At 42.1% G+C, this 144,179-nt stretch overlaps 3 protein-coding genes across 3 annotated transcripts; all 3 read right to left on the bottom strand.

Annotated features, from left to right (window-relative positions):
- Window positions 1-4,563: 4,563 nt before the first annotated feature.
- On the bottom strand, window positions 4,564-18,365 carry LOC142849240 (replication factor C subunit 3-like). Its single transcript, XM_075971209.1, has 7 exons — window positions 18,234-18,365; window positions 16,968-17,104; window positions 8,303-8,368; window positions 6,615-6,891; window positions 5,930-6,066; window positions 5,756-5,854; window positions 4,564-4,947 (listed from the first exon to the last, which is right to left on the bottom strand). The coding sequence occupies exons 1-7, from the start codon at window positions 18,318-18,320 to the stop codon at window positions 4,803-4,805; spliced, it is 948 nt and encodes a 315-aa protein (XP_075827324.1). The 5' UTR covers window positions 18,321-18,365; the 3' UTR covers window positions 4,564-4,802.
- Window positions 18,366-77,368: 59,003 nt separating this feature from the next.
- LOC142847606 (replication factor C subunit 3-like) lies at window positions 77,369-129,404 on the bottom strand. Its single transcript, XM_075968424.1, has 11 exons — window positions 129,298-129,404; window positions 128,117-128,248; window positions 127,271-127,454; window positions 125,384-125,499; window positions 120,234-120,372; window positions 118,975-119,111; window positions 109,918-110,074; window positions 105,887-106,023; window positions 105,713-105,811; window positions 102,664-102,733; window positions 77,369-77,632 (listed from the first exon to the last, which is right to left on the bottom strand). Exons 1-11 carry the CDS (start codon window positions 129,402-129,404, stop codon window positions 77,441-77,443), a joined length of 1,470 nt encoding a protein of 489 aa, XP_075824539.1. The 3' UTR covers window positions 77,369-77,440.
- LOC142849224 (disks large homolog 5-like) lies at window positions 80,814-96,112 on the bottom strand. Its single transcript, XM_075971208.1, has 6 exons — window positions 92,362-96,112; window positions 86,782-86,941; window positions 85,647-85,778; window positions 84,800-84,983; window positions 82,885-83,000; window positions 80,814-81,749 (listed from the first exon to the last, which is right to left on the bottom strand). Exons 2-6 carry the CDS (start codon window positions 86,886-86,888, stop codon window positions 81,731-81,733), a joined length of 558 nt encoding a protein of 185 aa, XP_075827323.1. The 5' UTR covers window positions 86,889-86,941; window positions 92,362-96,112; the 3' UTR covers window positions 80,814-81,730.
- Window positions 129,405-144,179: the final 14,775 nt, after the last annotated feature.

The raw sequence follows: 144,179 nt of genomic DNA, 5'->3' as shown, positions 1-144,179 counted from the left end.
ATGTCTGTTGTTATGTCCCTCCTTTCATTTCTGATTTTGATAATTTGGATATTTTCTCTCTGGCTTGTGGTTAGTTTGGGTAAAGGTTTGTCTGTTTTGTTTATTTTTCTCGAAGAACAAACTCTTTTTTTTTTTACTTTTTTTATTGAAAAAACAATTTCCACCTCCTCCCAGCCTCCCATTCCTCCCCCCCACTTCCCACTCCTCTCCCCCTCCCCCTCCCTCCATTCCTCTCCCCCTCCCTCTCCAGTCTGAAAGCAGTCAGGGTTCCCTGCCCTGTGGAAAGTCCAAGGTCCGCCCCCCTGCATCCATGTCTAGGAAGGTGAACATCCAAACTGGCTAGGCTCCCACAAAGCCTTGTGCCATTGTCCTTGGCTTCGCATCCACCCTCATTGTTCGTCACGTTCAGAGAGTCCGGTTTTATCCCATGCTTTTTCAGTCACAGTCCAGCTGGCCTTGGTGAGCTCCCAATAGATCAGCCCCACTGTCTCCGTGGGTGGGTGCGCCCCTTGTAGTCCTGACTTCTTTGCTCGTGTCCTCCCTCCTTCTGCTCCTCATTGGGACATTGGGAGCTCAGTCCTGTGCTCCAGTGTGGGTCTCTGTCTCTATCTCCTCCCATCGCCAGATGAAGGTTCTATGGTGATATGCAAGATATTCATCAGTATGGCTATAGGATAGGGTCGTTTCAGGTGCCCTATCCTCAGCTGCCCCAGGAACTAACTGGGGACCTCACCTTGGGCACCTGGGAGCCCCTCTAGGTCCAATTCTCTTGCCAACCCTAAGATGGCTCCCTTAATTAAGATTTGTGCTTCCCTGCTCCATTATCCAACCTTCCTTTATCGCAATCATCCCGTTTTCACAAGTTCCCCCATCTTCCCCTTCTCACTTTTCTCTCCCCTTCTCCCCTTACCCTCCTCCCACCCCACCCCTAAGATCTCAATTTTTTCCCCGGCAATCTTTTCTACTTCCTATAACCAGGAGGATAGCTATATGTTTTTCTTTGGGTTCACCTTCTTATTTAGCTTCTTTAGGATATCAAATTATAGACTCACTGACCTTTATTTATGGCTAGAACCCAATTATGAGTGAGTACATCCCATGTTCATCTTTTTGGATCTGGGTTACCTCACTCAGGACAGTATTTTCTATTTCCATCCATTTGCATGCAAAATTCGAGAAGTCATTGTTTTTTACCACAGCGTAGTACTCTAATGTGTAGATATTCCACACTTTTTTCATCCATTCTTCCATTGAAGGACATCTAGGTTGTTTCCAGGTTCTGGCTATTACAAATAATACTGCTATGAACATAGTTGAACAAATGCCCTTGTCATATGATCGGGCATCTCTTGGGTATATTTCCAGGAGTGGCATTGCTGGGTCCAGGGGTAGGTTGTATCCCAAATTTCCTGAGAAACCACCAAACTGCTTTCCAAAGTGGTTGCACAAGTTTGCATTCCCACCAGCAATGGATAAGGATACCCCTTCCTCAACAACCTCTCCAGCAAAGGCTATCATTGGTGGTTTTGGTTTTAGACAATCTGACAGGTGTAAGATGATATCTCAAAAATTGTTTTGATTTGCATTTCCCTGATCGCTAAGGAGGTTGAGCATGACCTTAAGTCTCTTTTGGCCATTTGAACTTCTTCTATTGAGAATTCTCTGTTCAGATCAGTGCCCCATTTTTTAATTGGGTTAATTAGCATTTTAAAGTCTAGTTTCTGGAGTTCTCTCTATATTTTGGATGTTGCATGACCTTAAGTCTCTTTTGGCCATTTGAACTTCTTCTATTGAGAATTCTCTGTTCAGATCAGTGCCCCATTTTTTAATTGGGTTAATTAGCATTTTAAAGTCTAGTTTCTGGAGTTCTCTCTATATTTTGGAGATCAGACCTTTGTCTGTTGCGGGGTTGGTGAAGATCTTCTCCCAGTCAGTAGGTTGCCTTTGTGTCTTACTGAAAGTGTCCTTTGCTTCTCAGTTTTAGTAGGTCCCATTTATTCAATGTTGCCTTTAATGTCTGTGCTGCTGGCGTTATATCCAGGAAGCGATCGCCTGTGCTCATATGTTGTAGGGTACTTCCCACTTTCTCTTCTATCAGGTTCAGTGTGTTCAGATTGATATTGAGGTCTTTGATCCATGTGGACTTGAGTTTTGTGCATGGTGATAGATATGGGTCTATTTTCATTGTTTTACAGGTTGGCATCCAGTTGTGCCCCCACCATTTGTTGAAGATGCTTTCTTCCTTCCATTGTATACTTTTAGCTCCTTTATTGAAAATGAGGTGTTCATAGGGTTTTGTGTTAAAATCCAGGTCTTCTATACGATTCCATTGGTCGTCTTCTCTGTTTTTATGCCAATACCACACTGTTTTCATTACTGTGGCTCTGTAATAGAGTTGAAGTCAGGGATGGTAATGCCTCCAGAAGTCCCTTTATTATATAAGATTGTTTTGGCTATCCTGGGGTTTTTGTTTTTCCATATAAAGTTGAGTATTGTCATCTCAAGATCTGTGAAGAATTTTGATGGGACCTTAATGGGCATTGCATTGAATCTATAAATTGCCTTTGGTAGAATTGCCATTTTTACTATGTTGATCCTCCCAATCCAAGAGCAAGGGAGAGCCTTCCATTTTCTGGTATCCTCTTCAATTTCTTTCTTCAATGCCTTAAAGTTCTTGTTAAATAGATCTTTCACTTCCTTGGTTAGAGTTACCCCAAGATATTTTATGCTGTTTGTGGCTTTCGTGAAAGGTGATGCTTGTCTGATTTCCTTCTCTGCTTCCATATCTTTTGTGTATAGGAGGGCGACTGATTTTTTGGAGTTGATCTTTTATCCTACCACATTACTAAAGGTTTTGTCAGCTGTAGGAATTCTTTGGTGGAGTTTTTTGTGGTCGCTTATGTACACTATCATATCATCTGCAAATAATGAAAGTTTAACCTCTTCCTTCCCAATTCGAATCACCTTATGTTGTCTTATTGCTATTGCTAGAACTTCAAGCACTATATTTTAGAGGTATGGAGAGAGTGGACAGCCTTGCCATGTTCCTGATTTTAGTGGGATGGCTTTGCATTTCTCTCCGTTTAGATTGATGTTAGCTGTCGGTTTGCTGTAAATAGCTTTTATTGTATTTAGGTATGACCCTTGTATCCCTAATCTCTCCAATACTTTTATCATAAAGGGATGTTGAATTTTGTCAAAAGCTTTTTCAGCATCTAATGAAATGATCATATGGTTTTTTCTTTCAGTTTATTTATATGATGGATTACATTGATAGATTTTCGTATGTTGAACCAGCCCTGCATCTCTGGAATGAAGCCTACTAGATCATAATGGATAATTATTCTAATGTTTTCTTGGATACGTTTTGCCAGTATTTTGTTGAGGAATTTTGCGTTGATGTTCATGAGTGAGATTGGCCTGTAATTCTCTTTCTTGGTTGAGTCTTTGTGCGATTTTGGTATCAGAGTGACTGTGGCTTCATAAAAGGAATTTGGCAATGACTCTTCCGTTTCTATATTGTGAAGTACGTTAAGGAGTATAGGGATTAGGACTTCTAGGAAGTTCTGGTAAAATTCCGCATTGAAACCATCTGGTCCTGGGCTTTTATTGGTAGGGAGGTTTTTGATAACAGGTTCTAATTCTTCGCGACTAACAGGTCTATTTAGATTGTTCGCCTGTTCCTGCTTTAACTTTGGTATATGGTATTTATCTAAAAACGTGTCCATTTCTTTGACATTTTCCAGTTTTGTGGCATACAGGCTTTTGTAGTAAGATCTGATGATTCTTTGAATTTCCACTGCGTCTGTGGTTATGTCCCCCTTTTCATTTCTGATCTTATTAATTTGCATATTCTCTCCCTGCCGTTTGATTAGTTTGGATAGGGGTTTGTCAATCTTGTTGATTTTCTCCAGGAACCAGCTTTTTGTTTCATTGATTCTTTGGATTGTTTTCTGTGTTTCTATTTTGTTGATTTCCGCCCTCAGTTTGATTATTTCAGTCTTCTACTCCTCCTAGGTGAGTCTGCTTCTTTTTTTTCTAGAGCTTTCAGGTGGGCTGTTAAGTCTCCAATGTGTGCTTTCTCTGTTTTCTTTAGGTTGGCACTTAGTGCTATGAACTTTCCTCTTAGGACTGCCTTCATAGTGTCCCATAAGTTTGAGTAGGTTGTTTCTTTATTTTCATTGAATTCAGGGAAGACTTTAATTTCTTTATTTCTGCCTTGATCCAGGTGTGGTTCAGTAGTTGACTGTTCAGTTTCCATGAGTTTGTAGGCTTTCTGGGGGTAGCATTGTTGTTGAATTCTAACTTTCATCCATGGTGATCTGATAAGACGCAGGAGGTTACAAATATTTTTTTTTAATTTTTTTATTGATAAAAGGAGGATAAAGAAAAGAAAAAAAAAACAAATTTCCACCTCCTCCCACCACCCTCCCATTTCCCTCTCCCTCCTCCCACTCATCTCCCCCTCCTCACACTCTTCTCCCCCTCCTCCCACCCCTCTCCCCTTCCCCCCACTCCTCTCCCCCTCCCTTTCCAGTCCAAAGAGCTGTCAGGGTTCCCTGCCCTGTGGTAAGTCCTAGGTCCTCCCCCCTCCATCCATATCTAGGAAGGTGAACATCCAGACCTGCTAGGCTTCCACCAATCCAGCACATTGCATAGGATCAAAACCGCGTGCCAATGTCCTTGGCGTCTCATCAGCCCTCATTGTTCGCCATGTTCCGAGAGTCCAGTTTTATCCCATGCTTTTTTTGGTAACAGTCCAGCTGGCCTTGGTGAGCTCCCAGTAGATCATCTCCACTGTCTCAGTGGGTGGGTGCACTCCTCGTGGTCCTGACATCTTTGCTCATGTTCTCACTCTTTCTGCTCCTCATTGGGACCTTGGGAGCTCCGTCCAGTGCTCCAGTGTGGGTTTCTGTCTCTATCTCCATCCATCGCCAGATGCAAGTTCTATGATGATACGCAATATATTCGTCAGTATTGCTCTAGGGTAGGGTCATTTCTGGTTCCCTATCCTCAGCTGCCCAGGGAACTAACTGGGGACCTCAGCTTGGGCACCTGGGAGCCCGTCTAGGGTCAAGTCTCTTGCCCACCCTAAACTGGGTCCCTTAACTTAGAATTCTGGTTCCGTGCTCCCCTATCCAACCTTCCTTTATCCCGATCCTCCTGTTTCCCCAAGTCCCCCCTCCTTCCCTTCTACGTTTTCTCTCCCCATCTCCCCTAACCCTCATCCCAACCCACCCCCAAGATCCCACTTTTCTCCCCGGCAATTTTGTCTACTTCCCTTATCCAAGAGGATAACTATATGTTTTTCCTTGGGTTCACTTTCTTACTTAGCTTCTTTAGATTCGCCTATTGTAGACTCCGTGGCCCCTATTTATGGCTAGAAACCAATTATGAGTGAGTACATCCCATGTTCATCCTTTTGGGTCTGGGATACCTCACTCAGTATAGTGTTTTCTATTTCCATCCATTTGCATGCAAAATTCGAGAAGTCATTGTTCTTTACCGCAGCGTAGTACTCTAATGTGTAGATATTCCACACTTTCTTTCCATTTAGTTCTCCCCACCTAGTTCTCCTCTGCCCTGCTTTCTCCCAGCATTCCATTTAGTTCTCCCACCTACTTCTCCTCTGCCCTATCAGAATGGCCAATTTCTTCATTCATTAACCAATAAAAGCAACATATAGACAGAAGGACCTCCCACACTAAAGCTCAGGAATTATTGTAAATGTCGTGTGCCTCCCCCATGCTGTTACCTCTGTGGAGTCTGCTGACTGACGGTAGCATTTGCAGTCTCCCTCAGATACACCTCCCAGTCTGTCTCGGGGATTTCTTGGTCTTCAGTAAAAGGGTATCTATGACACCAGAGAAAATACATTAACCACACATCGTCATGCTACAGATGCTCCCTGTGTGACGGCCCCACTCACTGCTGCACTCTGCAAGCTTCACACATCAGTAAGGCTTTCCTGAGGTTCCTGCAGGACTTCTCTGCCAGCCTGTGAGCCAGCTTCGAAGAAAGAGCCAGACCCTCCTTCTTGCAGACACTGGATAACACACTGCAAATCTGGCAGACAAATCAACAAGGAGGAAAGCACATGAGCCAATGTCTAACATCTGTCCGCATCGCTGTGGAGCCTTTCACAGTGCTGCTGCCTCCTACAGGACGCCATGTGCTGCTGCTGTACACAGTCTTCACTGTCTATTATGAGTGAGCGCTGTCTACTGGGAAACTAGTACATGTTATTGACAGCTGTTAAGACGAAAGGGAAAACAGTGCACTGACTCCCACAAAGGAACCAGGGATTCTCACGTTCACTATGTCCCCTATGCTCCCATTTCCCATATGACAAACTAAATCAGCTTTAGGTAGAAGACATTAAATACTTCATCAGTCCTTAGGCACTGAATTCATAACACTCATTTGTTAAAAGATAGATGCAAGAGAACATGGTTTATATTTGTATTCACCAGTAAACACATCACTCTGTACACCTACTAATGGCTGACCTTTGGATCTGTCTGCAGCTGCCCTTAAATGGCTGATATGCTTCACCTTGTTTTAGAAAACAAAATTTGAGCTAAGATATTTCTGGAAAGCTTAACATGACTAACGTCATCAATGCTGGGAGCAGGCACACAAATTGCCAGGCACCTATGGCAGATCGGGGGGATCACCTTAGATGTGGAATTGCAACACAAGATCAGCCTGCAGGTGGACATGTACTTCTCAATTGTTCTGTGCAAGGCATGCTGAGCATCCTTTCTGAGTTTGTCCACCTCTGTCAATAATACCACTGGGTCAAAAAGAAACAAACCAGCTTCAACTGGAGGGCACTCAAGCGTTAAGTCCCCATCTGCCATTAATAGGTGTGACGTCCTAAATATATGGCTGATACTCTACTTTCACCTCTGCAAAGGCAGAATCATGATTTTTAAAATGTTATAATCAAACAAGACTAAGAAACCCTGGTCAAATGAAGTTAAATTAGGACTTCTCACTTCATCTCAGCTTTTATCATAACAAAGTTGCAAGACAGGGATGTGCTGATCTATGCTATAAACTCAAAGAATTTGTTAATACTTTGGAAATCTCTGATGCAAGAGTCATAGCCAATGGGTACAGTCAACAGGAGAATCTGGGAAGACATACAGGAAAATTGCATCTGGCTGCAATCGAGGACCAGTCAGCCTTAAGAGGTTCAGGAACTGTGAGTAGGCAGGGGGTGAAAAGTCAAACTCCATTTCCATTTCCATAAAAAGAACAAAGACAAAGACACATCATGCCTGAGTGGGAGTCAAAAGACGAATCCACAATACTTGTCCAAGCTGTGAAAATGTGAAACCACAGACTGCCCACAGGACACACAGGATCACAGCCAGTGTGAATGCAGAAGCCATAAGCAGGAGCAGGCCCCACATGGCTCAATCTGTGGCTGAGAACATGGGACCCTGACACAGTGGGAATGGAGCAAGTAGGTGGTTCTGGAACAAAGGCACTTCCTGCTAAGAGGATTGCTCCATGCAGAGCCCAGCAGTGGGAGCCGAGTGAGCAGAACAGGAGAGACAAGGACAAGAATGTAGAGTGGTAGGAAATATGGGTCCCGACTTTCTGAAGAAAAAACACAGAAACACCTAAGCCCCAAACATAGAAAAACCCTCTCTGGCCTCCTGCCTTCAAACACTACAAAAAAACCTATTATTTTTTTTATGTTTTGTTAAAGATGGTCAATAGAAAATAATCACACTGAATTCACAGTTCGAAGAAAATAATTACTTTTCACGTAACCATAAATGTAATGGACAAACATGCTAATCTAACTTTGGAGCATGAAGACCTGAGTTCAGCTCCAGAAACCATGTAAAAAGACGCTCATAAAACTCAGAGCTGGAGAAACAGAGGCAGATGCATCCCTGCAACTCAGCAAAACAAAAAATATACCAAGGAAGGATGGTGGCCCACACTCAGTATCTGATACTTATTCCAGACAGGATTGACTTTTTAGACAGCTTTATTTATGCTCACCAACACTGAAAGAGTCAGGATAGCTCAACAGAACTCATGCAAGGAACTGCAAACTGTGAGCTCTGCAGAGCAAGCAGACTTCAGTGACAGCACAGGCTGTGGGTCAAGCAACCAGCTTTACTTTAATCTGCTCTGTGGACCAAGCTTCCAAACGTACAGCAATATTTCAAAAAATAACTCTAAGCTGGAGGACAAGGAGTGTAAACTATTTTTTTTTTTGTTTTTGCTAAAAATGTAATTCCTACTACTTTTCTAAAAATAGTTAGTAGCAGTTTACCTAGGATTAACTTCAACGTGGTAGTTACTGGCAACGGTGCTGATTTCAACTTTTTTTAGATGGAGTCTGTGAATGAAACAAGAATCTGCTCAACATTTTCTTACTGGCTATCTTCTTTTTCTCATGTATAACCAATCACCACTAACTACCTGAACAGTCTTCCATGTTAACACAGAAATAAAGGAAAAATATATTCACATTCCACGGCAAATAATAACATAGAAAGAGGAAATCTCATGCACACCTGTTTTACTCCTCCCGCTCAAAAATGTGTCTCTGCAATCACTTTTAGACAACTGGTGTGAGATGACAGCCATGTATCAACTTAAAGTATGCATGTTCTGCAGCAAAATACTTTTGTGGATTTTCACTTTGACGACACCGTGAATGTCAGTTTCATCTGATGAACTGATCTATGCATACTACACACACACACACACACACACACACACACACACACACACACACACTCTATTTCTTAAGTCATAGGCAGCCAGTGTTGGGGAGGGGTGCATATCTGATCAGTACTAAAAATCCTTGCCAGGGAGACCTGAGACAGCTAACTTCATAAGCACAGGACTGAGTCAGCAACCTGGGCTAGAGTGTGGAACTGGGATGGCGAACTCTACAGGAGCAGGACGGAACCAGCAACCTAGGCCAGAGCAGACCTGAGACAGTGAACTCTACAGGAGCAGGTACAGCAGAGCAACCAGAGCAAATGCTGAGGGAGTGTGCCAGAGCCAGAGACCTCTACGGGTTCAGGAAATGAGTCTGGGACCTACGAGGAGATAGGCAGGAATCAGTGACCTCTGCAGGACTGGGAGTAAGTCTGTATCTTCGATGGAGTAAACCTGAACCAGAACACCTGCAGGTCCAGGGGTGAATATGGGACCTCCCAGAAACTGGTCCTGAGCCAGGAACTCTGAGGGTCGGGGTATGAATCTGGGACCTCCAATGTAGTGGGCAGGAACCAGAGACCTCTGCAGGTTCGGGCACTAGTGAATTAAAAGAACATTTGAAAAATTTAGAAGAAAAAGAAGCAAACTGACCTAAGAGAACTAGATGGCAAGAAATAATCAAATTAAGAGCAAAAATAAACAAAATAAAAACAAAGAAAACAATACAACAATCAATAAAACAAAGAGTTGGGCTTACACACGACCACCCCCCCCCCCGCAAGTCTGGGTTTTTTGCAAGGTCCTTTGCTCAGGAACAGTTTTCTGCTCCTACACTAAGGCTACCACCCAGAGCAGTGAGTGCCTACCTACGGGGCAGGCCTCAAGGATCCCCGGAAAGGGAGCACGCGCACCTTCAGCTTGTGCGGCAGGGTGTCCTGTGCTCTTCTGGATACCGCCCTGTCTGCCCTGTTCTGTTCTTCCTTTTGTCCCCGGATCATTGGACTACCAGGCGTCCTTGTTTAGGTGCTGAGGAGTTCCATCTGGACGGGAACTGTTCCTGCTTCTACACTGAAGACATACACCCAGAGGGTCAGTCACAGCAAAGACTGGACCAAGACACCAGGCCTCTCCTGGCTTCATTTGAAGGAAGAGATGGGAAGGCGCCAATGCAAGAATTCCTCCAACAACCTGAAAGGCAACATGACATCACCAGAATCCAGGGATCCCGAAATAAGAATTGTACACCCTACTCCAGAAGAATTAGAAGAAATCGACTCAAAAGTGAACTATATGAAAATAATAGAAGACCTTAAACAGGAGGTGAAAAACTGCCCTAAACAATTAGAGATTACAAACAAAAAGGTAGAAGAAATGAATAAATCGCTCAAAGATACCCAAGAAAACCAAGAGAAACAAGAAAAAGCAATCAAACAGGTAAGGGAAGCGGTTCAAGACTTGAAGATTGAAATGGAAGTAATGAAGAAAACACAAACCGAGGGAAGGATGGAGATGGAAAATCTGGGTAAATGAACAGGAACTACAGAGACAAGTACTACCAACAGATTACAAGAGATAGAAGAAAGAATGTCAGACACTGAAGATATCATAGAGAAAATAAACACACTGATCAAAGAAAACATCAAAACCAACAAATTCTCATCACAAAAAATAAAGGAAATCTGGGAAACAATAAAAAGACCAAACCTAAGAATAATTGGGATAGAAGAAGGAGAAGAAGTACAGCTCAATGGTCCAGACAACATATTTAATACAATTATAGAAGAAAACTTTCCCAACCTAAAGAAAGATATTCCTTTGAAGGTTCAAGATGCATACAGAAAGCCGTATAATAATCACAACACAAAACATACAGAATAAAGAAAGAATATTAAGAACTGCAAAGGAAAACGGTCAAGTTACATATAAAGGTAAACCTATCAGACTTACAGCTGACTTCTCTATGGAAACCATGAAAACCAGAAGGTCCTGGATAGATGTACTGCAGAAACTAAGAGAACATGGATGCAAGCTCAGACTACTATACCCAGCCAAGATTTTGTTCACTATAAATGGAGAAAACAAAATTTTCCAGGATAAAAACAAATTTAAGCAATACGTAGTCACAAATCCAGCCTTACAGAAAGTAATAGAAGGAAAATCACAAACCAAGGAGTCCAACAATGACCACAATAACACAAACATCTAGAGACCCTTCACCAACACGAATCAAAGAAGGGAAACACACAAACTCTATGACTAAAAATGTGACCGGAGTTAAGAACCACTGGTCATTAATATCACTTAATGTCAATGGACTCAACTCACCAATAAAAAGGCACAGCCTAAGAGATTGGATACGAAAACAGGATCCAACATTCTGCTGTTTACAAGAAACACACCTCAACCACAAAGACAGGCACCTACTCAGAATAAAGGGCTAGGAAAAGGCTTATCAAGCAAATGGACCCAAGAAACAAGCAGGTGAGGCCATACTAATTTCTAACAAAATTGACTTCAAACTTAAATCAATCAGAAAAGATGGAGAGGGACATTTTATACTCATAACAGGAACAGTTCATCAGGATGAAGTCTCAATCCTGAATATCTATGCCCCTATTATAAAAGCACCCACGTAAGTAAAAGAAACATTACTAAAACTCAAGGCTGCCATCAAACCGCACACACTAATAGTAGGAGACTTCAACACTCCTCTCTCACCAATGGACAGGTCAATCAGACAGAAACCTAACAGAGAAATAAGAGAATTAATGGAGGTAATGAAGCAAATGGACTTTACAGACATCTATAGAACATTCCACCCAAATAGGAAAGAATATACCTTCTTCTCTGCAGCTCATGGAACCTTCTTGAAAATCGACCACATAGTCAGTAACAAAGCAAACATCCACAGTTACAAAAAAATATTAGTAACCACCTGCGTCTTATCAGATCACCATGGATTAAAGTTAGAATTCAACAACAATGCTACCCCCAGAAAGCCTACAAACTCATGGAAACTGAACAGTCAACTACTGAACCATACCTGGATTAAGGAAGAAATAAAGAAATTAAAGTCTCCCTGGAATTCAATGAAAATAAAAAAACAACATATTCAAACTTATGGGACACTATGTAAGCAGTCCTAAGAGGAAAGTTCATAGCACTAAGTGCCCACCTAAAGAAAACAGAGAAAGCACACATTGGAGACTTAACAGCCCACCTGAAAGCTCTAGAAAAAAAAGAAGCAGACTCACCTAGGAGGAGTAGAAGACTGGAAATAATCAAACTGAGGGCGGAAATCAACAAAATAGAAACACAGAAAACAATCCAAAGAATCAATGAATCAAGAAGCTGGTTCCTGGAGAAAATCAACAAGATTGACAAACCCCTATTCAAACTAGTCAAACGGCAGAGAGAAAATTTGCAAATTAATAAGATCAGAAATGAAAAAGGGGACATAACCACAAACACAGAGGAAATTCAGAGTCATCAGACCTTACTACAAAAGCCTGTATGCCACTAAACTGGAAAATGTAAAAGAAATGGACACTTTTTTAGAGAAATACCATTTACCAAAATTAAACCAAAACCAGGTGAACAATCTAAACAGACCTGTCAGTCGCGAAGAATTAGAAGAGGTTATCAAAAACCTCCTTACCAAAAAAAGCCCAGGGCCAGATGGGTTCAATGCGGAATTCTACCAGAACTTCCAAGAAGACCTAATACCTATACTCCTCAATGTATTCCACAATATAGAAACAGAAGGGTCATTACCAAATTCCTTTTATGAAGCTACAGTTACTCTGATACCAAAACCACACAAAGACTCAACCAGGAAAGAGAATTACAGGCCGATCTCACTCATGAATATCGATGCAAAAATCCTCAACAAAACACTGGCAAACCGAATCTAAGAACACATCCGAAAAATTATCCATTATGATCAAGTAGGCTTCATTCCCGAGATGCAGGGCTGGTTCAACATACGAAAATCTATCAATGTAATCCAGCATATAAATAAAATGAAAGAAAAAAACCATATGATCATTTCATTAGATGCTGAAAAAGCATTTGACAAAATTCAACATCCATTTATGTTAAAAGTCTTGGAGAGATTAGAGATACAAGGGTCATACCTAAATATAATAAAAGCTATATACAGCAAGCAGACAGTTAACATCAAATTAAACGCAGAGAAACTCAAAGCCATCCCGCTTAACTCAGGAACACGACGAGGCTGTCCACTTTCGCCATACCTCTTCAATATAGTGCTGGAGGTTCTAGCTATAGCAATAAGACAACATAATGGGATCAAGGGGATTCGAATTGGAAAGAAAGAAGTTAAACTTTCGTAATTTGCAGATGATATGATAGTGTACATAATAGACCCCCAAAACTCCACCAAAGAACTTTTACAGCTAATAAATAGCTTTAGTAATGTGGCAGGATACAAGATCAACTCCAAAAAATCAGTCGCCCTCTTATACACAAAGGATATGGAAGCAGAGAGGGAAATCAGAGAAGCTTCTCCATTCACGATAGCCACAAACAGCATAAAATATCTGGGGGTAAATCTAACCAAGGAAGTAAAAGATCTACTTGACAAGAACTGTAAGGCATTGAAGAAAGAAATTGAGGAGGATACCAAAAAATGGATGGACATCCCTTGCTCTTGGATTGGGAGGATCAACGTAGTATTTCTACCAAAGGCAATTCTACCAAAGGCAATTTATAGATTCAATGCAATCCCCATTAAGGTCCCATCAAAATTCTTCACAGATCTTGAGATGACAATACTCAACTTTATATGGAAAAACAAAAACCCCAGGCTAGCCAAAACAATCTTATATAATAAAGGGACTTCTGGAGGAATTACCATCCCTGACTTCAACTCTATTACAGAGCCACAGTAATGAAAACAGGGTGGTACTGGCATAAAAACAGAGAAGTCGACCAATGGAATCGTATAGAAGACCCGGATTTTATCCCACAAACCTATGAACACCTCATTTTCGATAAAGGAGCTAAAAGTATACAATGGAAGAAAGAAAGCATCTTCAACAAATGGTGCTGGCACAACTGGATGTCAACCTGTAGAAGAATGAAAATAGACCCATATCTATCACCGTGCACAAAACTCAAGTCCAAATGGATTAAAGACCTCAATATCAGCCCGAAAACACTGAACTTGATAGAAGAGAAAGTGGGAATTACCCTACAACAGATGGGCACAGGTGATCGCTTCTTAGGTATAACCCCAGAAGCACAGACATTAAAGGCAACATTGAATAAATGGGACCTACTAAAACTGAGAAGCTTCTGTAAAGCAAAGGACACTGTCACTAAGACACAAAGGCAACCTACAGACTGGGAGAAGATCTTCACCAACCCCGCAACAGACAAAGGTCTGATCTCCAAAATATATAGAGAACTCAAGAAACTAGACTTTAAAATGCTAATTAACCCAATTAAAAAATGGGGCACTGAACTGAACAGAGAATTCTCAACAGAAGAAGTTCAAATGGCCAAAAGACACTTAAGGTCGTGCTCAATTTCCTTAGCAATCAGGGAAATGCAAATCAAAACAACTTTGAGATATCATCTTACACCTGTCGGAATTGCTAAAGTCAAAAACACCAAGGATATAGCCTTTGCTGGAGAGGCTGTGGAGGAAGGGGTACCCTCATCCATTGCTGGTGGGAATGCAATCTTGTGCAACCACTGTGGAAGTCATTGTATCGGTTTCTCAGGAAATTTGGGATCAACCTACCCCTGGACCCAGCAATACCACTCTTGGGAATTTACCAAAGAGATGCTCTATCACATGTCAAAAGCATTAGTTCAACTATGTTCATAGCAGTATTATTTGTAATAGCCAGAACCTGGAAACAACCTAGATGCCCTTCAATGGAAGAATGGATGACTAAAGTATGGAATATATACACACTAGAGTACTACTCAGCGGTAAAAAACAATGACTTCTCGAATTTTGCATGCAAATGGATGGAAATAGAAAACACTATCCTGAGTGAGGTATCCCAGACCCAAAAAGAAGAACATGGGATGTACTCACTCATAATTGGTTTCTAGCCATAAATAGGGGCCACGGAGTCTACAATAAGCGAATCTAAAGAAGCTAAGTAAGAAGGTGAACCCAAGGAAAAACATATAGTTATCCTCTTGGATAAGGGAAGTAGACAAAATTGCCGGGGAGAAAAGTGGGATCTTGGGGGTGGGGTGGGATGAGGGTTAGGGGAGATGGGGAGAGAAAAGGTAGAAGGGAAGGAGGGGGGACTTGGGGAAACAGGAGGATCGGGATAAAGGAAGGTTGGATAGGGGAGCACAGAACCACAATTCTTAGTTAAGGGACCCAGTTTAGGGTGGGCAAGAGACTTGACCCTTAAGGGGCTCCCAGGTGCCCAAGCTGAGGTCCCCAGTTAGTTCCTTGGGCAGCTGAGGATAGGGAACCTGAAATGACCCTACCCTAGAGCAATACTGACGAATATATTGCATATCATCCTAGAACTTTCATCTGGAGATGGATGGAGATAGAGACAGAGACCCACACTGGAGCACTGGACTGAGCTCCCAAAGTCCCAATGAGGAGCAGAAGGAGGGAGAACATGAGCAAAGAAGTCGGGACCACGAGGGGTGCACCCACCCACTGAGACAGTGGAGCTGATCTACTGGGAGCTCACCAAGGCCAGCTGAACTGGGATTGAAAAAGCATGGGATAAAACTGGACTCTCTGAACATGGCGAACAATGAGGGCTGATGAGACGCCAAGGACAATGGCATGGGGTTTTGATCCTACGCAATGTGCAGGCTTGGTGGGAGCCTACCCAGCTTGGATGTTCACCTTCCTAGATATAGACGGAGGGGGGATGACCTAGTACTTACCACAGGGCAGGGAACCCTGACTGCTCTTTGGACTGGAGAGGAAGAAGGAGAGGAGTGGAGGGAAGGGGAGAGGGGTGGGAGGAGGGGGAGAAGAGTGGGAGGAGGGGGAGAAGAGTGGGAGGAGGGGGAGGGAACTGGGAGGCTGGGAGGAGGTGGAAATTTTTTTTTTTTTCTTTTCTTTATTCTCCTTTTATCAATAAAAAAAAGAAAAAAAAAAGAAAAAAAAAACAAAAAACCAAAAAAAAAAAAAAAGAAATCAGAGAATCAAACACTGAGAGAAACAATTAATTAAATGGGACCTCCTGAAACTGAAAAGCTTCTGTAAAGCAAAGCACATGGTCAACAAGACAAAACGACAGCCTACAGAATGGGAAAAGATCTTCACTAACCCCACATCAGATAGAGGTCTAAGCTCCAAAATAAACAAAAAGCGCAAGAAATGGGTCATCTAAAAAACAAATAATCTAGTAAAAAAAAAAATGGAGTATAGACCTAAACTGAGAACTCTCAAAATGGCTGAAGGATACTTAAGAAAATGGTCGACATCCTTAGTCATCAGAGAAATGCAAATCAAAACAACTCTGAGATTCCATCTTATACCTGTAAGAATGGCCAAGATCAAAAACACTGATGACAACTTATGCTGGAGAGGTTGTGGAGAAAAAAGAACACTCCTGCATTGCTGGTGGGAATGCAAGCTGGTACAGCCCCTTTAGATGTCAGTGTGGCGATTTCTCAGAAAATTAGGAAACAACCTTTCTCAAGACGCAGTAATACCACTTTTGGGTATATATCCAAAGGATGCTCAATCATGCCACAAGGACATATGCTCAACTATGTTCATAGCAGCATTGTTTGTCATAGCCAGAACCTGGGAATAACCTAAATGCCCCTTGACTAAAGAATGGATAAGGAAAATGTGGTACATTGACACAATGGAGTACTACCAGCAGAAAAACATAATGACATCTTGAAATTTGCAGGCAAATGGATCGATCTAGAAAATATCATATTGATTGAGGTAACCCTGGCCCAGAAAGACAAATATACGTACTCACTCATAAATGACTTTTAGATAAACAGCAAGGAAACCCATATTACAATTCACAATCCTAGAGAATCTAGACAACAATGTGGACCCTAAGAGAGACACAGATGGATCTAATCTACATGGGAAGTAGAAAAAGACAAGATCTCCTGAATAAATTGGAAGCATGGGGACCATACGAGAGGGTTGAAGGGGAAGGAAGAAGCTTGGAGAGGAGCAGAGAAAACTGTATAGCTCGATAAAATAAAAAAGTATTTAAAAAAAAGAAAAGAAAATCCTTGCCAGAAACATCTGCCGAGCCCTGACAAGAGATGCTTACTGTGATAGGTTGAGCTCAAATCTCAAATTTTTCACCACGACACCATAAAGTTCTTGTAGGATACACATAATTGTTGTATTTTTTCCAGCATCTAATGGCCCATATACTAGGAGGTGAGGAAAGTCACCAAACTGCACCTAGCGAAGAAAGAACAAGGTATTTTACTTCGTCGAACCCAGGTGCTCCAGGTTAAACTACTTCTAAAGCACTAAGGTATTTTGTTTACTACCTGACTCCAATAGAAAATTTATCAAACTTTCATGTTTGCTTTCTCTAGGCACTAATTTAATCTAACTTGCACGAGCAACACAGAACATGCAAGGCACAACACTAAATGCTTAAAGGCAGGGACTCCCTCAGCAAGCTCTCTGAAGGGCACTTTCAAAAATGAGGGCTGATGGGAATGTGGAACTGATCTCTGTAACTGAGACAGATGTTTGTCTTGCCTGGGTTCCCAAAATTATTTTCTTGCTAAGAAAGGGGTACACTGATTCCCTTGCAAGTTCATTTGGGGGATACAGGAAGACTGCACATAAGGGATGCTATGGGAATGAGTGTGTTATCAAACAGCAATAAGAGAATGACATCAAACTAAAGGGCACTATGGGCATGGGGGCTTGATCCGATGAGAAGATGTAGACTTTAAAAGTAAATTCATTAAGGAGTAGGAATAGTATACTAACACCTGTCCTAAGAATATAAACAAGTAGCCACAGGAATCAATAAAATGTGCCCATCCTATGGCTAGGAAACTTAACGTTGAAGCTACTATAAAAACCGCTGTGCATACACATGAAGTATAATGCTCGATTTTTATATTATTGCACGCATTATAAGAACAACAACAAAAAAGACAACTAAAACATATCTTCCACTTCCCTCCCGATTCTTCCAAAAACTCTCATATGGAGGATAGAGGCACTAGGTAAAATAAGTCCTCGTTTTCAGAAAGGACTTAGCTGTGATTCCGAAGAGGCTAGTAACTACGAACAGGGTGCAGGGCACTGTCCCCTGCATCAGCCCGCCATCTAGCTACCTGCAGCAGGAGAGCCTATGGGCCCCAGCCCTTCCTACAACCGGGGTTTGCAGCCTCCGCCAGGTCCGCACCCCAAGCTCCCGGGACCCCGGGCAGCAGAAGCAGCACTCTGAGGAACTTGTCACTTTGGGTCCCCCTAACCCTGCAGCGCCCCCCTTCTCACTCCCTTATCCCCAGGCTTTTCAGGAAGCGGCGGAACGTGCCGGCCTCCGCCGTCCCGGTCTGCTCACCAGGTTGCTCAGCTGCGCCGCCTGTTCCTCCTGATAGTCTGGCTGGTCGAGGGAGCACGGCCGGTATTTGTCCACCCAGAGGCTCATGGCAGCTGGAGTCCCACCGGTGCGCCAGCCAGCTAGACGAGTTTCCCGCGAGCGCCAAGCCGCGCGTCACTTCCGGCAGCGGACGACTTCCGGATTAGAGACTATGGTACCCGAATGGAGCCTGAAATAGTCACCTGCAAAGCGCGCAGCAGCCTCTCCACCCCAGTTCCTTTGCTCCGGTCCAGCAAGGGAAATTCATGGTGCAATCCTCGTCCCTTTATTCTCACCCTCTGTTACATTTTAGAAAACATTCGATGGAATTAAAGACACATCAATGACAGTCTGAGCATCCAGTCTTAGTGCTTAGGGAGTTTCCTCCATTTCATTCATCCATTCATTTATAAATTCATTCAAATTTATGCCACAGAAATTTATCTTTATTTGTAGAGTTGGTTTTCTCTCTCTCTCTTTTTTTTTTATACCAAAGAGCTTTTGCCTACATGCATCTGTGAACTGTGTTCTTGGTGCACTTAGAGGTCAGAAGAGGATTTCAGATCCCCTGCCACTAAGGTTACAGATGGGTGTGAACTGCCATGGGAGTGCTTGGGAACTGAACCCAGGTCCTCTACAAGAGCAGCCAGTGCTCTTACCCACTGAGTCATCTCTGCCGCTGTTACAGTGGGTAACCTTCAGTAATGTTGCAGGATATAAGATCAACTCAGAAAAATCAGTAGCCCTCCTATATACAAATGATAAAGAAGCTGAGAAAGAAACCAGAGAAACATTACCCTTCATAATAGCCACAAATAACATAAAATATCTTGGGGGTATCACTAAACAAAGAAGTGAAAGACATATTTGAGTAAGTCTTTGAAGAAATTGAAGAAGATACCAGAAAATGGGAAGATTTCCCATGCTCTTGGATAGTTATGATCAACATAATAAAAATGGCACTCCTACCAAACGCCATCTAGAGATTCAATGCAATCCCCATCAAAATCCCAACACAGTTCAAGTGCTGTGCAATTCAGTTTCCCTGCTACAGTAACCAGTGAGATGACATTTCAGATACAGAGATGACTTCTAGCTCTAATAATACTCAAGGTTTTACATTTTGTATATTACCTACCCAAAAAGACAGAAAATATGTTGTGGGATTCTGTATAAGGGTCAAATTAGGGAAGTTCTCAATGATACATATGTCTTCAAGTCTTGCTGCAGCAGTAGAAAGCAGCTCATGAGAAGCCTCTCCTATCTCCACTCAGGAGTGGTGACTGAGCATCATGTAGAAGGGGACAAAGAACAATTTAAACTTTGAAAAGACTACAAAATAACACACTGACCTTTCTATTTTTAACTTAAATACCTACCATCCTACCAAAAGACAGTTTCTAATGCAGTTTTAAATTGGATACCCATCTGTCCACCCACCAACTCTAAGAGAGTGCTTAGTTTATTGCAAGAAAGAAGTGGACAGAATATTTAAGATGCTGAGTATTTCATAGGAAAGCTGGACGGTGCTGTAAAGAGTCTTTTTAATTGTTTAACACCACCAAATAAATGAAATTAGGAGGCTTTCCAGGGACAGAGTTGGGACTGTTGTATGATAAAATACATGTTATCTAGTCTTTCTGTGGAGAGGCAGTGGTTACGCATTTTAAAATGTCTGGGAAAACTATTTCTTCTCATGACAATTTGTCATAATTCAGTAGCATGTCCTTCCCCTAGAGATAGCGAAATATTTTGAAATGCTAAAGCATTACCGAAGTTCTGATGACTCAGATCTGTACTACTCTTTATCATAATTCACACTATAAAATAGCATTGAAACTACTCTACAAACTAACGTTAAATAAAAAGAGGAAGCAATTACGATAACTGTACCTTTTTTCTTTTTATTGTTTTTATTGAGCAATACATTTTTCTCCCTCCCCGTCCCTTTTCTTGTACTTTTTTTATACTTTTTATACTGTTGGATATTTATAATCAAGCTTTTACTCTAGGGTCTTATTAGACAAAAAAGAAACAGCAACCTTGGTATTTGATGTAAATGTAGTATGCTAAATTCTGAGATAGCCTGAGAAAAAGCTGGAGATATTATTTAATAGTAAAAGTAGACAAGGTTTCTCATCTGCCTTGTAGCATTAAGTTAGTTTGTAACACTCAGATTTATTTTTACATGTATGCCTGTGTGTGAATGTTTTCACACATGTATATGCTCTACATGCATGCTTGGTGCTGAGGTCAGAAGGTATTGGGTCCCCTGGAATTTTAGATTCAAAAGGATGTGAGCCCCCTTATGAAGCTGGGAACCAAACCCAAGTGCCCTTAACTACCGAACAATCTCTCTAAACCATAAACTCACACTTCTTAAATTTAGCAGATGAAATGATGTTTTGAGTAACCTATATGAAACAGCCTTATGGAATTTTATCAACTGTTTTGTGACATAAACCAATGGGTGGGACCATTTCAGAGCTTTGAATGAATCTTTCTGACTCTGTTCCCAATATTCCTACTGTAAGTAGATGACAGTGTTGGAGCAGGCCCTTACTCTACAGCTTCCCCATGTGACATACATGGTTTAGGAGTGAGAGGTTGGAAGGCATCTCCAGTTGCAGCTCAGCAGTTCCCCTCTGCTGTGGGCACCCTTTGCTCATGCATTTCAAAGGCAACTTTCAGTGGTTTGCTATCCCGGGATCACAATGTGCAATTGTGATTGGACACCAGGATAGAACTAATGTAGTGCAGAACGAGGAGTTCCTTTCTTTCCAGATCCCTTCTTCATGACATTCTCTTAAATATGACTGTAACAGAAAGTCTTGGTAGTAAAGACAGGAGTAGGTCAGTGTAGTAATATGGAAGCAGCGGGGCTTCGTCCCTAAAACCCCAGCCGCCTGCCCGGCTAGCTCAGTCGGTAGAGCATGAGACTCTTAATCTCAGGGTCGTGGGTTCGAGCCCCATGTTGGGCGCCATTTGTAGTAATATGGACGGCGGGGCTGTGTCCCCAACACCCGAGCCGCCTGCCCGGCTAGTTTATGCCCCGAAATAATTACAGGGACACTGTATTCTTTTAAATACCGCTTGGCCCTTTAGCCCTAACCCTTACTGGCTAATTCTGATATACCGATCAACCCATCTCTAATAATCTGTGACCACCGGTCTTACCGGGAAGATTCTAGCCTAAGTCCATCCTGGGTCGGAGCTTCATAGCGTGCGTTTTCCCTGGAACAGGTAGCATGGCGTCTCTCCTGCGTCTGCTCTGGAGAGGAGAACTGTCGAGTCTGACCTCACTTCCTCTCCCTCCCAGCATTCTGTTCTGTTTACTCCTCCCACCTATCTCATAACCAATGAGAGCCAAGAAGATTCTTTTTATTTAACCAATGACCTTCCTCCATCAGGTCAGGCCATCCACATCCAAGGTACTACCCTTCTGTGTAGACGTGTACAGACCTGCCTGGATGCAAAACCGCTGTGTAAACAAGGCTCCTGGAATGTGCAGAAATCCATCTCTGCCCATGAGTTCTGTAGTCACAGGAGAGCAACCCCACATCTGACTCAAGAAAGGCTGTAAAACCGAGGAGTCGAAAATTGATTTTATTCATAAAAATACTCATTATACTCAATAGGAACTGTAGAAAGGGTAGTCAGTGTATACAGGGTAGAGACTTAGCCAACTATTAAAACAACAAGAATAAATTATTTAAAAACCAACAACAAAATTTAAACCAAAGCACAGAAAAAAATATCCAAACAAATGAAAACCAAACCCAAACCAGAACCCTTGCTCCAATTAAGCTAAAAATAGTCTCTAGCTCTAGATCCAAAAAATCAATCGAGAGCATCTGGCTCCCTAAAGACACCAAAGGTGACCAAACCTCCTCTATAGACCCTTTCTCAGGACTGACGTGCCAGTCCAGGATGTGAAACTGGAGAATCCCCTGACATTTTCTTTATGGATGATCAATGACTAACACAGGTGGGGGATGCTGTAGTCTCTGTACTGTGTTATCTTCACCAACACTTTCCTGTGACATGGACTCTCCCTCAGCACTCACAGGAGAGGGAATCCTGTTCTTTTCCCTGTGGTGTGTACAGACTACAGCATGGCATCAGTACAGTCTTTCTCGTGAGAGTCCTCACCACATATGGAGGGCGCAGCCGGCTTACTAAAGACATGGAGAGTAAACTGACAGAGGAAGCCTTGCTCAGCAGCATATCCTCTCCATTGTGCTGTGCGCCACTCAGGGTCCACCTGCTGACCAATGTTGGGATTTGGAGTCATTCTTGGTAGGTCCTCTGAATGTCAGGCGTCTTTCTCATGATTTCCTTTCTCCAGGAATAGTGGGTCAACAGAACATGAATCAGATTGGCGATGGATCCCCTGCAGTAGGTGGAGATTTTCCTCACTGGTTATTTCACAGCTACAAGGAGGGGTCTGCTTCTCAGTAGGTGTTGCTGCTCAAGTGGAGAATGTGTGAAGCTTCCTTCAGCCTCCTCAGTTCTCCAAAGTGGAGCTGTCAGAGAAGAAAAGGCAATCAGATGCATAAGAAGCCTCGGACTGTCCACACATGGGAAACAAACATCAAGGAAGAAAACCCACCCCATGAATGCCAAGGTTGCAGGGGACAGGAGTGAATGGTGGCTCACTGGCCTGGCACACACACGGATCCTGCTGCAGCAAGTTTGTCTGCAGGAGGCTCTCATCCTGGACTGTGGCCAGATCATGCTGGAGGTTTTCATCTTAGGGGAAAAAAATGGCTGGAACACAGGTCTGTTAAGGACCTGCCCTGTCAGCTTTTGAGCTCTCACCAGCTCTACTCAACTGGGAAATCCAGCATTACATTTGAGCTGGGCTCATTCACTCCTTGCTTCTTCAAGGATAAGACAGCACCTGAGTTTCTTTTTTCTCCACCTTTAAAACTGCTAGAAAGTGAGCTGAGAAATATACACTGTGGTGAACTAGAAAAACAGCCCATTACTCCAATAATTTAGATACATTCTTTTGAAAAAAACAGCAGTATAGCAATGTCTGGGTCACAGGCCTTGAACAGATGCCAGGAAACTGTGAGCAACCTGGGAAATTAACTGTATGAGGCCCTGAAGAGGAGCAAACACAACACTGCTGGGAAGGCTGGGCTTATTCCTTCAGCACAGAAACTTCCTTGGATTCAACATGTCAAACTCTAAATGTGATTTTAATTCCAGAGAAACCTTTCAGGAAACAGATGCAAACTGCAGAGAACCCATAATCAATAAGAAGGTGCTGTATGCTAATCTGCCCAAGTGTAGGATTTTATCTCTAAAGCTGATACTCCTGGAGGAAAATAAAGTGGCAGGAGGAGACACCGTCTTCCACAATTAACACTGCCTCTATTAGGTCTGGGACTACCATAGGAAGGATCAATGCACTCAGAACACACGAGAGCACTCAGAATTGAAGAAGTGCACACAATTGAGAAAGATTAAGGATAACACATATTGCTTCCTGTGCAGACATATCTGTTGACTGAGCCAGCCCAATACTCTCAGATGTTCTTTCCCTGGCTTTGACTGAAAAGTCATGCAAATGGCCAGGAACCCAAATAGGACAGAGATTCAGGTACTGGGGAACTACTTGATATAACTCCCTCTTCGTGGCCTGGGATCCTACCTCATCTGGGAGACAGCGAAGGGATTCTGCAGCTTTTCAGCCATTTCTATATGTTTGGTGACCAGATCCCTCAGCTTCAGCAGGAATTGTCGTCTTTCCACCAATATATCCTGTTTCTGTTCATTAGAAGATTATGTTCTTAGTGGAGGGTTGAACACTCACACGCACACACACACACACACACACACACACACACACACACACACACTCACTCCTCAATGCACACTTCTGGATATACATGTATAAGAACATACACATTCGGCAAAATAACAAGAATTAATCATTTGATATTTCTCTGTATCAATGGTCTCATTTCCTTAATAAAAATACACAGAATGACAGAATGGATGCAGAAACAGAATATATTTTTCTTCTGCATACAAGAAACAAACTTCAACATCAATTATAGACATTACCTCTGGGTAAGGAATTGGAAAAAAATCTTCCAAGCAAATGTACCTAAAAGACAAGCTGGTGTAGCTATTTTAATACCTAACAAAATCGACCTCAAACCAAAATTAATCAAAAGACATGGGGAAGGACACACCACAAAGATAACATTTTAATTTTTTTTTTTAAATTTTTCGAGACAGTGTTTTTCCATAGCTTTGGAGCTTGTCCTGGAACTAGCTCTTGTAGACTAGGCTGGCCTTGAGCACAAGGAGATCTGCTTCCCTCTGTTTTTCAAGAGCTGGGATTAAAAGTATGCACCACCACCACCTGGCCATCATTTCAATTCTTAACATGTATGCCCTAAGTAAATTTTTAAGATAAACATTACTATAGCTTCTATAGCTGAAAACACATATTGATTTCCACATGCTAATAAGAAAATTATTACCAATAATAATCTCAGTCTCACCAATGTGCATGTCATCAGTGTGCAGGTCATGCAGACAAAAATTAATAAACTCTGGATTAACTGAAGTTTTTTTTATTTATTTATTATGTATACGATATTCTGTGTGTATGCCTGCAGGCCAGAAAAGGGCACCAGACCCCATCACAGATGGTTGTGAGCCACCATGTGGTTGCTGGGAATTGAACTCAGGACCTTTGGAAGCACTCGGGAGGCAAGGCAGGCGGATTTCTGTGAGTTCGAGACCAGCCTAATCTACAAGAGCTAGTTCCAGGACAGGCTACAAAACCACAGAGAAACCATGTCTCGAAAAAACAAAAAAAAAAAAAAAACAAAAAAAAAACCAAAAAAAAAGCACAAACGTATAATCTACTGACCTTGGACATTTGGTTCAAGCATCAATTATTTAAGTATTTAGACTAAGTTTGAGCTTGTGATGCAAACCCTTAATCCTAGCTACTCAGAGACTGAGACAGATGGACTGAACATTAAAGTCTGGACTGAACTCACTGTGAGTTCAAAGCTAATCTTTGGAATGTAGTGTGATCATATCTCAAGACTTTAAAAGGATTTGGTGATATATCTCATTGTTATAATGTGTAACAAACATGAGCAAAGCCCAGGTTTAATGTTATTTTAATAATTAGATCAAATAACCATGGGAGAACTGCTATTTTCTGAAGGGAAATTAAGGAGGAGTGGACCCGGGTTCCGGGAACAGGGGTTGAATGACTGGGAGGAGGGAAGTAGGTTGAACGGATGAAACATGAGAGAAGATAAAAAATGTAGACAATAACCACCCCTTTGACTTTTATACGGGGATTTTTTCTTCAAAGCTGTTTCCAGCCATTGATCTCACAAGATGCTAAATCCTTAGAAAGTCTTGGAATAATCACAGAAATCAACAATTGGACAGGATGTTAGTGAGCTACTGGAAAAGTGGGTGGATGGTCACGTGTGTGTGTGTATTACTACTGATGGTGGACAGCCTGCCCACATTGCTGCAGCCTACCTTATCCAACTCATCACATAGCTCACAGAACTTCTCATCGGTCTTTTCATAGAGATTCTTCACCTTCTCACAGGCCACTTGCATTGAAATCTGCTCCCTCCATAGCTTTCGGTTCTCCTCTCTCAACATGCTCACTTTTTTCTTCAACTGAGTTTGCTCATTCAGGAGCTGGTTGTGGAAGATGCTGAATCATCACAAAAACACATTGAGACCTACCTAGCCTCCATCTCCCACATCACCCATGCAAACTCCCATGTCCCCAGACAGCCCTAGACCAGAGCCCACAGTCACCATGCCAGGATACCCTAGTGGCTGTCAAATGTCAGAGAATGGCCAAATTACAGAAAGACTCAGACTGCTTTTGAAAACTGTTACAATAAAAGAAATGCATGTACTTCTGAGAGCAGGGTTTGCCTCCTACCACATGTACTTAACTGTCCATTGTATTGGGAAAGCATCAGCAGGTTGAGAGTTAGAAGACAAACATTCTGTGAGGGAGGACAGCAGACCCAATTGAAATATATTCTATCTATGGGTAGAATGGGATCACCTCTGTAAACCCCTACCAGAGCCCCCAAGACCCACAAATGCCTGACACCTTTATCATGGTACAAATAGATTTTCTATCGAGAGGCTCCTGAGCCTGGCAGGACAATGTTGTGATGGGCTCACAGATACTTCAGTCTTAGCAAAACTAGTCCAGTAGGTCCAAGTCAAGAGCATAAGACAGACTGCTTTTTATAGGGAGACAGGCCAAAAGGAAAGTCCTCACTTTGGTTCAAAGGCAAAAACATGACAAAAGCAGTCACTGCCAAGGAATAGAGTCCCAGTGAAGTCAGTCACTCACCTGTCAGAGACAGTTTCCTCAGTCAGCTCCTTGCACTTGTACAAGGCCTCTCTCATCTCCATGGGGAATTTCTGTAGATCCAACATCACTTTCTTATGCTCCATATTCACCATCTCCAACTCAAAATTTAGCCTGTATTAGGGCATAGCCCCAGAGCAAAGAACCCCGTGAATTCTGGACTTAATGATCCTATGATTTCAGGCTGTGCCCTAAACACCCCAGCACAGTCAATGTCACATTCTGATAGCTATGAACGAGGACAACCTGGTGCTGTTTAAACTTGCTGACGTGGCCCCAGACCAGCAATCAGGGGTGCAAAGGGAGTGATCCAGAGCTGCATGAGTTCCATTAATGGGCCTGGAATAGAATAGTTAAGTCCTCGGGAGCCTGTGTTGATGGGGGAGTGTCATATATCAATCTGTTGATTTCCTTGGTTAAGCAATAAAGAAACTGCTAGGCCCATTGGATAGGCCCACCCTTAGGTGGGTGGAGTAAACAGAACAGAATGCCGGGAGGAAGAGGAAGTGAGGTCAGACTCCACAGCTCTGCTCTCCGGAGCAGACACAGCAGAGACGCCATGCTACCTGCTCCAGGGAAGACGCACGCTATGAAGCTCCGACCCAGGATGGACTTAGGCTAGAATCTTCCCGGTAAGCGCACCTAGGGGCGCTACACAGATGATTAGAAATGGGCCAGAGCAGTGTTTAAAAGAATACAGTGTCCGTGTAATTATTTGGGGCATAAGCTAGCCGAGCCAGGCGGCTGGGGATTTGGGGACCCAGCCCCGCCGCGCGCTCCCTATTACTACAAATGACGCCCATACGTGTGGCTAACTGAACCCACTGAAAGCCTGAGAAAGCTTGGGAAAGAGTAAAGCATGTTTTCTTGATTGTGACAATTTCTCTGGTCTACTTTTCTTGCTAGAGGCAAGCAAGCGCCTCATCTAAGAGAGGCTTCCTGACTCAGCTTCAGCTGCAAAGCCTGCAGCTCATTAAGAGGTCTTGCCACGAAACATTTAAACGGTGTTGATGAAAAGCTGAACACATGCTTTTCGGTTTTCAGCCGTAGCAGGAAAAAAGCTGCGCCATTTAAAAATGCCGGCTTTCTGGGCCATCCTGCCAGGGCAAACTCTGACTGTTTGAGGCAGGAGGGCCGGCTACCAAGAGAGGACTTGAGTGTTGTCTGTTGTAGCTCGCTGGCTGGCAGGGACCTTGAAAGGCCATGAGGCTGGAAAGTTAAGGAATGGACTGGATCTAGCTGGCAAAGCCACGCCTTCAGTCCTACTGATATTGCTTGGTAAATTAAAGGCTCTTGTGGTCAGAAAAAGAGTGATATACAGTAAAGAGAGATTCAAAGACAGAGAAAATTTCTGAATGGTTTAAAGTGTGTTAAAAATATGCAGACTAAAAGTTAAAATTCTTAAAGTAAACCTCTGTGACTTCAAGGTGTGGTAGCACACGCCTTTAATTCCAGTGCCTAGAAGGCAGAGACGAACAGATCTCTGTGAGTTCAAGGTGTAGTAGCAAACACCTTTAATCCCAATGCCTGGGAGGCAGAGACAGGCGGATCTCTGAGAGTTCAAAGACAGCCTGGTCCACAGATGTACGCTCAAAAAGCAAAAAGTTAACTTAGGAATGTCTCAGCTTAGATTCTTAAGCGCCTAGTGATTTAAAGGCGCAAATCAAAAGTGCTCCTGGATAGTAAAAAATTGCAGATTCACAATAGGACAGATTCAGACCACTAAATGAGTTACACTGTTCGATGAATGTACGTAGGCTTGGGAGAGAGAAGAAAAAGAATATAGAGAATAAAGTTGATGATTTAAAAAGAAAAAAGTAAAAGTAAAGTCTTTAAAGAGACAGAGTACAGATAGTTATAGATATAAATAAAAATAAGCCGCGTAAAGATGGAAAATTCACAGAGAGTCTGGATTATGTACATTGTGTTTTCTTTAAAATTTTTGACTGTGAAGGAGCTAAGTACAGAGAGACATTTCATTATATGGGCTGCCAAGTGGAACCAGAACAGATATCATGAGGGTATGACTTCAGAATTTGGGTCTAAGGATATGATGCTTTGGAGAGAGTCTTCTTTTGTTTTCACAGAGGACCAGACCCTTTGGATTTCTTCTATCCCGATTTGGTATGATAGACCACGACCTCCCGAAAGGTTCCTGTGAACGCCCTCAGAAAATTGCTTTGCTTGACTGCCAACTGAGATGAAACTAGCACACAGGTTATACCATGAAAGACCTAATTAACGACGCCCCCATTCAGCAGGAAGCAGTTTGGAGAGAAAAAACTGCGCCCATGTTCCCAAAATATTATTTATAAATGTTCTTTTACATTTAAAGGGGGAAATGATATAGGTATGAATAATTTGCATTGATAGAGATTTAAGGTCAATTTTGTTATATGTATAAATGTTTCTGATGTAACTTTTACTTGATAACTGTTTTGTTATATGTAATTTTGCTATGTTAAAGTTAAAGCCTTTCTTTTTTGTTTAAACAGAAAAAGGGGAAGTGATGGGGGAGTGTCATATATCAATCTGTTGATTTCCTTGGTTAAGCAATAAAGAAACTGCTAGGCCCATTGGATAGGCCCACCCTTAGGTGGGTGGAGTAAACAGAACAGAATGCCGGGAGGAAGAGGAAGTGAGGTCAGACTCCACAGCTCTGCTCTCCGGAGCAGACACAGCAGAGACGCCATGCTACCTGCTCCAGGGAAGACGCACGCTATGAAGCTCCGACCCAGGATGGACTTAGGCTAGAATCTTCCCGGTAAGCGCACCTAGGGGCGCTACACAGATGATTAGAAATGGGCCAGAGCAGTGTTTAAAAGAATACAGTGTCCGTGTAATTATTTGGGGCATAAGCTAGCCGAGCCAGGCGGCTGGGGATTTGGGGACCCAGCCCCGCCGCGCGCTCATATTACTACACTGTGTCACAAGTCTGATCCCACCAGAAATCTATGATAATGTTGTTCCCGTCTTCAGAACGGGGATTTTTGATCCTAGGTTCCTATTGTTACTTGGATGTCTAAAGTACAAAATCAGTGTTAACAGCGAGCAGACCTGACTTAAGGATAGATATATAAGTCTCCAGTGGATTCCAATGGGCTGCCAAGGTGAGCACACGGGCCAGGAGCACCATCACTGGTCATAGTGGAGTTCCCTGACCCTAAGGGAACTTAGTGGGATCACCTGGAAACTGTGTCACAGAAAGAACCACATGCCACAGACCCCCAACTACTAGGACACACACACACACACACACACACACACACACACACACACATACACGGAGGATGCCAAATAAATGTAGGCAGGCAGAATTGTCTCAGAATATAAGAAATCAGACTAGAGAGGAGCAGTGATGAAGTTCAGACCTCTAGTCACACACTGAGATGCACCAAGACGACTAGGCCCCTGCAGCTGCTCCCAGGAGCAGCCAGTACTCAAGCACCTGCTGGTTAAGCACAAAGACTCACCATAAACTCACAGCACCTAGCATCGTCCACAAGCCAACACCTGTCAAGGCCTCATGAAATGTATGCTGAGAGCTCACAACTATTGCCCCATCCCCAGACTGATCCAGGCCACAGGCTCTGCTTTTTATTTGGAGGAATCACACAGCCTGTGTCCTGATATCACTCCTTCCCAGGGTTCAGCTTTGCCTCTCAGATGCCCTCAGGAACTAGACAAAATGGCTACCTGTTGTTCAAATCCTTGTTGGTATAATTAGCCAGAATTCCACGAAGTTCATCCCTTTCTTGGGTCATCGTCTGAAGCTGCAGGGTCAGCGTATCCACCTTGTTCATCTGCTGCTCCTGCCCAGTAACAGAGTTTGGGGTTGATGTTTTTCCAGCACTCCCTGCAGGTAGATAAATATTAGTGAATTTATGCAGCAGTATCGCATAGGAACAGGAGAGATCATGTTGAGTTCGAAGAAGAGGCCAAGGAAGAGTGAATGCATGGAACACAGTGAAGGATCAGGACAACTCCTCAAACTGGGAGCCCATAAGCCATGCCTCTGTCTCCACTCACTGTGGCTAGCTATGTGTATCAGCCCCTACTGCTGCCCCACTGGCCCTGAAAGGCATATGTCACCCAGCCATGCTGCTTTGGAAATATCAACTCATTTCTGATGTGATACAGAAAATTCCTGGAGTCTCCAGTGCTTAGAGACTCTCAGTCTCTTAGTGTGGCCTGGAATAGAAGTAACTGAATGTCTGAGACCCTGGTGCATAGATGGGGAATTTCCCATGGGATACTCACAAAACCTAAAGAAATCACTGATGATGAGTTGTAGCAACAACCTACTCTCACACCCCATTAGTCTGTGCCTCCTGCTGGTCTTTGCCACTCAAAATAAAATTAAGGAACTCACAGAACAGCAGCTGTAACTTTGACAACTCCTGGATCTCTGCCAAACTAACTAGCAGCAATCCTTCACTATGGGTCTGCACTTTAGTAACCCAGAGAAGCAACATAGAACCATCTCTTCCAAGATCCCAGCTACTAAACCCCATTTCCGTAAGGTCCAACTCAACCCCAACCTCTTCCTTCGAAAGTCAGATCTCTCTGCCAACCAGTGTGCTCAATCTTGCCATTGTGTCTTCTGGAGAACCCTATATGCACATAATTGATGTGGGAGTGATTTCTTATTAATAAAAAAACTGCCTAGACCCATTTGATAGGCCAACCCTTAGATAGGCGGAGAAAACAGAACAGAATGCTGGGAGAAAGAAGCTGAATCAGGAGTCGCCATGATTCTCCCACTCCATGCAGGCGCAGGTTAAGGTCATTCTTGGTAAGCCAGTTCGTGGGCTACACAGATTAATAGAAATGGGTTAGATCGATATGTAAGAGCTAGCCAATAAGAAACTGAAACTAAAGGGTCAGGAAGTGTTTAAAAGAATACAGTTTCTGTGTAATTATTTCGGGTAAAGCTAGCCGTGCGGGCTGCTGGGTGCCCGGGACGCTGACCCACCGCTCCTATTTCAACACATAATGAGTGCCCCAAGAACACAACACTGTTGATTTCAAAAAAAAGATGCCAACGACTCTTTAGTATGCAGCAGAATGTCCAGAGAACGGACTGTTAGGGTCTCTGCCAACTGCCATCACTTATCTCATAACTGTCTCTTCCCAAGTTCACCAAAAGCCAAGCTGGCTTTTCCAGGTGCCTTCCCTGAGACGCAGGGGTAGCTCGTCAGCAGCTCTCTGATAGTTAGACTCTAATTAATTGTAATTTAATACTTCATCATTTATGGAGGTCAAGACTCATTTTCTACACATTCCCAAGAAATGGCTCTTCACCTCCGAATCAAAAAGATGGGAAGTGAAGGATACTAAGAAATCAGCTCATGTTGATGTGGAATGAAGTTCAGTTTCATGAAGTGAATGAGTACCTCAGGAAATATCCACAAGGCTGTTACAATGTGTGGGGGTGATGGGGATTGTGGGTGACCCGTCAGACCAAAGATAAGTCACATGGGTAATGATGAAAATTTCCGCCAAACTTCAGCAGAGTACATTCCATCCATCATGATGTTAGCAAAGGTGAGATCACCTAGTGACAGGACAGGCTGGAGGCACCTAAGGGCATCCACAGGTGAGCCCTCACTCACCAAGAACAGACACTTGCAGGGAGAGTGATGGCTCATTCCTGCACTCAAGTTAAAGTCAAGTTAAAGATGACTGGCTATTGAGATTCAGGAACTCAGAAACCTTAGGGGTCACTGACATGCAGCAATACCCAATGGTTCCTACCCTGCATTTGGATGTGAGGTAAAATTTGAGATCCTCCAGCTTTGGTCAGAGGATTTTACTCTCCCTGTTATTAGTGACCCCCAATCAAAAGAAATCCAGTGTGGGTGAAGCTCAGTGCTGTAACTGAAACCTCATTCATCCCTCTCTCCTTCCTTTCCACTCAGAGTCAAAACAGAGGGCCCCTAGCACAGCAGCTGCAGGGTTGACCATTACTGGCTCTCTGCCAATCTAAGCATCAGAAACCCTAAACTCCAGGTCTACTCTTTAGTAACAGAGAGAAGCAGGATAGATTCATTACCTCCACGAAGCTCTAAGATCCTCTGACTCACTATGAAAAACCAAGCTGAGGCCCTCCACCATCAAGAAACTCCCCACTCCCTCCCCAGGACTCACTGCATTTTCCCCAGAACCATTTATGTCTTGATGAGCGACACTGAGGTTGAAGGCCATCTTCCTTCTGCCTTCCTCTAGTCTCGTTACGCTCTCCCTTCTGTCTCCCAAGGAGCCTGCTCAGTCTTGCCAACATGGCTACGTCCAAAACCAGTAGGCAATGAGCAGATGCCCCACAGGCAGTTGGTGTTGCCACAACACTGATGACATCACAGAGAATCAGGGCTCCAGGATACAACAGAATGTCCAGGGAGGGGTCTGCTGCTGTCCATGGTACAGCCATTACCTCTGACTCATTTCCTCACTCCAAAATGACCTTAAACCAAGCAGCCATATCAGGAGCCTCTCTGGGGTCAAAAAGGAAGAAGGAAGCTCTTATACAGGTAGTAATAAAAAATTTCCCCTGGAGAATCAGCAGAGCTCACTCAGGCTATAAGGTTGTGAGTGAAGATGTAATTCACTCTTGACGTGTCTGGTTGGAGTCACATGAGGCCAGAAGATACCTCATATATTTAGAAAAAACAGTCCTAGAAACAATATGATGGTCCAGACCTTGAATCAATATACTGAGGCAAGAGCAGTGACAAGTAAGAGGTCTGTCGGGGCTGTGAAGAGGCACCCTAAGTTGGAAACACACATGCACATGCACACACATACAGATAGAAGAGGCACACAATCATGGGATAGAATATGATATACATCACTGCTATGGTCCTTCTATCAGCAAACAAACCCAAATTCCTTGGCCTAGAGCCAGGTGTTATGATATATGTGCTTGTTAATGGCTTTCGGTACAATACCCATTGGGAGATCATGAGAAGGACAGGCATTTGGAGAGGCTTGGGGTTATTAAATCAAAGAATTTGGTTATAGCCTAACCTCAATTTCCTATTTCTGACAGTTCTTGTAAAGAGGATCCAGCCCATCGTTAGGCTGAAATTCATTTTCTCCAGATCTCTGGACTTTCTCAACAGAAGCATGTTCCTTAGAACTTAGGGCTGATGAGGTCTGTCAGGTGATCTGTGCCATTTCAGATATGGAAGCCCTAAGCAGGTGAATGTGATTAGCAACTTTTTTTTATAAATACGTCTTGTAGAGACCAACAAGTTGAGAACCAAACATCTGGCAAAACTGGTATGAAAAGTTTTATGAACATACAGAGTGGTGCTGTGGTAAAGAAGCAGAAGTGAGAAGAGAGAGAGAGAGAGAGAGAGAGAGAGAGTGAGAGAGAGAGAGAGAGAGAGAGAGAGAGAGAGAGAGAGAGAGAGAGAGGGAGAATATAGTTTGCAAATCAATCTGAGATGTGACAAGATCTAGAAAACAAGGTATAATGGATTATCAGCAAATTCCAGCAACTAGGAAAGAGGCCTGTGTAGGGGAAACCCAGCCCAAGTTGGTGTGTTAGCCTTGGGCTAATGTTTAGGTATAAATCTGGCTGGTGCGAGCCCCGCTGGTCCCTTTTTGTACTTCCTGTTCATCACTGGATCCCTAGTGTTGTAAGCTATTCCCTCATTAAAGTTTACTATTTCATATTAAGCTAGCCTGGTTATTATGCCACACAGCTTGGCCTTTGCAATAAATAGTTGTGAGATATCACACTTCCATAAACACACTTCTCCAAATCAGGAGATATTCTTATCCACCCCAGCCAAATATGCACAAAACCATTCTGCATGTGCCTGCCTCTAATCTCACCAGTCTCCCACACAAATAGGCTTCACTCTCTTCCAAATGACCTGACTGCACCTATGACCCACAATGTTTTCTCTCGACCCACCCATGGAATCTGGAAGGTGCTCAGGAAATGAACTGAGAGATAAGACTTTGCCTACCTGATACTCAAAATGCAGCCTTGAGATTCTCAATCTCTGGATGATAGCCCTAAACCATCCCTCTACAGGAAAGGGAGTCTTGCTGTCAGCTAGTTTTTCTTCTTCCCTTTACATTCTTCAGAAATCTAGGGGACAGCCTCCTCAAGTCTATTCACAGTGGCACATGGTACAGCTTGGCTTCATAACCCTCAAGTCTCACCTCAAGATGTCAAAAGAAAATTGACAGATTTCACAAACACTCATATGGTTAGAGATGCCGAGGTTATCTATTGTTCACTCTAGCACCTTGCAGGGCCAGAATGTGTTCCCCAGACTAAGCATGTTATCTTCTCTGATATCATCCCAGGACACACAAATCTGGCTGGAAGGAGCCAAGCTTCCTTCCTTGCCACAGCCTCATAAGGCCCATAATATTGTGAGGTAAGTTCACGTATTATCTCTGCATGGACATTTGCCTATCAAAGAAAACTCATGTACCCAAAACAACTTCTGCTATCTCTGGTTCCAACAGAATCTTGTTCTAATTCTGCATTCCTTAGCAAATGCAACTTGTGTCTTCTATTGCTTAAAGCTTCCCTTTTTCCCATAGTACACACCATTGAGAGTTTGCCTAAATCATCAAGAATTGACTACTACAGCATTCATCATCCATTCACTTTACTTTAAAATTATTGAAAGCCATGCGATGGTGGCTCATGCCTTTAATCCCAGCACTCGGGAGGCAGAGGTAGGGGGATCTCTGTGAGTTCGAGACCAGCCTGGTCTGCAGAGCTAGTTCCAGGACAGGCTCCAAAGCCACAGAGAAACCCTGTCTCGAAAAACAAAAAAAAAAAATAAAATAAAATAAAAATAAAATTATTGAGGGATGTGCCCTAAAAACAACAAGTCTTTTTGTTTCCTGCACCTCTATTTTCTAAAAAGCTTTCAGAGATCTCACTAACAGACTTACCTGCCCACTCCTCTATCAGTCAAAAGGGTCCTTAAGGGTTATATGCATATTTACCATTAAGTCTGCAAATGCTTCATTCTTGATGCTTGCAGCCCTCAACTTGGGCTGAACTTAAGACATACTTCCAGGAATACAATTATCTCAGAGAAGAATTTAAAACAAAACTATGCATTTAAAACTAAATTACAACAATATTTCAAATAAAAATGTGAACCTTGTATAAATGATGTAACATGTACATATACATGAGCATCTTTCCACATAGTTAGGAACCAGAAATACTTGGAGTGCGTGTACAAAAGTATAAATGTTCACTTAATCAGGTGGTTAATGAATGCTGCTCCCATTAGAAATGATAACCTCTGCTGACAGTACAGAGCAACCACTGACCATGGAATATTCTGCAAGGCATAATTCAAAGTACAAATGATGCATCACTGGGACACATTACTCAGATATTTTAGTAAAATTTTTACTGTATGATTGCTCTTGGAGAGTACCCAGGTTGCAGTACACTCAGGCAAATGGGGGCTCTGTACAGCCCTCTGTGACTCCAGTTGCAGAAGATATTATGTCCTCTTGTGACCCCTTTGGGCAGTGCAATCATGTGCAGCAGAGACATACATTCAGGCAAATCACCCACACATGTAAAATGAAAGTGAAGAGAGTTTTTAATTGACCTGGATATTATAACCTTCCTGACACACTCATGTACTATTCTAATGTGTAGGTCCATGTGTTATGCATTTTCTGGTAACATGTTTGCTCTTGATGATGTGTAAGACAGGCTCTCCATATGTATTCCTGGCTGTCCTGGAACTCACCATGTAGACTGTGCTGGCCTAAAAATATCCAAATGCTTCTGCATTCTCATGTTGGGATTACAAGTGTGAATCACCATTCACGCTCCACCTTTTTGGGTAACTTCATTTTATTGTTTTTGTTTTGTCAATGAGACAGAATCTCACTTGATAGCCAAACTATCCTAAATTTCACTATGTTGACTAGGTTGACTTTGGACTCTCAGAGATCTACATGTCTATACCTACCGAGTTCTGGAATTTAAGGCATGAATCATTATGCATGACATGACTTTCCATGTGTTTTTAATAGATGGAGGATGTTGTTGGAGGCTGCTTGTTCAGTCCTGACTGCCCAGACTATAAAATAATCACTCAGAAACTATATTATTTGTAATACTCTTTGGCCAATAGCTTAAGTGTATTTCTGGCTCATTCTTATATCTTAAATTAACCCATCTCCATTAATCTGTATATGGCCAAGTGATGGTGGCTTACCAGTATGGTCCTGTCTGGTGTCTGTCTCCAGTTGGACTACATGGCTTCTTCCTGACTCAGCCTTCTTTCCACCAGCATTCAGTTTAGTTCTGCCTGCCTACCTTTATTCTGTCTTATCACAGGCCAAAACGGCTTCTTTATTCATTAACCAATAAAAGCACGACACAGACAGAAGGACTTCCCACACGAGGAGCAGAAGCTATATTCATAGGAATTTGTGGAAATGCTAAAAAAGAATGGAGGCAGTATGTAATTCTTCCTAACAAAGGAAAAAAAGAAGACAATTAAAGGCACAAGTGAATCAACTGGGCCAGGCCCCTTATCTGGGTCTGCAAAAAAAAAAATGCTTCTAGTCCAATATCAAAAATCTAAATTGCACCGACAGTGACTTTATCATACTTTTCTTTCACAAGATAAAACTTTACATCAGATTTTAATGTTATTGAGCTATGACCTTTTACAGAGACAGGTTTGAAATTCTTTGAGAATTTATCCACGCACACAGTGACTTTGTTCATATTTGCTTTTATTCCTTTTCAATGGTTCCTGGTGCACTCTCTTAATTCCAACATTCCTAACCCCATCCTTATTTTTGTTTTAAATAACCTACCTAGGGTAACACTCCATGCCCATATGCTCGTGTGTAAGAGCCATCACTAAGTTTGCTCAAATGACCTGGCATTAGCACCTTAAATTAAACTCACCCTTCCTCCTCCAAAAGTCATCATCTGCCACCAGTTTCTCAGTAGTGTGTGTGTGGGGGGGGTATGAGCACTTTTCTCTTCCATGCCTTATTGACTGCCTTGACTATGGAGGTCATGATACAGTAGTCCTGTACTGTTTTATTTCAAGCTTTCTTATATGCTACAAGCATTTCAGAGGTAATCAAATTTTACATTATAATACAAATAAGTGTTGACAAGAAATCTGAAGAAACTATTAATGTTCTTAATTTGACTGATTATTTTCCCACATTTATGAGCTATAATTAAAATAATCAAGGCAGTACTATATCATAATCTGACTGTTGCTCTGTATACTTAAAAAGGTTTGAGATAATTTCTTATATGATAATATCTGAAACACACAGCCAGAAACTGAATGTAACAAAAGACCACTGGAAACTGAACTGAACCTACATCTACATCTTGATATTCCAGATAACCATGATTTCATTTGTTGCTTGAAAGCTGATCAGCCAGATATCTGGGACATGATTTTGAGTTTACCTCAGTTCCTCTCTTACAGATTATCAGAGAGATTTACATTTTTATTGTGATTATTCCTAGTACTTGAACTGGCATTGTGGAGACCATTCATTTTGGAGGGATATCTTGCTTAGCCTAGATATAGTGGGATGGGCCTCAGTCCTGCCTTAAACTGATGTGTCAGACTTTTTGTCTCCACTTGGGAAGCCTTACACTCTCTGAGGAGTTTATGGAGCTGGGGTGAAAGGAAGGTGGGGAGAGCAGGAAGAGGTGAGGGAGCGGGAACTGGGATATTATGATAAAATAAGGAAAGATTGTTCTAAAAATAAATTTAATAAAAAATAAAAAATAAAGTAGGTGATGTATCTAGTTGGAGGAAACATCATAGGGAACATACTTGAATGGATATATGTTGTCATATATCTCTTCTCCTGCATGACTATGGATTATAACCTCTGAAATTGTGATAAAATAAATATTACCACCGTCTAAAAATATTCTATACAGTGTGGGCTTGATTTCTCAAAGAAGGATACACATTGTACTACTTCCTATACTCCCATGATGACATTTAATGACAATCAGTAAAGATTAACAAATAGAGGCTTTGCTCACATATTGTCAGGGTTCCTCCTGTATTTAATTTTCCTTATTCTGACTTTTCTTGATTAGCGTTCTGGAGTGAACCACCTCATCTGAACCTTTAACTGCAGGTACCTCTACATTTCATTTCCTCAACTTGCTGCATCTCCTCTTTCCTGATAAGATTACAAACTAATCATTAAATGGGGTGTCTTTGGGCTAGTGAGTTCAATGCTAAAAACCCCTTTCTATGCTATGATATGCCCAAAACACAAACAAGATCAGTTCAATACATTCTAGGATTGTCGATGAGATGGCATCAGACATTCGTAGGAACTACTGTAAGTCTTAAATCCTCTGTTTCCTCCTTACTTTTCTCAAAATATGTCCATAAAAAATGGGGGTTGGTTATTTAGTTCACTATTAGAGTGCTTGCATAGCAAGCCCAAGACCTTGGGTTTGTTCCTCAGCTCTGAAAAAATGGCCTAATATTTATCTTCAGAATATCTAGCATGTTACATATATCTGAACCAGAAACTCTTACCTCCTCATGACAATAATCTGCATCACCATGATAGAATTCATCCTGCTTTGTCAAAACTTTCTGTATCACCTAATGTATCCAGGGTTCTTTGCTCCTTTTCTAGTGTCCTACATAAAACCTGGAGAATTTTTGTAGAAATCTTTTGGGGAGCCTAAAATGCCAGGGCTGCCTGAATGGCCAGTATTTCTTCCACCTAACCTCACATATCAGTCTTAATTAAAAGCAGGACCACTGAGAAACAATTGGATTGGAACTAAATGTGAGGGCTATTTCTGGGATAAATGGCCCAGATTCAAGGGGCTAGAGATGCTGGAAAAAAAAATTGTGAGTTCTTCACCCATACCTAGTTCTCTGACCTATATGGGAAAAAGGAGTCTGTCCTGCCTTCATTGGAAACAATAAAATATAAAAACTGTATATAGGGGGTGAGTTTCTGACCCTGCGGCGCCAGCACGGGACAGGGAACTCAGGGGTTCCTCAGCCCCCTGTCCTTCTTGGGCTCTCTGCAGGGCCTCTACTCCCTACATACTGCCTCTTTCTTCCTATCCCACCCAGCTTGCATCCGGAGCCCTCCCCACTTCGGCCCCACTGCCCTCTTTTGACACATAACATCACCCTGGGCACTGGGTCCGAGTCCTCGGGGCACCCAAGCGGGAGGGAGTTCCTTTTTTTCTATAGCCTGCCTGCACCAAGCAGGGTAGGTGCGTTGTTTGCGAGCTGCCCAACCAGCACGGACACCTGATCTCTAGGTGCCAGAAGAACCAACATTCGGGTGAGTTTCTGACCCCGTGGCGCCAGCCCGGGACAGGGAACTCAGAAGTTCCTCAACCCCCTGTCCTTCTTGGGCTCTCTGCAGTGCCTGTACTCCCTGCATACTGCCCCTTTCTTCCTATCCCACCCAGCTTGCATCCGGAGCCCTCTCCACTTCGGCCCCACTGCCCTTTTTCGACACATAACATCACACAGCCCAGCCTGTCTGGGCACTGGGTCCGAATCCTAGGGGCAGCCAAGCAGGAGGGAATTCCTTTGTTTCTATGGCCTGCCTGCACCAAGCAAGGTAGGTGCTTAGTTTCCATCTGCACAACCAGCATGGAGACCTGATCTGGGTGCAAGGAAAGTCATCACCAGGGAGAGCCATCACTGGGAAGGTACCAACCCCTCAACAGACAAAGGTCTGATCTCCAAAATATATAGAGAACTCAGGAAACTAGATTTTTTTTTTAACATTTTTTTATTGATAAAAGAAGAATAAAGAAAAAAAAAACAAATTTCCACCTCCTCCCAGCCTCCCTTTTCCCTCCCCCTCCTCCCACTCTTCTCCCTCTCCTCCCACTGTTCTCCCCCTCCTCCCACCCCTCTCCCCTTCCCCCCACTCCTCTCCCCCTCTCTCTCCAGTCCAAAGAGCAGTCAGGGTTCCCTGCCCTGTGGTAAGTCCTAGGTCCTCCCCCCTCCGTCCATATCTAGGAAGGTGAACATCCAAACTGGCTAGGCTCCCACCAAGCCAGCAGATTGCGTAGGATCAAAACTGCGTGCCATTGTCCTTGGCGTCTCATCAGCCCTCATTGTTCGTCATGATCAGAGAGTTCAGTTTTATCCCATGCTTTTTTTGGTAATAGTCCAGCTGGCCTTGGTGAGCTCCCAGTAGATCAGCTCCACTGTCTCAGTGGGTGGGTGCACCCCTCGTGGTCCCGACTTCTTTGCTCATGTTCTCCCTCCTTCTGCTCCTCATTGGGACCTTGGGAGCTCAGTCCAGTGCTCCAGTGTGGGTCTCTGTCTCTATCTCCATCCCTCGACAGATGAAAGTTCTAAGATGACATGCAAGATATTCGTCAGTATTGCGCTAGGATGGGGTCATTTCAGGTTCCCTATCCTCAGCTCCCCAAGGAACTAACTGGGGACCTCAGCTTGGGCACCTGGGAGCCCCTCTAGGGTCAATTCTCCTGCCCACCCTAAAGTGGGTCCCTTAACTAAGGATTGTGCTTCCTTGCTCCCCTATCCAACCTTCCTTTATCCCGATCCTCCTATTTCCCCAAGTCCCCCCTCCTTCCCTTCTACCTTTTCTCTCCCCATCTCCCCTTACCCCCTTCCCACCCCACCCCCAAGATCCCACTTTTCTCCCCGGCAATTTTGTCTACTTCCCTTATCCAAGAGGATAACGATATGTTTTTCCTTGTGTTCACCTTCTTACTTAGCTTCTTTAGGTTCGCCAATAGTAGATTCTGTGACCCCTATTTATGGCTAGAAACCAATTATGAGTGAGTACATCCCATGTTCTTCTTTTTGGGTCTGGGATACCTCACTCAGGATAGTGTTTTCTATTTCCATCCATTTGCATGCAAAATTCGAGAAGTCATTGTTTTTTACCGCAGCGTAGTACTCTAGTGTGTATATATTCCATACTTTCTTCATCCATTCTTCCATTGAAGGGCATCTAGGTTGTTTCCAGGTTCTGGCTATTACAAACAATGCTGCTATGAACATAGTTGAACAAATGCTTTTGACATGTGATAGAGCATCTCTTGGGTAAATTCCCAAGAGTGGTATTGCTGGGTCCAGGGGTAGGTTGATCCCGAATTTCCTGAGAAACCGAAACACTGACTTCCACAGTGGTTGCACAAGATTGCATTCCCACCAGCAATGGATGAGGGTACCCCTTCCTCCACAGCCTCTCCAGCAAAGGCTATCCTTGTTGTTGTTGACTTTAGCCATTCTGACAGGTGTAAGATGGTATCTCAAAGTTGTTTTGATTTGCATTTCCCTGATTGCTAAGGAAATTGAGCACGACCTTAAGTATCTTTTGGCCATTTGAAGTTCTTCTGTTGAGAATTCTCTGTTCAGTTCAGTGCCCCATTTTTTAATTGGGTTAATTAGCATTTTAAAGTCTAGTTTCTTGAGTTCTCTATATATTTTGGAGATCAGACCTTTGTCTGTTGCGGGGTTGGTGAAGATCTTCTCCCAGTCAGTAGGTTCCCTTTGTGTCTTAGTGACAGTGTCCTTTGCTTTACAGAAGCTTCTCAGTTTTAATAGGTCCCATTTATTCAATGTTGCCCTTAATGCCTGTGCTTCTGGGGTTATACCTAAGAAGCGATCACCTGTGCCCATCTGTTGTAGGGTATTTCCCACTTTCTCTTCTATCAGGTTCAGTGTTTTCGGGCTGATAATGAGGTCTTAAATCCATTCGGACTTGAGTTTTGTGCACGGTGATAGATATGGTCTATTTTCATTCTTCTACAGGTTGACATCCAGTTGTGCCAGCACCATTTGTTGAAGATGCTTTCTTTCTTCCATTGTATACTTTTAGCTCCTTTATCGAAAATGAGGTGTTCATAGGTTTGTGGGGTAAAATCCGGGTCTTCTTTTTTTTTTTTATCCGGGATAGATGTACTGCAGAAACTGAGAGACCATGGATGCAAGCCCAGATTACTATACCCAGCCAAGCTTTCGTTCACTATAAATGGAGAAAATAAAATTTTCCAGGATAAAAACAAATTCAAACAATATGCAGCCACAAATCCAGCCTTACAGAAAGTAATAGAAGGAAAATCACTAACCAAGGAGTCCAATAATGACCACAATAACTCAGGCATCTAGAGACCCTTCATCAACACAAACCAAAGAAGGGATACACACAAACTCTACGACTAAAAAAAATGACCGGAGTTAACAACCACTGGTCATTAATATCACTTAATGTCAATGGTCTCAACTCACCTATAAAAAGGCACAGGCTAAGAGATTGGATAAGAAAACAGGATCCAACATTCTGCTGTTTACAAGAAACACACCTCAACCACAAAGACAGGCACCTACTCAGAGTAAAGGGTTGGGAAAAGGCCTATCAAGCAAATGGACCTAAGAAACAAGCAGGTGTGGCCATACTAATCTCTAACAAAGTTGACTTCAAACTTAAATCAATCAGAAGAGATGGAGAGGGGCATTTTATATTCATAACAGGAACAGTTCATCAGGATGAAGTCTCAATCCTGAACATCTATGCCCCTAATATAAAAGCACCCACGTACATAAAAGAAACATTGCTAAAATTCAAGGCAGCCATCAAACCGCACACACTAATAGTAGGTGGAAACTAGATTTTAAAATGCTAATTAACACAATTAAAAATGGGGCACTGAACTGAACAGAGAATTCTCAAAAGAGGAAGTTCAAATGGCCAAAAGACACTTAAGATCATGCTCAACCTCCTTAGCAATCAGGGAAATGCCAATCAAACAATTTTGAGATATCATCTTACACCTGTCAGAATGGCTAAAATCAAAAACTCCAATGATAGCCTTTGCTGGAGAGGCTGTAGAGGAAGGGGTACCCTCATCCATTGCTGGTGGGAATGCAATCTTGTGCAACCACTGTGGAAATCAGTGTTTTGGTTTCTCAGGAAATTCGGGATCGACCTACTCCTGGAAACAGCAATACCACTCTTGGGAATATACGCAAGAGATGCCCTATTATATGACAAGAGCATTTCTTCAACTATGTTCATAGCAGTATTATTTGTAATACCCAGAACTTGGAAACAACCTAGATGCCCTTCAATGGAAGAATGGATGAAGAAAGTGTGGAATATCTAGACATTAGAGTACTACGCTGCGGTAAAAAACAATGACTTCTCGAATTTTGCATGCAAATGGATGGAAATGGAAAACACTATACTGAGTGAGGTATCCCAGGCCCAAAAGGATGAACATGGGATGTACTCACTCATAATTGGTTTCTAGCCATAAATAAGGGTCACGGAGTCTACAATTGGTGATCCTATAGAAGCTAAGTAAGAAGGTGAACCAAAGGAAAAACATATAGTTATCCTCTTGGCTATGGGAAGTAGACAAAATTGCCGGGGAGAAAATTGGGATCTTGGGGGTGGGTTGGGATGGGGGTAATGGGAGATGGGGAGAGAAAAGCGAGAAGGGGAGGACGGGGGGACCTTGGGGAAAAAGGAGGATTGGGATAAAGGAAGGTTGGATAGGGGAGCACGGAAGCACAATCCTTAGTTAAGGGAGCCACCTCAGGGTTGGCAAGAGACTTGAACCTAGAGTGGCTCCCAGGGCCCAAGGCAATGTCCCCAGTTAGTTCCTGGGGCAGCGGAGGATAAGGAACCTGAAATGACCCTATCCTATAGCAATACTGATGAATATCTTGCATATCACCATAGAACCTTCATCTGGTGATGGAAGGAGATAGAGACAGAGTACTGGACTGAGCTCCCAAGTTCCCAATGAGGAGCAGAAGGAGGGAGAACATGAGCAAGGAAGTCAGGACTACGAGAGGTGCACCCACCCACTGAGACAGTGGGGCTGATCTATTGGGAGCTCACCAAGGCCAGCTGGACTGTGACTGAAAAAGCATGGGATAAAACCAGACTCTCTGAACATGGCAAACAATGAGGGCTGATGAGAAGCCAAGGACAATGGCACGGGGTTTTGATCCTACTCACTGTTCTGGCTTTGTGGGAGCCTAGAGAGTTTGGATGTTCACCTTGCTTGATATGGACAGAGGGGGGGTGGATCTTGGACTTTCCACAGGGCAGGGAACCATGACTGCTCCTTGGACTGGACAGGGAGGGGGAAAAGAGTGGGGGAGGGAGAGGAGGCTGAGAGGAGGGGGAGGGAAATGGGAGGCTGGGAGGAGGCGGAAACTTTTTTTTTCTCAATAAAAAAAAGTTCAAAGAGCAAAAAAAAAGAAAAAAAAAGAATATGACATTTCTAATTCTACATAACTGAAATAGTTATGCTAAAAAATGCATTTTGGGTGATTTAATATGCATTTTTCTAAGTCAGTAACAAACAGAGCCCTCAGATGTAAGCCTTGCCATACATTTGCATTTACTGTCTTTATATGAGGATATGAGCTAGTCTATAGAGGAAATGGGCATCAGTAAGTTAGAACATTCCTATGTCACAATGGAATTTCCAGTGATGAATATCATCAGTTAACTGAGGGTATATGTCCAAAAAAATGAGCAGGCAAGAACAAAATGGAGGTAAATTCACACTGTGTAAACAATATAAATTAATATCTCTCATAAGAAGTACAAGCAAGCAAATGTCAGTCAAAATAAACTCCATAGACTAGACTATAAGAAACAGAGAAGTAAAGATGTGCAACATAAATATATAACCTTTGCAGAAGAAATTGAGCATAGTCTCTGAGCAGAGACATACTTACTGTAGAATCAGCCCTCTCTTCTGTCTCAGGGAAAATGATGTGTCCTTGTAGCTCCTGGATTCTTTCTTGAGGAACTTGCTTTAAAATTATCATCAGACACCATTCACCTGCTACACGCACACTCACCATCTACAGAAACACAGAAATTAAGAGAGTATTCGCTCCTGGCTTGGTTCCACAGATACTCATAAAAACAAGAGAGATTAAAATGAGTTTCTCCCTTGCTGAGTTCAAGTGGTCTGCTCAGCAGTGAAGTTACATTTGTTGTGCTCAACCAAGGCAAAGCAAAAATGTGGTAAGGAAAGCTGAACTCAAATGTAGATCAGAATTCTATAAAGCTAATCATGAACTTCACTTTCGTTTCACTGGCCATGTTCACAAAGATGGAGTTGCTACTTAGATGGAAGCTGTGGAATGGGATAAAGCACAATTGAAAGCGATTTCGAGTCAAAATGTGGTCACTCATGATGGAAATTTTGAGAGAACTATACCTATTTTTGGATTCTTTTAATGGAAGCATTAGAGTTCAAAATGTATCAGCACTAGACAGTGTTCATTAACCATGAAGCTAGTTATCCCAGTATGCTATGACACATTCTTATGGACTCATATACACTGACATGCATAAAAAGTAGATACTGTGCTTACCATAATTCACGTGATGATTCTACTTTTAGGAACCATCCTTATACCGAAACATAAGTGCTCTATATGAAAGTTGTGGGGATGGGTAAAAAACGAGCCCAAGAACCTAAGAATGTATTTCTAAAGTGTTTGTAGATGGTTTACACAGTATCTGTACAAGCTTGAAAAATACAGGTGATTTTTAGTTATATCTGTTCAATAGAGATCAATTCAGGGCAGTATCATGTAAGAGGTTAACTGTTACCAGTAGTTTCTTTTATTTTTTTCATAATTGCATGAAAACACGTTTTTAAAATATATCTGTGTATGTGTGTGTCTGTGTCTGTGTGTATATGGGTGTTGCAACATCCATAAGAAGATTACATAAAATTCACCCCCAATTTCTGACTTACACTTTCTTTCCAACCACTCTTCTATAAAGATATATTACAAATATTTAGTTCCTTTAGCATTTCTCACACAGGAAAACAAAATAATAAGTTTAAACACATTATTAATATACTCACTGTCACCTATAATGCATAGGTGCACTGATGGAGGAAGATCATTGATTAATTAATAAACTGCTTGGCCCTGATAGGTTAGAACATAGATGGGTAGAGTAAACAGAACAGAATGCTGGGAGAAAGAGGAAGTGAGGTAAGACACCTCAGAAGACACCATGCCACTGCTCTCCAGGGCAGATGTCATGAGCTCAGACCCAGGATGGATATAGGTTAGATTCTTCCTGGTAAGCGTACCTCGTGGTGCTACACACATTAATAGAAATGGGCCAAGCAGTGTTTATATGTGTTTGTGTGTCATTATTTTGGGTCATAAGCTAGCCAGGTAGTCAGGAGCTGGGTGGCAAAAACGCAGCCCCACAGCTCCTTTCAACAGTGCACTATGGAGAGAAATCAGTAAATCATGTCTTCTTTGTGTCATCTGACCAGGAGCATCTCCAGATTTAAACGGTCTGATTCACTCATCAGGTGTCATCCATTTTTATCCTGTCCTATGTGTGAGTCTAAATCTATGCCTTTTGTAGGCTGTCTTAATAATGTGTTGTAGTGGCTCATTGTGTATCTGTCCATGGCAAGGGCTTTATTCTCTTTCTCTCATTGAACAGCACAAGGAGCATCACAAGAGGAAGGGCTGAGGGATACTGTGCAGAAATCTTTAAAATGATTCCACAAGGATTAGTCACTGACTCTACTTGACCCCACTTGATACCAATAACAGACAGTGCTACAAACACCATTGTTTACCAAGATTCAATCTCTATATTGTATTTAGCATTTATTGTGGAGGAAATAATTTAAGGTTTCACCTGTGCATTAGCTTAGGACACAACAGCTTATTATGTGGAAAATCCAAGGGAAGTGAGGTTGGTTGTTACAGTGTTCTCTTATAAAGACGGATTAAACAAACACTTCATGGTAGGCAAAAGGAGGAGGTTTTGAAGAGAATCCTTGGAGCAAAATATTTAAGACGATGTAGTGACAAATGAGACATTGTAAAACTAAGTGCCTTCAATAGATAGGAGACTACTAACATTTGAAACAACAAACAGTGGAAAGATTAGGGAAATACCATTACCAGCTAAATATCATACAGAAATTCTAGAACATTCCTACTACCACAGTATGAAAAAAAATCTAGAACATTTTTAGAACTAAAAAGCTAAACACCAAAACAAAGAAACAAGCAAACAAGAACAAAGAAAAGCCACTGGCATTAAACTATGTCATAAGCATGAACAGAAATCTCAAGAGAATCATTAGGTCATACTACAAAAACCTGTACTCCACAAAATTGGAAAATATAAAGGAAATGGACAATTTTCTAGATGGATACCATATACCACAATTAAATCAAGACCACGTGAGCAATTTAAATAGACCTATAAACGGCAAGAAAATAGAAGCTGTCATCAAAAATCTCCCAAACAAAAAAAGGCCAGGGCTTATGTGAATTCAGTACAACAATCTCTGAGTATTTCCTTGTAAAGTGTAACAGGAATCTGGACATTTCAGTGTCCACCCTCTATATTTATACCCTTAAAAAACAAAAACAAAACAAAATAAAAAAAAACAGGATCAGCTTTCTCCCAGAACGCCACAACACTGAGGGCAAGATCATTGAGGCTTTGCAAGTCTTTTATAGTTCAGCGGATGGAGAAATGGCTTAGTGGCCAAAAGCCACTTGTTCTTCCAGAGGACCACGTTCAATACTCAGTACCCATACATCTGTAATTCCAATTCCCAGGGGCTCCAGCACTCTCTTCTGGCAGCAACTATGAACATGGTACACAAGCAAACATACTCAAGCAGGCAAAACACCCTTACATATAAAAATAATGAATAAAAATGATTAATAGCTCAGAGAGTATTCATTTAAAAACAAAAAAAACCCACATTAACAATTTAGTAAAGAAAGTTTATTGTACCCACAGTCCCAGAGCAAATCTGCATAAACACAACTTCTGAGGCACTTGAAGGAGCCACTGGCTGCATCAGAAAACCATGCCTTCCAGCCTGTTCTCCATGAACATCTTATAAAGGGCCATAAACTTGGCCACAAACGCCTCCAAGTGATAAATGGCTTTGCTGCCCAGCTGCAGTCGATGCTCATAATAGGCTGCCATCTGCGCCACCTCCCCTTTCAGCTGCCCGTCGCAGTTGTGTAAGAGCTCTGAGAGCAGGCCCTGCAGGAGGAAGGGAGACTTAAAAAGCAGTCTGGGGGGAAAATAGCCAAACATGCTTATGCCTCTCCCTCATAAAGGTAAAGCTTTAATGTCGGTTTTATGTCTGTATGTAGGCATGTATACTTACATGTATGTATATATGTGTATATATATGTATATATCTGTAACTTTTTTGTACGAATCAGCAGTTTTCAACAAAGCCAAAAACACCATGTATACAATAAAACATGGCACTTAATCAAGGCACAGAAAGTCCCTTGCAACAGTCTGAATTAAAGGATCGATTTTTGTTTTGGTTTGCTTTGTTTGCTTTATTGATGATGTGGAAGAAAGATGCAGAAGAAAATGTATCTTGGTATAACCGACATTTTACAGACTGAGAAAACTGTACCTATGTATTTAGGAATACACATGTACACACACAGAAATATGTGTTTGTGTATTTGTAAATAATTAATGAAAAAGTAGCCATGAATTTTAAAGGGAATGGATTGGAGTGAGGAAAGAGAAAAGGGGTAATTATATTATAATCTCAAAAACTAAAATAAATGGTTAAAAAAGTAAATTGTATCTTAGATTTTGATCTTTTTCCAGGCTAGAGATATTCAGTATATCATTCTCTTGAGACCGTGGCACCATTTAGGGAATTACACCTGCCACATGATCCTGATGGCGACAGTCCATATCTACAGCACATTATCACTGACCTGTGCTGTCTGATGGGTAAGTAAGATGCACTAAATGCTCTTCTGTTCTTTCAGACAAGGTCTCACTATGGCCCAGGCTGATGTGCTCAAGAGATCCTTCTACCTCATCCAAGTGGCCACCAGATCTGGCTACGTCATTTGCATGACATGTTCAACTTATTATGGGTGAGGTCCCCAGTTAGTTCCTGGGGCAGCTGAGGATAGGGAATCTGAAATGACCCTATCCTATAGCCATACTGATGAATATCTTGCATATCACCATAGAACCTTCATCTGGCGATGGAAGGAGATAGAGACAGAGACCCACACTGGAGCACTGGACTGAGCTCCCAATGTCCCTATGAGGAGCAGAAGGAGGTAGAACATGAGCAAAGAAGTCAGGACCACAAGGGGTGCACCCACCCACTGAGACAATGGGACTGATCTATTGGGAGCTCACTAAGGTCAGATGGACTGTGACTGAAAAAGCATGGGATAAAACTGGGGACTCTGAACATGGCGAACAATGAGGGCTGATGAGAAGCCAAGGACAGTGGCACGGGGTTTTGATCCTATGTAATGTGCTAACTTTGTGGGAGCCTAGGCAGTTTGGATGTTCACCTTCCTAGATAAGGACGGAGGGGGAGGACCTAGGACTTACCACAGGGCAGAAAACCCTGACTGCTCTTTGGACTGGAGAGGGAGGGGGAAAAGAGTGGGGAGAGGGGGAGAAGGGTGGGAGGAGGGGGAGAAGGGTGGGAGGGGGGGAGGGAAATGGGAGGCTGGGAGGAGGTGGAAACTTGGTTTTTTTTCTTTCTTTTCTCAATAAAAATAATAATAAATAAATAAATAAATAAATAAATAAATAAATTGGATACCCATCTGCCCACCCAACAAACTCTAAGCCAGTGCTTAGTTTATTGCAAGAAAAAAGTGTACAGAATATTTAAGATGCTGAGTATTTCATAGGAAAGCTGGACGGTGCTGTAAAGAGTCTTTTTAATTGTTTAACACCACCAAATAAATGAAATTAGGAGGATTGCTGGGACAGAGTTGGGACTGTTGTATGATAAACCACATGTTATCTAGTCTTTCTGTGGAGACGCAGTGGTTACGCATTTTAAAATGTCTGGGTAAACTATTTCTTCTCATGACAATTTTACTTAATTCAGTAGCATGACCTTCCCCTAGAGATAGCGAAATATTTTGAAATGCTACAGCATTACTGATGTTCTGATGACTCAGATCTGTACTACTCTTTATCGTAATTCGCACTGAAAAATAGCATTGAAACTACTCTACAAAATAACGTTAAATAAAAAGAGGAAGCATTCACGATAACTGTACCTTTTTTCTTTTTGTGGTTTTTATTGAGCTATACATTTTTCTCCCTTCCCATCCCTTTTTTTGTACTTTTTTTTAATATACTTTTTATACTGTTGGATATTTATAATCAAGCTTTTATTCTAGGGTCTTATTAGAAAAAAAACAGCAACCTTGGTATTTGATGTAAATGTAGTATGCTAAATTCTGAGATAGCCTGAGAAAAAGCTGGAGATATTATTTTTTTGTTTTGTTTTGTTTTGTTTTTTGAGACAGGGTTTCTCTGTAGCTTTTGGTTCCTGTCCTGGAACTAGCTCTTGTAGTCCAGGCTGGCCTCGAACTCACAGAGATTCGCCTGCCTCTGCCTCCCGAGTGCTGGGATTAAAGGCGTGCGCCACCACCGCCCGGCTGGAGATATTATTTAATAGTAAAAGTAGACAAGGTTTCTCATCTGCCTTGTAGCATTAAGTTAGTTTGTAACACTCAGATTTAATTTTACATGTATGCCTGTGTGTGAATGTTTTCACACATGTATATGCTCTACATGCATGCTTTGTGCTGAGGTCAGAAGGTATTGGGTCCCCTGGAATTTTAGATTCAAAAGGATGTGAGCCCCCTTATGAAGCTGGGAACCAACTCAACTGCCCTTAACTACCGAACAATCTCTCTAAACCCTAAACTCACACTTCTTAAATTTAGCAGATGAAATGATGTTTTGAGTAACCTATATGAAACAGCCTTATGGAATTTTATCAACTGTTTTGTGACATAAACCAATGGGTGGGACCATTTCAGACCTTTGAATGAATCCTTCTGACTCTGTTCCCAATATTCCTACTGTAAGTAGATGACAGTGTTGGAGCAGGCCCTTACTCTACAGCTTCCCCATGTGACATACATGTTTTAGGAGTGAGAGGTTGGAAGGCATCTCCAGAATACAAACTTGCAGCTCAGCAGTTCCCCTCTGCTGTGGGCACCCTTTGCTCATGCATTTCAAAGGCAAATTTCAGTGGTTTGCTATCCCGGGATCACAATGTGCACTTGTGATTGGACACCAGGATAGAACTAATGTAGTGCAGAACGAGGAGTTCCTTTCTTTCCAGATCCCTTCTTCATGACATTCTCTTAAATATGACTGTAACAGAAAGTCTTGGTAGTAAAGACAGGAGTAGGTCAGGCCATCCACATCCAAGGTACTACCCTCCTGTGTAGACCTGTGTAGACCTGCCTGGATGCGAAACCGCTGTGTAATCAAGGCTCCTGGAATGTGCAGAGATCCATCTCTGCCCATGAGTTCTGTAGTCACAAGAGAGCAACCCCACATCTGACTCAAGAAAGGCTGTAAAACCAAGGAGTCGAAAATTGATTTTATTCATAAAAATACTCATTATACTCAATAGGAACTTTAGAAGGGGTAGTCAGTATATACAGGGTAGAGCCTTAGCCAACTATTAAAACAACAAGAATAAATTATTTAAAAACAAACAACAAAATCTAAACCAAAGCAAAGAAAAAAACTATCCAAACAAATGAAAACCAAACCCAAACCCGAACCCTTGCTCCAATTAAGCTAAAAATAGTCTCTAGCTCTAGATCCAAAAAATCAATCGAGAGCATCTGGCTCCCTAAAGACACCAAAGGTGACCAAACCTCCTCTATAGACCCTTTCTCAGGACTGACGTGCCAGTCCAGGATGTGAAACTGGAGAATCCCCTGACATTTTCTTTATGGACGATCAGTGACTAACACAGGTGAGGGATGCTGTAGTCTCTGTACTGCGTTATCTTCACCAACACTTTCCTGTGGCATGGAGTCTCCCTCAGCACTCACAGGAGAGGGAATCCTGTTCTTTTCCCTGTGGTGTGAACAGAATACAGCATGGCATCAGTACAGTCTTTCTCGTGAGAGTCCTCACCACATATGGAGGGCGAGCCGGCTTACTAAAGACATGGAGAGTAAACTGACAGAGGAAGCCTTGCTCAGCAGCATATCCTCCCCATGCTGCTGTGCGCCACTCAGGGTCCACCTGCTGACCAATGTTGGGATTTGGAGTCATTCTTGGTGGGTCCTCTGAATGTCAGGCTTCTTTCTGATGATTTCCTTTTCCAGGAATAGTGGGTCAACAGAACATGAATCAGATTGGCGATGGATCCCCTGCAGTAGGTGGAGATTTTCCTCACTGGTTATTTCACAGCTACAAGGAGGGGTCTGCTTCTCAGTAGGTGTTGCTGCTCAAGTGGAGAATGTGTGAAGCTTCCTTCAGCCTCCTCAGTTCTCCAAAGCGGAGCTGTCAGAGAAGGAAAGGCAATCAGATGCATAGGAAGCCTCATTGGACCACAGCCTAGACAAAACCAGGGACAGTACACACATGGGAAACAAACATCAAGGAAGAAAACCCACCCCATGAATGCCAAAGTTGCAGGGGACAGGAGTCAATGGTGGCTCACTGGCCTGGCACACTCAGGGCTCCTGCTGCAGCAGGTTTGTCTGCAAGAGGCTGTCATCCTGGACTGTGGCCAGATTATGCTGGAGGTTTTCATCTTAGGGGAGGAAAATGGCTGGGACACAGGTCTGTTAAGGACCTGCCCTGTCAGCTTTTGAGCTTCCACCAGCTCTACTCAACTGGGAAATCCAGCATTACATTTGAGCTGTGCTCATTCACTCCTTGCTTCTTCAAGGATAAGACAGCACCTGAGTTTCTTTTTTCTCCACCTTTAAAACTGCTAGAAAGTGAGCTGAGAAATACACACTGTGGTGAACTAGAAAAACAGCCCATTACTCCAATAGTTTAGATACATTCTTTTGAAAAAAACAGCAGTATAGCAATGTCTGGGTCACAGGCCTTGAACAGATGCCAGGAAACTGTGAGCAACCTGGGAAATTAACTGTATGAGGCCCTGAAGAGGAGCAAACACAACACTGCAGTGAAGGCTGAGCTTATCCCTTCAGCACAGAAACTTCCTTGGATTCAACATGTCAAACTCTAAATGTGATTTTAATTCCAGAGAAACCTTCTTACAGGAAACAGATGCAAACTGCAGAGAACCCATAATCAATAAGAAGGTGCTGTATGCTAATCTGCCCAAGTGTAGGATTTTATCTCTAAAGCTGATACTCCTGGAGGAAAATAAAGTGGCAGGAGGAGACACCGTCTTCCACAATTAACACTGCCTCTATTAGGTCTGGGACTACCATAGGAAGGATCAATGCACTCAGAACACACGAGAGCACTCAGAATTGAAGAAGTGCACACAATTGAGAAAGATTAAGGATAACACATATTGCTTCCTGTGCAGACATATCTGTTGACTGAGCCAGTCCAATACTCTCAGATGTTCTTTCCCTGGCTTTGACTGAAAAGTCATGCAAATGGCCAGGAACCCAAATAGGAAAGAGATTCAGGTACTGGGGAACTACTTGATATAACTCCCTCTTCGTGGCCTGGGATCCTACCTCATCTGGGAGACAGCGAAGGGATTCTGCAGCTTTTCAGCCATTTCTATATGTTTGGTGACCAGATCCCTCAGCTTCAGCAGGAATTGTCGTCTTTCCACCAATATATCCTGTTTCTGTTCATTAGAAGATTATGTTCTTAGTGGAGGGTTGAACACTCAAATGCACACACACACACACACACACACACACGCCTCAACGCACACTTCTGGATATACATGTTCAAGAACATACACATTCGGCAAAATAACAAGAATTAATCATTTGATATTTCTCTGTATCAATGGTCTCATTTCCTTAATAAAAATACACAGAATGACAGAATGGATGCAGAAACAGGATCCATTTTTCTTCTGCATACTAGAAACAAACTTCAACATCAATTATAGACATTACCTCTGGGTAAAGAATTGGAAAAAAAATCTTCCAAGCAAATGTACCTAAAAGACAAGCTGGTGTAGCTATTTTAATACCTAACAAAATCGACCTCAAACCAAAATTAATCAAAAGACATGGGGAAGGACACACCACAAAGATAACATTTTAATTTTTTTTAAAATTTTTCGAGACAGGGTTTTTCCATAGCTTTGGAGCTTGTCCTGGAACTAGCTCTTGTAGACTAGGCTGGCCTTGAACACAAGGAGATCTGCTTCCCTCTGTTTTTCAAGAGCTGGGATTAAAAGTCTGCACCACCACCACCTGGCCATCATTTCAATTCTTAACATGTATGCCCTAAGTAAATTTTTAAGATAAACATTACTATAGCTTCTATAGCTTAAAACACATATTGATTTCCACATGCTAATATGGAAATTATTACCAATAATAATCTCAGTCTCACCAATGTGCATGTCATCAATGTGCAGGTCCTACAGACAAAAATTAATAAACTCTGGATTAACTGAAGTTTTTTTATTTATTTATTATATATACGATATTCTGTGTGTATGCCTGCAGGCCAGAAGAGGGCACCAGACCCCATTACAGATGGTTGTGAGCCACCATGTGGTTGCTGGGAATTGAACTCAGGACCTTCGGAAGAGCAGGCGGTGCTCTTAACCACTGAGCCATCTCTCCAGCCCTTAACTGAAGTTTTAAACCAAGTACACTTAACAGATATTTATCAGACAATTAGAAAATACAACTGTATATCAACAACTAAAGAAAGGAAAGCATATACAAGTTCATGGAAATTGAAGATCTCTATATTGAATGAAAAGTGGACCAACAAATAAAGAAAGAAAGAAATTAAAGACTTTCTAGAATTCAATGGAAATGAATACATAACCTACGCAAACTTATGGGACACAATGAAAGTAGTGCTAAGAGCACTAAGTGCCTACATTAAATATGGGAAGATATCATACTTAATAGTAACACCTCAAAGCTATTGAACAAAAGGAAATATGTCCAAGAGGATTAGACCAGAAGAAATAATCAAACTGACAGCTAAACCAATAAAATAGAAATAAAGATAATTGTACAAAAATAAGTGAAAGAAAGAATTGGTTCTTTGAGAAAATCAACAAGATAGATAAACCCTCATCCAAGCTAAATAAAGACAGGCAAAGAATATCCCGATTAATAAAATCAGAAACCGTATGGGGACATAACAACGGACACTGAGGAAATCCAGAGAATCACAAGGACATACTTTAAATCATGTACTTCATCAAACTGGATTATCTATAAGAAATGAATAATTTTCTCAATAGGAATCATTTATCAAAGTTAAATTAAAATCAGATAAGTAAATATACCTACATTTTCCAGTGAAATAGAAGCCATTGTTAAAAGCCTCCCTCCACATCACAAAAAAAACCCGGGGTCAAATGGCTATCACACAGAATTCTACCATACTTTAAGAGAATAGTTAATGGTAATACTCCTCAAATTAGTTTGCAAAATAAAAACAGAAGAAACAGTGCCCAAATCATTTTATGAGGTCGCAGTTACCTTGATACCCAAACCACAGAAAGACTCAACAAAGATACTTACAGACCAATTTCCCTAATGGACATAGATGAAAAAGTACTCAATAAAATACTTGCAAATAAATCCAAGAATATTTCAAAAAGATCATCTATTATGATCAAGCAGTCTTTAACCTAGAGATGTAGGGATAGTTCAGCATATGAAAATTAGTCAATGTAATCTACCATATAAAATGAAGAAAAAACATATGGTGATCATCTTACTAGATACCAAAAAATCTTTGACCTTTCATGAAGAAAGACCTCAACACAAAAACAGACAGGAGAGAATATAAGGATTGGCTGGAACATGCCAGCAAAAAAGATGATTTCTGAAGAAAACACTAGCACTAAGATCAACAATTAATAAAGGACCTCGGGGAACTTAAAGGCAAGGAACACCATGAGTAGGAGAAAATAGAGGTTTAAAGAATGGGAAATGATTTTCATCAACTCTCATCAGACAGAGGGCTAATATCCAAAATATACAAAGCATTCATTAGACTAGACATCAACCATCCAAATCGTTCAATTATGAAACGTGGTATAGATAGAAACAGAAAAAAAAGAAGAATCACAAATAGCTGAGAAACATTTAAAGAAATGATCAACATTCTTACCCTTCAGGGGAATTTGAACCAAAAACTCCTTTGAGATTCCACCTTACACCTGTCAGAATGGCTAAGATCAATGGCACGAATGACAGCTTATGGTGGTGTGGATTTGTAGCAAAGGAAACACTCCTCCATTTCTAGCGGGAGTCCAGAGTTGACCAGCCTCTATGGCATCAACATGGCGATTCCTCAGAAAATTGGGAACTGATTTACCTCAAAATCTAGGTACACCGTTCTTGGACATATATCTAAAGGATGCTCTATCCTATCACAAGAACACTTGCTCAAATATCTTCACTCTGGCTTTATTCATAATAACCAGAAACTGGAAACAACCTTGATGTCCCTCAATGGAAGAATGGATAAAGAACGGGCAGTACATTTACAGAAGAAAATATTACTTGGCTGTTTGAAAAGTGATATCCAATTGCTATTATAAGCAAATGGGTGGAGCTAGAAAAAAAATCATGCTGACAGAGATATCTGAGATCCTGAAAAACACATATTATATATATTTACTTAGAAGTGGGCATCAGTTGTTAAGTAATTGATAATCAAGCCACTTTCTACAACCCAGAAAAGTTAGGTAAAGAGAAGGTCACTAGAGGAAACAGAAGAGTTTCCCTGGGAAAAGAAAATAGATTAGATTTTGCCAGTAAACTTTGGTTGAGTTGGGAGGGAATTGAAAGGGATCCTGTAGAGGGGAGGGATGGAGGGAGAGAGTGTGGAGAGAGAGTGTTGGAGTTGGGGGGCTCCCAGAGGCTGCTATGGAAAGCTAGTACAGATAAAACTTCCTGTAATCTATATGGGGGATCCTAGGGAGGAATCCTAGTAGTGGAACATACAGAGTCTGAACTGACCAAATTCTGTAGCCAAGAAAGTCTTCCAGTGCTGAGACTGGATTGCATTCAGTTGAATATTTGGCTGGAGGGGATTCTGTGGAGATCCCTATACAGCTCCGGCTCATGCTAGGACAGAGTGTTGCTCTCTGAAAACTAACAGTGGGGTCCCATTGTTGTGGACAATATCTACACATCATTGAACCTAGAGAGAGCAAGCTGTTGCCTGCATGGAGCCTTCACCCATATGCTCTAGTCTCTTTGGCATGGGAAGGTACTGTGCAGGTCACAGAAAGAGAAACATGACATCAACTCAGCCACAAAAACCTTGACTTACAGTCTGTCCCCCGGCAAGTTATGCTGGGGCACTGTTGTTGCAGAACTCGAGAGAGTGGCCATACAATGTCTGACTTAACTTGAGGCTCATGCAAGGTGAGGCAGTCCATGCCCTATAATCCCTGGATGGCTAAAATCTGGAGACCAAAGAGCCCAGAGACATAGCACATAAGCAAACATAACTAAAAAAAAAAATCAATGAACTGATTACTAATATTCCTATCAATGTTCTGCTATACTCATAGATTGGTGCCTTGCTGGTCCTCATCAGAGAGCTTTTCTCTAGCAGTAGTTGTGTGGAAGTGAGTATCTAAGTTCAAACTTTCTATCAGTCCTACCCATTGGAGCTCAGGAAAACTTTCAGAAGAAATGGGTGGGGGTGCGGATTTTAGGAGTAAGCGGGAATGATGGTCTGGAGGGCAACAGAACATGGCCCACTGAATCAAGTAAACAGGGCTCACATAGGCTCACAGAGTTATGTATGGGGCCTGCATGGGTCTGCACCATGTTCTCTGCATATATGTTGGTGTTTTGGTGGGACTCTTAATAGTGGGAGTGGGTGTGGTGTGTCTCTGACTCTTTTGTCTGCTCTTGGGATGCCTTTCCTCCTATTAGAAAGCTTTGTCCAGCCTCTGTATGAAGGCCTTTTTCTTGTTTTGTCATGCTTGCCTGTTCTTTTCTGGAAAGAAAACAAAGGGTAGCAGATCTGGAAAAAGAGAGGTTTATAGGAGCTGGGAGAAGTGGCGGTAGAGAAAACTATGGTATGTGAGAATAATTTATTGTCAATAAAAGGAAATGTTCACTCAATAGACAAATGTGAATCGTTGAAGAGTTACAACACTTTAAAACAGAGTTATTAACTGTGTAATCTCTACCCAAAAGGAGAGCTTAAAATTTTCTTCCTCTAAAATATTAACAAGGAGCAGGAATCCCTATGATTCAATGGCATATAATATTTTTCACTTATAGCTGGGATTCATAGGCCATGGCTAGTGGGAAGGAGGTAAAATTGCCTTTTCCGGGAAGAGTAAAATTTATGGACAGATCCTTAGTAAGGGTTAGATTCTGCCTCCTGCAGGAAAATCCTCTGCTCCTGGAGGTCTCAAACGCAATGAGAGCTGGAGGGTTGCACCGAGCAGACACCAGCTATAATGTAAGAGATGAATCAAAGGTAATAACTTCATCAGATCCTTCAGGACAGACATCTTATCTGTTTGCTGCAGGTATAGCTTCCTTCCTGGCATTTATGGGACTCCCAACACAGACTGTTGAACGGTTAAATGAATTAAAGCCACCTTTATGTTATTCGTCTTAAAGCTACATGTCTACTAATGACAAAAGCATCTTAAATTATATTTTCACCGATGCTTTTGAGATGACTATAATTTAGCACCTATGTCTTAAACACAAATGCAAGCAGGGCGGTGGTGGCACACACCATTAATCCCAGCACTCGGGAGGCAGACGCAGGCGGATCTCTGTGAGTTCGAGACCAGCCTAATCTACAAGAGCTAGTTCCAGGACAGGCTCCAAAACCATAGAGAAACCCTGTCTCGAAAAAACCAAAAAAAACAACAACAACAAAAAAAGCACAAACGTATAATCTACTGACCTTGGACATTTGGTTCAAGCATCAATTTTAATTTAAGTATTTAGACTAAGTTTGAGCTTGGGACTGAGACAGAAGGACTGAACATTAAAGTCTGGACTGAACTCCACTGTGAGTTCAAAGCTAATCTTTGGAATGTAGTGTGATCATATCTCAAGACTTTAAAAGGATTTGGTGATATATCTCATTGTTATAATGTGTAACAAACATGAGCAAAGCCCAGGTTTAATGTTATTTTAATAATTAGATCAAATAACCATGGGAGAACTGCTATTTTCTGAAGGGAAATTAAGGAGGAGTGGACCCGGGTTCCGGGGAACAGGGGTTGAATGACTGGGAGGAGGGAAGGAGGTTGAACTGATGAAACATGAGAGAAGATAAAAAATGTAGACAAGAACCGCCCCTTTGACATTTACATGAGGATTTTTTCTTTCAAAGCTGTTTCCAGCCATTGATCTCACAAGATGGTAAATCCTTAGAAAGTCTTTGAATAAACACAGAAATCAACAATTGGACAGGATGTTAGTGAGCTACTGGAAAAGTGGGTGGATGATCACTTGTGTGAGTGTGTGTGTGTGTGTGTGTGTGTGTGTGTGTGTGTGTGTGTATTACTACTGATGGTGGACAGCCTGCCCACATTGCTGCAGCCTACCTTATCCAACTCATCACATAGCTCACAGAACTTCTCATCGGTCTTTTCATAGAGATTCTTCACCTTCTCACAGGCCACTTGCATTGAAATCTGCTCCCTCCATAGCTTTCGGTTCTCCTCTCTCAACATGCTCACTCTTTTCTTCAACTGAGTTCGCTCATTCAGGAGCTGGTTGTGGAGGATGCTGAACCATCACAAAAACACCATGAGACCTACCTAGCCTCCATCTCCCACACCACCCATGCAAACTCCCATGTCCCCAGACAGCCCTAGACCAGAGCCCACAGTCACCATGCCAGGATACCCTAGTGGCGGTCAAATGGCAGAGAATGGCCAAATTACAGAAAGACTCAGACTGCTTTTGAAAACTGTTACAATAAAAGAAATGCATGTACTTCTGAGAGCAGAGTTTGCCTCCTACCACATGTAATTAACTGTCCATGGTATTGAGAAAGCATCAGCAGGTTGAGAGGTAGAAGACAAACTTCTCTGAGGGAGGACAGCAGACCCAATTGAAATATATTCTATCTATGGGTAGAATGGGATCACCTCTGTAAACCCCTACCAGAGCCCCCAAGACCCACAAATGCCTGACACCTTTATCATGGTACAAATAGATTTTCTATCGAGAGGCTCCTGAGCCTGGCAGGACAATGTTGTGATGGCTCACACATACTTCAGTCTTAGCAAAACTAGTCCAGTAGGTCCAAGTCAAGAGCATAAGACAGACTGCTTTTTATAGGGAGACAGGCCAAAAGGAAAGTCCTCACTTTGGTTCAAAGACAAAAACAAGGCAAAAGCAGTCACTGCCAAGGAATAGAGTCCCAGTGAAGTCAGTCACTCACCTGTCAGAGACAGTTTCCTCAGTCAGCTCCTTGCACTTGTACAAGGCCTCTCTCATCTCCATGGGGAATTTCTGTAGATCCAACATCACTTTCTCATGCTCCATATTCACCATCTCCAACTCAAAATTTAGCCTGTATTAGGGCATAGCCCCAGAGCAAAGAACCCCGTGAATTCTGGACTTAATGATCCTATGATTTCAGGCTGTGCCCTAAACACCCCAGCACAGTCAATGTCACTGATAGCTATGAACAAGGACAACCTGGTGCTGTTTAAACTTGCTGACGTGGCCCCAGACCAGCAATCAGGGGTGCAAAGAGAGTGATCCAGAGCTGCATGAGTTCCATTAATGGGCCTGGAGGAATACAATAGTTAAGTCCTGGGGAGCCTGTGTCACAAGTCTGATCCCACCAGAAATCTATGATAATGTTGTTCCTGTCTTCAGAACAGGGATATTTGATCCTAGGTTCCTATTGTTACTTGGATGTCTAAAGCACAAAATCAGTGTTAATAGCGAGCAGACCTGACTTAAGGATAGATATATAAGTCTCCAGTGGATTCCAATGGGCTGCCAAGGTGAGCACACGGGCCAGGAACACCATCACTGGTCATAGTGGAGTTCCCTGACCCTAAGGGAACTTAGTGGGATCACCTGGAAACTGTGGCACAGAAAGAACCACATGCCACAGACGCCAACTGCTAGGACACACACACACATACATGGAGGATGCCAAATAAATGTAGGCAGGCAGAATTATCTCAGAATATAAGAAACCAGAGTAGAGAGGAGCAGTGATGAAGTTCAGACCTCAAGTCACACACTGAAATGCACCAAGATGACTAGGCCCCTGCAGCTGCTCCCAGGAGCAGACAGTACTCAAGCACCTGCTGGTTAAGCACAAAGACTCACCATAAATTCACAGCACCTAGCATCTTCCACAAGCCAACACCTGTCAAGGCCTCATGAAATGTATGCTGAGAGCTCACAACTATTGCCCCATCCCCAGATTGATCCAGGCCACAGGCTCTGCTTTTTATTTAGAGGAATCACACAGCCTGTGTCCTGATATCACTCCTTCCCAGGGTTCAGCTTTGCCTCTCAGATGCCCTCAGGAACTAGACAAAATGGCTACCTGTTGTTCAAATCCTTGTTGGTATAATTAGCCAGAATTCCACGAAGTTCATTCCTTTCTTGGGTCATCATCTGAAGCTGCAGGGTCAGCGTATCCACCTTGTTCATCCGCTGCCCCTGCCCAGTAACAGAGTTTGGGGTTGATGTTTTTCCAGTACTCCCTGCAGGTAGATAAATATTAGTGAATTTATGCAGTAGTATGGCACAGGACCAGGAGAGATCATGTTGAGTTCGAAGAAGAGGCCAAGGAAGAGTGAATGCATGGAACACAGTGAAGGATCAGGAAACTGTCCACAGACTGGGAGCCCATAAGCCATGCCTCTGTCTCCACTCACTGTGGCTAGCTATGTGTATCAGCCCCTACTGCTGCCCCACTGGCCCTGAAAGGCATATATCACCCAGCCATGCTGCTTTGGAAATATCAACTCATTTCTGATGTGATACAGAAAATTCCTGGAGTCTCCAGTGCTTAGAGACTCTCAGTCTCTTAGTGTGGCCTGGAATAGAAGTAACTGAATGTCTGAGACCCTGGTGCATAGATGGGGAATTTCCCATGGGATACTCACAGAACCTAAAGAAATCACTGATGATGACTTGTAGCAACAACCTACTCTCACACCCCATTAGTCTGTGCCTCCCGCTGGTCTTTGCCACTCAAAATAAAATTAAGGAACTCACAGAACAGCAGCTGTAACCTTGACAACTCCTGGATCTCTGCCAAACTAACTAGCAGCAATCCTTCACTATGGGTCTGCACTTTAGTAACCCAGAGAAGCAACATAGAACCATCTCTTCCAAGATCCCAGCGACTAAACCCCATTTCTGTAAGGTCCAACTCAACCCACAACCTCCTCCTTCGAAAGTCAGATCTCTCTGCCAACCAGTGTGCTCAATCTTGCCATTGTGTCTTCTGGTGAACCCTATATGCACATAATTGATGTGGGAGTGATTTCTTATTAATAAAAAAACTGCCTAGACCCATTTGATAGGCCAACCCTTAGGTAGGCGGAGAAAACAGAACAGAATGCTGGGAGAAAGAAGCTGAATCAGGAGTCGCCATGATTCTCCCACTCCAGGCAGACGCAGGTTAAGGTCATTCTTGGTAAGCCAGTTCGTGGGCTGCACAGATTAATAGAAATGGGTTAGATCGATATGTAAGAGCTAGCCAATAAGAAACTGAAACTAAAGGGTCAGGAAGTGTTTAAAAGAATACAGTTTCTGTGTAATTATTTCGGGTAAAGCTAGCCGTGCGGGCTGCTGGGTGCCCGGGACGCTGACCCGCTGCTCCTATTTCAACACATAATGAGTGCCCCAAGAACACAACACTGTTGATTTCAAAAAAAAGATGCCAACGACTCTTTAGTATGCAGCAGAATGTCCAGAGAACGGACTGTTAGGGTCTCTGCCAACTGCCATCACTTATCTCATAACTGTCTCTTCCCAAGTTTACCAAAAGACAAGCTGGCTTTTCCAGGTGCCTTCCCTGAGACGCAGGGGTAGCTCGTCAGCAGCTCTCTGATAGTTAGACTCTAATTAATTGTAATTTAATACTTCATAATTTATGGAGGTCAAGACTCATTTTCTAAACATTCCCAAGGAATGGCTCTTCACCTCCTAATCAAAAAGATGGGAAGTGAAGGATACTAAGAAATCAGCTCATGTTGATGTGGAATGAAGTTCAGTTTCATGAAGTGAATGAGTACCTCAGGAAATATCCACAAGGCTGTTACAATGTGTGGGGGTGATGGGGATTGTGGGTGACCCGTCAGACCAAAGATAAGTCACATTTGTAATGATGAAAATTTCCGCCAAACTTCAGCAGAGTACATTCCATCCATCATGATGTTAGCAAAGGTGAGATCACCTAGTGACAGGACAGGCTGGAGACACCTAAGGGCATCCACAGGTGAGCCCTCACTCACTAAGAACAGACACTTGCAGGGAGAGTGATGGCTCATTCCTGCACTCAAGTTAAAGTCAAGTTAAAGATGACTGGCTATTGAGATTCAGGAACTCAGAAACCTTAGGGGTCACTGACATGCAGCAATACCCAGTGGTTCCTACCCTGCATTTGGATGTGAGGTAAAATTTGAGATCCTCCAGCTTTGGTCAGAGGATTTTACTCTCCCTGTTATTAGTGACCCCCAATCAAAAGAAATCCAGTGTGGGTGAAGCTCAGTGCTGTAACTGAAACCTCATTCATCCCTCTCTCCTTCCTTTCCACTCAGAGTCAAAACAGAGGGCCCCTAGCACAGCAGCTGCAGGGTTGACCATTACTGGCTCTCTGCCAATCTAAGCATCAGAAACCCTAAACTCCAGGTCTACTCTTTAGTAACAGAGAGAAGCAGGATAGATTCATTACCTCCACGAAGCTCTAAGATCCTCTGACTCACTATGAAAAACCAAGCTGAGGCCCTCCACCATCAAGAAACTCCCCACTCCCTCCCCAGGACTCACTGCGTTTTCCCCAGAACCATTTATGTCTTGATGAGCGACACTGAGGTTGAAGGCCATCTTCCTTCTGCCTCCCTCTAGTCTCGTTACGCTCTCCCTTCTGTCTCCCAAGGAGCCTGCTCAGTCTTGCCAACATGGCTACGTCCAAAACCAGTAGGCAATGAGCAGATGCCCCACAGGCAGTTGGTGTTGCCACAACACTGATGACATCACAGAGAATCAGGGCTCCAGGATACAACAGAATGTCCAGGGAGGGGTCTGCTGCTGTCCATGGTACAGCCATTACCTCTGACTCATTTCCTCACTCCAAAATGACCTTAAACCAAGCAGCCATATCAGAAGCCTCTCTGGGGTCAAAAAGGAAGAAGGAAGCTCTTATACAGGTAGTAATAAAAAATTTCCCCTGGAGAATCAGCAGAGCTCACTCAGGCTATAAGGTTGTGAGTAAAGATGTGATTCACTCTTGACATGTCTGGTTGGAGTCACATGAGGCCAGAAGATACCTCAGATATTTAGAAAAAACAGTCCTAGAAACAATATGATGGTCCAGACCTTGAATCAATATACTGAGGCAAGAGCAGTGACAAGTTAGAGGTCTGTCGGGGCTGTGACGAGGCACCCTAAGTTGGAAACACAAATGCACATGCACACACATACAGATAGAAGAGGCACACAATCATGGGATAGAATATGATGTACATCACTGCTATCGTCCTTCTATCAGCAAACAAACCCAAATTCCTTGGCCTAGAGCCAGGTGTTATGATATATGTGCTTGTTAATGGCTTTCGGTACAATACCCATTGGGAGATCATGAGAAGGACAGGCATTTGGAGAGGCTTGGGGTTATTAAATCAAAGAGTTTGGTTATAGCCTAACCTCAATTTCCTATTTCTGACAGTTCTTGTAAAGAGGATCCAGCCCATCGTTAGGCTGAAATTCATTTTCTCCAGATCTCTGGACTTTCTCAACAGAAGCATGGTCCTTAGAACTTAGGGCTGATGAGGTCTGTCAGGTGATCTGTGCCATTTCAGATATGGAAGCCCTAAGCAGGTGAATGTGATTAGCAACTTTTTTTATAAATAGGGTCTTGTAGAGACCAGCAAGTTGAGAACCAAACATCTGGCAAAACTGGTATGAAAAGTTTTATGAACATACAGAGTGGTGCTGTGGTAAAGAAGCAGAAGTGAGAAGTGAGATACAGAGAGAGAGAGAGAGAGAGAGAATATGGTTTGCAAATCAATCTGAGATGTGACAAGATCTAGAAAACAAGGTATACTGGATTATCAGCAAATTCCAGCAACTAAGAAAGAGACCTGTGTAGGGGAAACCCAGCCCAAGGGGGTGTGTTAGCCTTGGGCTAATGTTTAGGTATAAATCTGGCGGGCGTGAGCCCCGCTGGTCCCTTTTTGTACTTCCTGTTCATCACTGGATCCCTAGTGTTGTAAGCTATTCCCTCATTAAAGTTTACTATTTCATATTAAGCTAGCCTGGTTATTACGCCACACAGCTTGGCCTTTGCAATAAATAATTGTGAGATATCACACTTCCATGAACACACTTCTCCAACTCAGGAGATATTCTTATCCACCGCAGCCAAATATGCACAAAACCATTCTGCATGTGCCTGCCTCTAATCTCACCAGTCTCCCACACAAATATGCTTCACTCTCTTCCAAATGACCTGACTGCACCTATGACCCACAATGTTTTCTCTCGACCCACCCATGGAATCTGGAAGGTGCTCAGGAAATGAACTGAGAGATAAGACTTTGCCTACCTGATACTCAAAATGCAGCCTTGAGATTCTCAATCTCTGGATGATAGCCCTAAACCATCCCTCTACAGGAAAGGGAGTCTTGCTGTCAGCTAGTTTTTCTTCTTCCCTTTACATTCTTCAGAAATCTAGGGGACAGCCTCCTCAAGCCTATTCACAGTGGCACATGGTACAGCTTGGCTTCATAACTCTCAAGTCTCACCTCAAGATGTCAAAAGAAAATTGACAGATTTCACAAACACTCATATGGTTGGAGATGCCGAGGTTATCTATTGTTCACTCTAGCACCTTGCAGGGCCAGAATGTGTTCCCCAGACTAAGCATGTTATCTTCTCTGATATCATCCCAGGACACCCAAATCTGGCTGGAAGGAGCCAAGCTTCCTTCCTTGCCACAGCCTCATAAGGCCCATAATATTGTGAGGTAAGTTCACGTATTATCTCTGCATGGACATTTGCCTATCAAAGAAAACTCATGTACCCAAAACAACTTCTGCTATCTCTGGTTCCAACAGAATCTTGTTCTAATTCTGCATTCCTTAGCAAATGCAACTTGTGTCTTCTATTGCTTAAAGCTTCCCTTTTTCCCATAGTACACACCATTGAGAGTTTGCCTAAATCATCAAGAATTGACTACTACAGCATTCATCATCCATTCACTTTACTTTAAAATTATTGAAAGCCGTGCAATGGTGGCGCACGCCTTTAATCCCAGCACTCGGGAGGCAGAGGTAGGGGGATCTCTGTGAGTTCGAGACCAGCCTGGTCTGCAGAGCTAGTTCCAGGACAGGCTCCAAAGCCACAGAGAAACCCTGTCTCGAAAAACCAAAAAAAAAAAAATAAAAAAAATAAAATAAAAATAAAATTATTGAGGGATGTGCCCTAAAAACAACAAGTCTTTTTGTTTCCTGCACCTCTATTTTCTAAAAAGCTTTCAGAGATCTCACTAACAGACTTACCTGCCCACTCCTCTATCAGTCAAAAGGGTCCTTAAGGGTTATATGCATATTTACCATTAAGTCTGCAAATGCTTCATTCTTGATGCTTGCAGCCCTCAGCTTGGGCTGAACTTAAGACATACTTCCAGGAATACAATTATCTCAGAGAAGAATTTAAAACAAAACTATGCATATAAAACTAAATTACAACAATATTTCAAATGAAAATGTGAACCTTGTATAAATGATGTAACATGTACATATACATGAGCATCTTTCCACATAGTTAGGAACCAGAAATACTTGGAGTGCATGTACAAAAGTATAAATGTTCACTTATCAGGTGGTTAATGAATGCTGCTCCCATTATAAATGATAACCTCTGCTGACAGTACAGAGCAACCACTGACCATGGAATATTCTGCAAGGCATAATTCAAAGTACAAATGATGCATCACTGGGACACATTACTCAGATATTTTAGTAAAATTTTTACTGTATGATTGCTCTTGGAGAGTACCCAGGTTGCAGTACACTCAGGCAAATGGGGGCTCACAGCCCTCTGTGACTCCAGTTGCAGAAGATATTATGTCCTCTTGTGACCCCTTTGGGCAGTGCAAACATGTGCAGCAGAGACATACATTCAGGCAAATCACCCACACATGTAAAATGAAAGTGAAGAGAGTTTTTAATTGACCTGGATATTATAACCTTCCTGACACACTCATGTACTATTCTAATGTGTAGGTCCATGTGTTATGCATTTTCTGGTAACATGTTTGCTCTTGATGATGTGTAAGACAGGCTCTCCATATGTATTCCTGGCTGTCCTGGAACTCACCATGTAGACTGTGCTGGCCTAAAAATATCCAAATGCTTCTGCATTCTCATGTTGGGATTACAACTGTGAATCACCATTCACGCTCCACCTTTTTGGGTAACTTCATTTTATTGCTTTTGTTTTGTCAATGAGACAGAATCTCACTTGATAGCCAAACTATCCTAAATTTCACTATGTTGACTAGGTTGACTTTGACCTCTCAGAGATCTACATGTCTATACCTACCGAGTTCTGGAATTTAAGGCATGAATCATTATGCATGACATGACTTTCCATGTGTTTTTAATAGATGGAGGATGTAGTTGGAGGCTGCTTGTTCAGTCCTGACTGCCCAGACTATAAAATAATCACTCAGAAACTATATTATTTGTAATACTCTTTGGCCAATAGCTTAAGTGTATTTCTGGCTCATTCTTATATCTTAAATTAACCCATCTCCATTAATCTGTATATGGCCAAGTGATGGTGGCTTACCAGTATGGTCCTGTCTGGTGTCTGTCTCCAGTTGGACTACATGGCTTCTTCCTGACTCAGCCTTCTTTCCACCAGCATTCAGTTTAGTTCTGCCTGCCTACCTTTATTCTGTCTTATCACAGGCCAAAATGGCTTCTTTATTCATTAACCAATAAAAGCATGACACAGACAGAAGGACTTCCCACACCAGGAGCAGAAGCTATATTCATAGGAATTTGTGGAAATGCTAAAAAAGAATCGAGGCAGTATGTAATTCTTCCTAACAAAGGAAAAAAAGAAGACAATTAAAAGCACAAGTGAATCAACTGGGCCAGGCCCCTTATCTGGGTCTGCAAAAAAAATGCTTCTAGTCCAATATCAAAAATCTAAATTGCACCGACAGTGACTTTATCATACTTTTCTTTCACAAGATAAAACTTTACATCAGATTTTAATGTTATTGAGCTATGACCTTTTACAGAGACAGGTTTGAAATTCTTTGAGAATTTATCCACGCACACAGTGACTTTGTTCATATTTGCCTTTATTCCTTTTCAATGGTTCCTGGTGCACTCTCTTAATTCCAACATTCCTAACCCCATCCTTATTTTTGTTTTAAATAACCTACCTAGGGTAACACTCCATGCCCATATGCTCGTGTGTAAGAGCCATCACTAAGTTTGCTCAAATGACCTGGCATTAGCACCTTAAATTAAACTCACCCTTCCTCCTCCAAAAGTCATCATCTGCCACCAGTTTCTCAGTAGTGTGTGTGTGTGTGTGTGGGGGGGTATGAGCACTTTTCTCTTCCATGCCTTATTGACTGCCTTGACTATGGAGGTCATGATACGGTAGTCCTGTACTGTTTTATTTCAAGCTTTCTTATATGCTACAAGCATTTCAGAGGTAATCAAATTTTACATTATAATACAAATAAGTGTTGACAAGAAATCTGAAGAAACTATTAATGTTCTTAATTTGACTGATTATTTTCCCACATTTATGAGCTATAATTAAAATAATCAAGGCAGTACTATATCATAATCTGACTGTTGCTCTGGATACTTAAAAAGGTTTGAGATAATTTCTTATATGATAATATCTGAAACACATAGCCAGAAACTGAATGTAACAAAAGACCACTGGAAACTGAACTGAACCTACATCTACATCTTGATATTTCAGATAACCATGATTTCATTTGTTGCTTGAAAGCTGATCAGCCAGATATCTGGGACATGATTTTGAGTTTACCTCAGTTCCTCTCTTACAGATTATCAGAGAGATTTACATTTTTATTGTGATTATTCCTAGTACTTGAACTGGCATTGTGGAGACCATTCATTTTGGAGGGATATCTTGCTTAGCCTAGATATAGTGGGATGGGCCTCAGTCCTGCCTCAAACTGATGTGTCAGACATTTTGTCTCCACTTGGGAAGCCTTACACTCTCTGAGGAGTTTATGGAGCTGGGGTGAAAGGAAGGTGGGGAGAGCAGGAAGAGGTGAGGGAGCGGGAACTGGGATATTATGATAAAATAAGGAAAGATTGTTCTAAAAATAAATTTAATAAAAAATAAAAAATAAAGTAGGTGATGTATCTAGTTAGAGGAAACATCATAGGGAACATACTTGAATGGATATATGTTGTCATATATCTCTTCTCCTGCATGACTATGGATTATAACCTCTGAAATTGTGATAAAATAAATATTACCACCCTCTAAAAATATTCTATACAGTGTGGGCTTGATTTCTCAAAGAAGGATACACATTGTACTACTTCCTATACTCCCATGATGACATTTAATGACAATCAGTAAAGATTAACAAATAGAGGCTTTGCTCACATATTGTCAGGGTTCCTCCTGTATTTAATTTTCCTTATTCTGACTTTTCTTGATTAGCGTTCTGGATTGAACCACCACATCTGAACCTTTCAACTGCAGGTACCTCTACATTTCATTTCATCAACTTGCTGCATCTCCTCTTTCCTGATAGGATTACAAACTAATCATTAAATGGGTTGTCTTTGGGCTAGTGAGTTCAATGCTAAAAACCCTTTCTATGCTATGATATGCCCAAAACACAAACAAGATCAGTTCAATACATTCTAGGATTGTCGATGAGATGGCATCAGACATTCGTAGGAACTACTGTAAGTCTTAAATCCTCTATTTCCTCCTTACTTTTCTCAAAATATGTCCATAAAAAATGGGGGTTGGTTATTTAGTTCACTACTGGAGTGCTTGCATAGCAAGCCCAAGACCTTGGGTTTGTTCCTCAGCTCTGAAAAAATGGCCTAATATTTATCTTCAGAATATCTAGCATGTTACATATATCTGAACCAGAAACTCTTACCTCCTCATGACAATAATCTGCATCACCATGATAGAATTCATCCTGCTTTGTCAAAACTTTCTGTATCACCTAATGTATCCAGGGTTCTTTGCTCCTTTTCTAGTGTCCTACATAAAACCTGGAGAATTTTTGTAGAAATCTTTTGGGGAGCCTAAAATGCCAGGGCTGCCTGAATGGCCAGTATTTCTTCCACCTAACCTCACATATCAGTCTTAATTAAAAGCAGGACCACTGAGAAACAATTGGATTGAAACTAAATGTGAGGGCTATTTCTGGGATAAATGGCCCAGATTCAAGGGGCTAGAGATGCTGGAAAAAAAATTGTGAGTTCTTCACCCATACCTAGTTCTCTGACCTATATGGGAAAAAGGAGTCTGTCCTGCCTTCATTGGAAACAATAAAATATAAAAACTGTATATAGGGGGTGAGTTTCTGACCCTGCGGCGCCAGCACGGGACAGGGAACTCAGGGGTTCCTCAGCCCCCTGTCCTTCTTGGGCTCTCTGCAGGGCCTCTACTCCCTGCATACTGCCTCTTTCTTCCTATCCCACCCAGCTTGCATCCGGAGCCCTCCCCACTTCGGCCCCACTGCCCTCTTTTGACACATAACATCACCCTGGGCACTGGGTCCGAGTCCTCAGGGCACCCAAGCGGGAGGGAGTTCCTTTTTTTCTATAGCCTGCCTGCACCAAGCAGGGTAGGTGCGTTGTTTGCCAGCTGCCCAACCAGCACGGACACCTGATCTCTCGGTGCCAGAAGAACCAACATTCGGGTGAGTTTCTGACCCCGTGGCGCCAGCCCAGGACAGGGAACTCAGAAGTTCCTCAACCCACTGTCCTTCTTGGGCTCTCTGCAGAGCCTGTACTCCCTGCATACTGCCCCTTTCTTCCTATCCCACCCAGCTTGCATCCGGAGCCCTCTCCACTTCGGCCCCACTGCCCTTTTTCGACACATAACATCACACAGCCCAGCCTGTCTGGGCACTGGGTCCGAATCCTCGGGGCAGCCAAGCAGGAGGGAATTCCTTTGTTTCTATGGCCTGCCTGCACCAAGCACGGTAGGTGCTTTGTTTCCATCTGCACAACCAGCATGGAGACCTGATCTGGGTGCAAGGAAAGTCATCAACGGGGAGAGCCATCACTGGGAACGTACCAACCCCGCAAATGACAAAGGTCTGATCTCCAAAATATATAGAGAACTCAAAAAACTAGATTTTAAAATGCTAATTAACCCAATTAAAAAATGGGGCACTGAACTGAACAGAGAATTCTCAAAAGAGGAAGTTCAAATGGCCAAAAGACACTTAAGGTCATGCTCAACCTCCTTAGCAATCAGGGAAATGCCAATCAAACAATTTTGAGATATCATCTTACACCTGTCAGAATGGCTAAAATCAAAAACTCCAATGATAGCCTTTGCTGGAGAGGCTGTGGGGGAAGGGGTACCCTCATCCATTGCTGGTGGGAATGCAATCTTGTGTAACCACTGTGGAAATCAGTGTTTTGGTTTCTCAGGAAATTCGGGATCGACCTACTCCTGGAAACAGCAATACCACTCTTGGGAATATACGCAAGAGATGCCCTATTATATGACAAGAGCATTTCTTCAACTATGTTCATAGCAGTATTATTTGTAATACCCAGAACTTGGAAACAACCTAGATGCCCTTCAATGGAAGAATGGATGAAGAAAGTGTGGAATATCTACACATTAGAGTACTACGCTGCGGTAAAGAACAATGACTTCTCGAATTTTGCATGCAAATGGATGGAAATAGAAAACACTATACTGAGTGAGGTAACCCAGACCCAAAAAGATGAACATGGGAATGTACTCACTCATAATTGGTTTCTAGCCATAAATAAGGGTCATGGAGTCTACAATTGGTGATCCTAAAGAAGCTAAGTAAGAAGGTGAACCAAAGGAAAAACATATAGTTATCCTCTTGGCTATGGAAAGTAGACAAAATTGCCGGGGAGAAAATTGGGATCTTGGGGGTGGGTTGGGATGGGGGTAATGGGAGATGGGGAGAGAAAAGCGAGAAGGGGAGGATGGGGGGACCTTGGGGAAAAAGGAGGATTGGGATAAAGGAAGGTTGGATAGGGGAGCAAGGAAGCACAATCCTTAGTTAAGGGAGCCACCTTAGGGTTGGCAAGAGACTTGAACCTAGAGTGGCTCCCAGGAGCCCAAGGCAATGTCCCCAGTTAGTTCCTGGGGTAGCGGAGGATAAGGAACCTGAAATGACCCTATCCTATAGCAATACTGATGAATATCTTGCATATCACCATAGAACCTTCATCTGGTGATGGAAGGAGATAGAGACAGAGTACTGGACTGAGCTCCCAAGTTCCCAATGAGGAGCAAAAGGAGGGAGAACATGAGCAAGGAAGTCAGGACTACGAGAGGTGCACCCACCCACTGAGACAGTGGGGCTGATCTATTGGGAGCTCACCAAGTCCAGCTGGACTGTGACTGAAAAAGCATTGGATAAAACCAGACTCTCTGAACATGGCAAACAATGAGGGCTGATGAGAAGCCAAGGACAATGGCAAGGGGTTTTGATCCTACTCACTGTTCTGGCTTTGTGGGAGCCTAGAGAGTTTGGATGTTCACCTTGCTTGATATGGACAGAGGGGGGTGGATCTTGGACTTTCCACAGGGCAGGAAACCATGACTGCTCTTTGGACTGGACAGGGAGGGGGAAATGAGTGGGGGAGGGAGAGGAGGCTGGGAGGAGTGGGAAGGAAATGGGAGGCTGGGAGGAGGCGGAAACTTTTTTTTCCTTTTCTCAATAAAAAAAAGTTAAAAGAGCAAAAAAAAGAAAAAAAAACAATATGACATTTCTAATTCTACATAACTGAAAGAGTTATGCTAAACAATGCATTTTGGGTGATTTAATATGCATTTTTCTAAGTCAGTAACAAACAGAGCCCTCAGATGTAAGCCTTGCCATACATTTGCATTTACTGTCTTTATATGAGGATATGAGCTAGTCTATAGAGGAAATGGGCATCAGTAAGTTACAACATTCCTATGTCACAATGGAATTTCCAGTGATGAATATCATCAGTTAACTGAGGGTATATGTCCAAAAAAATGAGCAGGCAAGAACAAAATGGAGGTAATTTATATTGTGTAAACAATATAAATTAATATCTCTCATAAGAAGTACAAGCAAGCAAATGTCAGTCAAAATAAACTCCATAGACTAGACTATAAGAAACAGAGAAGTAAAGATGTGCAACATAAAAATATAACCTTTGCAGAAGAAATTGAGCATAGTCTCTGAGCAGAGACATACTTACTGTAGAATCAGCCCTCTCTTCTGTCTCAGGGAAAATGATGTGTCCTTGTAGCTCCTGGATTCTTTCTTGAGGAACTTGCTTTAAAATTATCAACAGACACCATTCACCTGCTACACGCACACTCACCATCTACAGAAACACAGAAATTAAGAGAGTATTCGCTCCTGGCTTGGTTCCACAGATACTCATAAAAACAAGAGAGATTAAAATGAGTTTCTCCCTTGCTGAGTTCAAGTGGTCTGCTCAGCAGTGAAGTTATATTTGTTGTGCTCAACCAAGGCAAAGCAAAAATGTGGTAAGGAAAGCTGAACTCAAATGTAGATCAGAATTCTATAGAGCTAATCATGAACTTCACTTTCTTTTCACTGGCCAGGTTCACAAAGATGGAGTTGCTACTTAGATGGAAGCTGTGGAATGGGATAAAGCACAATTGAAAGCGATTTCGAGTCAAAATGAGGTTATTCATGTTGGAAATTTTGAGAGAACTATACCTATTTTTGGATTCTTTTAATGGAAGCATTAGAGTTCAAAATGTATCAGCACTAGACAGTGTTCATTAACCATGAAGCTAGTTATCCCAGTATGCTATGACACATTCTTATGGACTCATATACACTGACATGCATAAAAAGTAGATACTGTGCTTACCGTAATTCACGTGATGATTCTACTTTTAGGAACCATCCTTATACTGAAACATAAGTGCTCTGTATGAAAGTTGTGGGGATGGGTAAAGAAGGAGCCCAAGAACCTAAGAATGTATTTCTAAAGTGTTTGTAGATGGTTTACACAGTATCTGTACAAGCTTGAAAAATACAGGTGATTTTTAGTTATATCTGTTCGCTAGTGATCAATTCAGGGCAGTATCATGTAAGAGGTTAACTGTTACCAGTAGTTTCTTCTATTTTTTTCATAATTGCATGAAAACACGTTTTTACAATATATCTGTGTATGTGTGTGTGTGTGTCTGTGTGTATATGTGTGTTGCAACATCCATAAGAAGATTACATAAAATTCACCCCCAATTTCTGACTTACACTTTCTTTCCAACCACTCTTCTATAAAGATATATTACAAATATTTAGTTCCTTTAGCATTTCTCACACAGGAAAACAAAATAATAAGTTTAAACACATTATTAATATACTCACTGTCACCTATAATGCATAGGTGCACTGATGGAGGAAGATCATTGATTAATTAATAAACTGCTTGGCCCTGATAGGTTAGAACATAGGTGGGTAGAGTAAACAGAACAGAATGCTGGGAGAAAGAGGAAGTGAGCTAAGACGCCTCAGACAGACACCATGCCACTGCTCTCCAGGGCAGATGTCATGAGCTCAGACCCAGGATGGACATAGGCTACAATCTTCCTGGTAAGCGTACCTCGTGGTGCTACACACATTAATAGAAATGGGCCAAGCAGTGTTTATATGTGTTTGTGTGTCATTATTTTGGGTCATTAGCTAGCCAGGTAGTCAGGAGCTGGGTGGAAAACGCAGCCCCGCAGCTCCTTTCAACAGTGCACTATGGAGAGAAATCAGTAAATCATGTCTTCTTTGTGTCATCTGACCAGGAGCATCTTCAGATTTAAACGGTCTGATTCACTCATCAGGTGTCATCCATTTTTATCCTGTCCTATGTGTGAGTCTGAATCTATTCCTTTTGTAGGCTGTCTTAATAATGTGTTGTAGTGGCTCATTGTGTATCTGTCCATGGCAAGGGCTTTATTCTCTTTCTCTCATTGAACAGCACAAGGAGAATCACAAGAGGAAGGGCTGAGGGATACTGTGCAGAAATCTTTAAAATGATTTCACAAGGATTAGTCACTGACTGTACTTGACCCCACTTGATACCAATAACAGACAGTTCTACAAACACCATTGTTTACCAAGATTCAATCTCTATATTGTATTTAGCATTTATTGTGGAGGAAATAAGTTAAGGTTTCACCTGTGCATTAGCTTAGGACACAACAGCTTATTATGTGGAAAATCCAAGGGAAGTGAGGTTGGTTGTTACAGTGTTCTCTTATAAAGACGGATTAAACAAACACTTCATGGTAGGCAAAAGGAGGAGGTTTTGAAGAGAATCCTTGGAGCAAAATATTTAAGATGATGTAGTGACAAATGAGACATTGTAAAACTAAGTGCCTTCAATAGATAGGAGACTAACATTTGAAAAAAGAAACAGAGGAAAGATTGGGAAATACCATTCCCAGGTAAATATCATACAGAAATTCTAGAACATTCCTACTACCATAGTATGAAAAAGAATCTAGAACATTCTTAGAACTAAAAAGCTAAACACCAAAACAAAGAAACAAGCAAACAAGAACAAAGAAAATCCACTGGCATTAAACTATGTCATAAGCATGAACAGAAATCTCAAGAGAATCATTAGGTCATACTACAAAAACGTGTACTCCACAAAATTGGAAAATATAAAGGAAATGGACAATTTTCTAGATGGATACCATATACCACAATTAAATCAAGACCACGTGAGCAATTTAAATAGACCTATAACCGGCAAGAAAATAGAAGCTGTCATCAAAAATCTCCCAAACAAAAAAAGGCCAGGGCTTATGTGAATTCAGTACAACAATCTCTGAGTATTTCCTTGTAAAGTGTAACAGGAATCTGGACATTTCAGTGTCCACCCTCTATATTTATACCCTTAAAAAACAAAAACAAAACAAAATAAAAAAAAAACAGGATCAGCTTTCTCCCAGAACGCCACAACACTGAGGGCAAGATCATTGAGGCTTTGCAAGTCTTTTATAGTTCAGCGGCTGGAGAAATGGCTTAGTGGCCAAAAGCCACTTGTTCTTCCAGAGGACCACGTTCAATACTCAGTACCCATACATCTGTAATTCCAGTCCCAGGGGCTCCAGCACTCTCTTCTGGCAGCATCTATGAACATGGTACACAAGCAAACATACTGAAGCAGACAAAACACCCTTACATATAAAAATAATGAATACAAATGATTAATAGCTCAGAGAGTATTCATTTAAAAACAAAAAAAAACCCACATTAACAATTTAGTAAAGAAAGTTTATTGTACCCACAGTCCCAGAGCAAATCTGCATAAACACAACTTCTGAGGCACTTGGAGGAGCCGCTGGCTGCATCAGAAAACCATGCCTTCCAGCCCGTCCTCCATGAACATCTTACAAAGGGCCATAAACTTGGCCACAAACGCCTCCAAGTGATAAATGGCTTTGCTGCCCAGCTGCAGTCGATGCTCATAATAGGCTGCCATCTGCGCCACCTCCCCTTTCAGCTGCCCGTCGCAGTTGTGTAAGAGCTCTGAGAGCAGGCCCTACAGGAGGAAGGGAGACTTAAAAAGCAGTCTGGGGAAAAATAGCCAAACATGCTTTTGCCTCTCCCTCATAAAGGTAAAGCTTTAATGTAGTTTTTATGTCTGTATGTAGACATATATACTTACATGTATGTATATATGTGTATATATATGTATATATCTGTAACTTTTTTGTACGAATCAGCAGTTTTCAACAAAGCCAAAAACACCATGTATACAATAAAACCTGGCACTTAATCAAGGCTTTCAAAATTCCAAACACAGAAAGTCCCTTGCAACAGTCTGAATTAAAGGATCGATTTTTGTTTTGGTTTGCTTTGTTTGCTTTATTGATGATGTGGAAGAAAGATGCAGAAGAAAATGTATCTTGATATAACCGACATTTTACAGACTGAGCAAACTGTACCTATGTATTTAGGAATACACATGTGCACACACAGAAATATGTGTGTGTGTATTTGTAAATAATTAATGAAAAAGTAGCCATGAATTTTAAAGGGAATGGATTAGAGTGAGGAAAGAGAAAAGGGGTAATTATATTATAATCTCAAAAACTAAAATAAGTGGTTAAAAAAGTAAATTGTATCTTAGATTTTGATCTTTTTCCAGGCTAGAGATATGCAGTATAACATTCTCTTGCGACCGTGGCACCATGTAGGGAATCACACCAGTCACATGATCCTGATGGCGACAGACCATATCTGCAGCACATTATCACTGACCTGTGCTGTCTGATGGGTAAGTAAGATGCACTAAATGCTCTTTTGTTCTTTCAGACAAGGCCCAGGCTGATGTGCTCAAGAGATCCTTCTACCTCATCCAAGTGGCCACCAGATCTGGCAACGTCATTTGCATGACATGTTCAACATATTAAGGGTGAGGTCCCCAGTTAGTTCCTGGGGCAGCTGAGGATAGGGAACCTGAAATGACCCTATCCTATAGCCATACTGATGAATATCTTGCATATCACCATAGAACCTTCATCTGGCGATGGAAGGAGATAGAGACAGAGACCCACACTGGAGCACTGGACTGAGCTCCCAATGTCCCAATGAGGAGCAGAAGGAGGGAGAACATGAGCAAAGAAGTCAGGACCACAAGGGGTGCACCCACCCACTGAGACAATGGGACTGATCTATTGGGAGCTCACTAAGGTCAGCTGGACTGTGACTGAAAAAGCATGGGATAAAACTGGACACTCTGAACATGGCGAACAATGAGGGCTGATGAGAAGCCAAGGACAGTGGCACGGGGTTTTGATCCTATGTAATGTGCTAACTTTGTGGGAGCCTAGGCAGTTTGGATGTTCACCTTCCTAGATAAGGACGGAGTGGGGAGGACCTAGGACTTACCACAGGGCAGAAAACCCTGACTGCTCTTTGGACTGGAGAGGGAGGGGGAAAGGAGTGGGGAGAGGGGGAGAAGGGTGGGAGGAGGGGGAGAAGGGTGGGAGGAGGGGTAGGGAAATGGGAGGCTGGGAGGAGGTGGAAACTTGGTTTTTTTTCTTTCTTTTCTCAATAAAAATAATAATAATAAAATAAATAAATAAATAAATTGGATACCCATCTGCCCACCCAACAAACTCTAAGAGAGTGCTTAGTTTATTGCAAGAAAAAAGTGTACAGAATATTTACGATGCTGAGTATTTCATAGGAAAGCTGGACGGTGCTGTAAAGAGTCTTTTTAATTGTTTAACACCACCAAAAAAATGAAATTAGGAGGATTGCTGGGACAGAGTTGGGACTGTTGTATGATAAACCACATGTTATCTAGTCTTTCTGTGGAGAGGCAGTGGTTACGCATTTTAAAATATCTGGGTAAACTATTTCTTCTCATGACAATTTGCCATAATTCAGTAGCATGACCTTCCCCTAGAGATAGCGAAATATTTTGAAATGCTACAGCATTACTGATGTTCTGATGACTCAGATCTGTACTACTCTTTATCGTAATTTGCACTGAAAAATAGCATTGAAACTACTCTACAAAATAACGTTAAATAAAAAGAGGAAACATTCACGATAACTGTACCTTTTTTCTTTTTGTGGTTTTTATTGAGCTATACATTTTTCTCCCTTCCCATCCCTTTTCTTGTACTTTTTTTTAATATACTTTTTATACTATTGGATATTTATAATCAAGCTTTTACTCTAGGGTCTTATTAGAAAAAAAACAGCAACCTTGGTATTTGATGTAAATGTAGTATGCTAAATTCTGAGATAGCCTGAGAAAAAGCTGGAGATATTATTTAATAGTAAAAGTAGACGAGGTTTCTCATCTGCCTTGTAGCATTAAGTTAGTTTGTAACACTCAGATTTATTTTTACATGTATGCCTGTGTGTGAATGTTTTCACACATGTATATGCTCTACATGCATGCTTGGTGCTGAGGTCAGAAGGTATTGGGTTCCCTGGAATTTTAGATTCAAAAGGATGTGAGCACCCTTATGAAGCTGGGAACCAAACCCAACTGCCCTTAACTACCGAACAATCTCTCTAAACCATAAACTCACACTTCTTAAATTTAGCAGATGAAATGATGTTTTGAGTAACCTATATGAAACAGCCTTATGGAATTTTATCAACTGTTTTGTGACATAAACCAATGGGTGGGACCATTTCAGAGCTTTGAATGAATCCTTCTGACTCTGTTCCCAATATTCCTACTGTAAGTAGATGACAGTGTTGGAGCAGGCCCTTACTCTACAGCTTTCCCATGTGACACACATGGTTTAGGAGTGAGAGGTTGGAAGGCATCTCCAGAATACAAACTTGCAGCTCAGCAGTTCCCCTCTGCTGTGGGCACCCTTTGCTCATGCATTTCAAAGGCAACTTTCAGTGGTTTGCTATCCCGGGATCACAATGTGCAATTGTGATTGGACACCAGGATAGAACTAATGTAGTGCAGAACGAGGAGTTCCTTTCTTTCCAGATCCCTTCTTCATGACATTCTCTTAAATATGACTGTAACAGAAAGTCTTGGTAGTAAAGACAGGAGTAGGTCAGGCCATCTACATCCAAGGTACTACCCTCCTGTGTAGACCTGTGTAGACCTGCCTGGATGCGAAACCGCTGTGTAACCAAGGCTCCTGGAATGTGCAGAGATCCATCTCTGCCCATGAGTTCTGTAGTCACCAGAGAGCAACCCCACATCTGACTCAAGAAAGGCTGTAAAACCAAGGAGTCGAAAATTGATTTTATTCATAAAAATACTCATTATACTCAATAGGAAATTTAGAAGGGGTAGTCAGTATATACAGGGTAGAGCCTTAGCCAACTATTAAAACAACAAGAATAAATTATTTAAAAACCAACAACAAAATCTAAACCAAAGCAAAGAAAAAAACTATCCAAACAAATGAAAACCAAACCCAAACCCGAACCCTTGCTCCAATTAAGCTAAAAATAGTCTCTAGCTCTAGATCCAAAAAATCAATCGAGAGCATCAGGCTCCCTAAAGACACCAAAGGTGACCAAACCTCCTCTATAGACCCTTTCTCAGGACTGACGTGCCAGTCCAGGATGTGAAACTGGAGAATCCCCTGACATTTTCTTTATGGACGATCAATGAGTAACACAGGTGAGGGATGCTGTAGTCTCTGTACTGCGTTATCTTCACCAACACTTTCCTGTGACATGGACTCTCCCTCAGCACTCACAGGAGAGGGAATCCTGTTCTTTTCCCTGTGGTGTGCACAGACTACAGCACGGCATCAGTACAGTCTTTCTCGTGAGAGTCCTCACCACATATGGAGGGCGCAGCCGGCTTACTAAAGACATGGAGAGTAAACTGACAGAGGAAGCCTTGCTCAGCAGCATATCCTCCCCATGCTGCTGTGCGCCACTCAGGGTCCACCTGCTGACCAATGTCGGGGTCTGGAGTCATTCTTGGTGGGTCCTCTGAATGTCAGGCGTCTTTCTGATGATTTCCTTTCTCCAGGAATAGTGGGTCAACAGAACATGAATCAGATTGGCGATGGATCCCCTGCAGTAGGTGGAGATTTTCCTCACTGGTTATTTCACAGCTACAAGGAGGGGTCTGCTTCTCAGTAGGTGTTGCTGCTCAAGTGGAGAATGTGTGAAGCTTCCTTCAGCCTCCTCAGTTCTCCAAAGCGGAGCTGTCAGAGAAGGAAAGGCAATCAGATGCATAGGAAGCCTCGGACTGTCCACACAAGGGAAACAAACATCAAGGAAGAAAACCCACCCCATGAATGCCAAGGTTGCAGGGGACAGGAGTGAATGGTGGCTCACTGGCCTGGCACACACACGGATCCTGCTGCAGCAGGTTTGTCTGCAGGAGGCTCTCATCCTGGACTGTGGCCAGATCATGCTGGAGGTTTTCATCTTAGGGGAGGAAATTGCTGGAACACAGGTCTGTTAAGGACCTGCCCTGTCAGCTTTTGAGCTTCCACCAGCTCTACTCAACTGGGAAATCCAGCATTACATTTGAGCTGGGCTCATTCACTCCTTGTTTCTTCAAGGATAAGACAGCACCTGAGTTTCTTTTTTTCTCCACCTTTAAAACTGCTAGAAAGTGAGCTGAGAAATACACACTGTGGTGAACTAGAAAAACAGCCCAATACTCCAATAGTTTAGATACATTCTTTTGAAAAAAACAAAGTATAGCAATGTCTGGGTCACAGGCCTTGAACAGATGCCAGGAAACTGTGAGCAACCTGGGAAATTAACTGTATGAGGCCCTGAAGAGGAGCAAACACAACACTGCAGTGAAGGCTGGGCTTATTCCTTCAGCACAGAAACTTCCTTGGATTCAACATGTCAAACTCTAAATGTGATTTTAATTCCAGAGAAACCTTACAGGAAACAGATGCAAACTGCAGAGAACCCATAATCAATAAGAAGGTGCTGTATGCTAATCTGCCCAAGTGTAGGATTTTATCTCTAAAGCTGATACTCCTGGAGGAAAATAAAGTGGCAGGAGGAGACACCGTCTTCCACAATTAACACTGCCTCTATTAGGTCTGGGACTACCATAGGAAGGATCAATGAACTCAGAACACACGAGAGCACTCAGAATTGAAGAAGTGCACACAATTGAGAAAGATTAAGGATAACACATATTGCTTCCTGTGCAGACATTTCTGTTGACTGAGCCAGCCCAATACTCTCAGATGTTCTTTCCCTGGCTTTGACTGAAAAGTCATGCAAATGTCCAGGAACCCAAATAGGACAGAGATTCAGGTACTGGGGAACTACTTGATATAACTCCCTCTTCGTGGCCTGGGATCCTACCTCATCTGGGAGACAGCGAAGGGATTCTGCAGCTTTTCAGCCATTTCTATATGTTTGGTGACCAGATCCCTCAGCTTCAGCAGGAATTGTCGTCTTTCCACCAATATATCCTGTTTCTGTTCATTAGAATATTATGTTCTTAGTGGAGGGTTGAACACTCACATGCACACACACACACACACACACACACACACACACACTCACTCCTCAACGCACACTTCTGGATATACATGTACAAGAACATACACATTCAGCAAAATAACAAGAATTAATCATTTGATATTTCTCTGTATCAATGGTCTCATTTCCTTAATAAAAATACACAGAATGACAGAATGGATGCAGAAACAGGATCCCTTTTTCTTCTGCATACAAGAAACAAACTTCAACATCAATTATAGACATTACCTCTGGGTAAGGAATTGGAAAAAAAATCTTCCAAGCAAATGTACCTAAAAGACAAGCTGGTGTAGCTATTTTAATACCTAACAAAATCGACCTCAAACCAAAATTAATCAAAAGACATGGGGAAGGACACACCACAAAGATAACATTTTAATTTTTTTTTTAATTTTTCAAGACAGGGTTTTTCCATAGCTTTGGAGCTTGTCCTGGAACTAGCTCTTGTAGACTAGGCTGGCCTTGAGCACAAGGAGATCTGCTTCCCTCTGTTTTTCAAGAGCTGGGATTAAAAGTCTGCACCACCACCACCTGGCCATCATTTCAATTCTTAACATGTATGCCCTAAGTAAATTTTTAAGATAAACATTACTATAGCTTCTATAGCTGAAAACACATATTGATTTCCACATGCTAATATGGAAATTATTACCAATAATAATCTCAGTCTCACCAATGTGCATGTCATCAGTGTGCAGGTCATGCAGACAAAAATTAATAAACTCTGGATTAACTGAAGTTTTTTTTTAATTTATTTATTATGTATACGATATTCTGTGTGTATGCCTGCAGGCCAGAAGAGGGCACCAGACCCCATTACAGATGGTTGTGAGCCACCATGTGGTTGCTGGGAATTGAACTCAGGACCTTTGGAAGCACTCGGGAGGCAGAGGCCGGCGGATCTCTGTGAGTTTGAGACCAGCATAATCTACAAGAGCTAGTTCCAGGACAGGCTCCAAAACCACAGAGAAACCATGTCTCGAAAAAACCAAAAAAACAAAACAAAACAAAACAAAAAAACAACAACAAAAATAAAGCGCAAACGTATAATCTACTGACCTTGGACATTTGGTTCAAGCATCAATTCTTTAAGTATTTAGACTAAGTTTGAGCTTGTGATGCAAACCCTTAATCCTAGCTACTCAGAAACTGAGATAGATGGACTAAACATTAAAGTCTGGACTGAACTCCACTGTGAGTTCAAAGCTAATCTTTGGAATGTAGTGTGATCATATCTCAAGATTTTAAAAGGATTTGGTGATATATCTCATTGTTAGAATGTGTAACAAACATGAGCAAAGCCCAGGTTTAATGTTATTTTAATAATTAGATCAAATAACCATGGGAGAACTGCTATTTTCGGAAGGGAAATTAAGGAGGAGTGGACCCGGGGTCCGGGGAGCAGGGGAGCATTGGGTGAATGACTGGGAGGAGGGAAGGAGGTTCAACGGATGAAACATGAGAGAAGATAAAAAATGTAGACAATAACCACCCCTTTGACATTTACACGGGGATTTTTTATTTCAAAGATGTTTTCAGCCATTGATCTCACAAGATGCTAAATCCTTAGAAAGTCTTGGAATAATCACAGAAATCAACAATTGGACAGGATGTTAGTGAGCTACTGGAAAAGTGGGTGGATGATCACCTGTGAGTGTGTGTGTGTGTGTGTTTGTGTGTGTGTGTGTGTATTACTACTGATGGTGGACAGCCTGCCCACATTGCTGCAGCCTACCTTATCCAACTCATCACATAGCTCACAGAACTTCTCATCGGTCTTTTCATAGAGATTCTTCACCTTCTCACAGGCCACTTGCATTGAAATCTGCTCCCTCCATAGCTTTCGGTTCTCCTCTCTCAACATGCTCACTTTTTTCTTCAACTGAGTTCGCTCATTCAGGAGCTGGTTGTGGAGGATGCTGAAACATCACAAAAACACATTGAGACCTACCTAGCCTCCATCTCCCACATCACCCATGCAAACTCCCATGTCCCCAGACAGCCCTAGACCAGAGCCCACAGTCACCATGCCAGGATACCCTAGTGGCTGTCAAATGTCAGAGAATGGCCAAATTACAGAAAGACTCAGACTGCTTTTGAAAACTGTTACAATAAAAGAAATGCATGTACTTCTGAGAGCAGGGTTTGCCTCCTACCACATGTACTTAACTGTCCATGGTATTGGGAAAGCATCAGCAGGTTGAGAGGTAGAAGACAAACATTCTCTGAGGGAGGACAGCAGACCCAATTGAAATATATTCTATCTATGGGTAGAATGGGATCACCTCTGTAAACCCCTACCAGAGCCCCCAAGACCCACAAATGCCTGACACCTTTATCATGGTACAAATAGATTTTCTATCGAGAGGCTCCTGAGCCTGGCAGGACAATGTTGTGATGGGCTCACACATACTTCAGTCTTAGCAAAACTAGTCCAGTAGGTCCAAGTCAAGAGCATAAGACAGACTGCTTTTTATAGGGAGACAGGCCAAAAGGAAAGTCCTCACTTTGGTTCAAAGACAAAAACATGGCAAAAGCAGTCACTGCAAATGAATAGAGTCCTAGTGAAGTCAGTCACTCACCTGTCAGAGACAGTTTCCTCAGTCAGCTCCTTGCACTTGTACAAGACCTCTCTCATCTCCATGGGGAATTTCTGTAGATCCAACATCACTTTCTTATGCTCCATATTCACCATCTCCAACTCAAAATTTAGCCTGTATTAGGGCATAGCCCCAGAGCAAAGAACCCCGTGAATTCTGGACTTAATGATCCTATGATTTCAGGCTGTGCCCTAAACACCCCAGCACAGTCAATGTCACTGATAGCTATGAACGAGGACAACCTGGTGCAGTTTAAACTTGCTGACGTGGCCCCACACCAGCAATCAGGGGTGAAAAGGGAGTGATCCAGAGCTGCATGAGTTCCATTAATGGGCCTGGAGGAATAGAATAGTTAAGTCCTGGGGAGCCTGTGTCACAAGTCTGATCCCACCAGAAATCTATGATAATGTTGTTCCCGTCTTCAGAACAGGGATATTTGATCCTAGGTTCCTATTGCTACATGGATGTCTAAACCACAAAATCAGTGTTAACAGCGAGCAGACCTGACTTAAGGATAGATACATAAGTCTCCAGTGGATTCCAATGGGCTGCCAAGGTGAGCACACGGGCCAGGAGCACCATCACTGGTCATAGTGGAGTTCCCTGACCCTAAGGGAACTTAGTGGGATCACCTGGAAACTGTGGCACAGAAAGAACCACATGCCACAGACCCCCAACTGCTAGGACACACACACACACATACACGGAGGATGCCAAATAAATGTAGGCAGGCAGAATTGTCTCAGAATATAAGACACCAGACTAGAGAGGAGCAGTGATGAAGTTCAGACCTCAAGTCACACACTGAGATGCACCAAGACGACTAGGCCCCTGCAGCTGCTCCCAGGAGCAGCCAGTACTCAAGTACCTGCTGGTTAAGCACAAAGACTCACCATAAACTCACAGCACCTAGCATCGTCCAAAAGCCAACACCTGTCAAGGCCTCATGAAATGTATGCTGAGAGCTCACAAACTATTGCCCCATCCCCAGACTGATCCAGACCACAGACTCTGCTTTTTATTTGGAGGAATCACACAGCCTGTGTCCTGATATCACTCCTTCCCAGATTTCAGCTTTGCCTCTCAGATGCCCTCAGGAACTAGACAAAATGGCTACCTGTTGTTCAAATCCTTGTTGGTATAATTAGCCAGAATTCCACGAAGTTCATCCCTTTCTTGGGTCATCATCTGAAGCTGCAGGGTCAGCGTATCCACCTTGTTCATCCGCTGCTCCTGCCCAGTAACAGAGTTTGTGGTTGATGTTTTTCCAGTACTACCTGCAGGTAGATAAATATTAGTGAATTTATGCAGTAGTATGGCACAGGACCAGGAGAGATCATGTTGAGTTCGAAGAAGAGGCCAAGGAAGAGTGAATGCATGGAACACAGTGAAGGATCAGGACAACTCCTCAAACTGGGAGCCCATAAGCCATGCCTCTGTCTCCACTCACTGTGGCTAGCTATGTGTATCAGCCCCTCCTGCTGCCCCACTGGCCCTGAAAGGCATATGTCACCCAGCCATGCTGCTTTGGAAATATCAACTCATTTCTGATGTGATACAGAAAATTCCTGGAGTCTCCAGTGCTTAGAGACTCTCAGTCTCTTAGTGTGGCCTGGAATAGAAGTAACTGAATGTCTGAGACCCTGGTGCATAGATGGGGAATTTCCCATGGGATTCTCACAGAACCTAAAGAAATCACTGATGATGAGTTGTAGCAACAACCTACTCTCACACCCCATTAGTCTGTGCCTCCTGCTGGTCTTTTCCACTCAAAATAAAATTAAGGAACTCACAGAACAGCAGCTGTAACCTTGACAACTCCTGGATCTCTGCCAAACTAACTAGCAGCAATCCTTCACTATGGGTCTGCACTTTAGTAACCCAGAGAAGCAACATAGAATCATCTCTTCCAAGATCCCAGCTACTAAACTCCATTTCAGTAAGGTCCAACTCAACCCACAACCTCCTCCTTCGAAAGTCAGATCTCTCTGCCAACCAGTGTGCTCAATCTTGCCATTGTGTCTTCTGGTGAACCCTATATGCACATAATTGATGTGGGAGTGATTTTTTATTAATAAAGAAACTGCCTAGACCCATTTGATAGGCCATCCCTTAGGTAGGCGGAGAAAACAGAACAGAATGCTGGGAGAAAGAAGCTGAATCAGAAGTTGCCATGATTCTCCCACTCCAGGCAGACGCAGGTTAAGGTCATTCTTGGTAAGCCAGTTCGTGGGCTACACAGATTAATAGAAGTGGGTTAGATCTATATGTAAGAGCTAGCCAATAAGAAACTGAAACTAAAGGGTCAGGCAGTGTTTAAAAGAATACAGTTTCTGTGTAATTATTTCGGGTAAAGCTAGCCGTGTGGGCTGCTGGGTGCCCGGGACGCTGACCCGCTGCTCCTATTTCAAAACATAATGAGTGCCCCAAGAACACAACACTTTTGATTTCAAAAAAAATATGCCAACGACTCTTTAGGATACAGCAGAATGTCCAGAGAACGGACTGTTAGGGTCTCTGCCAACTGCCATCACTTATCTCATAACTGTCTCTTCCCAAGTTCACCAAAAGCCAAACTGGCTTTTCCAGGTGCCTTCCCTGAGACGCAGGGGAAGCTCGTCAGCAGCTCTCTGATAGTTAGACTCTAATTAATTGTAATTTAATACTTCATCATTTTTAGAGGTCAAGACTCATTTTCTAAACATTCCCAAGGAATGGCTCTTCACCTCCGAATCAAAAAGATGGGAAGTGAAGGATACTAAGAAATCAGCTCATGTTGATGTGGAATGAAGTTCAGTTTCATGAAGTGAATGAGTACCTCAGGAAATATCCACAAGGCTGTTACAATGTGTGGGGGTGATGGGGATTGTGGGTGACCCGTCAGACCAAAGATAAGTCACATGGGTAATGATGAAAATTTCCGCCAAACTTCAGCAGAGTACATTCCATCCATCATGATGTTAGCAAAGGTGAGATCACCTAGTGACAGGACAGGCTGGAGACACCTAAGGGCATCCACAGGTGAGCCCTCACTCACCAAGAACAGACACTTGCAGGGAGAGTGATGGCTCATTCCTGCACTCAAGTTAAAGTCAAGTTAAAGATGACTGGCTATTGAGAGTCAGGAACTCAGAAACCTTAGGGGTCACTGACATGCAGCAATACCCAATGGTTCCTACCCTGCATTTGGATGTGAGGTAAAATTTGAGATCCTCCAGCTTTGGTCAGAGGATTTTACTCTCCCTGTTATTAGTGACCCCCAATCAAAAGAAATCCAGTGTGGGTGAAGCTCAGTGCTGTAACTGAAACCTCATTCATCCCTCTCTCCTTCCTTCCCACTCAGAGTCAAAACAGAGGGCCCCTAGCACAGCAGCTGCAGGGTTGACCATTACTGGCTCTCTGCCAATCTAAGCATCAGAAACCCTAAACTCCAGGTCTACTCTTTAGTAACAGAGAGAGCAGGATAGATTCATTACCTCCACGAAGCTCTAAGATCCTCTGACTCACTATGAAAAACCAAGCTGAGGCCCTCCACCATCAAGAAACTCCCCACTCCCTCCCCAGGACTCACTGCGTTTTCCCCAGAACCATTTATGTCTTGATGAGCCACACTGAGGTTGAAGGCCATCTTCCTTCTGCCTCCCTCTAGTCTCGTTACGCTCTCCCTTCTGTCTCCCAAGGAGCCTGCTCAGTCTTGCCAACATGGCTACGTCCAAAACCAGTAGGCAATGAGCAGATGCCCCACAGGCAGTTGGTGTTGCCACAACACTGATGACATCACAGAGAATCAGGGCTCTCCAGGATACAACAGAATGTCCAGGGAGGGGTCTGCTTCTGTCCATGGTACAGCCATTACCGCTGACTCAGTTCCTCACTCCAAAATGACCTTAAACCAAGCAGCCATATCAGGAGCCTCTCTGGGGTCAAAAAGGAAGAAGGAAGCTCTTATACAGGTAGTAATAAAAAATTTCCCCTGGAGAATCAGCAGAGCTCACTCAGGCTATAAGGTTGTGAGTGAAGATGTAATTCACTCTTGACGTGTCTGGTTGGAGTCACATGAGGCCAGAAGATACCTCAGATATTTAGAAAAAACAGTCCTAGAAACAATATGATGGTCCAGACCTTGAATCAATATACTGAGGCAAGAGCAGTGACAAGTAAGAGGTCTGTCAGGCTGTGACGAGGCACACTAAGTTGGAAACACACATGCACATGCACACACATACAGATAGAAGAGGCACACAATCATGGGATAGAATATGATGTACATCACTGCTATGGTCCTTCTATCAGCAAACAAAGCCAAATTCCTTGGCCTAGAGCCAGGTGTTATGATATATGTGCTTGTTAATTGCTTTGGGTACAATACCCATTGGGAGATCATGAGAAGGACAGGCATTTGGAGAGGCTTGGGGTTATTAAATCAAAGAGTTTGCTTATAGCCTAACCTCAATTTCCTATTTCTGACAGTTCTTGTAAAGAGGATCCAGCCCATCGTTAGGCTGAAATTCATTTTCTCCAGATCTCTGGACTTTCTCAACAGAAGCATGTTCCTTAGAACTTAGGGCTGATGAGGTCTGTCAGGTGATCTGTGCCATTTCAGATATGGAAGCCCTAAGCAGGTGAATGTGATTAGCAACTTTTTTTTATAAATAGGGTCTTGTAGAGACCAACAAGTTGAGAACCAAACATCTGGCAAAACTGGTATGAAAAGTTTTATGAACATACAGAGTGGTGCTGTGGTAAAGAAGCAGAAGTGAGAAGTGAGATAGAGAGAGAGAGAGAGAGAGAGAGAGAGAGAGAGAGAGAGAGAGAGAGAGAGAGAGAAATAGAGAGAGAGAGAGAGAGAGAGTGAGAGAGAGAGAGAGAGAGAGAGAGAGAGAATATGGTTTGCAAATCAATCTGAGACGTGACAAGATCTAGAAAACAAGGTATAATGGATTATCAGCAAATTCCAGCAACTAGGAAAGAGGCCTGTGTAGGGGAAACCCAGCCCAAGGGGGTGTGTTAGCCTTGGGCTAATGTTTAGGTATAAATCTGGCGGGCGTGAGCCCCGCTGGTCCCTTTTTGTACTTCCTGTTCATCACTGGATCCCTAGTGTTGTAAGCTATTCCCTCATTAAAGTTTACTATTTCATATTAAGCTAGCCTGGTTATTACGCCACACAGCTTGGCCTTTGCAATAAATAATTGTGAGATATCACACTTAAATAAACACACTTCTCCAAATCAGGAGATATTCTTATCCACCCCAGCCAAATATGCACAAAACCATTCTGCATGTGCCTGCCTCTAATCTCACCAGTCTCCCACACAAATAGGCTTCACTCTCTTCCAAATGACCTGACTGCACCTATGACCCACAATGTTTTCTCTCGACCCACCCATGGAATCTGGAAGGTGCTCAGGAAATGAACTGAGAGATAAGACTTTGCCTACCTGATACTCAAAATGCAGCCTTGAGATTCTCAATCTCTGGATGATAGCCCTAAACCATCCCTCTACAGCAAAGGGAGTCTTGCTGTCAGCTAGTTTTTCTTCTTCCCTTTACATTCTTCAGAAATCTAGGGGACAGCCTCCTCAAGCCTATTCACAGTGGCACATGGTACAGCTTGGCTTCATAACCCTCAAGTCTCACCTCAAGCTGTCAAAAGAAAATTGACAGATTTCACAAACACTCATATGGTTGGAGATGCCGAGGTTATCTATTGTTCACTCTAGCACCTTGCAGGGCCAGAATGTGTTCCCCAGACTAAGCATGTTATCTTCTCTGATATCATCCCAGGACACCCAAATCTGGCTGGAAGGAGCCAAGCTTCCTTCCTTGCCACAGCCTCATAAGGCCCATAATATTGTGAGGTAAGTTCACGTATTATCTCTGCATGGACATTTGCCTATCAAAGAAAACTCATGTACCCAAAACAACTTCTGCTATCTCTGGTTCCAACAGAATCTTGTTCTAATTCTGCATTCCTTAGCAAATGCAACTTGTGTCTTCTATTGCTTAAAGCTTCCCTTTTTCCCATAGTACACACCATTGAGAGTTTGCCTAAATCATCAAGAATTGACTACTACAGCATTCATCATCCATTCACTTTACTTTAAAATTATTGAAAGCCGTGCGATGGTGGCGCACGCCTTTAATCCCAGCACTCGGGAGGCAGAGGTAGGGGGATCTCTGTGAGTTCGAGACCAGCCTGGTCTGCAGAGCTAGTTCCAGGACAGGCTCCAAAGCCACAGAGAAACCCTGTCTCGAAAAACCAAAAAATAAAAATAAAAATAAAATTACTGAGGGATGTGCCCTAAAAACAACAAGTCTTTTTGTTTCCTGCACCTCTATTTTCTAAAAAGCTTTCAGAGATCTCACTAACAGACTTACCTGCCCACTCCTCTATCAGTCAAAAGGGTCCTTAAGGGTTATATGCATATTTACCATTAAGTCTGCAAATGCTTCATTCTTGATGCTTGCAGCCCTCAACTTGGGCTGAACTTAAGACATACTTCCAGGAATACAATTATCTCAGAGAAGAATTTAAAACAAAACTATGCATATAAAACTAAATTACAACAATATTTCAAATGAAAATGTGAACCTTGTATAAATGATGTAACATGTACATATACATGAGCATCTTTCCACATATTTAGGAACCAGAAATACTTGGAGTGCGTGTACAAAAGTATAAATGTTCACTTACCAGGTGGTTAATGAATGCTGCTCCCATTAGAAATGATAACCTCTGCTGACAGTACAGAGCAACCACTGACCATGGAATATTCTGCAAGGCATAATTCAAAGTACAAATGATGCATCACTGGGACACATTACTCAGATATTTTAGTAAAATTTTTACTGTATGATTGCTCTTGGAGAGTACCCAGGTTGCAGTACACTCAGGCAAATGGGGGCTCACAGCCCTCTGTGACTCCAGTTGCAGAAGATATTATGTCCTCTTGTGACCCCTTTGGGCAGTGCAAACATGTGCAGCAGAGACATACATTCAGGCAAATCACCCACACATGTAAAATGAAAGTGAAGAGAGTTTTTAATTGACCTGGATATTATAACCTTCCTGACACACTCATGTACTATTCTAATGTGTAGGTCCATGTGTTATGCATTTTCTGGTAACATGTTTGCTCTTGATGATGTGTAAGACAGGCTCTCCATATGTATTCCTGGCTGTCCTGGAACTCACCATGTAGACTGTGCTGGCCTAAAAATATCCAAATGCTTCTGCATTCTCATGTTGGGATTACAACTGTGAATCACCATTCACGCTCCACCTTTTTGGGTAACTTCATTTTATTGCTTTTGTTTTGTCAATGAGACAGAATCTCACTTGATAGCCAAACTATCCTAAATTTCACTATGTTGACTAGGTTGACTTTGAACTCTCAGAGATCTACATGTCTATACCTACCGAGTTCTGGAATTTAAGGCATGAATCATTATGCATGACATGACTTTCCATGTATTTTTAATAGATGGAGGATGTTGTTGGAGGCTGCTTGTTCAGTCCTGACTGCCCAGACTATAAAATAATCACTCAGAAACTATATTATTTGTAATACTCTTTGGCCAATAGCTTAAGTGTATTTCTGGCTCATTCTTATATCTTAAATTAACCCATCTCCATTAATCTGTATATGGCCAAGTGATGGTGGCTTACCAGTATGGTCCTGTCTGGTGTCTGTCTCCAGTTGGACTACATGGCTTCTTCCTGACTCAGCCTTCTTTCCACCAGCATTCAGTTTAGTTCTGCCTGCCTACCTTTATTCTGTCTTATCACAGGCCAAAACGGCTTCTTTATTCATTAACCAATAAAAGCACGACACAGACAGAAGGACTTCCCACACCAGGAGCAGAAGCTATATTCATAGGAATTTGTGGAAATGCTAAAAAAGAATCGAGGCAGTATGTAATTCTTCCTAACAAAGGAAAAAAAGAAGACAATTAAAAGCACAAGTGAATCAACTGGGCCAGGCCCCTTATCTGGGTCTGCAAAAAAAATGCTTCTAGTCCAATATCAAAAATCTAAATTGCACCGACAGTGACTTTATCATACTTTTCTTTCACAAGATAAAACTTTACATCAGATTTTAATGTTATTGAGCTATGACCTTTTACAGAGACAGGTTTGAAATTCTTTGAGAATTTATCCACGCACACAGTGACTTTGTTCATATTTGCCTTTATTCCTTTTCAATGGTTCCTGGTGCACTCTCTTAATTCCAACATTCCTAACCCCATCCTTATTTTTGTTTTAAATAACCTACCTAGGGTAACACTCCATGCCCATATGCTCGTGTGTAAGAGCCATCACTAAGTTTGCTCAAATGACCTGGCATTAGCACCTTAAATTAAACTCACCCTTCCTCCTCCAAAAGTCATCATCTGCCACCAGTTTCTCAGTAGTGTGTGTGTGGGGGTGGGGGGATATGAGCACTTTTCTCTTCCATGCCTTATTGACTGCCTTGACTATGGAGTTCATGATACAGTAGTCCTGTACTGTTTTATTTCAAGCTTTCTAATATGCTACAAGCATTTCAGAGGTAATCAAATTTTACATTATAATACAAATAAGTGTTGACAAGAAATCTGAAGAAACTATTAATGTTCTTAATTTGACTGATTATTTTCCCACATTTATGAGCTATAATTAAAATAATCAAGGCAGTACTATATCATAATCTGACTGTTGCTCTGTATACTTAAAAAGGTTTGAGATAATTTCTTATATGATAATATCTGAAACACACAGCCAGAAACTGAATGTAACAAAAGACCACTGGAAACTGAACTGAACCTACATCTACATCTTGATATTCCAGATAACCATGATTTCATTTGTTGCTTGAAAGCTGATCAGCCAGATATCTGGGACATGATTTTGAGTTTACCTCAGTTCCTCTCTTACAGATTATCAGAGAGATTTACATTTTTATTGTGATTATTCCTAGTACTTGAACTGGCATTGTGGAGACCATTCATTTTGGAGGGATATCTTGCTTAGCCTAGATATAGTGGGATGGGCCTCAGTCCTGCCTTAAACTGATGTGTCAGACTTTTTGTCTCCACTTGGGAAGCCTTACACTCTCTGAGGAGTTTATGGAGCTGGGGTGAAAGGAAGGTGGGGAGAGCAGGAAGAGGTGAGGGAGCGGGAACTGGGATATTATGATAAAATAAGGAAAGATTGTTCTAAAAATAAATTTAATAAAAAATAAAAAATAAAGTAGGTGATGTATCTAGTTGGAGGAAACATCATAGGGAACATACTTGAATGGATATATGTTGTCATATATCTCTTCTCCTGCATGACTATGGATTATAACCTCTGAAATTGTGATAAAATAAATATTACCACCGTCTAAAAATATTCTATACAGTGTGGGCTTGATTTCTCAAAGAAGGATACACATTGTACTACTTCCTATACTCCCATGATGACATTTAATGACAATCAGTAAAGATTAACAAATAGAGGCTTTGCTCACATATTGTCAGGGTTCCTCCTGTATTTAATTTTCCTTATTCTGACTTTTCTTGATTAGCGTTCTGGAGTGAACCACCTCATCTGAACCTTTAACTGCAGGTACCTCTACATTTCATTTCCTCAACTTGCTGCATCTCCTCTTTCCTGATAAGATTACAAACTAATCATTAAATGGGGTGTCTTTGGGCTAGTGAGTTCAATGCTAAAAACCCCTTTCTATGCTATGATATGCCCAAAACACAAACAAGATCAGTTCAATACATTCTAGGATTGTCGATGAGATGGCATCAGACATTCGTAGGAACTACTGTAAGTCTTAAATCCTCTGTTTCCTCCTTACTTTTCTCAAAATATGTCCATAAAATGGGGGTTGGTTATTTAGTTCACTATTGGAGTGCTTGCATAGCAAGCCCAAGACCTTGGGTTTGTTCCTCAGCTCTGAAAAAATGGCCTAATATTTATCTTCAGAATATCTAGCATGTTACATATATCTGAACCAGAAACTCTTACCTCCTCATGACAATAATCTGCATCACCATGATAGAATTCATCCTGCTTTGTCAAAACTTTCTGTATCACCTAATGTATCCAGGGTTCTTTGCTCCTTTTCTAGTGTCCTACATAAAACCTGGAGAATTTTTGTAGAAATCTTTTGGGGAGCCTAAAATGCCAGGGCTGCCTGAATGGCCAGTATTTCTTCCACCTAACCTCACATATCAGTCTTAATTAAAAGCAGGACCACTGAGAAACAATTGGATTGGAACTAAATGTGAGGGCTATTTCTGGGATAAATGGCCCAGATTCAAGGGGCTAGAGATGCTGGAAAAAAAATTGTGAGTTCTTCACCCATACCTAGTTCTCTGACCTATATGGGAAAAAGGAGTCTGTCCTGCCTTCATTGGAAACAATAAAATATAAAAACTGTATATAGGGGGTGAGTTTCTGACCCTGCTGCGCCAGCACGGGACAGGGAACTCAGGGGTTCCTCAGCCCCCTGTCCTTCTTGGGCTCTCTGCAGGGCCTCTACTCCCTACATACTGCCTCTTTCTTCCTATCCCACCCAGCTTGCATCCGGAGCCCTCCCCACTTCGGCCCCACTGCCCTCTTTTGACACATAACATCACCCTGGGCACTGGGTCCTAGTCCTCGGGGCACCCAAGCGGGAGGGAGTTCCTTTTTTTCTATAGCCTGCCTGCACCAAGCAGGGTAGGTGCGTTGTTTGCGAGCTGCCCAACCAGCACGGACACCTGATCTCTAGGTGCCAGAAGAACCAACATTCGGGTGAGTTTCTGACCCCGTGGCGCCAGCCCGGGACAGGGAACTCAGAAGTTCCTCAACCCCCTGTCCTTCTTGGGCTCTCTGCAGTGCCTGTACTCCCTGCATACTGCCCCTTTCTTCCTATCCCACCCAGCTTGCATCCGGAGCCCTCTCCACTTCGGCCCCACTGCCCTTTTTCGACACATAACATCACACAGCCCAGCCTGTCTGGGCACTGGGTCCGAATCCTCGGGGCAGCCAAGCAGGAGGGAATTCCTTTGTTTCTAAGGCCTGCCTGCACCAAGCACAGTAGGTGCTTTGTTTCCATCTGCACAACCAGCATGGAGACCTGATCTGGGTGCCAGGAAAGTCATCACCGGGGAGAGCCATCACTGGGAAGGTACCAACCCCGCAACAGACAAAGGTCTGATCTCCAAAATATATAGAGAACTCAAGAAACTAGATTTTAAAATGCTAATTAACCCAATTAAAAAATGGGGCACTGAATTGAACAGAGAATTCTCAAAAGAGGAAGTTCAAATGGCCAAAAGACACTTAAGATCATGCTCAACCTCCTTAGCAATCAGGGAAATGCGAATCAAACAATTTTGAGATATCATCTTACACCTGTCAGAATGGCTAAAATCAAAAACTCCAATGATAGCCTTTGCTGGAGAGGCTGTGGAGGAAGGGGTACCCTCATCCATTGCTGGTGGGAATGCAATCTTGTGCAACCACTGTGGAAATCAGTGTTTTGGTTTCTCAGGAAATTCGGGATCGACCTACTCCTGGAAACAGCAATACCATTCTTGGGAATATACGCAAGAGATGCCCCATTATATGACAAGAGCATTTGTTCAACTATGTTCATAGCAGTATTATTTGTAATACCCAGAACTTGGAAACAACCTAGATGCCCTTCAATGGAAGAATGGATGAAGAAAGTGTGGAATATCTACACATTAGAGTACTATGCTGCGGTAAAGAACAATGACTTCTCGAATTTTGCATGCAAATGGATGGAAATAGAAAACACTATACTGAGTGAGGTATCCCAGACCCAAAAGGATGAACATGGGATGTACTCACTCATAATTGGTTTCTAGCCATAAATAAGGGTCACGGAGTCTACAATTGGTGATCCTAAAGAAGCTAAGTAAGAAGGTGAACCAAAGGAAAAACATATAGTTATCCTCTTGGCTATGGGAAGTAGACAAAATTGCCGGGGAGAAAATTGGGATCTTGGGGGTGGGTTGGGATGAGGGTAATGGGAGATGGGGAGAGAAAAGCGAGAAGGGGAGGATGGGGGGACCTTGGGGAAAAAGGAGGATTGGGATAAAGGAAGGTTGGATAGGGGAGCAAGGAAGCACAATCCTTAGTTAAGGGAGCCACCTTAGGGTTGGCAAGGGACTTGAACCTAGAGTGGCTCCCAGGAGCCCAAGGCAATGTCCCCAGTTAGTTCCTGGGGTAGCGGAGAATAAGGAACCTGAAATGACCCTATCCTATAGCAATACTGATGAATATCTTGCATATCACCATAGAACCTTCATCTGGTGATGGAAGGAGATAGACACAGAGTACTGGACTGAGCTCCCAAGTTCCCAATGAGGAGCAGAAGGAGGGAGAACATGAGCAAGGAAGTCAGGACCACGAGAGGTGCACCCACCCACTGAGACAGTGGGGCTGATCTATTGGGAGCTCACCAAGTCCAGCTGGACTGTGACTGAAAAAGCATGGGATAAAACCAGACTCTCTGAACATGGCAAACAATGAGGGCTGATGAGAAGCCAAGGACAATGGCACGGGGTTTTGATCCTACTCACTGTTCTGGCTTTGTGGGAGCCTAGAGAGTTTGGATGTTCACCTTGCTTGATATGGACAGAGGGGGGTGGATCTTGGACTCTCCACAGGGCAGGAAACCATGACTGCTCTTTGGACTGGACAGGGAGGGGGAAAAGAGTGGGGGAGGGAGAGGAGGCTGGGAGGAGGGGGAAGGAAATGGGAGGCTGGGAGGAGGCGGAAACTTTTTTTTCCTTTTCTCAATAAAAAAAAGTTAAAAGAGCAAAAAAAAGAACAAAAAGAATATGACATTTCTAATTCTACATAACTGAAAGAGTTATGCTAAACACTTCATTTTGGGTGATTTAATATGCATTTTTCTAAGTCAGTAACAAACAGAGCCCTCAGATGTAAGCCTTGCCATACATTTGCATTTACTGTCTTTATATGAGGATATGAGCTAGTCTATAGAGGAAATGGGCATCAGTAAGTTAGAACATTCCTATGTCACAATGGAATTTCCAGTGATGAATATCATCAGTTAACTGAGGGTATATGTCCAAAAAAATGAGCAGGCAAGAACAAAATGGAGGTAAATTCACACTGTGTAAACAATATAAATTAATAACTTTCATAAGAAGTACAAGCAAGCAAATGTCAGTCAAAATAAACTCCATAGACTAGACTATAAGAAACAGAGAAGTAAAGATGTGCAACATAAATATATAACCTTTGCAGAAGAAATTGAGCATAGTCTCTGAGCAGAGACATACTTACTGTAGAATCAGCCCTCTCTTCTGTCTCAGGGAAAATGATGTGTCCTTGTAGCTCCTGGATTCTTTCTTGAGGAACTTGCTTTAAAATTATCAACAGACACCATTCACCTGCTACACGCACACTCACCATCTACAGAAACACAGAAATTAAGAGAGTATTTGCTCCTGGCTTGGTTCCACAGATACTCATAAAAACAAGAGAGATTAAAATGAGTTTCTCCCTTGCTGAGTTCAAGTGGTCTGCTCAGCAGTGAAGTTACATTTGTTGTGCTCAACCAAGGCAAAGCAAAAATGTGGTAAGGAAAGCTGAACTCAAATGTAGATCAGAATTCTATAGAGCTAATCATGAACTTCACTTTCTTTTCACTGGCCAGGTTCACAAAGATGGAGTTGCTACTTAGATGGAAGCTGTGGAATGGGATGAAGCACAATTGAAAGCGATTTCGAGTCAAAATGCGGTTATTCATGATGGAAATTTTGAGAGAACTATACCTATTTTTGGATTATTTTAATGGAAGCATTAGAGTTCAAAATGTATCAGCACTAGACAGTGTTCATTAACCATGAAGCTAGTTATCCCAGTATGCTATGACACATTCTTATGGACTCATATACACTGATATGCATAAAAAGTAGATACTGTGCTTACCGTAATTCACGTGATGATTCTACTTTTAGGAACCATCCTTATACTGAAACATAAGTGCTCTGTATGAAAGTTGTGGGGATGGGTAAAGAAGGAGCCCAAGAACCTAAGAATGTAATTCTAAAGTGTTTGTAGATGGTTTACACAGTATCTGTACAAGCTTGAAAAATACAGGTGATTTTTAGTTATATCTGTTTGCTAGTGATCAATTCAGGGCAGTATCATGTAAGAGGTTAACTGTTACCAGTAGTTTCTTTTATTTTTTTCATAATTGCATGAAAACACGTTTTTACAATATATCTGTGTATGTGTCTGTGTTTGTCTGTGTCTGTGTGTGTATGTGTGTTGCAACATCCATAAGAAGATTACATAAAATTCACCCCCAATTTCTGACTTACATTTTCTTTCCAACCACTCTTCTATAAAGATATATTACAAATATTTAGTTCCTTTAGCATTTCTCACACAGGAAAACAAAATAATAAGTTTAAACACATTATTAATATACTCACTGTCACCTATAATGCATAGGTGCACTGATGGAGGAAGATCATTGATTAATTAATAAACTGCTTGGCCCTGATAGGTTAGAACATAGGTGGGTAGAGTAAACAGAACAGAATGCTGGGAGAAAGAGGAAGTGAGGTAAGATGCCTCAGACAGACACCATGCCACTGCTCTCCAGGGCAGATGTCATGAGCTCAGACCCAGGATGGACATAGGCTAGAATCTTCCTGGTAAGTGCACCTCGTGGGCTACACACATTAATAGAAATGGGCCAAGCAGTGTTTATATGAATACAGTTTGTGTGTCATTATTTTGGGTCATAAGCTAGCCAGGTAGTCAGGAGTTGGGTGGCAAAAACGCAGCCCCACAGCTCCTTTCAACAGTGCACTATGGAGAGAAATCAGTAAATCATGTCTTCTTTGTGTCATCTGACCAGGAGCATCTCCAGATTTAAACGGTCTGATTCACTCATCAGGTGTCATCCATTTTTATCCTGTCCTATGTGTGAGTCTGAATCTATGCCTTTTGTAGGCTGTCTTAATAATGTGTTGTAGTGGCTCATTGTGTATCTGTCCATGGCAAGGGCTTTATTCTCTTTCTCTCATTGAACAGCACAAGGAGAATCACAAGAGGAAGGGCTGAGGGATACTGTGCAGAAATCTTTAAAATGATTTCACAAGGATTAGTCACTGACTCTACTTGACCCCACTTGATACCAATAACAGACAGTGCTACAAACACCATTGTTTACCATGATTCAATCTCTATATTGTATTTAGCATTTATTGTGGAGGAAGTAATTTAAGGTTTCACTACATGCAGGTTTCACCTGTATGTAGGCATATATACTTACATGTATGTATATATGTGTATATATATGTATATATCTGTTACTTTTTTGTACGAATCAGCAGTTTTCAACAAAGCCAAAAACACCATGTATACAATAAAACCTGGCACTTAATCAAGGCTTTCAAAATTCCAAACACAGAAAGTCCCTTGCAACAGTCTGAATTAAAGGATCGATTTTTGTTTTGGTTTGCTTTGTTTCCTTTATTGATGATGTGGAAGAAACATGCAGAAGAAAATGTATCTTGATATAACCGACATTTTACAGACTGAGCAAACTGTACCTATGTATTTAGGAATACACATGTACACACACAGAAATATGTGTGTGTGTGTATTTGTAAATAATTAATGAAAAAGTAGCCATGAATTTATAGGGAATGGATTAGAGTGAGGAAAAAGAAAAGGGATAATTATATTATAATCTCAAAAACTAAAATAAGTGGTTAAAAAAGTAAATTGTATCTTAGATTTTGATCTTTTTCCAGGCTAGAAATATGCAGTATAACATTCTCTTGCGAAGGTGGCACCATGTAGGGAATCACACCAGTCACATGATCCTGATGGCGACAGACCATATCTGCAGCACATTATCACTGACCTGTGCTGTCTGATGGGTAAGTAAGATACACTAAATGCTCTTTTGTTCTTTCAGACAAGGTCTCACTATATCCCAGGCTGATGTGCTCAAGAGATCCTTCTACCTCATCCAAGTGGCCACCAGATCTGGCTACGTCATTTGCATGACATGTTCAACTTATTATGGGTTTATCAGAAAAAAAAAGAAAAAAAAACAAAAAACCCTCATAAGTTGAGAGCAACTGTGTGCATTTGCACAAGGGTACAAAGACCTAAGAACCAAGAGAGTTACTGCCGTATTCATTACATTAATAACAATTCAAAGTTGCACCAATAAAGGCCATCTTCAAAAAACTGACAGGGTCATTTAGCCTATGCTATTGAATGAGACGCAGTACAGTGAACAGATTACACACTACTAAACACACACACACGCACACACATACACACACATGCACACAGCACTTGTTACTAGGTGAAAGGAACAAGTTTATTCAAAGCATTAATAACACCTATATAGCAAGGACGACCTTGTATTCTGGATCATGTGAGTTTGTTCACATTACTGTGCAATTTCAATAGAATCAAACTGCAAATTCCCTAATGCCTGAAATCAGTAAATTTAGCTAAGCGACCAGCAGAGTGATCCTACAAAGTCTAGACTGGAAGTACATCCTCGGCCTCATTTCTCCACGTACACCACGTCTTCCCTGGAACACCGGTTTCCCATCCACTTATACAGTTCCATCCTTAGTGCTGAGTGTCAGCTGGAAAAAACCTTTCCCTGAGCAGCCGACCATGGCTGTGCATAACTCGGCTCTTTATTATTATTATTTCACCTTCCTTTCTTTAAAGACTCAAAGCATTAGGAAATATTCTTCACTTGTCTCCCGTGTCACTCCCATGAACACAGCATCACAACTGAGGTCTTCCCTGCCGTCTTCTGTGGTCCTCTAAGGGTGCCTGGCACACAGGAAGAATACATCTGTAGAATTACTGAAATGCTAAAACTGATGATGACGTACCTTAGCATTACAAAAGCGCTGTGATCACAGGACTGGTGTCAGGTTATAGCTAGGAATGTTCAAGATGTCAAACAGGGCCATTTACCTTCATTATCATCTCAGGAGGAATACAGTGAGTGAGAAGCTCATAGAGCCTCCCGCGGACTTCAAGGAGCCTAAAAAAAAAAAAAGGAGTTGCACTTTGTGATAAAAAAGGAACAATTTTAATGACCCAGCTGGTAAGGTCAAGTTTCTTACTTGATTTATCACACAGCTCTAGACAGAAGCTGCCTGACTTGTGCTGTACCAATGAGAGACTGCCCCAGTACACCCTCTTCAGTGTCTTCTCAAACAGTCTCATTCTGTAGCCCAACTCGCCTGGGCCTCATGTAGCTCATGCCAGCTTTGAACTGGTAGCACTCTTTCTGCCTCAGCTTCCTAGGATAATCCACCAGGGACAAGGACCAGTTCAGTTTTTGTAAGTTTTTTCCATTCATTTTAACAGTAGCTATTTATAATAAGGGCTCCTCATTGTATCACACACAATAGTACTGAAGAGAAATCAAGATTTCAGGGGCCTAAGAGATGGTTTGAGAGGTAATCTGCTTGTATTACAAATCTAATAACCTGAGTCTGATTGCCAAGAACCCATGGTGAAGGGCCAAAATGATTCCTGGAAGCCGTCCTCTGATCGCTACAGAGACACACTTATGGCTGTGTGCGCTTATGAGCAAGTACACGCGTGTAAAAACAAACATGGACACATACACACACACACACACAAATAAGCAGAATAATAAAAATTAAGAAGAAAAAAAAGAAATTAAGAACTTGAAATATGGAACTTGAGCTCGTTCACACCAGAAACTAAATACACTCACTCTACTAATGAATCAAGTACTCTTTTTATGCAGCTTAGAATTTTATGCTTAAAGTATCTACAGAGAGGCTGTGAAAAGACTGGCCTGTCTCCAGTCAATCACACAAGAGATGAGGTAATGTCAGCATGAAGTATGAACCTAGTCTATAAACTACAGCAGGGACACAAAGCTGACCTTCACCGAAGGGACAGGCAGAGATAACCACAACCAGGATAAGCCAATACGAGTGCAAACCCGAGTCCCTAACTCAGGCTCCCCTCATGGCATTTTCAGGAGGGTGGGACGGAAATGCACATACTGCATGTCAGAACAAGAATAAACAACGATATTCCCTAAACTCAGAAAACAACTGTCTTTGTCTTTCTACAATGCATTACCAAGAAAAAAACAACTGTCCAGGGTTCTGAATAAGCTACTGCAGATGCTCCACTGCAGGTGAATCCAGACAGGGATTTAGAAGTTCTTTCTTAAAAGCACAGGTTCAAACTCCTCTCTCGGTCACACACAGAGTTCAGCACAGCACCAGCACAAGGTCTCACTAACCACCTGCACTAACTGACAGAAGAATCTCCGGAACCCTAACTCATCAGATAGCTACCTAGAAACACACACTCCTCTCACCACTGTGTTCATCTAAACCACGGACACTCAGGCTCTCATGGCTGCACTCAAGTCTATTCTGCACCCTAAAAATGATCTACTCCCCCTAGGGCTCAAGGCGGCTTGCTTCTCAGCTGTGACGGGCAAGGATGAGGCTGCGCTTCAGTGAGGCTGAGGAAATGCCACACTGCAACAGCAGGGGACCTCAAAACTGTCATGTTTATTCAGAGCTATGGAGCCTGTCTTAGTTAAGCTGCCATAAAAGAAACAACTAGTGGCTGAGACATTTCAGTCCTGTCCACTACTGAGTTAGAAACCCACAGACGTGAAAGGAAACAGCTTTGGAGTGTGGCACAACGATGCTTTCTAAGTACTTCGTATTTCTCACCACAGATCCTGTCCTTGGGCATGAGCAGTGTCTTGTAGTTCTGGACCCATATCGTACAATCTCTTTGATCTCTGCACCAAAGCACAAGTGCCCTTGCAGGACAACAAACAGTATCTCCAAGAGAGAAACATTTGGCTAAGTTAGCTCTCAAGCTGGAAGCTCAGGGTCTCTCTAGCACATTCCACATCAATGACAAATCAATTACAACAATGACAATTGTTCTTTCAGCCTGAACACACTAGGCACTTTATGCTGTGCAATAAAACTAAGCTACTTTCTGTGGGGAAAAAGAGATGAATAAAGTTCAATTTTACATGCTAACATATTGAAGAAAAGCATAAACTATACGCACTAACTACTTAGGTTCACTATATTTCAGGTCTTACATGCAATTTTTTCCCCTTTCAAATGAGGCTCTGTTGCCAGGAGGCCGCTAGTTAGTTCCCTGCCACGTAGCCCCGAAATAATCACACAAAAGATGCATTAATCAAATCACTGCTTGGCCCATTAGCTCTAGCTTCTTACTAGCTAACTCTCACATATTAATTTAAACCATTTCTACTAATCTGTGTGTCGTCTCGAGGCTGTGACTCACCGGGAAAAGTTCCACCTGGCTCCAGAGGCTGCCTGGCTTCTCTCCAATCTGCCCTTTTTTCTCCCAGCATTCCATTCAGTTCTCCCCACCTACTTCTCCTCTGCCCTTCTTTCTCCCAGCATTCCATTTAGTTCTCCCCACCTACTTCTCCTCTGCCCTTCTTTCTCCCAGCATTCCATTTAGTTTCCCCACCTACTTCTCCTCTGCCCTTCTTTCTCCCAGCATTCCATTTAGTTTCCCCACCTAGTTCTCCTCTGCCCTTCTTTCTCCCAGCATTCCATTTAGTTCTCCCCACCTACTTCTCCTCTGCCCTTCTCTCTCCCAGCGTTCCATTTAGTTCTCCCCACCTACTTCTCCTCTGCCCTTCTTTCTCCCAGCATTCCATTTAGTTTCCCCACCTAGTTCTCCTCTGCCCTTCTTTCTCCCAGCATTCCATTCAGTTCTCCCCACCTAGTTCTCCTCTGCCCTTCTTTCTCCCAGCATTCCTTTTAGTTCTCCCCACGTACTTCTCCTCTGCCCTTCTCTCTCCCAGCATTCCATTTAGTTTCCCCACCTAGTTCTCCTCTGCCCTATCAGGCCGGGCCAATTTCTTCATTCATTAACCAATAAAAGCAACATATAGGCAGAAGGACCTCCCACACTAAAGCTCGGGAATTATTGTAAATGCCGTGTGCCTCCCCTATGCTGTTACCTCTGTGGAGTCTGCTGACTGACGGTAGCATTTGCAGTCTCCCTCAGATGCACCTCCCAGTCTGTCTCGGGGATTTCGTGGTCTTCAGTAAAAGGGTATCTATGACACCAGAGAAAATACATTAACCACACATCGTCATGCTCCAGATGCTCCCTGTGTGACGGCCCCACTCACTGCTGCACTCTGCAAGCTTCACACATCAGTAAGGCTTTCCTGAGGTTCCTGCAGGACTTCTCTGCCAGCCTGTGAGCCAGTTCCGAAGGAAGAGCCAGACCCTCCTTCTTGCAGACACTGGATAACACACTGCAAATCTGGAAGACAAATCAACAAGGAGGAAAGCACATGAGCCAATGTCTAACGTCTGTCCGCATCGCTGTGGAGCCTTTCACAGTGCTGCTGCCTCCTACAGGACGCCATGTGCTGCTGCTGTACACAGTCTTCACTGTCTATTATGAGTGAGCGCTGTCTACTGGGAAACTAGTACATGTTATTGACAGCTGTTAAGATGAAAGGGAAAACGGTGCACTGACTCCCACAAAGGAACCAGGGATTCTCGCGTTCTCTATGTCCCCTATGCTCCCATTTCCCCTATGACAAACTAAATCAGCTTAAGGTAGAAGACATTAAATACTTCATCAGTCCTTAGGCACTGAATTCATAACACTCATTTGCTAAAAGATAGATGCAAGAGAACATGGTTTATATTTGTATTCACCAGTAAACACATCACTCTGTACACCTACTAATGGCTGACCTTTGGATCTGTCTGCAGCTGCCCTTAAATGGCTGATATGCTTCACCTTGTTTTAGAAAACAAAATTTGAGCTAAGATATTTCTGGAAAGCTTAACATGACTAACGTCATCAATGCTGGGAGCAAGCACACAAATTGCCAGGCACCTATGGCAGATCGGGGGGATCACCTTAGATGTGGAATTGCAACACAAGATCAGCCTACAGGTGGACATGTACTTCTCCATGGTTCTGCGCAAGGCATGCTGAGCATCCTTTGTGAGTTTGTCCACCTTTGTCAATAATACCACTGGGTCAAAAAGAAACAAACCAGCTACAACTGGAGGGCACTCAAGCGTTAAGTCCCCATCTGCCTCTACCGTGTCCTCATTAATAGGTGTGACGTCCTAAATAGATGGCTGATATTCTACTTTCACCTCTGCAAAGGCAGAATCATGTTATTTAAAATGTTATAATCAAACAAGACTAAGAAACCCTGGTCAAAATGAAGTTAAATTAGGACTTCTCACTTCATCTCAGCTTTTATCATAACAAAGTTGCAAGACAAGGATGTGCTGATCTATGCTATAAACTCAAAGAATTTGTTAATACTTTGAAAATCTCTGATGCAAGAGTCATAGCCAATGGGTACAGTCAACAGGAGAATCTGGGAAGACATACAGGAAAATTGCATCTGGCTGCAATCGAGGACCAGACAGCCTTAAGAGGTTCAGGAACTGTGAGTGGGCAGGGGGTGAAAAGTCAAACTCCATTCCCATTTCCATAAAAAGAACAAAGACAAAGACACATCATGCCTGAGTTGGAGTCAAAAGACAAATCAACAACACTTGTCCAAGCTGTGAGAATGTGAAACCACAGACTGCCCACAGGACACACAGGATCACAGCCAGTGAGAATGCAGAAGCCATAAGCAGGAGCAGGCCCCACAGGGCCCAATCTGTGGCTGAGAACATGAGACCCTGACACAGTGGGAATGGAGCAAGTAGGTGGTTCTGGAACAAAGGCACTTCCTGCTAAGAGGATTGCTCCATGCAGAGCCCAGCAGTGGGAGCCTAGTGAGCAGAACAGGAGAGACAAGGACAAGAATGTAGAGTGGTAGGAAATATGGGTCCCGACTTTCTGAAGAAAAAACACAGAAACACCTAAGCCCCAAACATAGAAAAACCCTCTCTGGCCTCCTGCCTTCAAACACTACAAAAAAACCTATTATTTTTTTTATGTTTTGTTAAAGATGGTCAATAGAAAATAATCACACTGAATTCATAGTTCTAAGAAAATAATTACTTTTCACGTAACCATAAATGTAATGGACAAACATGCTAATCTAACTTTGGAGCATGAAGACCTGAGTTCAGCTCCAGAAACCATGTAAAAAGACGCTCATAAAACTCAGAGCTGGAGAAACAGAGGCAGATGCATCCCTGGAACTCAGCAAAACAAAAAATATACCAAGGAAGGATGGTGGCCCACACTCAGTATCTGATACTTATTCCAGACAGGATTGACTTTTTAGACAGCTTTGTTTATGCTCACCAACACTGAAAGAGTCAGGATAGCTCAACAGAACTCATGCAAGGAACTGCAAACTGTGAGCTCTGCAGAGCGAGCAGACTTCAGTGACAGCACAGGCTGTGGGTCAAGCAACCAGCTTTACTTTAATCTGCTCTGTGGACCAAGCTTCCAAACGTACAGCAATATTTCAAAAAATAACTCTAAGCTGGAGGACAAGGAGTGTAAACTATTTTTTTTGCTTTTGCTAAAAATGTAATTCCTACTACTTTTCTAAAAATATTTAGTAGCAGTTTACCTAGGATTAACTTCCAGGTGGTAGTTACTGGCAACGGTGCTGATTTCAATTTTTTTTAGATGGAGTCTGTGAATGAAACAAGAATCTGCTCAACATTTTCTTACTGGCTATCTCCTTTTTCTCATGTATAACCAATCACCACTAACTACCTGAACAGTCTTCCATGTTAACACAGAAATAAAGGAAAAATATATTCACGTTCCACGGCAAATAATAACATAGAAAGAGGAAATCTCATGCACACCTGTTTTACTCCTCCCGCTCAAAAATGTGTCTCTGCAATCCCTTTTAGACAACTGGTGTGAGATGACGGCCATGTATCAACTTAAAGTATGCATGTTCTGCAGCAAATTACTTTTGTGGATTTTCGCTTTGACGACACCGTGAATGTCTGTTTCATCTGATGAACTGATCTATACATACCACACACACACACACACACACACACACACACACTATATTTCTTAAGTCATAGGCAGCCAGTGTTGGGGAGGGGTGCATATCTGATCAGTACTAAAAATCCTTGCCAGGGAGACCTGAGACAGCTAACTTCATAAGCACAGGACTGAGTCAACAACCTGGGCTAGAGTGTGGAACTGGGATGGCGAACTCTACAGGAGCAGGACGGAACCAGCGACCTAGGCCAGAGCAGACCTGAGACAGTGAACTCCACAGGAGCAGGTACAGCAGAGCAACCAGAGCAAATGCTGAGGGAGTGTGCCAGAGCCAGAGACCTCTACGGGTTCAGGAAATGAGTCTGGGACCTATGAGGAGATAGGCAGGATTCAGTGACCTCTGCAGGACTGGGAGTAAGTCTGTATCTTCGATGGAGTAAACCTGAACCAGAACACCTGCAGGTCCAGGTGTGAATATGGGACCTCCCAGAAACTGGTCCTGAGCCAGGAACTCTGAGGGTCAGGGTATGAATCTGGGACCTTCAATGTAGTGGGCAGGAACCAGAGACCTCTGCAGGTTCGGGCACTAGTGAATTAAAAGAACATTTGAAAATTTTAGAAGAAAAAGAAGCAAACTGACCTAAGAGAACTAGATGGCAAGAAATAATCAAATTAAGAGCAAAAATAAACAAAATAAAAACAAAGAAAACAATACAACAATCAATAAAACACGACCTTCCCCCCCCCCCAAGTCTGGGTTTTCTGCAAGGTCCTTTGCTCTGGAACAGTTTTCTGCTCCTACACTAAGGCTACCCACCCAGAGCAGTGAGTGCCTACCTACGGGGCAGGCCTCAAGGATCCCTGGAAAGGGAGCACGCGCACCTCCAGCTTGTGCGCCAGGGTCTCCTGAGCTCTTCTGGATACCGCCCTGCCTGCTCCGTTCATCCTTTTGTCCCCGGATCATTGGGCTACCAGGCGGCCCTGTTTAGGTGCTGAGGAGTCCCATCTGGACGGGTGAGTGTGTGCTATCCAGGGGCGGATTGTCCCGGAAGAGAGCACAACACCCATCCTTCAGCTCCTTCTGCAGGGCTGTCTTTCTTACACACACCCCTCTCCCCAAATCTGGGTTTTCTGCAAGATTCTTTGCTCAGGAACAGTTTTATGCTCCTAGACTAAGGCTACCCACCCAGAGCGGTGAGCGCCTACCTACGGGGCAGGCCTCAAGAACCCCCGGAAAGGGAGCACGCGCACCTTCAGCTTGTGTGGCAGGGTGTCCTGTGCTCTTCTGGATACCGCCCTGCCGGCCCCGTTCTGTTCTTCCTTTTGTCCCCGGATCATTGGACTACCAGGCGTCCTTGTTTTGGTGCTGAGGAGTTCCATCTGGACGGGAACTGTTCCTGCTTCTACACTGAAGACATACACCCAGAGAGTCAGTCACAGCAAAGACTGGACCAAGACACCAGGCCTCTCTTGGCTTCATTTGAAGGAAGAGATGGGAAGGCTCCAATGCAAGAATTCCTCCAACAACCTGAAAGGCAACATGACATCACCAGAATCCAGGGATCCCGAAATAAGAATTGTACACCCTACTCCAGAAGAATTAGAAGAAATCGACTCAAAAGTGAACTATATGAAAATAATAGAAGACCTTAAACAGGAGGTGAAAAACTGCCATAAACAATTAGAGATTACAAACAAAAAGGTAGAGGAAATGAATAAATCGCTCAAAGATACCCAAGAAAACCAAGAGAAACAAGAAAAAGCAATCAAACAGGTAAGGAAAGCGGTTCAGACTTGAAGATTGAAATGGAAGTAATGAAGAAAACACAAACCGAGGGAAGGATGGAGATGGAAAATCTGGGTAAATGAACAGGAACTACAGAGACAAGTACTACCAACAGATTACAAGAGATAGAAGAAAGAATGTCAGACACTGAAGATACCATAGAGAAAATAAACACACTGATCAAAGAAAACAGCAAAACCAACAAATTCATATCACAAAACATTCAGGAAATCTGGGAAACAATAAAAAGACCAAACCTAAGAATAATTGGGATAGAAGAAGAAGTACAGCTCAATGGTCCAGAAAACATATTTAATACAATTATAGAAGAAAACTTTCCCAACCTAAAGAAAGATATTCCTTTGAAGGTTCAAGAAGCATACAGAAAGCCGTATAATAATCACAACAGAAAACATACAGAATAAAGAAAGAATATTAAGAACTACAAAGGAAAACGGTCAAGTTACATATAAAGGTAAACCTATCAGACTTACACCTGACTTCTCTATGGAAACCATGAAAGCCAGAAGGTCCTGGATAGATGTACTGCAGAAACTAAGAGAACATGGATGCAAGCTCAGACTACTATACCCAGCCAAGCTTTCGTTCACTATAAATGGAGAAAATAACATTTTCCAGGATAAAAACAAATTTAAACAATACGTAGCCACAAATCCAGCCTTACAGAAAGTAATAGAAGGAAAATCACAAACCAAGGAGTCCAACAATGACCACAATAACACAAACATCTAGAGACCCTTCACCAACACGAATCAAAGAAGGGAAACACACAAACTCTATGACTAAAAATGTGACCGGAGTTAAGAACCACTGGTCATTAATATCACTTAATGTCAATGGACTCAACTCACCTATAAAAAGGCACAGGCTAAGAGATTGGATACGAAAACAGGATCCAACATTCTGCTGTTTACAAGAAACACACCTCAACCACAAAGACAGGCACCTACTCAGAGTAAAGGGCTAGGAAAAGGCTTATCAAGCAAATGGACCCAAGAAACAAGCAGGTGTGGCCATACTAATTTTTAACAAAGTTGACTTCAAACTTAAATCAATCAGAAAAGATGGAGAGGGACATTTTATACTCATAACAGGAACAATTCATCAGGATGAAGTCTCAATCCTGAATATCTATGCCCCTCTTATAAAAGCACCCATGTAAGTAAAAGAAACATTACTAAAACTCAAGGCTGCCATCAAACCGCACACACTAATAGTAGGAGACTTCAACACTCCTCTCTCACCAATGGACAGGCCAATCAGACAGAAACCTAACAGAGAAATAAGAGAATTAATGGAGGTAATGAAGCAAATGGACTTAACAGACATCTATAGAACATTCCACCCAAATAGGAAAGAATATACCTTCTTCTCTGCAGCTCATGGAACCTTCTCGAAAATTGACCACATACTCGGTAACAAAGCAAACTTCCAGTTACAAAAAAAATATTCGTAACCTCCTGCGTCTTATCAGATCACCATGGATGAAAGTTAGAATTCAACAACAATGCTACCCCCAGAAAGCCTACAAACTCATGGAAACTGAACAGTCAACTACTGAACCACACCTGGATCAAGGCAGAAATAAAGAAATTAAAGTCTTTCCTGAATTCAATGAAAATAAAGAAACAACATACTCAAACTTATGGGACACTATGAAAGCAATCCTAAGAGGAAAGTTCATAGCACTAAGTGCCCACCTATAGAAAACAGAGAAAGCACACATTGGAGACTTAACAGCCCACCTGAAAGCTCTAGAAAAAAAAGAAGCAGACTCACCTAGGAGGAGTAGAAGACTGGAAATAATCAAACTGAGGGCGGAAATCAACAAAATAGAAACACAGAAAACAATCCAAAGAATCAATGAAACAAAAAGCTGGTTCCTGGAGAAAATCAAGAAGATTGACAAAACCCTATCCAAACTAATCAAATGGCAAGGAGAGAATATGCAAATTAATAAGATCAGAAATGAAAAGGGGGACATAACCACAGACAAAGAGGAAATTCAAAGAAGCATCAGATCTTACTACATTAGCCAGTATGCCACAAAACTGGAAAATGTCAAAGAAATGGACACGTTTTTAGATAAATACCATATACCAAAGTTAAACCAGGAACAGGCAAACAATCTAAATAGACCTGTTAGTCGCGAAGAATTAGAAGCTGTTATCAAAAACCTCCCTACCAATAAAAGCCCAGGACCAGATGGTTCCAATGCGGAATTCTACCAGAACTTCCTAGAAGACCTAATCCCTATACTCCTTAACGTACTTCACAATATAGAAACAGAGGAGTCATTGCCAAATTCCTCTTATGAAGCCACAGTCACTCTGATACCAAAATCGCACAAAGACTCAACCAAGAAAGAGAATTACAGGCCAATCTCACTCATGAACATCAACGCAAAATTCCTCAACAAAATACTGGCAAAATGTATCCAAGAACACATTAGAAAAATTATCCATTATGATCAAGTAGGCTTCATCCCAGAGATGCAGGGCTGGTTCAACATACGAAAATCTATCAATGTAATCCATCATATAAATAAACTGAAAGAAAAAACCCATATGATCATTTCATTAGATGCTGAAAAAGCTTTTGACAAAATTCAACATCCCTTTATGATAAAAGTCTTGGAGAGATTAGGGATACAAAGGTCATACCTAAATACAATAAAAGCTATTTACAGCAAACCGACAGCTAACATCAACCTAAACGGAGAGAAATGCAAAGCCATCCCACTAAAATCAGGAACATGGCAAGGCTGTCCACTCTCTCCATACCTCTTCAATATAGTGCTTGAAGTTCTAGCAATAGCAATAAGACAACATAAGGTGATTCGAATTGGGAAGGAAGAGGTTGAACTTTCATTATTTGCAGATGATATGATAGTGTACATAAGCGACCACAAAAAACTCCACCAAAGAATTCCTACAGCTGATAAAACCTTTAGTAATGTGGTAGGATACAAGATCAACTCCAAAAAATCAGTCGCCCTTCCAATACACAAAAGATATGGAAGCAGAGAAGGAAATCAGACAAGCATCACCTTTCACGATAGCCACAAACAGCATAAAATATCTTGGGGTAACTCTAACCAAGGAAGTGAAAGATCTATTTAACAAGAACTTTAAGGCATTGAAGAAAGAAATTGAAGAGGATACCAGAAAATGGAAGGATCTCCCTTGCTCTTGGATTGGGAGGATCAACATAGTAAAAATGGCAATTCTACCAAAGGCAATTTATAGATTCAATGCAATCCCCATTAAGGTCCCATCAAAATTCTTCACAGATCTTGAGATGACAATACTCAACTTTATATGGAAAAACAAAAACCCCAGGATAGCCAAAACAATCTTATATAATAAAGGGACTTCTGGAGGCATTACCATCCCTGACTTCAACTCTATTACAGAGCCACAGTAATGAAAACAGTGTGGTATTGGCATAAAAACAGAGAAGACGACCAATGGAATCGTAATAAGACCTGGATTTTAACACAAAACCCTATGAACACCTCATTTTCGATAAAGGAGCTAAAAGTATACAATGGAAGGAAGAAAGCATCTTCAACAAATGGTGGGGGCACAACTGGATGTCAACCTGTAAAACAATGAAAATAGACCCATATCTATCACCATGCACAAAACTAAAGTCCAAATGGATCAAAGACCTCAATATCAATCTGAACACACTGAACCTGATAGAAGAGAAAGTGGGAAGTACCCTACAACATATGAGCACAGGCGATCGCTTCCTAGGTATAACCCCAGCAGCACAGACATTAAGGGCAACATTGAATAAATGGGACCTAATAAAACTGAGAAGCAAAGGACACTTTCACTAAGACACAAAGGCAACCTACTGACTGGGAGAAGATCTTCACCAACCCCGCAACAGACAAAGGTCTGATCTCCAAAATATATAGAGAACTCCAGAAACTAGACTTTAAAATGCTAATTAACCCAATTAAAAAATGGGGCACTGATCTGAACAGAGAATTCTCAACAGAAGAAGTTCAAATGGCCAAAAGAGACTTAAGGTCATGCTCAACCTCCTTAGCGATCAGGGAAATGCAAATCAAAACAATTTTTGAGATATCATCTTACACCTGTCAGATTGTCTAAAAACAAAAACACCAATGATAGCCTTTGCTGGAGAGGTTTTGGAGGAAGGGGTATCCTTATCCATTGCTGGTGGGAATGCAAACTTGTGCAACCACTTTGGAAAGCAGTTTGGCGGTTTCTCAGGAAATTTGAGATACAACCTACCCCTGGACCCAGCAATGCCACTCTTGGGAATATACCCAAGAGATGCCCGATCATATGACAAGGGCATTTGTTCAACTATGTTCATAGCAGTATTATTTGTAACAGCCAGAACCTAGAAACAACCTATATGTCCTTCAATGGAAGAATGGATGAAGAAAGTGTGGAATATCTACACATTAGAGTACTACGCTGTGGTAAAAAAACAATGACTTCTCGAATTTTGCATGCAAATGGATGGAAATAGAAAACACTATCCTGAGTGAGGTAACCCAGATTCAAAAAGATGAACATGGGATGTACTCACTCATAATTGGGTTCTAGCCATAAATAAAGGTCAGTGAGTCTATAATTTGATATCCTAAAGAAGCTAAATAAGAAGGTGAACCCAAAGAAAAACATATAGCTATCCTCCTGGTTATAGGAAGTAGACAAGATTGCCGGGGAAAAAATTGAGATCTTAGGGGTGGGGTGGGAGGAGGGTAAGGGGAGAAGGGGAGAGAAAAGTGAGAAGGGGAGGATGGGGGAACTTGTGGAGACAGGATGATTGGGATAAAGGAAGGTTGGATAATGGAGCAGGGAAGCACATATCTTAATTAAGGGAGCCATCTTAGGGTTGGCAAGAGACTTGGACCTAGAGGGGCTCCCAGGTGCCCAAGGTGAGGTCCCCAGTTAGTTCCTGGGGCAGCTGAGGATAGGGAACCTGAAACGACCCTACCCTATAGCAATACTGAGGAATATCTTGCATATCACCATAGAACCTTCATCTGGTGATGGAAGGAGATAGAGAGAGACCCACACTGGAGCACAGGACTGAGCTCCCAAAGTCCCAATGAGAGCAGAAGGAGGGAGAACATGAGCAAAGAAGTCGGGACCACGAGAGGTGCACCCACCCACGGAGACAGTGGGGCTCATCTATTGGGAGCTCACCAAGGCCAGCTGGACTGTGACTGAAAAAGCATGGGATAAAACCGGACTCTCTGAACAAGACGAACTATGAGGGCAGATGCGAAGCCAAGGACAATGGCACAAGGCTTTGTGGGAGCCTAGCCAGTTTGGATGTTCACCTTCCTAGACATGGATGCAGGGGTGCGGACCTTGGACTTTCCACAGGGCAGGGAACCCTGACTGCTCTTCAGACTGGAGAGGGAGGGGGAGAGGAGTGGGGGGAGAGGGAGGGGGAGAGGAGTAGGAAGAGGGTGGGAGGAATGGGAGGCTGGGAGGAGGTGGAAATTTTTTTTTTCAATAAAAAAAAAGTAAAAAAAAAAGAGTTGGTTCTTTGAGAAAAATAAACAAAACAGACAAACCTTTACCCAAACTAACCACAAGCCAGAGAGAAAATATCCAAATTATCAAAATCAGAAATGAAAGGAGGGACATAACAACAGACATGGAGGAAATCCAGAGAATCATTAGGTCATATTTCAAAAACCTGTATTCCATAAAATTAGAAAACTTAAAGGAAATGGACAACTTACTGGATAAATAATCACTTACCAAAATTAAACCAAGACCAGATAAGCAAATTAAACAGACCTATAACTGCTAAAGAAATTTAAAAACGGTCATCAAAAGTCTCCTAACCAAAAAAAGTCCAGGAACAGATGGTATCAGCTCAGAATTCTACAAGATTTTCAAAGAAATATTACCAATATGCCACAAATAACTCCACACCATAGAAACAGAAGGAACATTGCAAAGGTCTTTTTATGAGGCTACAATTACCCTGATATGCAAACCACAGAAAGACAATACTAAGAAAGAGAATTACAGACCAAACTCACTCATGAACATTGATGCAAAAACACTCAATAAAATACTGGCAAATCGAATCCAAGAACACATCAGACCCATCATCCACCATATTCAAATCAGCTTCATCCCAGATATGCAGGGATGGTTCAACATACAAAAATCTGTCAACGGAATTCACTACATAAACAAACTGAAAAATAAAAAACACATGGTCATCTCATTTGATGCTGAAATTGCTTTCAAAAAAAATACAAAGGACATACATAAACATAATAAAGGCAATATACAGCAAACAAACAGCCATCATCAAACTAAATGGAGAGAAACTCCCAACAATCCCACTGAAATCAGGGAAAAGACAAGGTTTTCCAGTCTCTCCATATCTATCCAACATAGTTCTTGAGGTTCTAGCTAGAGTAATAAGACCAAAAAAAAGGAGATCAAGGGGATACAAACTGGAAAAGAAGTCAAACTCTCACTATTTGCTGATAATATGATACCTTATATAAGTGACCCCAAAAATTCTACCAATGAACTTCTACAACTCATAAACATTTCAGTAATGTAGCAGGATACAAGATTAACTCAAAAAAATCAATAGCCCTCCTTTATACAGATAAATGGGTCAAGAAAAAAAATCAGAGAATCAAACATCACCATTCACAATAGCCACATATAGCATAAAATATCTCGGGATAACTCTAAGGAAGACTTGTTAGATAAAAACTTTAAATTTTTGAATAAAGAACTTGAAAAAGACACCATAAAGTGGAAAGATCTTCCCTGTTCTTGGGTAGGTAGAATTAACATAGTAAAAATAGTAATCTTACCAAAAGCAATCTACAGATTCAATACAATGCCCATCAAAATCCCAGCAAAATTGTTCACAGACCTCGAAAGAACAGTACTCAACTTCATATGGAAAAGCAAAAAACCCAGGAGATCCAAAACAATGCTGTACAATAAAAGAACTTCTGGAGGCATCACAATCCCTGACTTCAAACTCTACTACAATGCTACAGTACTAAAAACAGCCTGGTGTTGCCATAAAAATAGACAGGCAGACCAATAAACCTGAATCGAAGACATGGATATTAATTCACACACCTACAAACACCTGATTTTTGACTAAGAAGCAAAAAATATCAAATGGAAAAAAGAAAGCATACTTAACAAATGGTGCTGGCATAACTGGATATCAACTTATATAAGAATGAAAATAGACCCATATCTATCACCACAACCTGCACAAAACTCAAGTCCAAATGTATCAAAGACCTCAACATAAAGCCAGCCACACTGAACCTCATAGGAGAGAAAATGTGTAGTACACCCAAATGCATTGGCACAGGAGACCACTTCTTAAATATAACCCCAGGAGCACAAACACTGAGAGAAACAATTAATTAAATGGGACCTTCTGAAACTGAAAAGCTTCTGTAAAGCAAAGCACATGGTCAACAAGACAAAACGACAGCCTACAGAATGGGAAAAGATCTTCACTAACCCCACATCAGATAGAGGTCTAAGCTCCAAAATAAACAAAAAGCGCAAGAAATGGGTCATCAAAACAACAAATAATCTAGTAAAAAAAATGGAGTATAGACCTAAACTGAGAACTCTCAAAATGGCTGAAGGATACTTAAGAAAATGGTCGACATCCTTAGTCATCAGAGAAATGCAAATCAAAACAACTCTGAGATTCCAACTTATACCTGTAAGAATGGCCAAGATCAAAAACACTGATGACAACTTATGCTGGAGAGGTTGTGGAGAAAAAAGAACACTCCTGCATTGCTGGTGGGAATGCAAGCTGGTACAGCCCCTTTGGATGTCACTGTGGCGATTTCTCAGAAAATTAGTAAACAACCTTTCTCAAGTAATAATACCACATTTGGGTATATATCCAAAGCATGCTCAATCATGCCAAAAGGACATATGCTCAACTATGTTCATAGCAGCATTGTTTGTCATAGCCAGAACCTGGGAATAACCTAAATGCCCCTTGACTGAAGAATGGATAAGGAAAATGTGGTACATTGACACAATGGAGTACTACCAGCAGAAAAACATAATGACATCTTGAAATTTGCAGGCAAACGGATCGATCTAGAAAATATCATATTGATTGAGGTAATCCTGGCCCAGAAAGACAAATATATGTACTCACTCATAAATGACTTTTAGATAAACAGCAAGGAAACCCAGATTACAATTCACAATCCTAGAGAATCTAGACAACAATGTGGACCCTAAGAGAGACACAGATGGATCTAATCTACATGGGAAGTAAAAAAAGACAGGATCTCCTGAATAAATTGGAAGCATGGGGACCATAGGAGAGGATTGAAGAGGAAGGAAGAAGCTTGGAGAGGAGCAGAGAAAACTGTATAGCTCGATAAAATAAAAAAGTATTTAAAAAAAAGAAAAAAAATCCTTGCCAGAAACATCTGCCGAGCCCTGACAAGAGATGCTTACTGTGATAGGTTGAGCTCAAATCTCAATTTTTTCACCACGACACCATAAAGTTCTTGTAGGATACACATAATTCTTGTCTTTTTTCCAGCACCTGATGGCCCATATACTAGGAGGTGAGGAAAGTCACCACACTGCACCTAGCGAAGAAAGAACAAGGCATTTTACTTCGTCGAACCCAGGTGCTCCAGGTTAAACTACTTCTAAAGTACTAAGGTATTTTGTTTACTATCCAACGCCAATAGAAAATTCATCAAACTCTCATGTTTGCTTTCTCTGGGCACTAATTTAATCTAACTTGCACGAGCAACCCAGAACATGCAAGGCACAACACTAAATGCTTAAAGGCAGGGACTCCCTCAGCAAGCTCTATGAAGGGCACTTTCAAAAATGAGGGCTGATGGGAATGTGGAACTGATCTCTGTAACTGACACAGATGCTTGTCTTGCTTGGGTTCTCAAAATGATTTTCTTGCTAAGAAGGGGGTACACTGATTCCCTTGCAAGTTCATTTGGGGGATACAGGAACATAAGGGATGCTATGGGAAAGAGTGTGTTATCAAACAGCAATAAGAGAATGACATCAAACTAAAGGGCACTATGGGCATGGCGCTTGATCCGATGAGAAGATGTAGACTTTAAAAGTAAATTCATTAAGGCGTAGGAATAGTATACTAACCCCTGTCCTAAGAATATAAACAAGTAGCCACAGGAATCAATAAAATGTGTCCATTCTATGGCTAGGAAACTTAACGTTGAAGCTACTATAAAAACCGGTGTGCATACACATGAAGTATAATGCTCGATTTTTATATTATTTCACGAATTATAAAAACAACAACAAAAAAGACAACTAAAACATATCTTCCACTTCCCTCCCGATTCTTCCAAAAACTCTCATATGGAGGATGGAGGCACTAGGTAAAATAAGTCCTCGTTTTCAGAAAGGACTTAGCTGTGATTCCGAAGAGGCTAGTAACTACGAACAGGGTGCAGGGCACTGTCCCCTCCATCAGCCCGCCATCTAGCTACCTGCAGCAGGAGAGCCTATGGGCCCCAGCCCTTCCTACAACCGGGGTCTGCAGCCTCCGCCAGGTCTGCACCCCAAGCTCACGGGACCCCTGGCGGTAGAAGCAGCACTCCGGGGAACTTGTCACTTTGGGTCCCCGCTAGCCCTGCAGCGCCCGCCTTCTCACTCCCTTATCCTCGGGCTTTTCAGGAAGCGGCGGAACGTGCCGGCCTCCGCCGTCCCGGTCTGCTCACCAGGTTGCTCAGCTGCGCCGCCTGTTCCTCGTGATAGCCCAGCCGGCCGAGGTAGCACGGCCGGTATTTGTCCACCCAGAGGCTCAAGGCAGCTGGAGTGCCACCGGTGCGCCAGCCATCTAGACGAGTTTCCCGCGAGCTCCAAACCGCGTGTCACTTCCGGCAGCGGACGACTTCCGGATTAGAGACTATGGTACCCGAATGGAGCCTGAAATAGTCACCGGCAAAGCTTCCAGCAGCCTCTCCACCCCAGTTCCTTTGCTCCGGTCCAGCACGGGAAATTCATGGTGCAATCCTCGTCCCTTTATTCTCACCCTCTGTTACATTTTAGAAAACATTCGATGGAATTAAAGACACATCAATGACAGTCTGAGCATCCAATCTTAGTGCTTAGGAAGTTTCCTCCATTTCATTCATTCATTCATTAATAAATTCATTCAAATTTATGCAACAGAAATTTATCTTTATTTGTAGAGTTTGTTTTCTCTTATTTTTTTTTTATACCAAAGAGCTTTTGCCTACATGCATCTGTGAACTGTGTTCTTGGTGCACTTAGAGGTCAGAAGAGGATTTCAGATCCCCTGCCACTAGGGTTACAGATGGGTGTGAACTGCCATGGGAGTGCTTGGGAACTGAACCCAGGTCCTCTACAAGAGCAGCCAGTGCTCTTACCCACTGAGCCATCTCTGCCGCTGTTACAGTGGGTGACCTTCAGTAATGTTGCAGGATATAAGATCAACTCAGAAAAATCAGTAGCCCTCCTATATACAAATGATAAAGAAGCTGAGAAAGAAACCAGAGAAACATTACCTTTCATAATAGCCACAAATAACATAAAATATCTTGGGGGTATCACTAAACAAAGAAGTGAAAGACCTATTTGAGTAAGTCTTTGAAGAAATTGAAGAAGATACCAGAAAATGGGAAGATTTCCCATGCTCTTGGATAGTTATGATCAACATAATAAAAATGGCAATCCTACCAAACGCCATCTAGAGATTCAATGCAATCCCCATCAAAATCCCAACACAGTTCAAGTGCTCTGCAATTCAGTTTCTCTGCTACAGTAACCAGTGAGATGACATTTCAGATACAGAGATGACTTCTAGCTCTAATAATACTCAAGGTTTTACATTTTGTATATTACCTACCCAAAAAGACAGAAAATATGTTGTGGGATTCTGTATAAGGGCCAAATTAGGGAAGTTCTCAATGATACATATGTCTTCAAGTCTTGCTGCAGCAGTGGAAAGCAGCTCATGAGAAGCCTCTCCTATCTCCACTCAGGAGTGGTGACTGAGCATCATGTAGAAGGGGACAAAGAACAATTTAAACTTTGAAAAGACTACAAAATAACACACTGACCTTTCTATTTTTAACTTGGATACTTACCATCCTACCAAAAGACAGTTTCTAATGCAGTTTTAAATTGGATACCCATCTGCACACCCACCAACTCTAAGAGAGTGCTTAGTTTATTGCAAGAAAAAAGTGTACAGAATATTTAAGATGCTGAGTATTTCATAGGAAAGCTGGACGGTGCTGTAAAGAGTCTTTTTAATTGTTTAACACCACCAAATAAATGAAATTAGGAGGATTTCCGGGGACAGAGTTGGGAGTGTTGTATGATAAACCACATGTTATCTAGTCTTTCTGTGGAGAGGCAGTGGTTACGCATTTTAAAATGTCTGGGTAAACTATTTCTTCTCATGACAATTTGTCATAATTCAGTAGCATGTCCTTCCCCTAGAGATAGCAAAATATTTTCAAATGCTACAGCATTACCGAAGTTCTGGTGACTCAGATCTGTACTACTCTTTATCATAATTTGCACTGAAATATAGCATTGAAACTACTCTACAAACTAACGTTAAATAAAAAGAGGAAGCATTTACGATAACTGTACCTTTTTTCTTTTTATTGTTTTTATTGAGCAATACATTTTTCTCCCTTCCCGTCCTTTTTCTTGTACTTTTTTTTATATACTTTTTATACTGTTGGATATTTATAATCAAGCTTTTACTTTAGGGTCTTATTAGAAAAAAAACAGCAACCTTGGTATTTGATGTAAATGTAGTATGCTAAATTCTGAGATAGCCTGAGAAAAAGCTGGAGATATTATTTAATAGTAAAAGTAGACAAGGTTTCTCATCTGCCTTGTAGCATTAAGTTAGTTTGTAACACTCAGATTTAATTTTACATGTATGCCTGTGTGTGAATGTTTTCACACATGTATATGCTCTACATGCATGCTTGGTGCTGAGGTCAGAAGGTATTGGGTCCCCTGGAATTTTAGATTCAAAAGGATGTGAGCCCCCTTATGAAGCTGGGAACCAAACCCAAGTGCCCTTAACTACCGAACAATCTCTCTAAACCATAAACTCACACTTCTTAAATTTAGCAGATGAAATGATGTTTTGAGTAACCTATATGAAACAGCCTTACGGAATTTTATCAACTGTTTTGTGACATAAACCAATGGGTGGGACCATTTCAGAGCTTTGAATGAATCCTTCTGACTCTGTTCCCAATATTCCTACTGTAAGTAGATGACAGTGTTGGAGCAGGCCCTTACTCTACAGCTTCCCCATGTGACATACATGGTTTAGGAGTGAGAGGTTGGAAGGCATCTCCAGAATACAAACTTGCAGCTCAGCAGTTCCCCTCTGCTGTGGGCACCCTTTGCTCATGCATTTCAAAGGCAACTTTCAGTGGTTTGCTATCCCGGGATCACAATGTGCAATTGTGATTGGACAGCAGGATAGAACTAATGTAGTGCAGAACGAGGAGTTCCTTTCTTTCCAGATCCCTTCTTCATGACATTCTCTTAAATATGACTGTAACAGAAAGTCTTGGTAGTAAAGACAGGAGTAGGTCAGGCCATCCACATCCAAGGTACTACCCTCCTGTGTAGACGTGTGCAGACCTGCCTGGATGCGAAACCGCTGTGTAACCAAGGCTCCTGGAATGTGCAGAAATCCATCTCTGCCCAGGAGTTCTGTAGTCACAAGAGAGCAACCCCACATCTGACTCAAGAAAGGCTGTAAAACCGAGGAGTCGAAAATTGATTTTATTCATAAAAATACTCATTATACTCAATAGGAACTTTAGAAAGGGTAGTCAGTATATACGGGGTAGAGCTTAACCAACTATTAAAACAACAAGAATAAATTATTTAAAAACAAACAACAAAATTTAAACCAAAGCACAGAAAAAAATATCCAAACAAATGAAAACCAAACCCAAACCAGAACCCTTGCTCCAATTAAGCTAAAAATAGTCTCTAGCTCTAGATCCAAAAAATCAATCGAGAGCATCCTGCTCCCTAAAGACACCAAAGGTGACCAAACCTCCTCTATAGACCCTTTCTCAGGACTGACGTGCCAGTCCAGGATGTGAAACTGGAGAATCCCCTGACATTTTCTTTATGGACGATCAATGAGTAACACAGGTGAGGGATGCTGTAGTCTCTGTACTGCGTTATCTTCACCAACACTTTCCTGTGACATGGAGTCTCCCTCAGCACTCACAGGAGAGGGAATCCTGTTCTTTTCCCTGTGGTGTGTACAGAATACAGCACGGCATCAGTACAGTCTTTCTCGTGAGAGTCCTCACCACATATGGAGGGCGCAGCCGGCTTACTAAAGACATGGAGAGTAAACTGACAGAGGAAGCCTTGCTCAGCAGCATATCCTCCCCATGCTGCTGTGCGCCACTCAGGGTCCACCTGCTGACCAATGTCGGGATCTGGAGTCATTCTTGGTGGGTCCTCTGAATGTCAGGCGTCTTTCTGATGATTTCCTTTCTCCAGGAATAGTGGGTCAACAGAACATGAATCAGATTGGCGATGGATCCCCTGCAGTAGGTGGAGATTTTCCTCACTGGTTATTTCACAGCTACAAGGAGGGGTCTGCTTCTCAGTAGGTGTTGCTGCTCAAGTGGAGAATGTGTGAAGCTTCCTTCAGCCTCCTCAGTTCTCCAAAGCGGAGCTGTCAGAGAAGGAAAGGCAATCAGATACATAGGAAGCCTCATTGGACCACAGCCTAGACAAAACCAGGGACTGTCCACACATGGGAAACAAACATCGAGGAAGAAAACCCACCCCATGAATGCCAAGGTTGCAGGGGACAGGAGTCAATGGTGGCTCATTGGCCTGGCACACTCAGGGCTCCTGCTGCAGCAGGTCTGTCTGCAGGAGGCTCTCATCTTGGACTGTGGCCAGATCATGCTGGAGGTTTTCATCTTAGGGGAGGAAATGGCTGGAACACAGGTCTGTTAAGGACCTGCTCTGTCAGCTTTTGAGCTCTCACCAGCTCTACTCAACTGGGAAATCCAGCATTACATTTGAGCTGGGCTCATTCACTCCTTGCTTCTTCAAGGATAAGACAGCACCTGAGTTTCTTTTTTCTCCACCTTTAAAACTGCTAGAAAGTGAGCTGAGAAATACACACTGTGGTGAACTAGAAAAACAGCCCATTACTCCAATAATTTAGATACATTCTTTTGAAAAAACAGCAGTATAGCAATGTCTTGGTCACAGGCCTTGAACAGATGCCAGGAAACTGTGAGCAACCTGGGAAATTAACTGTATGAGGCCCTGAAGAGGCGCAAACACAGCACTGCAGTGAAGGCTGGGCTTATTCCTTCAGCACAGAAACTTCCTTGGATTCAACATGTCAAACTCTAAATGTGATTTTAATTCCAGAGAAACCTTACAGGAAACAGATGCAAACTGCAGAGAACCCATAATCAATAAGAAGGTGCTGTATGCTAATCTGCCCAAGTGTAGGATTTTATCTCTAAAGCTGATACTCCTGGAGGAAAATAAAGTGGCAGGAGGAGACACCGTCTTCCACAATTAACACTGCCTCTATTAGGTCTGGGACTACCATAGGAAGGATCAATGCACTCAGAACACACGAGAGCACTCAGAATTGAAGAAGTGCACACAATTGAGAAAGATTAAGGATAACACATATTGCTTCCTGTGCAGACATTTCTGTTGACTGAGCCAGCCCAATACTCTCAGATGTTCTTTCCCTGGCTTTGACTGAAAAGTCATGCAAATGTCCAGGAACCCAAATAGGACAGAGATTCAGGTACTGGGGAACTACTTGATATTACTCCCTCTTCGTGCCCTGGGATCCTACCTCATCTGGGAGACAGCGAAGGGATTCTGCAGCTTTTCAGCCATTTCTATATGTTTGTTGACCAGATCCCTCAGCTTCAGCAGGAATTGTCGTCTTTCCACCAATATATCCTGTTTCTGTTCATTAGAAGATTATGTTCTTAGTGGAGGGTTGAACACTCACATGCACACACACACACACACACACACACACACACACACACACACTCACTCCTCAATGCACACTTCTGGATATACATGTACAAGAACATACACATTCGGCAAAATAACAAGAATTAATCATTTGATATTTTTCTGTATCAATGGTCTCATTTCCTTAATAAAAATACACAGAATGACAGAATGGATGCAGAAACAGGATCCCTTTTTCTTCTGCATACAAGAAACAAACTTCAACATCAATTATAGACATTACCTCTGGGTAAAGAATTGGAAAAAAAAATCTTCCAAGCAAATGTACCTAAAAGACAAGCTGGTGTAGCTATTTTAATACCTAACAAAATCGACCTCAAACCAAAATTAATCAAAAGACATGGGGAAGGACACACCACAAAGATAACATTTTACTTTTTTTTTTTTAAATTTTTGGAGACAGTGTTTTTCCATAGCTTTGGAGCTTGTCCTGGAACTAGCTCTTGTAGACTAGGCTGGCCTTGAGCACAAGGAGATCTGCTTCCCTCTGTTTTTCAAGAGCTGGGATTAAAAGTCTGCACCACCACCACCTGGCCATCATTTCAATTCTTAACATGTATGCCCTAAGTAAATTTTTAAGATAAACATTACTATAGCTTCTATAGCTGAAAACACATATTGATTTCCACATGCTAATATGAAAATTATTACCAATAATAATCTCAGTCTCACCAATGTGCATGTCATCAGTGTGCAGGTCATGCAGACAAAAATTAATAAACTCTGGATTAACTGAAGTTTTTTTTTATTTATTTATTATGTATACGATATTCTGTGTGTATGCCTGCAGGCCAGAAGAGGGCACCAGACCCCATTACAGATGGTTGTGAGCCACCATGTGGTTGCTGGGAATTGAACTCAGGACCTTTGGAAGCACTCTGGAGGCAGAGGCAGGCGGATCTCTGTGAGTTCGAGACCAGCCTAATCTACAAGAGCTAGTTCCAGGACAGGCTCCAAAACCACAGAGAAACCAAGTCTCGAAAAAACCAAAAAAAAAAAACAACAAAAAGAAAGCACAAAAGTATAATCTACTGACCTTGGACATTTGGTTCAAGCATCAATTATTTAAGTATTTAGACTAAGTTTGAGCTTGTGATGCAAACCCTTAATCCTAGCTACTCAGAGACTGAGACAGAAGGACTGAACATTAAAGTCTGGACTGAACTCCACTGTGAGTTCAAAGCTAATCTTTGGAATGTAGTGTGATCATATCTCAAGACTTTAAAAGGATTTGGTGAGATATCTCCTTGTTATAATGTGTAAGAAACATGAGCAAAGCCCAGGTTTAATGTTATTTTAATAATTAGATCAAATAACCATGGGAGAACTGCTATTTTCTGAAGGGAAATTAAGGAGGAGTGGACCCGGGTTCCGGGGAACAGGGGGTGAAGGACTGGGAGGAGGGAAGGAGGTTCAACGGATGAAACATGAGAGAAGATAAAAAATGTAGACAATAACCACACCTTTGACATTTACACGGGGATTTTTTCCTTCAAAGATGTTTTCAGCCATTGATCTCACAAGATGCTAAATCCTTAGAAAGTCTTGGAATAATCACAGAAATCAACAATTGGACAGGATGTTAGTGAGCTACTGGAAAAGTGGGTGGATGATCAAGTGTGTGTGAGGGTGTGTGTGTGTGTGTGTGTGTATTACTACTGATGGTGGACAGCCTGCCCACATTGCTGCAGCCTACCTTATCCAACTCGTCACATAGCTCACAGAACTTCTCATCGGTCTTTTCATAGAGATTCTTCACCTTCTCACAGGCCACTTGCATTGAAATCTGCTCCCTCCATAGCTTTCGGTTCTCCTCTCTTAACATGCTCACTTTTTTCTTCAACTGAGTTCGCTCATTCAGGAGCTGGTTGTGGAGGATGCTGAAACATCACAAAAACACATTGAGACCTACCTAGCCTCCATCTCCCACATCACCCATGCAAACTCCCATGTCCCCAGACAGCCCTAGACCAGAGCCCACAGTCACCATGCCAGGATACCCTAGTGGCTGTCGAATGTCAGAGAATGGCCAAATTACAGAAAGACTCAGACTGCTTTTGAAAACTGTTACAATAAAAGAATTGCATGTACTTCTGACAGCAGGGTTTGCCTCCTACCACATGTACTTAACTGTCCATGGTATTGGGAAAGCATCAGCAGGTTGAGAGGTAGAAGACAAACTTCTCTGAGGGAGGACAGCAGACCCAATTGAAATATATTCTATCTATGGGTAGAATGGGATCACCTCTGTAAACCCCTACCAGAGCCCCCAAGACCCACAAATGCCTGACACCTTTATCATGGTACAAATAGATTTTCTATCGAGAGGCTCCTGAGGCTGGCAGGACAATGTTGTGATGGGCTCACAGATACTTCAGTCTTAGCAAAACTAGTCCAGTAGGTCCAAGTCAAGAGCATAAGACAGACTGCTTTTTATAGGGAGACAGGCCAAAAGGAAAGTCCTCACTTTGGTTCAAAGGCAAAAACATGACAAAAGCAGTCACTGCAAAGGAATAGAGTCCCAGTGAAGTTAGTCACTCACCTGTCAGAGACAGTTTCCTCAGTCAGCTCCTTGCACTTGTACAAGGCCTCTCTCATCTCCATGGGGAACTTCTGTAGATCCAACATCACTTTCTTATGCTCCATATTCACCATCTCCAACTCAAAATTTAGCCTGTATTAGGGCATAGCCCCAGAGCAAAGAACCCCGTGAATTCTGGACTTAATGATCCTATGATTTCAGGCTGTGCCCTAAACACCCCAGCACAGTCAATGTCGCTGATAGCTATGAACGAGGACAACCTGGTGCTGTTTAAACTTGCTGACGTGGCCCCAGACCAGCAATCAGGGGTGCAAAGGGAGTGATCCAGAGCTGCATGAGTTCCATTAATGGGCCTGGAGGAATAGAATAGTTAAGTCCTGGGGAGCCTGTGTCACAAGTCTGATCCCACCAGAAATCTATGATAATGTTGTTCCCGTCTTCAGAACGGGGATTTTTGATCCTAGGTTCCTATTGTTACTTGGATGTCTAAAGCACAAAATCAGTGTTAACAGCGAGCAGACCTGACTTAAGGATAGATATATAAGTCTCCAGTGGATTCCAATGGGCTGCCAAGGTGAGCACACGGGCCAGGCGCATCATCACTGGTCATAGTGGAGTTCCCTGACCCTAGGAAACTTAGTGGGATCACCTGGAAACTGTGGCACAGAAAGAACCACATGCCACAGACCCCCAACTACTAGGACACACATACACACACACACACACACACACACACACACACACACACACACACACACACACACATACACGGAGGATGCCAAATAAATGGAGGCAGACGGAATTGTCTCAGAATATAAGAAATCAGACTAGAGAGGAGCAGTGATGAAGTTCAGACCTCAAGTCACACACTGAGATGCACCAAGACGACTAGGCCCCTGCAGCTGCTCCCAGGAGCAGCCAGTACTCAAGCACCTGCTGGTTAAGCACAAAGACTCACCATAAACTCACAGCACCTAGCATCGTCCACAAGCCAACACCTGTCAAGGCCTCATGAAATGTATGCTGAGAGCTCACAACTATTGCCCCATCCCCAGATTGATCCAGGCCACAGGCTCTGCTTTTTATTTGGAGGAATCACACAGCCTGTGTCCTGATATCACTCCTTCCCAGGGTTCAGCTTTGCCTCTCAGATGCCCTCAGGAACTAGACAAAATGGCTACCTGTTGTTCAAATCCTTGTTGGTATAATTAGCCAGAATTCCACGAAGTTCATCCCTTTCTTGGGTCATCGTCTGAAGCTGCAGGGTCAGCGTATCCACCTTGTTCATCCCCTGCTCCTGCCCAGTAACAGAGTTTGGGGTTGATGTTTTTCCAGCACTCCCTGCAGGTAGATAAATATTAGTGAATTTATGCAGTAGTATGGCACAGGACCAGGAGAGATCATGTTGAGTTCGAAGAAGAGGCCAAGGAAGAGTGAATGCATGGAACACAGTGAAGGATCAGGACAACTCCTCAAACTGGGAGCCCATAAGCCATGCCTCTGTCTCCACTCACTGTGGCTAGCTATGTGTATCAGCCCCTCCTGCTGCCCCACTGGCCCTGAAAGGCATATGTCACCCAGCCATGCTGCTTTGGAAATATCAACTCATTTCTGATGTGATACAGAAAATTCCTGGAGTCTCCAGTGCAGAGACTCTCAGTCTCTTAGTGTGGCCTGGAATAAAAGTAACTGAATGTCTGAGACCCTGGTGCATAGATGGGGAATTTCCCATGGGATACTCACAGAAGCTAAAGAAATCACTGATGATGAGTTGTAGCAACAACCTACTCTCACACCCCATTAGTCTGTGCCTCCTGCTGGTCTTTGCCACTCAAAATAAAATTAAGGAACTCACAGAACAGCAGCTGTAACCTTGACAACTCCTGGATCTCTGCCAAACTAACTAGCAGCAATCCTTCACTATGGGTCTGCACTTTAGTAACCCAGAGAAGCAACATAGAACCATCTCTTCCAAGATCCCAGCGACTAAACCCCATTTCTGTAAGGTCCAACTCAACCCACAACCTCCTCCTTCGAAAGTCAGATCTCTCTGCCAACCAGTGTGCTCAATCTTGCCATTGTGTCTTCTGGTGAACCCTATATGCACATAATTGACTACTACAGCATTCATCATCCATTCACTTTACTTTAAAATTATTGAAAGCCGTGCGATGGTGGCGCACGCCTTTAATCCCAGCACTCGGGAGGCAGAGGTAGGGGGATCTCTGTGAGTTCGAGACCAGCCTGGTCTGCAGAGCTAGTTCCAGGACAGGCTCCAAAGCCACAGAGAAACCCTGTCTCGAAAAACAAAAAAAATAAAATAAAATAAAAATAAAATTATTGAGGGATGTGCCCTAAAAACAACAAGTCTTTTTGTTTCCTGCACCTTTATTTTCTAAAAAGCTTTCAGAGATCTCACTAACAGACTTAACTGCCCACTCTTCTATCAGTCAAAAGGGTCCTTAAGGGTTATATGCATATTTACCATTAAGTCTGCAAATGCTTCATTCTTGATGCTTGCAGCCCTCAACTTGGGCTGAACTTAAGACATACTTCCAGGAATACAATTATCTCAGAGAAGAATTTAAAACAAAACTATGCATATAAAACTAAATTACAACAATATTTCAAATAAAAATGTGAACCTTGTATAAATGATGTAACATGTACATATACATGAGCATCTTTCCACATAGTTAGGAACCAGAAATACTTGGAGTGCGTGTACAAAAGTATAAATGTTCACTTATCAGGTGGTTAATGAATGCTGCTCCCATTAGAAATGATAACCTCTGCTGACAGTACAGAGCAACCACTGACCATGGAATATTCTGCAAGGCATAATTCAAAGTACAAATGATGCATCACTGGGACACATTACTCAGATATTTTAGTAAAATTTTTACTGTATGATTGCTCTTGGAGAGTACCCAGGTTGCAGTACACTCAGGCAAATGGGGGCTCACAGCCCTCTGTGACTCCAGTTGCAGAAGATATTATGTCCTCTTGTGACCCCTTTGGGCAGTGCAAACATGTGCAGCAGAGACATACATTCAGGCAAATCACCCACACATGTAAAATGAAAGTGAAGAGAGTTTTTAATTGACCTGGATATTATAACCTTCCTGACACACTCATGTACTATTCTAATGTGTAGGTCCATGTGTTATGCATTTTCTGGTAACATGTTTGCTCTTGATGATGTGTAAGACAGGCTCTCCATATGTATTCCTGGCTGTCCTGGAACTCACCATGTAGACTGTGCTGGCCTAAAAATATCCAAATGCTTCTGCATTCTCATGTTGGGATTACAACTGTGAATCACCATTCACGCTCCACCTTTTTGGGTAACTTCATTTTATTGCTTTTGTTTTGTCAATGAGACAGAATCTCACTTGATAGCCAAACTATCCTAAATTTCACTATGTTGACTAGGTTGACTTTGAACTCTCAGAGATCTACATGTCTATACCTACCGAGTTCTGGAATTTAAGGCATGAATCATTATGCATGACATGACTTTCCATGTGTTTTTAATAGATGGAGGATGTTGTTGGAGGCTGCTTGTTCAGTCCTGACTGCCCAGACTATAAAATAATCACTCAGAAACTATATTATTTGTAATACTCTTTGGCCAATAGCTTAAGTGTATTTCTGGCTCATTCTTATATCTTAAATTAACCCATCTCCATTAATCTGTATATGGCCAAGTGATGGTGGCTTACCAGTATGGTCCTGTCTGGTGTCTGTCTCCAGTTGGACTACATGGCTTCTTCCTGACTCAGCCTTCTTTCCACCAGCATTCAGTTTAGTTCTGCCTGCCTACCTTTATTCTGTCTTATCACAGGCCAAAACGGCTTCTTTATTCATTAACCAATAAAAGCACGACATAGACAGAAGGACTTCCCACACCAGGAGCAGAAGCTATATTCATAGGAATTTGTGGAAATGCTAAAAAAGAATCGAGGCAGTATGTAATTCTTCCTAACAAAGGAAAAAAAGAAGACAATTAAAAGCACAAGTGAATCAACTGGGCCAGGCCCCTTATCTGGGTCTGCAAAAAAAAATGCTTCTACTCCAATATCAAAAATCTAAATTGCACCGACAGTGACTTTATCATACTTTTCTTTCACAAGATAAAACTTTACATCAGATTTTAATGTTATTGAGCTATGACCTTTTACAGAGACAGGTTTGAAATTCTTTGAGAATTTATCCACGCACACAGTGACTTTGTTCATATTTGCCTTTATTCCTTTTCAATGGTTCCTGGTGCACTCTCTTAATTCCAACATTCCTAACCCCATCCTTATTTTTGTTTTAAATAACCTACCTAGGGTAACACTCCATGCCCATATGCTTGTGTGTAAGAGCCATCACTAAGTTTGCTCAAATGACCTGGCATTAGCACCTTAAATTAAACTCACCCTTCCTCCTCCAAAAGTCATCATCTGCCACCAGTTTCTCAGTAGTGTGTGTGTGTGTGGGGGGGTATGAGCACTTTTCTCTTCCATGCCTTATTGACTGCCTTGACTATGGAGTTCATGATACAGTAGTCCTGTACTGTTTTATTTCAAGCTTTCTAATATGCTACAAGCATTTCAGAGGTAATCAAATTTTACATTATAATACAAATAAGTGTTGACAAGAAATCTGAAGAAACTATTAATGTTCTTAATTTGACTGATTATTTTCCCACATTTATGAGCTATAATTAAAATAATCAAGGCAGTACTATATCATAATCTGACTGTTGCTCTGTATACTTAAAAAGGTTTGAGATAATTTCTTATATGATAATATCTGAAACACACAGCCAGAAACTGAATGTAACAAAAGACCACTGGAAACTGAACTGAACCTACATCTACATCTTGATATTCCAGATAACCATGATTTCATTTGTTGCTTGAAACCTGATCAGCCAGATATCTGGGACATGATTTTGAGTTTACCTCAGTTCCTCTCTTACAGATTATCAGAGAGATTTACATTTTTATTGTGATTATTCCTAGTACTTGAACTGGCATTGTGGAGACCATTCATTTTGGAGGGATATCTTGCTTAGCCTAGATATAGTGGGATGGGCCTCAGTCCTGCCTTAAACTGATGTGTCAGACTTTTTGTCTCCACTTGGGAAGCCTTACACTCTCTGAGGAGTTTATGGAGCTGGGGTGAAAGGAAGGTGGGGAGAGCAGGAAGAGGTGAGGGAGCGGGAACTGGGATATTATGATAAAATAAGGAAAGATTGTTCTAAAAATAAATTTAATAAAAAATAAAGTAGGTGATGTATCTAGTTGGAGGAAACATCATAGGGAACATACTTGAATGGATATATGTTGTCATATATCTCTTCTCCTGCATGACTATGGATTATAACCTCTGAAATTGTGATAAAATAAATATTACCACCCTCTAAAAATATTCTATACAGTGTGGGCTTGATTTCTCAAAGAAGGATACACATTGTACTACTTCCTATACTCCCATGATGACATTTAATGACAATCAGTAAAGATTAACAAATAGAGGCTTTGCTCACATATTGTCAGGGTTCCTCCTGTATTTAATTTTCCTTATTCTGACTTTTCTTGATTAGCGTTCTGGAGTGAAACACCTCATCTGAACCTTTCAACTGCAGGTACCTCTACATTTCATTTCATCAACTTGCTGCATCTCCTCTTTCCTGATAGGATTACAAACTAATCATTAAATGGGTGTCTTTGGGCTAGTGAGTTCAATGCTAAAAACCCCTTTCTGTGCTATGATATGCCCAAAACACAAACAAGATCAGTTCAATACATTCTAGGAATGTCGATGAGATGGCATCAGACATTGGTAGGAACTACTACAAGTCTTAAATCCTCTGTTTCCTCCTTACTTTTCTCAAAATATGTCCATAAAAAATGGGGGTTGGTTATTTAGTTCACTATTAGAGTGCTTGTATAGCAAGCCCAAGACCTTGGGTTTGTTCCTCAGCTCTGAAAAAATGGCCTAATATTTATCTTCAGAATATCTAGCATGTTACATATATCTGAACCAGAAACTCTTACCTCCTCATGACAATAATCTGCATCACCATGATAGAATTCATCCTGCTTTGTCAAAACTTTCTGTATCACCTAATGTATCCAGGGTTCTTTGCTCCTTTTCTAGTGTCCTACATAAAACCTGGAGAATTTTTGTAGAAATCTTTTGGGGAGCCTAAAATGCCAGGGCTGCCTGAATGGCCAGTATTTCTTCCACCTAACCTCACATATCAGTCTTAATTAAAAGCAGGACCACTGAGAAACAATTGGATTGGAACTAAATGTGAGGGCTATTTCTGGGATAAATGGCCCAGATTCAAGGGGCTAGAGATGCTGGAAAAAAAATTGTGAGTTCTTCACCCATACCTAGTTCTCTGACCTATATGGGAAAAAGGAGTCTGTCCTGCCTTCATTGGAAACAATAAAATATAAAAACTGTATATAGGGGGTGAGTTTCTGACCCTGCGGCGCCAGCACAGGACAGGGAACTCAGGGGTTCCTCAGCCCCCTGTCCTTCTTGGGCTCTCTGCAGGGCCTCTACTCCCTACATACTGCCTCTTTCTTCCTATCCCACCCAGCTTGCATCCGGAGCCCTCCCCACTTCGGCCCCACTGCCTCTTTTGACACATAACATCACCCTGGGCACTGGGTCCGAGTCCTCGGGGCACCCAAGCGGGAGGGAGTTCCTTTTTTTCTATAGCCTGCCTGCACCAAGCAGGGTAGGTGCGTTGTTTGCGAGCTGCCCAACCAGCACGGACACCTGATCTCTAGGTGCCAGAAGAACCAACATTCGGGTGAGTTTCTGACCTCGTGGCGCCAGCCCGGGACAGGGAACTCAGAAGTTCCTCAACCCCCTGTCCTTCTTGGGCTCTCTGCAGAGCCTGTACTCCCTGCATACTGCCCCTTTCTTCCTATCCCACCCAGCTTGCATCCGGAGCCCTCTCCACTTCGGCCCCACTGCCCTTTTTCGACACATAACATCACACAGCCCAGCCTGTCTGGGCACTGGGTCCGAATCCTCGGGGCAGCCAAGCAGGAGGGAATTCCTTTGTTTGTATGGCCTGCCTGCACCAAGCACGGTAGGTGCTTTGTTTCCATCTGCACAACCAGCATGGAGACCTGATCTGGGTGCCAGGAAAGTCATCAACGGGGAGAGCCATCACTGGGAAGGTACCAACCCCGCAACAGACAAAGGTCTGATCTCCAAAATATATAGAGAACTCAAGAAACTAGATTTTAAAATGCTAATTAACCCAATTAAAAAATGGGGCACTGAACTGAACAGAGAATTCTCAACAGAGGAAGTTCAAATGGCGAAAAGACACCTAAGATCATGCTCAACCTCCTTAGCAATCAGGGAAATGCCAATCAAACAATTTTGAGATATCATCTTACACCTCTCAGAATGGCTAAAATCAAAAACTCCAATGATAGCCTTTGCTGGAGAGGCTGTGGAGGAAGGGGTACCCTCAACCATTGATGGTGGGAATGCAATCTTGTGCAACCATTGTGGAAATCAGTGTTTAGGTTTCTCAGGAAATTCGGGATCCAACTACTCCTGGAAACAGCAATACCACTCTTGGGAATATACGCAAGAGATGCCCTATTATATGACAAGAGCATTTCTTCAACTATGTTCATAGCAGTATTATTTGTAATACCCAGAACTTGGAAACAACCTAGATGCCCTTCAATGGAAGAATGGATGAAGAAAGTGTGGAATATCTACACATTAGAGTACTACGCTGCGGTAAAGAACAATGACTTCTCGAATTTTGCATGCAAATGGATGGAAATAGAAAACACTATACTGAGTGAGGTATCCCAGACCCGAAAGGATGAACATGGGATGTACTCACTCATAATTGGTTTCTAGCCATAAATAAGGGTCACGGAGTCTACAATTGGTGATCCTAAAGAAGCTAAGTAAGAAGGTGAACCAAAGGAAAAACATATAGTTATCCTCTTGGCTATGGGAAGTAGACAAAATTGCCGGGGAGAAAAGTGGGATCTTGGGGGTGGGTTGGGATGGGGGTAATGGGAGATGGGGAGAGAAAAGCGAGAAGGGGAGGACTGGGGGACCTTGGGGAAAAAGGAGGATTGGGATAAAGGAAGGTTGGATAGGGGAGCACAAAAGCACAATCCTTAGTTAAGGGAGCCACCTCAGGGTTGGCAAGAGACTTGAACCTATAGTGGCTCCCAGGAGCCCAAGGCATTGTCCCCAGTTAGTTCCTGGGGCAGCGGAGGATAAGGAACCTGAAATGACCCTATCCTATAGCAATACTGATGAATATCTTGCATATCACCATAGAACCTTCATCTGGTGATGGAAGGAGATAGAGACAGAGTACTGGACTGAGCTCCCAAGTTCCCAATGAGGAGCAGAAGGAGGGAGAACATGAGCAAGGAAGTCAGGACCACGAGGGGTGCACCCACCCACTAAGACAGTGGGGCTGATCTATTGGGAGCTCACCAAGTCCAGCTGGACTGTGACTGAAAAAGCATGGGATAAAACCAGACTCTCTGAACATGGCAAACAATGAGGGCTGATGAGAAGCCAAGGACAATGGCACGGGGTTTTGATCCTACTCACTGTTCTGGCTTTGTGGAAGCCTAGAGAGTTTGGATGTTCACCTTGCTTGATATGGACAGAGGGGGGTGGATCTTGGACTTTCCACAGGGCAGGGAACCATGACTGCTCTTTGGACTGGACAGGGAGGAGGACAAGAGTGGGGGAGGGAGAGGAGGTTGGGAGGAGGGGGAGGGAAATGGGAGGCTGGGAGGAGGCGGAAACTTTTTTTTCCTTTTCTCAATAAAAAAAGTTAAAAGAGCAAAAAAAAAAAAAAGAAAAAAAAGAATATGACATTTCTAATTCTACATAACTGAAAGAGTTTGCTAAACAATGCATTTTGGGTGATTTAATATGCATTTTTCTAAGTCAGTAACAAACAGAGCCCTCAGATGTAAGCCTTGCCATACATTTGCATTTACTGTCTTTATATGAGGATATGAGCTAGTCTATAGAGGAAATGGGCATCAGTAAGTTAGAACATTCCTATGTCACAATGGAATTTCCAGTGATGAATATCATCAGTTAACTGAGGGTATATGTCCAAAAAAATGAGCAGGCAAGAACAAAATGGAGGTAAATTCACACTGTGTAAACAATATAAATTAATAACTCTCATAAGAAGTACAAGCAAGCAAATGTCAGTCAAAATAAACTCCATAGACTAGACTATAAGAAACAGAGAAGTAAAGATGTGCAACATAAATATATAACCTTTGCAGAAGAAATTGAGCATAGTCTCTGAGCAGAGACATACTTACTGTAGAATCAGCCCTCTCTTCTGTCTCAGGGAAAATGATGTGTCCTTGTAGCTCCTGGATTCTTTCTTGAGGAACTTGCTTTAAAATTATCAACAGACACCATTCACCTGCTACACGCACACTCACCATCTACAGAAACACAGAAATTAAGAGAGTATTCGCTCCTGGCTTGGTTCCACAGATACTCATAAAAACAAGAGAGATTAAAATGAGTTTCTCCCTTGCTGAGTTCAAGTGGTCTGCTCAGCAGTGAAGTTACATTTGTTGTGCTCAACCAAGGCAAAGCAAAAATGTGGTAAGGAAAGCTGAACTCAAATGTAGATCAGAATTCTATAAAGCTAATCATGAACTTCACTTTCGTTTCACTGGCCATGTTCACAAAGATGGAGTTGCTACTTAGATGGAAGCTGTGGAATGGGATAAAGCACAATTGAAAGCGATTTCGAGTCAAAATGTGGTCACTCATGATGGAAATTTTGAGAGAACTATACCTATTTTTGGATTCTTTTAATGGAAGCATTAGAGTTCAAAATGTATCAGCACTAGACAGTGTTCATTAACCATGAAGCTAGTTATCCCAGTATGCTATGACACATTCTTATGGACTCATATACACTGACATGCATAAAAAGTAGATACTGTGCTTACCGTAATTCACGTGATGATTCTACTTTTAGGAACCATCCTTATACTGAAACATAAGTGCTCTGTATGAAAGTGTGGGCATGGGTAAAGAAGGAGCCCAAGAACCTAAGAATGTATTTCTAAAGTGTTTGTAGATGGTTTACACAGTATCTGTACAAGCTTGAAAAATACAGGTGATTTTTAGTTATATCTGTTCACTAGAGATCAATTCAGGGCAGTATCATGTAAGAGGTTAACTGTTACCAGTAGTTTCTTTTATTTTTTTCATAATTGCATGAAAACACGTTTTTACAATATATCTGTGTATGTGTGTGTCTGTGTCTGTGTGTATATGGGTATTGCAACATCCATAAGAAGATTACATAAAATTCACCCCCAATTTCTGACTTACACTTTCTTTCCAACCACTCTTCTATAAAGATATATTACAAATATTTAGTTCCTTTAGCATTTCTCACACAGGAAAACAAAATAATAAGTTTAAACACATTATTAATATACTCACTGTCACCTATAATGCATAGGTGCACTGATGGAGGAAGATCATTGATTAATTAATAAACTGCTTGGCCCTGATAGGTTAGAACATAGGTGGGTAGAGTAAACAGAACAGAATGCTGGGAGAAAGAGGAAGTGAGGTAAGACGCCTCAGACAGACACCATGCCACTGCTCTCCAGGGCAGATGTCATGAGCTCAGACCCAGGATGGATATAGGTTAGAATCTTCCTGGTAAGCGTACCTCGTGGTGCTACTCACATTAATAGAAATGGGCCAAGCAGTGTTTATATGAATACAGTTTGTGTGTCATTATTTTGGGTCATAAGCTAGCCAGGTAGTCAGGAGCTGGGTGGCAAAAACGCAGCCCCACAGCTCCTTTCAACAGTGCACTATGGAGAGAAATCAGTAAATCATGTCTTCTTTGTGTCATCTGACCAGGAGCATCTCCAGATTTAAACGGTCTGATTCACTCATCAGGTGTCATCCATTTTTATCCTGTCCTATGTGTGAGTCTAAATCTATGCCTTTTGTAGGCTGTCTTAATAATGTGTTGTAGTGGCTCATTGTGTATCTGTCCATGGCAAGGGCTTTATTCTCTTTCTCTCATTGAACAGCACAAGGAGCATCACAAGAGGAAGGGCTGAGGGATACTGTGCAGAAATCTTTAAAATGATTCCACAAGGATTAGTCACTGACTCTACTTGACCCCACTTGATACCAATAACAGACAGTGCTACAAACACCATTGTTTACCAAGATTCAATCTCTATATTGTATTTAGTATTTATTGTGGAGGAAATAAGTTAAGGTTTCACCTGTGCATTAGCTTAGGACACAACAGCTTATTATGTGGAAAATCCAAGGGAAGTGAGGTTGGTTGTTACAGTGTTCTCTTATAAAGACGGATTAAACAAACACTTCATGGTAGGCAAAAGGAGGAGGTTTTGAAGAGAATCCTTGGAGCAAAATATTTAAGACGATGTAGTGACAAATGAGACATTGTAAAACTAAGTGCCTTCAATAGATAGGAGACTACTAACATTTGAAACAACAAACAGTGGAAAGATTAGGGAAATACCATTACCAGCTAAATATCATACAGAAATTCTAGAACATTCCTACTACCACAGTATGAAAAAAAATCTAGAACATTTTTAGAACTAAAAAGCTAAACACCAAAACAAAGAAACAAGCACACAAGAACAAAGAAAAGCCACTGGCATTAAACTATGTCATAAGCATGAACAGAAATCTCAAGAGAATCATTAGGTCATACTACAAAAACCTGTACTCCACAAAATTGGAAAATATAAAGGAAATGGACAATTTTCTAGATGGATACCATATACCACAATTAAATCAAGACCACGTGAGCAATTTAAATAGACCTATAAACGGCAAGAAAATAGAAGCTGTCATCAAAAATCTCCCAAACAAAAAAAGGCCAGGGCTTATGTGAATTCAGTACAACAATCTCTGAGTATTTCCTTGTAAAGTGTAACAGGAATCTGGACATTTCAGTGTCCACCCTCTATATTTATACCCTTAAAAAACAAAACAAAATAAAAAAAAAAACAGGATCAGCTTTCTCCCAGAACGCCAAAACACTGAGGGCAAGATCATTGAGGCTTTGCAAGTCTTTTATAGTTCAGCGGCTGGAGAAATGGCTTAGTGGCCAAAAGCCACTTGTTCTTCCAGAGGACCACGTTCAATACTCAGTACCCATACATCTGTAATTCCAGTCCCAGGGGCTCCAGCACTCTCTTCTGGCAGCAACTATGAACATGGTACACAAGCAAACATACTCAAGCAGGCAAAACACCCTTACATATAAAAATAATGAATAAAAATGATTAATAGCTCAGAGAGTATTCATTTAAAAACAAAAAAAACCCCACATTAACAATTTAGTAAAGAAAGTTTATTGTACCCACAGTCCCAGAGCAAATCTGCATAAACACAACTTCTGAGGCACTTGGAGGAGCCACTGGCTGCATCAGAAAACCATGCCTTCCAGCCTGTCCTCCATGAACATCTTACAAAGGGCCATAAACTTGGCCACAAACGCCTCCAAGTGATAAATGGCTTTGCTGCCCAGCTGCAGTCGATGCTCATAATAGGCTGCCATCTGCGCCACCTCCCCTTTCAGCTGCCCGTCGCAGTTGTGTAAGAGCTCTGAGAGCAGGCCCTACAGGAGGAAGGGAGACTTAAAAAGCAGTCTGGGGGAAAATAGCCAAACATGCTTATGCCTCTCCCTCATAAAGGTAAAGCTTTAATGTCGTTTTTATGTCTGTATGTAGGCATGTATACTTACATGTATGTATATATGTGTATATATATGTATATATCTGTAACTTTTTTGTACGAATCAGCAGTTTTCAACAAAGCCAAAAACACCATGTATACAATAAAACCTGGCACTTAATCAAGGCTTTCAAAATTCCAAACACAGAAAGTCCCTTGCAACAGTCTGAATTAAAGGATCGATTTTTGTTTTGGTTTGCTTTGTTTGCTTTATTGATGATGTGGAAGAAAGATGCAGAAGAAAATGTATCTTGGTATAACCGACATTTTACAGACTGAGAAAACTGTACCTATGTATTTAGGAATACACATGTACACACACAGAAATATGTGTTTGTGTATTTGTAAATAATTAATGAAAAAGTAGCCATGAATTTTAAAGGGAATGGATTGGAGTGAGGAAAGAGAAAAGGGGTAATTATATTATAATCTCAAAAACTAAAATAAATGGTTAAAAAAGTAAATTGTATCTTAGATTTTGATCTTTTTCCAGGCTAGAGATATTCAGTATAACATTCTCTTGAGACCGTGGCACCATGTAGGGAATTACACCTGCCACATGATCCTGATGGCGACAGTCCATATCTACAGCACATTATCACTGACCTGTGCTGTCTGATGGGTAAGTAAGATGCACTAAATGCTCTTCTGTTCTTTCAGACAAGGTCTCACTATGGCCCAGGCTGATGTGCTCAAGAGATCCTTCTACCTCATCCAAGTGGCCACCAGATCTGGCTACGTCATTTGCATGACATGTTCAACTTATTATGGGTGAGGTCCCCAGTTAGTTCCTGGGGCAGCTGAGGATAGGGAACCTGAAATGACCCTATCCTATAGCCATACTGATGAATATCTTGCATATCACCATAGAACCTTCATCTGGCGATGGAAGGAGATAGAGACAGAGACCCACACTGGAGCACTGGACTGAGCTCCCAATGTCCCTATGAGGAGCAGAAGGAGGTAGAACATGAGCAAAGCAGTCAGGACCACAAGGGGTGCACCCACCCACTGAGACAATGGGACTGATCTATTGGGAGCTCACTAAGGTCAGATGGACTGTGACTGAAAAAGCATGGGATAAAACTGGGGACTCTGAACATGGCGAACAATGAGGGCTGATGAGAAGCCAAGGACAGTGGCACGGGGTTTTGATCCTATGTAATGTGCTAACTTTGTGGGAGCCAGGGCAGTTTGGATGTTCACCTTCCTAGATAAGGACGGAGGGGGGAGGACCTAGGACTTACCACAGGGCAGAAAACCCTGACTGCTCTTTGGACTGGAGAGGGAGGGGGAAAAGAGTGGGGAGAGGGGGAGAAGGGTGGGAGGAGGGGGAGAAGGGTGGGAGGGGGGAGGGAAATGGGAGGCTGGGAGGAGGTTGAAACTTGGTTTTTTTTCTTTCTTTTCTCAATAAAAATAATAAATAAATAAATAAATAAATAAATAAATAAATAGGATACCCATCTGCCCACCCAACAAACTCTAAGAGAGTGCTTAGTTTATTGCAAGAAAAAAGTGTACAGAATATTTAAGATGCTGAGTATTTCATAGGAAAGCTGGACGGTGCTGTAAAGAGTCTTTTTAATTGTTTAACACCACCAAATAAATGAAATTAGGAGGATTGCTGGGACAGAGTTGGGACTGTTGTATGATAAACCACATGTTATCTAGTCTTTCTGTGGAGACGCAGTGGTTACACATTTTAAAATGTCTGGGTAAACTATTTCTTCTCATGACAATTTGCCTTAATTCAGTAGCATGACCTTCCCCTAGAGATAGCGAAATATTTTGAAATGCTACAGCATTACTGATGTTCTGATGACTCAGATCTGTACTACTCTTTATCGTAATTCGCACTGAAAAATAGCATTGAAACTACTCTACAAACTAACGTTAAATAAAAAGAGGAAGCATTCACGATAACTGTACCTTTTTTCTTTTTGTGGTTTTTATTGAGCTATACATTTTTCTCCCTTTCCATCCCTTTTTTTGTACTTTTTTTAATATACTTTTTATACTGTTGGATATTTATAATCAAGCTTTTATTCTAGGGTCTTATTAGAAAAAAAACAGCAACCTTGGTATTTGATGTAAATGTAGTATGCTAAATTCTGAGATAGCCTGAGAAAAAGCTGGAGATATTATTTTTTTGTTTTGTTTTGTTTTGTTTTTTGAGACAGGGTTTCTCTGTAGCTTTTGGTTCCTGTCCTGGAACTAGCTCTTGTAGTCCAGGCTGGCCTCGAACTCACAGAGATTCGCCTGCCTCTGCCTCCCGAGTGCTGGGATTAAAGGCGTGCGCCACCACCGCCTGGCTGGAGATATTATTTAATAGTAAAAGTGGACAAGGTTTCTCATCTGCCTTGTAGCATTAAGTTAGTTTGTAACACTCAGATTTAATTTTACATGTATGCCTGTGTGTGAATGTTTTCACACATGTATATGCTCTACATGCATGCTTAGTGCTGAGGTCAGAAGGTATTGGGTCCCCTGGAATTTTAGATTCAAAAGGATGTGAGCCCCCTTATGAAGCTGGGAACCAACCCAACTGCCCTTAACTACCGAACAATCTCTCTAAACCATAAACTCACACTTCTTAAATTTAGCAGATGAAATGATGTTTTGAGTAACCTATATGAAACAGCCTTACGGAATTTTATCAACTGTTTTGTGACATAAACCAATGGGTGGGACCATTTCAGAGCTTTGAATGAATCCTTCTGACTCTGTTCCCAATATTCCTACTGTAAGTAGATGACAGTGTTGGAGCAGGCCCTTACTCTACAGCTTCCCCATGTGACATACATGGTTTAGGAGTGAGAGGTTGGAAGGCATCTCCAGAATACAAACTTGCAGCTCAGCAGTTCCCCTCTGCTGTGGGCACCCTTTGCTCATGCATTTCAAAGGCAAATTTCAGTGGTTTGCTATCCCGGGATCACAATGTGCAATTGTGATTGGACACCAGGATAGAACTAATGTAGTGCAGAACGAGGAGTTCCTTTCTTTCCAGATCCCTTCTTCATGACATTCTCTTAAATATGACTGTAACAGAAAGTCTTGGTAGTAAAGACAGGAGTAGGTCAGGCCATCCACATCCAAGGTACTACCCTCCTGTGTAGACGTGTGCAGACCTGCCTTGATGAGAAACCGCTGTGTAATCAAGGCTCCTGGAATGTGCAGAGATCCATCTCTGCCCATGAGTTCTGTAGTCACAAGAGAGCAACCCCACATCTGACTCAAGAAAGGCTGTAAAACCAAG

The sequence above is a fragment of the Microtus pennsylvanicus genome, chromosome 1 (assembly GCF_037038515.1).
Source record: "Microtus pennsylvanicus isolate mMicPen1 chromosome 1, mMicPen1.hap1, whole genome shotgun sequence".
In the NCBI taxonomy this organism is placed as follows: domain Eukaryota; kingdom Metazoa; phylum Chordata; class Mammalia; order Rodentia; family Cricetidae; genus Microtus; species Microtus pennsylvanicus.
The sequence above is the reverse complement of the archived record's forward strand: the minus strand, read 5'-3'. Positions and strand labels throughout refer to the sequence as shown.

Coding starts and splice junctions, on each gene's coding strand:
- LOC142849240 (XM_075971209.1), bottom strand. CDS start 18,320: ATGAGCCTCTGGGTGGACAAATACCGGCCGTGCTCCCTCGACCAGCCA. Junction 6,892..8,302: donor CACGTTGAAGTTAATCCTAG/GTAAACTGCTAC, acceptor GTAGAGTATCAG/CCATATATTTAGGACGTCAC. Junction 6,067..6,614: donor CTGCTCCCAGCATTGATGAC/GTTAGTCATGTT, acceptor TTTGTCTGCCAG/ATTTGCAGTGTGTTATCCAG.
- LOC142849224 (XM_075971208.1), bottom strand. CDS start 86,888: ATGAACAAGGTGGATACGCTGACCCTGCAGCTTCAGATGATGACCCAA. Junction 84,984..85,646: donor GAGGAAACTGTCTCTGACAG/GTGAGTGACTGA, acceptor GTGATGTTTCAG/CATCCTCCACAACCAGCTCC. Junction 83,001..84,799: donor TATGTGATGAGTTGGATAAG/GTAGGCTGCAGC, acceptor TCTAATGAACAG/AAACAGGATATATTGGTGGA.
- LOC142847606 (XM_075968424.1), bottom strand. CDS start 129,404: ATGAACAAGGTGGATACGCTGACCCTGCAGCTTCAGACGATGACCCAA. Junction 119,112..120,233: donor CGGCGCAGCTGAGCAACCTG/GTGAGCAGACCG, acceptor TTTCTTCGCTAG/GTGCAGTGTGGTGACTTTCC. Junction 105,812..105,886: donor GAAGCTTGCAGAGTGCAGCA/GTGAGTGGGGCC, acceptor CTGGTGTCATAG/ATACCCTTTTACTGAAGACC.